Source organism: Coregonus clupeaformis, chromosome 27, assembly GCF_020615455.1.
Source record: "Coregonus clupeaformis isolate EN_2021a chromosome 27, ASM2061545v1, whole genome shotgun sequence".
Taxonomy (NCBI): Eukaryota; Metazoa; Chordata; class Actinopteri; order Salmoniformes; family Salmonidae; genus Coregonus; species Coregonus clupeaformis.
This window is the reverse complement of record NC_059218.1, coordinates 6,480,642-6,605,732: the sequence shown is the minus strand read 5'-3', so window position 1 is coordinate 6,605,732 and position 125,091 is coordinate 6,480,642. Positions and strand designations below refer to the sequence as shown.

The 125,091-nt window shown below is 43.8% G+C and overlaps 5 protein-coding genes across 10 annotated transcripts; all 5 read left to right on the top strand.

The window, feature by feature from the left end:
• Positions 1-20,335: 20,335 nt before the first annotated feature.
• LOC121541776 (RNA-binding protein EWS) lies at positions 20,336-30,559 on the top strand. Of its 2 annotated transcripts, none has more exons than XM_041851069.1 (16): positions 20,336-20,443; positions 21,089-21,125; positions 21,298-21,352; positions 22,454-22,580; positions 22,781-22,988; positions 23,268-23,521; positions 23,650-23,842; positions 26,892-26,929; positions 27,520-27,537; positions 27,634-27,749; positions 27,858-27,987; positions 28,135-28,254; positions 29,221-29,392; positions 29,484-29,578; positions 29,684-29,927; positions 30,184-30,559. In XM_041851069.1, exons 1-16 carry the CDS (start codon positions 20,428-20,430, stop codon positions 30,221-30,223), a joined length of 1,863 nt encoding a protein of 620 aa, XP_041707003.1. In that variant the 5' UTR covers positions 20,336-20,427; the 3' UTR covers positions 30,224-30,559. The 2 variants fall into 2 exon arrangements, with proteins under 2 accessions (XP_041707003.1, XP_041707002.1); XM_041851068.1 differs by having other exon boundaries at positions 23,268-23,548.
• A 3,383-nt stretch (positions 30,560-33,942) lies between these two features.
• LOC121541774 (oxysterol-binding protein 2-like) lies at positions 33,943-54,138 on the top strand. 3 transcript variants are annotated; one of them, XM_041851065.2, is made up of 14 exons: positions 33,943-34,487; positions 36,268-36,473; positions 48,786-49,036; positions 49,302-49,470; positions 49,788-49,911; positions 50,202-50,271; positions 50,772-50,906; positions 51,012-51,257; positions 51,382-51,502; positions 51,644-51,747; positions 52,414-52,509; positions 52,644-52,828; positions 53,182-53,402; positions 53,554-54,138. In XM_041851065.2, exons 1-14 carry the CDS (start codon positions 34,327-34,329, stop codon positions 53,703-53,705), a joined length of 2,241 nt encoding a protein of 746 aa, XP_041706999.1. In that variant the 5' UTR covers positions 33,943-34,326; the 3' UTR covers positions 53,706-54,138. The 3 variants fall into 3 exon arrangements, with proteins under 3 accessions (XP_041706999.1, XP_041707000.1, XP_041707001.1); XM_041851066.2 differs by having other exon boundaries at positions 33,946-34,487; positions 53,563-54,138; XM_041851067.2 differs by having other exon boundaries at positions 34,405-34,487; positions 36,189-36,473.
• An 8,626-nt stretch (positions 54,139-62,764) lies between these two features.
• Positions 62,765-72,502, top strand: LOC121541773 (solute carrier family 35 member E4). Of its 3 annotated transcripts, none has more exons than XM_041851063.1 (3): positions 62,765-62,980; positions 66,338-66,951; positions 71,977-72,502. In XM_041851063.1, exons 2-3 carry the CDS (start codon positions 66,357-66,359, stop codon positions 72,498-72,500), a joined length of 1,119 nt encoding a protein of 372 aa, XP_041706997.1. In that variant the 5' UTR covers positions 62,765-62,980; positions 66,338-66,356; the 3' UTR covers positions 72,501-72,502. The 3 variants fall into 3 exon arrangements, with proteins under 3 accessions (XP_041706997.1, XP_041706996.1, XP_041706998.1); XM_041851062.1 differs by lacking the exon at positions 62,765-62,980 and adding an exon at positions 65,557-65,828; XM_041851064.2 differs by lacking the exon at positions 62,765-62,980 and adding an exon at positions 65,869-66,168.
• A 4,915-nt stretch (positions 72,503-77,417) lies between these two features.
• Positions 77,418-100,461, top strand: smtna (smoothelin a). Its single transcript, XM_041850167.1, has 8 exons — positions 77,418-77,736; positions 91,397-91,560; positions 97,754-97,829; positions 97,975-98,100; positions 98,391-98,445; positions 98,571-98,691; positions 98,934-99,085; positions 99,360-100,461. The coding sequence occupies exons 2-8, from the start codon at positions 91,417-91,419 to the stop codon at positions 99,505-99,507; spliced, it is 822 nt and encodes a 273-aa protein (XP_041706101.1). The 5' UTR covers positions 77,418-77,736; positions 91,397-91,416; the 3' UTR covers positions 99,508-100,461.
• Positions 100,462-100,783: 322 nt separating this feature from the next.
• On the top strand, positions 100,784-110,983 carry LOC121541772 (inositol polyphosphate 5-phosphatase K-like). Its single transcript, XM_041851061.1, has 13 exons — positions 100,784-101,469; positions 103,183-103,806; positions 104,237-104,344; positions 104,535-104,643; positions 105,285-105,401; positions 105,838-106,013; positions 106,446-106,557; positions 106,830-106,939; positions 107,078-107,288; positions 107,497-107,634; positions 109,316-109,381; positions 109,528-109,632; positions 109,807-110,983. The coding sequence occupies exons 2-13, from the start codon at positions 103,187-103,189 to the stop codon at positions 110,269-110,271; spliced, it is 2,337 nt and encodes a 778-aa protein (XP_041706995.1). The 5' UTR covers positions 100,784-101,469; positions 103,183-103,186; the 3' UTR covers positions 110,272-110,983.
• Positions 110,984-125,091: the final 14,108 nt, after the last annotated feature.

Here is a 125,091-nt window from a genome sequence, read left to right as displayed (position 1 = left end):
TACCAAAGAAGAAGAAGCAAAACTAGTGACGACCAGTCCCGTTTTGTGTGCAGGAAACATTGCTCAAACCGACTGTGGAGTTTATCATACAGGGATATGTACAGTGAGGGGAAAAAGTATTTGATCCCCTGCTGATTTTGTACGTTTGCCCACTGACAAAGAAATGATCAGTCTATAATTTTAATGGTAGGTTTATTTGAACAGTGAGAGACAGAATAACAACAAAAAAATCCAGAAAGACGCATGTCAAAAATGTTATACATTTATTTGCATTTTAATGAGGGAAATAAGTATTTGACCCCTTCTCAATCAGAAAGATTTCTGGCTCCCAGGTGTCTTTTATACAGGTAGCGAGCTGAGATTAGGAGCACACTCTTAAAGGGAGTGCTCCTAATCTCAGTTTGTTACCTGTATAAAAGACACCTGTCCACAGAAGCAATCAATCAATCCGATTCCAAACTCTCCACCATGGCCAAGACCAAAGAGCTCTCCAAGGATGTCAGGGACAAGATTGTAGACCTACACAAGGCTGGAATGGGCTACAAGACCATCGCCAAGCAGCTTGGTGAGAAGGTGACAACAGTTGGTGCGATTATTCGCAAATGGAAGAAACACAAAATAACTGTTAATCTCCCTCGGCCTGGGGCTCCATGCAAGATCTCACCTTGTGGAGTTGCAATGATCATGAGAACGGTGAGGAATCATCCCAGAACTAAACGAGAGGATCTTGTCAATGATCTCAAGGCAGCTGGGAACATAGTCACCAAGAAAACAATTGGTAACACACTACGCCGTGAAGGACTGAAATCCTGCAGCGCCCGCAAGGTCCCCCTGCTCAAGAAAGCACATATACAGACCCGTCTGAAGTTTGCCAATGAACATCTGAATGATTCAGAGGAGAACTGGGTGAAAGTGTTACATTTACATTTTAGTCATTTAGCAGACGCTCTTATCCAGAGCGACTTACAGGAGCAATTAGGGTTAAGTGCCTTGCTTAAGGGCACATCGACAGATTTTTCACCTAGTCGGCTCGGGGATTAGAACCAGCGACGTGTTGTGGTCAGATGAGACCAAAATCGAGCTCTTTGGCATCAACTCAACTCGCTGTGTTTGGAGGAGGAGGAATGCTGCCTATGACCCCAAGAACACCATCCCCACCGTCAAACATGGAGGTGGAAACATTATGCTTTGGGGGTGTTTTTCTGCTAAGGGGACAGGACAACTTCACCGCATCAAAGGGACGATGGACAGGGCCATGCACCGTCAAATCTTGGGTGAGAACCTCCTTCCCTCAGCCAGGGCATTGAAAATGGGTCGTGGATGGGTTTTCCAGCATGACAATGACCCAAAACACACGGCCAAGGCAACAAAGGAGTGGCTCAAGAAGAAGCACATTAAGGTCCTGGAGTGGCCTAGCCAGTCTCCAGACCTTCATCCCATAGAAAATCTGTGGAGGGAGCTGAAGGTTCGAGTTGCCAAACGTCAGCCTCGAAACCTTAATGACTTGGAGAAGATCTGCAAAGAGGAGTGGGACAAAATCCCTCCTGAGATGTGTGCAAACCTGGTGGCCAACTACAAGAAACGTCTGACCTCTGTGATTGCCAACAAGGGTTTTGCCACCAAGTACTAAGTCATGTTTTGCAGAGGGGTCAAATACTTATTTCCCTCATTAAAATGCATAATCCTTGTCAAATATTGGACCCGAAAGTGCTAGAGAGGGTGGAGGGCCAGGATAGAAGTAAGGTAATGTGGTGTGGGGATTTTAATGCCCACAACACACTCTGGGGGGGGGGGAAACAGATGGATGGAAATGGCCAAATGATGGAAAATCTGTTATAAATGAAAGAGCTGGTGTGCCCGAATGATGGCCGAGAGACCAGGATTGAGTCTGCCTTGGACCTCACTCTGGTATCTAGTGCAATGGCAGGAATATGTGAGTGGGAGGTATGGGAGGAGTCGACAGTAGGGAGTGATCATTACCCCATAGTATGTACAGTAGGCCGGAGGGAGGAGGAGGTGTCAGTGGATGGAGTAGGCAGGTGGGTGTTTGGAAGGGCAAAGTGGGATCAGTTTCAGGAGCTGAGTGAGCAGGTGATGGCTCGGGTGGATATGAGCGGGTATGTGGATAGTATGAATAACTGGGTGAGAACAGCTTTAGTGGGGGCAGCTACTGAGGCTATACCTAAGTTCAGAGAGGAGGAGGAGGAAAGCAGTCCCATGGTGGACGGAGGAGTGGGGGGCAATGGTGAGGATTAGGAACAGGGCATTTAGAGTACTGAAAAGGACGCATAACTTCCAACATCTGATTCAGTATAAGCAGGCCCAGGCCCTGGTGAGGAGAACTATCCGTCAGGCAAAGAGGTCATGTTGGCGTCGGTTCTGTGACACCATTGGAAGGGGCGACACCTGTGGGAGAAGTGTGGGGAATGATTAAGAGGATGAGTGGGTGAGTGGGGTCAGTAGGGAGTGGGATTACCAGTGTTGACGAGTTGGGAGGATGTGGCAGTAACAGGTGAGATGGCGGAGATGATGGCCAAAGCATTTGTCCAAGTGCATAGTTCGCCAAATTTGTCAGAGGAGTGGCAGAGGGGGAGAGAGAACACGAGAGAGGAGCATCCTGGAGGAGGGAGGATGTAAATGATGCGTTGAATGCACCATTTACCATGGCAGAGATGAAAAGGGCAATAGGTAAGGCTGGGTTGACTTCATCTGGGAAAGATGAGGTGTACTATGTTATGTTGGCCCATCTTAGTGATGAGGCACTGGATAAGGTATTGGTGTTGTACAACAGAGTGTGGGAGGAGGGGAAACTACCAGGTAGTTGGAAGGAGGCAGTAGTGGTAGCAATCTGGAAGCCAGGGAAGGACCCAACGAAGCCAACAAGCTATCGGCCAGTAGCTTTAACATCACATGTATGTGATATTATAGAACGTATGATTACGGAGAGGCTAACTTACTTCCTGGAGAGCAGGGGGCTAGTCTCGCCACATCAGAGTGGGTTCAGGAAGGGGAGGGGAAATATGGACCCAGTGCTCTGCTTAGAAGCAGACGTCAGGAAGGCTCAGGTGAACAAGGAGATTGTTGTAGCTGTCTGTTTTGACGTGGAGAAGGCATATTATATGATGTGGAAGGAGGGGTTGTTTATCAAGCTTGATATTATGGGTGTAGGAGCAGTAGCGGTGCGTGGGTAAAATCACTGGGAAGCCAGAGAAAAAGCCATATTACAACCTATGTGTTGTGATAATTGCGTTGTTTGCTTTATAACCTGTTAGTTCATATGCCTTGCGACCGTGATATATAGGCCTAAAGGTCGAGACAATAAGAAGATAGTGGCAGAATAAATTCAACCACACCTATTTTTCATCACAAAACCGGAGAGCAACCTCTGTCCGGTGGAGTCCACAAAGCATATTGCATGTAACAAACAGTTACATGACCTACAGCATGCTCAAGCAAGTTAAAGTTTCCGACATTTTCAGACAACTAAACAACTATTGATTTAGAACCATGAGAGTTACCGCAAGTCGCAAAGAAAACAGGAACTCCCTCCACTATTCCAGCACCATTTCAACTTCAACATTTCAACATCATCAAATCACCTCTGCTTAGTCTAATACAGTGACAACTAAAAGATACCAAAAACAATTGAGTCAACATAATCAACATAAGCTAAATATGATGTGGCTGTCCATGGTTCTGATTTGTGTGTGTGTGTGTGTGTGTGTGTGTGTGTGTGTGTGTGTGTGTGTGTGTGTGTGTGTGTGTGTGTGTGTGTGTGTGTGTGTGTGTGTGTGTGTGTGTGTGTGTGTGTGTGTGTGTGTGTGTGTGTGTGTGTACGTGTGTGCGCGTGCGTGCGCGTTCTGCAAGTAGAAAAAAAGATGTTGACTCACTCTACTTGTAGAAAAATGCCAATGCCATCCTCCTCTCTTTCATGTTGACGAAACGGTCTATCACTCTGTCATACAGTTCACAGTTTTATTTTTTGTTGTCTTAGGCTACCTGACTAAAATACTTGCTCGCTAGCCTAACTTCCTTTCATTGGCAACGTTAGCTAGTTAACATTAGCCTTCTACATCTAGATACATATTGAACTTCCATCCTCTCAGGCCAGGGGCACAATGTATGAATTAATGGTCGGATCGCCATTATAATCATTGGCCAGTACGGAAAATTAAGTAAAACCACAAGTCCAAATCCCTATCTCCATCCATGGCTAATTTAGGAAAGGGCCAATTTTAACTAGCTAGCTAGCTACCGGAGGACAACAACACAACCACAACGAAATGCAACAACTCAAGTTGTTTCTGTCAATGACATATGCTCTCAATGCGATTTGATAGGAGTGATGCCAAATCCAAACTGGCTTCCCTTGACACTTTTTTTTGGTGCACCAGGGCCATTCACAGTTGAACTCACTCAGTTTAGCTCAACGCTGATTGGCTATTATTTTCTACTTTTTTTATCAAGGGAGGCCAAATGCTCGCTGGCTTCCCTTGCATTCAATGCTATGGGTGGCAACAATGTCATACAATTTTGGACCAGACAGCATCAGATAGATGGCCTACACATACAGAGACAGAGGGGCGCTGTTTCGCTCGCTCGTGTACATTCAACTTCTTGTGAATTGAAGAAGAATTATGAAACATAGAGAGACTAAAAATACATTATTTTACATGTTTTTTTGTTTTTTTGTTGGTCAATTTTTTGGGGAAGCCTAGCTTCCCTTGGCATCCATGAATACACGCCACTGGGTAGGAGGAAGAACGTACAACTGGATAAAGGATTTCCTGTTTGGAAGGTCTATCAAGGTGAGGGTGGTGAAGTATCTATCAGGCAGCTACCTGGTGGATAACGCTACACAGCAGGGGAGCGTGATTTGCAGATGATGGGGCCTTATGGAAGAGGGGAAGAAATGTGCCATACACAGTCAGGAAGGTACAGGAAGCAATTGAGGAGGTAGAGCGGTGGGCATTAATGTGGGGATTCAGGTTCTCTGTAGAGAAAACTCAGACAGTGTTCTTTACCAGGAGGAAGGAGGGAGAGGAGGTACGCTTGAGGTTATATGGGAGAAACTTGGAGAGGGTGGTGGCCTTCAGGTTCCTTGGGGTATATTTTGACACTAGACCGACCTGGGCAGAACACATTGAGAGAGTGGTGGGAAAGTATAAGAAGGTGCTAAATGTGATGCGCTGTCTGACGGGGAAGGAGTGGGGGGAAGTGCATTTCTCATTGAGGACCATGTACAGTGCCTTCGGAAAGTATTCAGACCCCTTGACTTTTTCCACACTTAGATACGTTACAGCCTTATTCTAAAATTGATTTAATTTTTTTATCCTCAGCAATCTACACACAATACCCCATAATGACAAAGCGAAAACAGGTTGTAGACATTTTTAAAAACAGAAATACCTTATTTACATAATTATTCAGACCCTTTGCTATGAGACACAAAATTGAGCTCCTGTTTCCATTGATCATCCTTGAGATGTTTCTACAACTTGATTGGAGTCCACCTGTGGTAAATTCAATTGATTGGACATGATTTGGAAAGGCACACACCTGTCTATATAAGGTCCCACAGCTGACAGTGCATGTCAGAGCAAAAACCAAGCCATGAGATCGAAGGAATTGTCCGTAAAGCTCCGAGACAGGATTGTGTTGCAGCATTGAAGGTCCCCAAGAACACAGTGGCCTCCATCATTCTTAAATGGAAGAAGTTTGGAACCAGCAAGACTCTTGTTAGAGCTGGCCGCCCGGCCAAACTGAGCAATCGGGGGAGAAGGGCCTTGGTCAGGGAGGTGACCAACAACCTGATGGTTACTCTGACAGAGCTCTAGAGTTCCTCTGTGGAGATGGGAGAACCTTCCAGAAGGACAACCATCTCTGCAGCACTCCACAAATCAGGCCTTTATGGTAGAGTGGCCAGACGCCACTCCTCAGTAAAAGGCACATGACAGCCCGCTTGGAGTTTGCCAAAAGGCACCTAAAGACTCTCAGACCATGAGAAACAAGATTCTCTGGTCTGATGAAACCAAGATTGAACACGTCTGGAGGAAACCGCAAACTAACCCTACGGTGAAGCATGGTGGTGGCAGCATCATGCTGTGGGGATGTTTTTCAGCGGCAGGGACTGGGAGACTAGTCAGGATCGAGGCAAAGATGAAAGGAGAAAAGTACAGAGAGATCCTTGATGAAAACCTGCTCCAGAGCACTCAGGACCTCAGACTGGGGCGAAGGTTCACCTTCCAACAGGACAATGACCCTAAGCACACAGCCAAGACAACGCAGGAGTGGCTTCGGGACAAGTTTCTGAATGTCCTTGAGTGGCCCAGCCAGAGCCCGGACTTGAACACGATCGAACATCTCTGGAGAGACCTGAAAATAGCTGTGCAGCATTGCTCCCCATCCAACCTGACAGAGCTTGAGAGGATCTGCAGAGAAGAATGGGAGAAACTTCCCAAATACAGGTGTGCCAAGCTTGTAGCGTCATACCCAAGAAGACTCGAGGCTGTAATCGCTGCCAAAGATGCTTCAACAAAGTACTGAGTAAAGGGTCTGAATACTTATGTAAATGTAATATTTCAGGGTTGTTGTTTTTTATAAATTTGCAAAAATGTCTAAAAACCTGTTTTTGCTTTGTCATTATGGGCTATTGTATGTGTTTTTATGAGCAAAACATTTTTTCAAATCCATTTTAGAATAAGGCTGTAATTTAACAAAATGTGGAAACGGTCAAGGGGTCTGAATACTTTCCGAATGCACTGTTGCATTGATCCGATCTGTAATAGATTATGGCAGTATAGCGTATGGTTTGGCAGCCCGGACCTCATTGGAAAGAACTCAGAATATGTAGTGGGGTGTTTTGGACCTCCCCAGTTGCTGCACTACAGGTGGAGATGGGGGATATGCCATTGCAGATTAGGAGACAGCAGCTGGCAATGAATTATTGGGTCAACCTACAGGGACATGGGGTGTCTCATCCTGCGAAAGGGATTTTACAGGCATGCTGGGAACATGAGCGAGGATAGAACACAAGCTTTGGGTGGGTGGGTAATACCCAGGCGAAGGAGATGGAACAGTATGGAAGGGAGTTTAGTTCAACGGTAGCTATTCCTGTAAATCCACCATGACTATGTGGAGGAAAAATGTATAGTCTGGAGGGACAGCCTTGAATTGTACATCTTGTCTCATACATTTATTGGTTCCTGTAGGTGCTGGGTAGAGATATGAGGGGGAGATGGTCGTGACCCCCTCCTCAGACCTTTTGGCAGAACGCCCAGAATATGTAATATAAATTAAGATAGCAGACGGTGCCAGACACATGCAGGAACCAACCCTATGAACCATGCCTATGTAGCTTATCTGTGTAAGCAGAGCTCACTTCATGTGATGCGTAATTTGAAAGAGTCAGGCGCAGGAGGGTAAATCACAGTATACAGAGTTTATTCCGTAATCCAGCGTAACCAGTTCAGTGCGCAAAACAGGTGCACTGGAACAAACATGCACATGGGGAAAAATACCCCGGCAATACAAAATACTGAGCTCAACCGAGCTACTAATCCTCACAATAAACAATCACCCACAAGGACAAGGGGGCAGAGGGAACGCTTAAATACGTTCTAATGAGGGGAATATGAACCAGGTGTGTGTAATTGACAAGACAATACAAATGGAATGATGAGATATGGAGCGGCAGTGGCTAGAAGGCCGGTGACGACAAATGCCGAAGCCTGCCCGAACAAGGAGGGGTTCGGCCAGGAGGACGCATAGCAGGGGAGCGAGCCAGATGGCGACGGAAGAAATCCCGCAACAGGGAGGGATCGAGGATATCCCTCACCGGGACCCAGCACCGTTCCTCTGGACCGTACCCCTCCCATTCCACAAGGTACTGAAGGCCCCCCACCCGACGCCTTGAATCCAGGATGGAACGGACGGAGTACGCTGGGGCCCCCTCGATGTACAGAGGAGGCGGAAGGACCTCCCGCACCTCAGACTCCTGGAGCGGACCAGCCACCACCGGCTTGAGGAGAGACACATGAAACGAGGGGTTAATATGGTAATCACGGGGGAGTAACAACCTATAGGTAACCATGTTGATTCTCCTCAGGACTTTGAACGGCCCCACAAACCGCGGGCTCAGCTTCCGTCAGGGCAGGCGGAGGGGCAGATTCCGGGTCGAGAGCCAGACCCAATCACCCGGTGCGAAGACCGGGGCCTCACTGCGGTGGCGGTCAGCGTTGGCCTTCTGACGTCCCACGTCTCCTCCGCGCGCCGAAACCAGTCATCCACCGCAGGAGCCTCGGTCTGGCTCTGGTGCCACGGTTGGGTTAGTGGAGGAATGAAGGAGAGAGTTCTGGGCAAGAACCTATGCACATCCTTATTTACCCGTTCCACCTGCCCATTAGACTCGGGGTGGAAACCAGAGGTCAGGCTGACCGAGACCCCCAGACGTTCCATGAACGCCTTCCAGACCTTGGATGTGAACTGGGGACCCCGGTCAGACACTATATTCTCTGGTACCCCGTAGTGCCGGAAGACGTGTGTAAACAGGGCCTCCGCAGTTTGCAGGGCCGTGGGGAGACCGGGCAGAGGAAGGAGGCGGCAGGCCTTGGAAAAGCAGTCCACAACGACCAGGATGGTGGTGTTACCTTGGGAGAGGGGAAGATCGGTAAGGAAATCAACACTCAGGTGAGACCATGGTCATTGTGGAACTGGTCAACTTACCCGCTGGGAGGTGCCTAGGTGCCTTACTCTGGGCGCACACCGAGCAAGAGGAGACCTACACCCTCACATCCTTAGCCAAGGTAGGCCACCAGTACTTTCCAGTCAGGTAGCGCACTGTACGGCCGATACCTGGGTGACCAGAGGAGGGTGACGTGTGCGCCCAGTAGATCAGACGGTCACGGATAAGAGCAGGCATGTACTGCAGCCCAGCTGGACACTGAGGTGGAGATGGCTCTGTGCGTAACGCCTACTCCATATCCGCGTCCATCGCCCATACTACCAACGCCACAATGCAGGAGGCCGGGAGTATGGGGGTGTTGTCTCTGGGCCTCTCCTCTGTGTCATACAGCCGTGACAATGCGTCTGCCTTCATGTTCTTCGTACCCGGGAAAAAATACCCCGGCAATACAAAATACTGAGCTCAACCGAACTACTAATCCTCACAATAACAATCACCCACAAGGACAAGGGGGCAGAGGGAACACTTAAACACGTACTAATGAGTGGAATATGAACCAGGTGTGTGTAATTGACAAGACAAGACAAATGGAATGATGAGATATGGAGCGGCAGTGGCTAGAAGGCCGGTGACGATGAACGCCGAAGCCTGCCCGAACAAGGAGGGGATGCTGCTTCGGAGGAAGTCGTGACACTTCAGACCGGTACTTTATGCAAGTTTAACTGTGACCTCTCCAGCTTGCTGTTAATTTGTATTTTGTATTTATTATGGATCCCCACTCTTCCTGGGGTATGGCAAAATTAAGGCAGTTACAGTGGCTTGCGAAAGTATTCACCCCCATTGTCATTTTTCCAATTTTGTTGCCTTGCAACCTGGAATTTAAATTGATTTTTGGGGGGTTTGTATCATTTGATTTACACAAAATGCCTACCACTTTGAAGATGCAAAATAATTTCTTTGTGAAACAAACAAGAAATAAGATAAAAAAACAGAACTCTAGCGTGCATAACTATTCACCCCCCCAAAGTTAATACTTTGTAGAGCCACCTTTTGCAGCAATTACAGCTGCAAGTCTCTTGGGGTATGTCTCTATAAGCTTGGCACATCTAGCAACTGGGATTTTTGCCCATTCTTCAAGGCAAAACTGCTCCAGCTCCTTCAAGTTGGATGGGTTCCGCTGGTGTACAGCAATCTTTAAGTCATTCCACAGATTCTCAATTGGATTGAGGTCTGGGCTTTGACTAGGCCATTCCAAGACATTTAAATGTTTCCCCTTAAACCACTTGAGTGTTGCTTTAGCAGTATGCATAGGGTCATTGTCCTGCTGGAAGGTGAACCTCCGTCCCAGTCTCAAATCTCTGGAAGACTGAAACAGGTTTCTCTCAAGAATTTCCCTGTATTTAGCGCCATCCATCATTCCTTCTAATTCTGACCAGTTCCCAGTCCCTGCCGATGAAAAACATCCCCACAGCATGCTGCTGACACCACCATGCTTCACTGTGGGGATGGTGTTCTCGGGGTGATGAGAGGGGTTGGGTTTGCGCCAGACATAACGTTTTCCTTGATGGCCAAAAAGCTCAATTTTAGTCTCATCTGACCAGAGTACCTTCTTCCATATGTTTGAGGAGTCTCCCACATGCCTTTTGGCGAACATCAAACGTGTTTGCTTATTTTTTTCTTTAAGAAATTGCTTTTTTCTGGACACTCTTCTGTAAAGCCCAGCTATGTGGAGTGTGTGGTTTAAAGTGGTCCTTTAGACAAATACTTCAATCTCCGCTGTGGAGTTTTGCAGCTCCTTCAGGGTTATCTTTGGTCTCTTTGTTGCCTCTCTGATTAATGCCCTCCTTTCCTGGTCCGTGAGTTTTGGTGTGCGGCCCTCTCTTGGCAGGTTTGTTGTGGTGCAATATTCTTTCCATTTTTTAATAATGGATTTAATGGTGCTCCGTGGGATGTTTAACGTTTTTTATAACCCAACGCTGATCATTACTTCTCCACAACTTTGTCCCTGACCTGAAAAAGCCATATCTCAGACTGGCCAATAGAAAGAAAAGATTAAGATGGGCAGTCTGAGATATGGCTTTTTCTTTGCAACTCTGCCTAGAAGGTCAGCGTCCCGGAGTCGCCTCTTCACTGTTGACGTTGAGACTGGTGTTTTGCGGGTACTATTTAATGAAGCTGTCAGTTGAGGACCTGTGAGGCGCCTGTTTCTTAAACTAGACACTCTAATGTATTTGTCCTCTTGCTCAGTTGTACACCGGGGCCTCCCACTCCTTTTTCTATTCTGGTTAGAGCCAGTTAGTGCTGTTCTGTGAAGGGAGTAGTACACAGCATTGTACGAAATCTTCAGTTTCTTGGCAATTTCTCACATGGAATGGCCTTCATTTCTCAGAACAAGAATAGACTGACGAGTTTCAGAAGAAAGTTATTCGTTTCTGGCCATTTTGAGCCTGTAATCGAACCCACAATTGCTGATGCTCCAGATACTCAACTAGTCTCAAGAAGGCCAGTTTTATTGCTTCTTTAATCAACACAACAGTTTCCAGCTGTGCTAACATAATTGCAAAAGGGTTTTCTAATGATCAATTAGCCTTTTTAAATGATAAACTTGGATAAGCAAACACAATGTGCCATTGGAACACAGGACTGATGGTTGCTGATAATGGGCCTCTGTACGCCTATGTAGATATTCCATAAAAAATCAGCAATTTCCAGCTACAATTGCCATTTCCAACATTAACAATGTCTACACTGTATTTCTGATCAATTTGATGTTATTTTAATGGACAAAAAATTCGCTTTTCTTTCAAAAACAAGGAAATGTCTAAGTGACCCCAAACTTTCGAACGGTAGTGTACATTTAATACGTGTGAAGCAGAAAGTGAATATCCAATAGAAATTGGTAGTAAATATTAAGAGTAACATTGTTAGGGTAGACTAAAATGTTGACAGTATGTGAACGGTAATATATTATTAGTGGCTTTCAGATAGCACTCTAACAATGCCATATTTTAGTAATTTTAAGATGCTGAGGTTTCTATACAAGGTCACATGACGAACAGAGGGATTGAGCATTGAGACTGATATTAAATTAGAGGCCGCCATCTGGTGTTTGGGTTAGAGATAAGCTTCCTGTGGACAAATACTCACTGAACTCAAACAGGCTGTAAGGGACATAGTGGGACAGAGTTATGAATAATTGAATAAGATACGTTTTTGACCATTTCCAATTATTATTTCTCAATTTGATAGTTTGAATATACCAGTGATTTAAGTAAGAATGTAATGGCATCTAAAACAAAAGTCTGTTTCCATTACGTGGAACTGTGTCCGGAATTGAAGTAGATCCAAGTAAAAAAATAAAAATAAAAAATATATTTTTGTAACGAATATTGAGCTGATAAGCCAGCACCAACTTTTTGAAGGACCTAGCAGATTTGTTAAACAACAGGTTTCATATTTTGACTAGTTGATGTTACAGGGACAGTCAGTACAGGACATATGTCAATGCAACAAGTCAAAATGATAAGATTACAAGAAAGGGGCTCTGGGATTGTTTACTTTAGAAGGTGCCTATTCAGCTTAACGGGACACTGTATCAACTGATGTGTTTTATCAAGGCTTCCTTCCCAAGATGCAGTAAACTCGATTAAGATTAATACTTTTTTGGACTGACTAAAATGTAGCATAGTGAAAACTATGGAATGATGGAATGTCCGCTACCAATTTTTTTTAAACATTTTTACCAATGCTTCTGTATCTCTCCCTTTGAAAGGCTTCCTGAGGCAGGTGCCTTAGGAGAGCAGTTATTGAGACTGTGTACTATACAGTATAAAGGTACCTGGATCCGGCTGTTAAGGGAGCTCCCAAATTAAGTAAGGCCTGGCCATTTTGTTTGTTTTTACCCACGTTTTACCACACACGCCAGCACCCACACACAACCCACCTGTTATGAATATTTGTTAGTGGTGTTAATACTGTGTTTGATTTATTGTGTGGGGTCTTTTTATTTTGGTTTTAGTGGGTTTTTCATGGGTTAGAAAGGATGCACCTTAAAGGGTACACAAATGAAATTTTCTGAAGTATCTATTGTCCGAGTTTTGCACACATGTAAATTCTCTTGATAAGAAATGTCTTTAAATAATGAGTCTGAGGTACAGGGAAAGTAAAGGGAAAGAAACACTCACTTAATGGGGTTGAATGACCTCTGACCTCTGTTCTGACTTTCTGGTGAGGCCTGATCACCCTCACTAGAAAGGCTGGAGACATTGGGTGACATTTATCAACAGTCCTATGTGTGATTCGGACCACGAGAGAGAGAGAGAGAGAGAGAGAGAGAGAGAGAGAGAGAGAGAGAGAGAGAGAGAGAGAGAGAGAGAGAGAGAGAGAGAGAGAGAGAGAGAGAGAGAGAGAGCTGCCCCTGAATGAAGGAATACTTTCTCTAGTCTAGTTTACTATTACCTTATGGGATACACGATGTGAGTCATGTGTCCAAATGGGGAATGACCAGTCCCCTGGGGCCCTTTGGTAAATATGCACATTGATTTTCTTCACATGCCTACCTGTAAAAGGAAAAAATATATGTTAGTAATGGTTGACAGTTACTCCAAATGGATTGAAGTTTTCCCCGGGTCAAACACTTTCTTACAAATAGCTAGTAATGTCTCTGTACTACAGAATGTATCAGATTATTGGGTTTGTGGATTGTTACCAGACAGTGCTGAGACTATGCCATATGGACCAAAGCAGGTAACCTTATAGATAAAGAGCTTGATTGGGTAAATGATAAGGTGTTTTATATGAAGAAGTGTATTGCTGTTGTTGGTTTGTTTTTGTGTTTTTGTGTTGTTGTTTGTTTTTGTCTTGCTTCAATACAAATCTCACCAGATTGGGTCTTTTGGATGGTCAGGATTTCTCCCTAAGGATTAGCCCTCTGACTCCCTGACCCTGTAACTCTACAGTGAGATCACCAAGATGATAGGGGAGTATAAGCCAATTTGCAAAAAAATTGTTTCAACTGTGTGTTCTTTTTCTCTTTGACATTTGTCTTAGAAATGTGTATTAAGAATATTGGTAGTAGTAATAATTTGTCATACAGTGAATAATTTGTCTGGATTTCCTGAATCAGAAATGCCCTAAACTAAACTGTTGTTCTGGTCTGTCCTCTCTCGAGTTTATGGCGAAGGTGACCACAGATGGTATCTAGATGCATGGATAATAAGCCTCACCCCCTCTAACTGGCTGAAGTAATGGCGACAATGGCGTTCACTATGGCCCTGTCCTTCACCACTTCTACATGAGTCCTGAGACCGTCCACGTGGAGTGAGCATGGAGAGAGATCCCGTCCAAACTTCTCTCATGCTGTTGGTGTACTGGTCAGAAAATTGACATGTTGGAGAGACTACAGAAAGATAGGGAGGGTGTTGATCCATCTGATTTGTTTAATAGACGTCTGGATATTGTGTATCAGGATTTGGTGGCCATTTACACAGATGGTTAAAAAGATCCAAGGACAGGACGTACTGGGTCAGCATTTGTAGTGCAGGAATGTGGGGTGGCAGTCAGGAAACGTATTACAGATCATCTGGCTGTATCTGGCCTTGCAGTGGGTGGAGGAAGTCAAGCGAGACAGAGTAGTTATTTGCTCTGATTCATGTGCAGTGTTGATGAGTCTGCAGTCCTTTAGCTCACGTAGCAGACAAGACCTGCTTTATGATGTGCTACAAACCCATGGCAGGATTAGACAGATGGGTATACAGATAAGATTTACTTTAGTCCCAGCCCATGTGGGGGTGGAGGTGAATGAGGCAGTTGATGTACTGGCTAAACAAGCACTTAGTAGTGGGGATGTTGATGTTGTAGTTTCAATGAGTAAGGCAAAGGCAAAAAGCCTGATATGGACAGTGATGGTGCAGAGATGGCAGGAGCAGTGGAATGGAGATAGTAAGGACAGGCATTTATTCCAAGTACAAAGGAAAGTCGGGGAGGACAACATGAAGGGACAGAAGAGAGGAGGCTATTTTTTACAAGATTAAGGGTGGGACGAAACCGGTTGAATAAGACTTTAAATGTGATAGGAAAGCATCCAACAGGAAAGTGTGATTATTGCCAGGAAACAGAGACTGTGGAGCATGTATTGCTACGGTGTGGGCAGTATCAGAGAGAAAGAGAGAGACTAAGATCTAGTATGAGGGAGAAGGGGACATAGGAAATTAGTTTCAAGAGTATATTGAGTAGAAAGTCATTAGATATAGTCCCGTGTAGCTCAATTGGTAGAGCATGGCGTTTGCAACGCCAGGGTTGTTGGTTCGATTCCCACGGGGGGCCAGTATCAAATACAAATGTATGCACTTACTAACTGTAAGTTGCTCTGGATAAGAGCGTCTGCTAAATGACTCAAATGTAATATAGGATCAAATATTGTATTATCTTTTTTAAGAGCAGTGGGGCTGGCAGGTAGGATTTATTATCTCCCTGTCTCTGGCCCACACTCCAGTACAGTAGGTGGTGGTAATGCACCATAACGTTGGATGCCAACCGCCGACAAATCCCACCGAAGAAGAAGAAAAAGACGAAGAACAACAACAACAACAAGAAGACTAGTCGGCGCTAGGAACAGGGCATTTAGAGTACTGAAAAGGACGCATAACTTCCAACATCTGATTCAATATAAGCAGGCCCAGGTCATGGTGAGGAGAACTATCCGTCAGGCAAAGAGGTCATGTTGGCATCAGTTCTGTGACACCATTGGAAGGGCGACACCTGTGGGAGAAGTGTGGGGGATGATTAAGAGGATGAGTGGGATCAGAAGGGAGTGGGATTATCCAGTGTTGACGAGTGGGGTGGATGTGGCAGTAACAGATGAGGAGAAAGTAGAGATGATGGCCAAAGCATTTGTCCAAGTGCATAGCTCCGCAAATCTGTCAGAGAGAACACGAGAGAGGAGCATCCTGGAGTGCTGGAAAGGAGGGAGGATGTAAATGATGCGTTGAGTGCACCATTTACCAGGGCAGAGGTGAAAAGGGCAATAGGTAAGGGTGGGTTAACTTCACCTGGGAAAGATGAGGTGTGCTATGTTATGTTGTCCCATCTTAGTGATGAGGCACTGGATAAGGTATTGGTGTTCTACAACAGAGTGTGGGAGGAGGGGAAACTACCAGGCAGTTGGAAGGAGGCATTAGTGGTACCAATCCGGAAGCCCGGGAAGGATCCAACGAAGCCAACAAGCTATCGGCCAATAGCTTTAACATCACATATATGTAAGATTATGGAACGTATGATTACGGAGAGGCTAACTTACTTCCTGGAGAGCAGAGGGCTAGTAACGCCATATCAGAGTGGGTTCAGGAAGGGTAGGGGAACTATGGATCCAGTGCTCTGCTTAGAAGGAGAGGTCAGGAAGGCTCAGGTGAACAAGGAAACTGTTGTAGCTGTGTTTTTTGATGTGGAGAAGGCGTTTGATATGATGTGGAAGGAGGGGTTGTTAATCAAGCTTGATATTATGGGGGTAGGAGGAAGAATGTACAGGGCCCCGTGTAGCTCAGTTGGTAGAGCATGGCGCTTGCAACGCCAGGGTTGTGGGTTTGATTTCCACGGGGGGCCAGTATGAAAATGTATGCACTCACTAACTGTAAGTTGCTCTGGATAAGAGTGTCTGCTAAAAATGTTTTTTTTTTAAATAAAAATAAATGGATAAAGGACTTTCTGTTTGGAAGGTCTATCCAGGTGAGGGTGGGGAATTCTTTATCAGGCAGCTACTTGGTGGATAATGGTACACCGCAGGGGAGCGTGATTAGTCCTCTGTTGTTCTCAATCATGATCAAATATGTTTACTGTCAGGTACAGCCGGATATAGGGAGGTCGTTATTTGCAGATGATGGTGCCTTATGGAAGAGGGGAAGAAATGTGCCATACATAGTCAGGAAGGTACAGGAAGCAATTGATGAGGTAGAGCGGTGGGCATTAATGTGGGGATTCAGGTTCTCTGTAGAGAAAACTCAGACAGTGTTCTTTACCAGGTGGGAGATGAGGTATGCTTGAGGTTATATGGGAGAAACTTGGAGAGGGTGGGGGCCTTCAGGTTCCTTGGGGTATACTTTGATACTAGACTGACCCGGGAAGAACACATTGAGAGAGTGGTGGGAAAGTGTAAGAAGGTGCTAAATGTGATGCGCTGTCTGACAGGGAAGGAGTAGGGGGCTGGGCGTTCCTCATTGAAGACCATGTATGTTGCATTGATCCGATCTGTAATAGATTATGGAAGTATAGCATATGGTTCGGCATCCTGGACCTCACTGGAAAGGCTAGATGTCATACAGGGGCAAGGACTCAGAATATGTAGTGGGGCGTTTCGGACGTCCGCAGTGGCTGCATTACAGGTGGAGATGGGGGATATGCCGTTGCAGATTAGGAGACAGCAGCTGGCAATGAATTATTGGGTCAACCTACAAGGACATGGGGTGTCTCATCCTGCGAAAGGGATTTTACAGGCATGCTGGGAACATGAGCGAAGACCGAACACGAGCTTTGGTTGGGTGGCTAATACCCAGGCGAAGAAGATGGGACTGTATGGAAGGGAGTTTAGTCCAACGGTAGTTATTCCTGTAAATCCACCATGGCTACTCCCGCCTCCAGTAGTTGATCTAGAAGTGTTGGAGAGACTACAGAAAAATAGGGAGGGGGTTGATCCAGCTGATTTCTTTAAGAGACGTCAGGAAACTGTGTATCAGGATTTTGTGGCCATTTACACAGGTGGTTCAAAAGATCCAACGACAGGACGTACCGGGTCAGCATTTGTAGTGCAGGAGTGTAGGGTGGAAGTCAGGAAACGTATTACAGAGCATCTGGATGTATATACGGCGGAGCTGATGGCCATACTGTTGGCCTTGCAGTGGGTGAAGTTAAGCCAGATAGAATAGTTATTTGCTCTGACTCATGTGCAGTGTTAATGAGTCTCCAGTCCTTTAGCTCACGTAGCAGACAATACCTGCTTTATGAGGTGCTACAAACCCATGGCAAGATTAAACAGATGGGTATTCAGATAAGATTTACTTGGGTTCCTGCCCATGTGGGGGTGGAGGGGAATGAGGCTGTAGATGAACAGGCTAAACAAGCACTCGGTAGTGGGGATGTTGATGTTGAAGTGTCAATGAGCAAGGCAAAAAGACTGATATATACAGTGATGGTGTAGAGATGGCAGGAGCAGTGGAATAGAAATAATAAGGGAAGTAATTTATTTCAGATACAGAGGAAAGGGAGGGGAGGGGAGGACGGCAGGAAGGGCAGAAGAGAGGAGGCTATTTTTTACAAGATTAAGGGTGGGACACAGCCAGTTGAATAAGACATTAAACGTGATAGGAAAGCATCCAACAGGAAAGTGTGATTATTGTCAGGAAATAGAGACTGTGGAGCATGTATTGCTACAGTGTGGGCAGTATCAGAGGGAAAGAGAGAGGATGAGATTTAGTATGAGGGAGAAGGGGATACAGGAAATTAGTTTAAAGAGTATATTGAGCAGAACATCATTAGATATAGTCTCAAATATTTTTTATCTTTTTTAAGAGAAACGGGGTTGGTAGGTAGGATTTAGTTTCTCCCTGTCTCTGGCCCACATTCCAATACGGTAGATGGCGGTAATGCACCATAATGTTGGATGCCAACCGCCGATAAACCCCACTGAAGAAGAAGAAGAAGAAGAAGAAGAAGACTAATCGGCGCATTGGGAGGAAGGGAAGATGGCGGAAGCGGATGATGAAGTGGAATCTGAATACAATGCCGGTAGAATAAAGGCAAATTGGAGTATTGTTCAAAAGAATGGAAAACGGAGCAAAGTAGGATACAGTGATGAGAATGACCGTTCGAATCTAGTAGGAGTACGGTTTGTTAATAAGGAGCAGCTGAGCAGAGTACCAATCTTGTGGTCCTCTGTAGCTCAATTGGTAGAGCATGGCGCTTGTAACGCCAGGGTAGTGGGTTCGATCCCCGGGACCACCCATACGTAAAAATGTATGCGCACATGACTGTAAGTTGCTTTGGATAAAAGCGTCTGCTAAATGGCATATTATATTATATTATTGAAGAAACCATTTGAGTTATTCAAACTGGTGGAGAGAGTGCTGGGTAAAGTGAAGGATGTGAGGATCACGAGAGGCGGGCTTGTTTTGATTTATTGTGATTCTGCGGATCAGAAGGAACGTGCGTTGTCTTAATCAAATCAAATGTATTGGTCACATAAACATGGTTAGCAGATGTTATTGCGAATGTAGCCAAATGCTTGTGCTTTTAGTTCCGACAGTGCATCAATATCAATCAAGTAATATCTAACAGTTCCACAACAAATATCTAATACGGTACACACAAATCTAAGTAAAGCCATGGAATGAGAATATATAAATATATGGATTAGCAATGTCATTGTCAGAGCGGCATAGGCTAAGATGCAATAGATAGTATAGAATACAGTATATACATATGAGATGGGTAATGCAAGATATGTAAACATTATTAAAGTGGCATTTTTAAAGTAATCGATTTGCTAAGTTTGAAGTGTTGTGTGTGTCTTTTCGGAACAGGGCACCCCTCAAGGGGGTTATATCTGGAGTTTCGTGGGAAGTTGATTTGGAAGAGATTAAAAATATTCCTGGAGTGATTGAAGCACGTCGGATGAATTGAGTGGTGAATGGGGAAAAAGTGAAGTTTATCTGTTCTTTTGTTTTTTGAAATGGAGTCTCTCCCTAATGATGTGCGGTTAGGGTATATTAACTACAGAGTTAGAGCATTTATCCCAAGACCAATGCAGTGTGAACATTGTAAAGCTTTTGGTCATGTATAAAGTGCTTGCAGAAGGGAGCAGCCGAGATGTACAAGATGTGGAAAATATCATATTAAGTGTTATGAAAGTGAAGAAAATATGACATGTTGTAATTGCGGTGGGAATCATGAAGCCACGTCTTCTGAATGCCTCACAAGGGTAAAGGAGAATGAGGTGGCCAAAGTCAGAGTTGTACAGAGCATTTCATATGCAGAAGCTGTGAAAAGGGTTGAGTGTTTGACTGTTGCAACAGAAGCTGGTAGAGCTTGTAACGCCAAGGTAGTGGGTTCGATCCCTGGGACCACCCATACACAAAAATGTATGCACGCATGACTGTAAGTCGCTTTGGAGAAAAGCGTCTGCTAAATGGCATATTATTATTAAGAGTCCATGGTAGTGGCAGGCTGCAGGGGTTGTCTTGCACCAAGAGGATCCTGACATTTTAAAGGTTAAAAAGGTGGACTTTGTGGCCTTTATCACAATGGTGATAAATGGCACTGCCAGGGTGGAGAAAAGATCTAGGAAGATTGAAATCATTGTGATTCCGCAGAGCGGTTCCTGGGGCTGAAAGATTTCACAGCAAAGGAGTTACATGGAATATTAGCAAAAGCCGTACCACCTTCTCAGGTTCTAGAGCCTGAGAAGGGAGATATGGAAAACTAAAACAAGGAAGTGAGGGTTTTGTTTGTACTATTTTTGTTAGGGTGGATTGTTAGAATCACTATTAAGTAGGGATTTTTTTTTTTTTTTTTTTGGTTTCAAACCGTCCAGTTGGTGGCGGCAATACAACTTTTGGATGTAGTCCGCCATAAAACCCACAGAAGAAGAAGAAGACTACCACAGTCCCGTTCGTCCAGGTCCGCCTTCTTTTAAAGTCAGGCCAGCTACGCGTGCTTGAGTAGAGAGAAGAACATTTTGTGAAGACCAGACGCACGAAATGGCATCAGCAGCCGGTAAGGATTGCGAAACCGTTGTAATTCGTCTACCCACCAGTTTATCAATTTCTAATTCAATATCAGGTTTTAGAAATGTAGGCAGTAGCTAAGTAACTCTATGTGCAGTGCGAACCATTTAGCTAACTAGCTACTAGAAGGCACATTACCGTTTGTATGGGGGGAGGGGTTCGTTTGCTAGCTTTTAATGCTAGCTAACTAACTAGGATGGCTACTGCATTTTGACATTACATTTTCAAAACACCGAATCTATGACTGTTGTTGAGGAGGTTGGGAGTTATTTTCCCATGAAACATGCATCTCATTCCGCTAGTTAACTAGCTCTAACTATCGTCCGATGGTTCTGTGCCGGTAGTTGGCTATCAAAGCTAATGCTAAACTAGTTAGCTAACTAGCTTTTTCGTTTGAATGACCTGCGGGCTAGCGTAGAACAGGCGGGCATTCGCTCAGCTAGTGAGTGTGGATACTGGAAAGAAGGCCGTTTTTTAAAATTGAGCTTTGTTTGCCAACTAGTAGTTAGCCTGGTGTTGGAGACTGCGTTTTACACACACAGTTAATAATACTTTTGACATGGTAAAGAAGTTCATTATGCCATTCAATGATATCAGCATGAAACTATCCTCATGGTTATATTGTATTTTGCAGACTACAACGCTTATGGCCAGGCGGGAGGCCAACCGGGGTAAGTGTGTTCTTGCCCTGAAAAACGAATTTATATAATTGAACTGTTTATCGCATTGATAGTAGCCACAAACATTAGTCTGACTCCACAATTATTTTATTGACGAGTCAATGAAGATGGTGGGGGGTGGAGTAGAGCCCTGTATTTCCTAATTAAGGCTGTTTGTTTGTAGGTATGGCTCCTACGTGGCCCCGCCCTCTCAGGCAGGCTATGGACAAAACACACAGGTAGGCTGCCTTTGTTCTGACCAAAGCCCCTTTCCATTTATTAATTAATTTTTTTATTTAACCTTTATTTAACCAGGTAAGCCAGTTGAGAACAAGTTCTCATTTACAACTGCGACCTGGCCAAGATAAGGCAAAGCAGTGCGATTAAAAACAAGAGTTACATATGGGGTAAAACAAAACATAAAGTCAAAAATACCACAGAAAATATATACAGTTTGTGCAAATGTAGCAAGTTATGGAGGTAAGGCAATAAATAGGCCATAGTGCAAAATAATTACAATTCGTATTAACACTGAAATGATAGATGTGCAAGAGATGATGTGCAAATAGAGATACTGGGGTGCAAATGAGCAAAATATATAACAATATGGGGATGAGGTAGTTGAGTGGGCTAATTTCAGACGGGCTGTGTACAGGTGCAGTGATCGGTAAGGTGCTCTGACAACTGATGCTTAAAGTTAGTGAGGGAGATACGTGTCTCCAGCTTCAGAGATTTTTGCAATTCGTTCCAGTCATTGGCAGCAGAGAACTGGAAGGAATGGCGGCCAAAGGAGGTGTTGGCTTTGGGGATGACTAGTGAGATATACCCGCTGGAGTGCATACTACGGGTGGGTGTTGCTATGGTGACCAATGAGCTAAGATAAGGTGGAGATTTGCCTAGCAGTGATTTATAGATGGCCTGGAGCCAGTGGGTTTGGCGACGAATATGTAGTGAGGACCAGCCAACAAGAGCGTACAGGTCACAGTGGTGGGTAGTATATGGGGCTTTGGTGACAAAACGGATGGCACTGTGATAGACTACATCCAATTTGCTGAGTAGAGTGTTGGAGGCTAGTTTGTTAATGACATCGCCAAAGTCAAGGATCGGTAGGATAGTCAGTTTTACGAGGGCATGTTTGGCAGCATGAGTGAAGGAGGCTTTGTTGCATAGCCCCTAGCCTTTTAGGGTTCAATGATCTGAAAGGACTCGAATGAATACAATATGACGCTTCTCTCCTGAGTATGGAGGGCATAAACTCAAGTTTTTTTTATTTTCTTAAGAAACCACTGAACAGTAATGGTATTGGACCTTCGATAGATGACATCTGTGTTGTTTTTCAGCCGAGTTATGGCCAACCGCAGGGATATGGGTCATACAGCCAGCCGGCCGAGTCAACCTATCCCCAAGGCGGTAGCACCTCAAGCGGCTACGCTCAACAGGGTTACAGTCAGCAGCCACCAGCTGCAGGTGAGAACTTCTATTCACAGTTAAAAACACGGCCCACTAACTGAAACGCATTGTATTCCAAAGTTAAATACAACTTTTTATGTGTGAACCCAGCACTCATTGAAATGTACTGTTTTATGCCACTAGCCCCTAGTTTTCTAGTGGGACAGCTGGGGCTTGTGTATGCAGTTTAACAACTACTTTTTGTTTTCTCCTCTCAGCTGGTTACGCTGCCACTCCTGCTGCCCCTCAGGGTTACAGCCAGCCAACTCAGGGGTATGGAGCCGGAGGGTACGCTGCCGCCCCCGCTGCTGCCGCCACCACTACCACCACCAGCAGCCAGGGCTCTTATGGGGTCCAGGGTGGATATGGAGCCCAGACTGCATACCAGGGATATGGGCAGCAGCCGGCCGCTGGAGCACCACCCAGGTATGTATTTGAGCACTCAAGCTCCATTACCAGAACACTGGTTAATATAATAATATATGCCATTTGGAAGATGCTTTTATCCCAAGAAACGTAGTCATGCATGCATACACTTTTAGTATGTGTGGCCCCATCAGGAGTCAAACTTATGATCCTTGGCGGTGCATTGGTAGTAGTATCCCACCCATGTATTTACTAATCTGAGAAAGACGAGCTGCAATATGCCAGCTGGAGGTTTGATCCTATTTCTCATAATTGTGTCCTCATCTCCTGTCCCCACAGCTACAGCACCAGCAGCCAGCCACCCACCAGCAATGAGCAGAAGTCCTACTCCCAGCCGCCTCAGGGTGGTGGATACCAGAGCCAGCAGAGTGGCTACAGCCAACAGGGTGTCGGTTACCAGGCGCCACAGGCCCCTTCCCAGCAGCAGGCCCCACCTTCCAGCTATGCTCCCCCATCAGGAGGGTCCTACGGTCAGCCACCTTCCAGCCAGTATGGACAACAGGGTGGACCAGGAGGCAGCTATGGTCAGCAGGGTGAATATAAAACACCTAGCCAGTACAGTAAGTCTGCTTACTTATGGCATTGTATGATTTTATACTGGTCTATTCTGTCTTCATAGTTCTTACTTGTGGTGGGTCCTAACTGTCTGCTCTCTCCCCAGGCAACTACAGGCAGGATCAGTCCAACGGAGGGGGCTACTCAGGGCCAGAGTCGGGTGGATATAGGGGCCACGGTGAGGGCCGAGGCATGGGTGGGGGGGAGAGCCGGGGACGGGGCCGTGGGGGGTTTGACCGCGGCGGGATGATGCGTGGTGGTGGCGGCATGCGCGGTGGAATGAGCAGAGGAGGCATGGGGTAAGTGCTCGCCCGTCCTCTCACTTCATCAAACCTTTTCTCCTACAGGTGCAGGGTGAGGCCTGCACAGGGTTGAGAGCGGCACATCACCCCTCACTGAATAGGGCAGTGAGCCAAATTAAGCTCGGCAGAAAGACATGATACACATGATTTCTGCAATTGGAATTGAGTGGGAAGTTGAGACATTTTAAACTACACTGAACAAAAATATAAATGCTACATGTAAAGTGTTGGTCCCATGTTTCATTAGCTAATATAAAAGATCCCCGAAATGTTCCGTACGCACAAAAAGCTTATTTCTCTCAAATTGTGCACAAATTTGTTTACATCCGTTAGTGAGCATTTCTCCTTTGCCAAGATAATCCATCCACCTGATAGCTGTGGCATATCAAGAAGCTGATTAAACAGCATGATCATTACACAGGTGCACCTTGTGCTGGGGACAATAAAAGGCAATTATTAAATGTGCAGTTTTGTCACACAACACAATGCCACGGATGTGTCAGGTTTTGAGGGAGCGTGCAATTGGCATGCTGACTGCAGGAATGTGTATGGCGTCGTGTGGGCGAGCGGTTTGCTGATGTCAACGTTGTGAACAGAGTGCCCCATGCTGGGGTTATGGTATGGGCAGGCATAAGCTACGGACAACGAACACAATTGCAATATATCGAGGGCAATTTGAATGCACAAAAATACTGTGACGAGATCCTGAGGCCCATTATTTTTTTTATTTTTTTAAGTTATCTGTGACCAACAGATGCCTATCTATATTCCCAGTCATGTGAAATCCATAGATTATGGCCTAATGAATTTTTAAATGGACTGATTTCCTTATGAACTGTAACTCAGTAAAATCTTTGAAGTTGTTGCATGTTGTGTTTATATTTTTATTCAGTGATGACCACATCCTTTCAAATATTATGTGAAATCAGTCATCACCCAAGTAGATGTATGTTGTGCCACTGGTTGCTGCTCTCAGCCCTCCCACTGTATGGCCAAAGGTAAGAAGGTATCCACAAGCTAAAGACCATCAGCAAATATCTCCTCTTTGGCCTCCTAGTCCAGGGGTGTCAAACCCATTCCATGGAGGGCCGAGTGTCTGCTGGTTTAGTTTTTCCTCTCAGTTAACACCTAGACAACCAGGTGAGGGGAGTTCCTTCATAATCGGTGACCTTTAATTCCTCAATCGAGCACAAGGGAGGAGCGAAAATCTGCATACGCTCCGCCCTCCGCGGAATGAGTTTGAGAATTTTGTCAGTCAAATACCAATTTGGCTACCCAGAAGTAGGCTATGTTTAAATGTTTTTCCCCGTGCAAGTTATTTTCAATCACAGGAGCACACGAGCCAGAGTCAGTTGGGATAATAAGCGGGACGATCAAGGAGCCAGTACATTTACAGCATGTTTATTCTACAAGATTATGCCAGTAGGCCTTTTTGAATGAGGGCACTTCCAGTCACATAAATGAAAGGTCATGAAGGACTGCATTTTGAATAGGCTATTCAACCACATGTAATTCTAATGGGACTAGGTTTATTTTTTCAAATTCTGGAAATCATTTCTATAGGGGTCCTAAATAAATCCAAGCTAGATGTAGCAGTTTCTCATTTTGAAGGTGTTTTGTTTGTGTGCAGACTTTGGCAATACTCCTTTAAGTATGCAGTGCTAAAATTGTGTGAACTGTATATACACTTTGGGAACTTATAGCTCAACCTGCATACATAAAGTACAATTATGTATATAGCCATGTTAGGTTTTGATATTAGTCGATGGGAATGTCAATAACATTTTAGTGAACTGGTCTAAAGCCTGAGGTTGGGGGATTAAAAAAAATAATAATAACTTGTTTAACAAAAGGTGAATGCATTGCTTTGTCACTTCAAGGGCATATATCTGTCTCTCTCTTTCTATCGCTGTCATTCTACCAGTGCGCTTATTGTACTGGTAAAATCAAAAGTTAATATCAGAGGCACATTTATCTTATGGTTTTCATTTTTAACATACTTGATGTTTAATTACCCCAATAATCACAAGTGCAATTCATTCACCTTTCTTACACACAGGTAAGAAACAAATTAGTGTCAAAATGGTATAACTTCAAATGTATTGCTGAAGTGCACTTTTCTTTAACATGCTTTGTCGCATTTATATGCTACAGGTAACAAAGTGAGATCCATGTAAACACACCAATACTTTTACAGTACCACTACTCAGTTCTGAGTCTGGGCCGGCAGCATTTTGAAAAGGGGACATAATCGGTGGTATCAACAAGAGGTGTCCAAAAATGTCCCCCCAAAAACCTATGTCATCAAGAAAAAAACTGTTTTTGAAAGCTAAATGTTTTTTCATGATTGGTTGCTTTTTTTTTTTTTTTTTTACATTGTGTAATCAAATAATCTCCTTGTGTAAAACAATGTTTGGCTGACATTTTACTGGAAATGGCTGAATGTACCATACGAGTTCTTTGTAACACAATTGTCTCAGGTACAGCTCTGAATAGTAAAGGCTTCCCATGTGTCGGCAGAGCACTTCATGTCATACATCTTATGGCATTTTGTCGGGAAAGGGGGGGTTACTTTTTATAATGACCTCATCCTCTAAGCCTGAAGTTCATACAACCATAATTTGTTCAGAGTCCTTTTCAAATCTAACTATATCACTGGTCTTTAACTTGAGCTGCATCTGAAACAATTCAAATATATCCTGTTGTGTAAAAGTCAGGTGTTTTCTACCCCAGAGGTAATAAAGATTGACACCACCCCATTATACAAAACATTGATACTCGTAGAAAGTTATGCCACTTCTGCGTTCATATATTGTATTCAGTGAGGGAACCCATAGATCAAACGTTGTATAGACCCCTACCCCTGTTTAAGATTCTATAGTTTTAAGATTCAAAGTGTCTTTTGTGGGGTTAATAGCTAAGTTAGTTTATTTTGGGCGTTTTATAAATAAGAGCTAGTCAACTGTGCCCGATATCCCCCATCCCTATGTGGTACAAAGTGGCTGTTAAAGGGAAATCGTCTTCATATCTCCGCTTATTCCCCCAGCATCGCTGGAGACAGAGGTGGCTTCAGTAAGCCTGGTGGTAAGTTTAATGACAATTACAAGACGATAATACACTAGACCACCTAACACATGTATACATTTTTATCTACTTGTCGTTAAGTATTTTCTAGTCAAAGGGGAAAACAAAGGAAATATATTGCAGGTTGTTGATTTGGGTTTTTCTCACACTGCTTTGAGGATATTTTCAAACTTTCAATATCAAGCGTCCACTTGATTACTAGTTTTAGAGTGTTCCCACTGATATATTTTTTGATATACAACCCCAAGCCAATGAAGCCATTAGGCTTTCCCCCACTTTTCTAAATATTTATTTCATTCATATGGTCTTTTGATATTTAACTTTCAAATTAGGTAAATTTTCAGCCTTTAGTGTTTTGGGTGTTCAGTTCTTTTGAAACACTTTTTATATATTTTCCACAAATTGGGTTTGAAGAATCTAATTATAAGGTTGCATTACCATGGTTTTTTTTTTTTATGCAAAGGGGAATGCTCAGAGGAGCATGTGTGCCTGGGTAAAGTCAACCTGCAGCATGTGTGGGGTAGATCAGGCAAATGTGCATACTAACGTTGGGTCTCTTGTCTTCTCTCCTCTTTGTGGATGGGTAACAGGACCAGACTCAGACATGGGTAAGTTCAGCATGCCATGTATCAAACCCAGCAGCATTTGTGCATCAATTTGCAAATAGAATGTGTTTTTTTTAACAGGCTTTACTCTGTCCACAGGACGCCCAGAGGAGCAGGATGACTCTGAGAACAATACCATTTACATCACTGGCCTGACGGAGAATGCAACGCTGCCCGAAGTTGCTGACTTTTTCAAGCACAGTGGAATAATCAGGGTTGGTATTTGACTGATGCAGTTTGGAGATCTTTCCTAAATGTTATCACACGCTTTTGAAAGGTATTGATGGATAAATTGGGTGATTTAACTGGTTTCCATCTTTCAGATCAACAAGCGCACAGGTCTGCCTGCTATCAACATCTACACAGACAAAGATTCGGGGAAACCAAAGGGTGATTGTACTCTATCATATGATGAGCCCCCATGCGCCAAAGCTGCAGTGGAGTGGTTTGATGGTGAGTCTTTTTTTTGGGGTACTAACCAAGGCCCTCTGATAGCCCCTTGATTAGAATGAATAGGGCTTCATGCATAACCTTGGCAGAGTTCTTTCAATTAATGTTGGTATTGAATATGCACCTCTCAACCTCTCTTCTCCTACCTAGGCAAAGACTTTCAGGGGAAGAAGCTAAAGGTGTCGATGGCTCGCCGTAAGCCCATGATGGGGATGATGCGAGGAGGCATGTCCATGAGGGGTGACCGGGGAGGCATGATGAACCGTGGAGGTATGTTCTGCCAAATCCTGTTCCACACATCTGGAATGGACATTTCCAACCTGCTCTAACTGTTTCACTTGTAGAATTTTAGGGTATCTTTAGGGATGAAAACTTGTCGCTTTTTGGCGATATTCGCCGTTTTGATCTCAAAATGGACCATCCATGTGAATCGTGCCTCTGGACTGAGCACAAAGTTACGTGTTGAACTTATTAGAAAAGTAGTAATTGATTAGTTTCTCAATTTATGAAAATAATGCATCAGTGATTCATATTTCCTGCAACTTTCGGAATAAGAAAGGCCTGTTTCTGTCCACCTGTGTGTTGTAGCCAGTTATCAAGCCTAAACAGTCATTTCTAAAGTCTTTCCCAAAAACCTTCCCAATGAAAGATTGACTGCAAAGTAGGCCTACCTGGCAGAAGATATGATGAGTTGTATCAATCGGGTGGGCAATTGCTTTACAAACTCTCCCATCACATGAAACACTGCTAGCCACCCTGGAAAAAATAACAGGGGAAATCCAAAACCAGGAAACTAAACCGAGAACTGAATTTGGCAAATAATCTTAAGATTCTCTAGTGCCCTATGTATTCCTGTCTGTGGAGACTTGAGATTATCATAACATTTCATGATAAACCATAAACCCAGACCAAAGAGCCTGACTTCTCCACCCCAGGGCACTATATTCTGTTTATTGTGGTTTGGAAAGTTGGGAGTATTGAGACTAATCAAATGTGTATAATGTACTTGTGCTCTGAAAATAGGCACATTTTCTTGACTTCACACACATTTTGTGTGTTTCCGTGTGAATTTTGTTTAACCTGTTTGGTCCCTTACCAATTTGCATCCCTGTATCTTGGTAGATAGAAAAGACATTTGAGATGTAATGTAAACTTGGCAATTAGTAGATGGTGGTAAAAGTTGACCCCAAACTTTGTAACATTCTGAAAACTGACTTATGTCTTGGTCACTCTTAGGGCCAGGAATGATGGGCCGTGGTGGTGGTCCGATGGGACGAGGTGGGGAGCGCGGCGGCTTTATCCCCAGGGGTGGTCCCCGTGGCATGGGCGGTCCCCATGGCATGGGCAGAGGTGGGCCCTCAGGGGGCAACATGCAGCAGAGAGCAGGAGACTGGGAGTGCCCTAAAGAGTGAGTACTAACAAAAGGAAGTAAATTGTTCAGTCTTCAACTGCTTTTCTCTGTGGTTTAGGGTAGTTTTGACTGAGGCTTATGATTGCAGGGGCTGCGGTAACCAGAACTTTGCCTGGAGAATGGAGTGTAACCAGTGCAAATCACCCAAACCGGAAGGCTTTGGACCACCTTTCTCCCCTCCAGGTAAATGCTTTGCTAACTATCTACTTCATGAAGGATAAAGTAAGTAGTAGGTGAAAAGCTATAAATTGTCTTCCTTCCAACCAACACATTCTGTCTTGTTTCTAGGTGGTGACCGTGGTAGGGGTGGCCCAGGCATGCGCGGGCGTGGAGGGATGGACCGTGGAGGTCCAGGGGGCCCTGGAGGCTTCCGTGGAGGCAGGGGTGGTGATCGTGGAGGTGGATTCAGAGGACGTGGTGGCATGGAAAGAGGAGGCTTCGGAGGAAGGGGCCGTGGTGGCCCTCCCATGGATGACATGGGCGGCCGAGGCAGGAGGGGTATGGGATCCCCCGGCAAGATGATGGAAATGAAGTGAGTAAAGAATTATCCACATCCTCAACTAGCTCCCATCAAACAACCAAGCTTCTAATGCACACTTGGGCTTCTCATATTTAAACCCACACTTATTTTTACATTTTGGCAACAGAAGTTAATTGATGGCATTGTAAGCTGTCCTGGTTCAATTACATACAGTTATGAATGAAAAGGGAAAGCCCAAAAGGTGTTCTGAAAGCTGTCTGAATAAATCCGTCAAGGTTGTTAACGGAAATGTTCATTCCCTCTCCAGGGGAGACCATCGTCAGGACCGCAGAGGTCGTCCCTACTGAAGGATACAACGCTTGCATAAATTCCCATGATATACAGGATTTATTTTTAAAAGACAATTTTAAACTTGTAACTCCATATTTATAAATGGTTTAAGGTGGGAATTTGTGTGGCTCTATAGTCAAACTTCGGTGACCTTTTTATTTTTTACCAGTGTTAGTGTTTTTTTGTTCCGGTCTGGTTGAACATTTGTGAACCTATGGCAAACGCATGCTGTCTCATGTACAGATAAATTGTGTGAGATTGTATTTGTGAAACCTTGTGATAAGCATAACATTTTTTAACCTGTTCTGTCCTTCCTTCTCTGACTATGTTGAATAAAAAAATAAAAAAAATTAGTCACTTGTCTTTCCTGGAAAAGGGTTTGTTGATATTACTGCTTTAGTAATGGAATGATCATTGTTTCACTCCAGATTTAAGGAAATATTGTGGATTAGCTGGTTATGAGGTTTCATTATGGACCGACTGTGTGATAGTTATGCAGAATGTCTCCAGTTTACCATGACATTCGCGAGATGGTCCCAAGGTACAGTGAGGGGGGAATAGTATTTGATCCCCTGCTAATGTTGTACGTTTGCCCACTGACAAAGAAATTATCAGTCTATAATTTTAATTTATTTGAACAGTGAGAGACAAAAATGTTATAAATTGATTTGCATTTTAATGAGGGAAATAAGTATTTGACTCCCCCTCAATCAAAGATTTCTGGCTCCCAGGTGTCTTTTATACAGGTAACGAGCTGAGATTAGGAGCACACTCTTAAAGGGAGTGCTCCTAATCTCAGTTTGTTACCTGTATAAAAGACACCTGTCCACAGAAGCAATCAATCAATCCGATTCCAAACTCTCCACCATGGTCAAGACCAAAGAGCTCTCCAAGGATGTCAGGGACAAGATTGTAGACCTACACAAGGCTGGAATGGGCTACAAGACCATCGGCAAGCAGCTTGGTGAGAAGGTGACAACAGTTGTTGCGATTATTTGCAAATGGAAGAAACACAAAAACACTGTCAATCTCCCTCGGCCTGGGGCTCCATGCAAGATCTCACCTTGTGGAGTTGCAATGATCATGAGAACGGTGAGGAATCAGCCCAGAACTACACAGGAGGATCTTGTCAATGATCTCAAGGCAGCTGGGACCATAATCACCAAGAAAGCAATTGGTAACACACTACGCCGTGAAGGACTGAAATCCTGCAGCGCCCGCAAGGTCCCCCTGCTCAAGAACGCACATATACAGGCCCGTCTGAAGTTTACCAATGAACATCTGAATGATTCAGAGGAGAACTGGGTGAAAGTGTTGTGGTCAGATGAGACCAAAATCGAGCTCTTTGGCATCAACTCAACTCGCCGTGTTTGGAGGAGGAGGAATGCTGCCTATGACCCCAAGAACACCATCCTCACTGTCAAAAATGGAGGTGGAAACATTATGCTTTGGTGGTGTTTTTCTGCTAAGGGGACAGGACAATTTCACCACATCAAAGGGATGATGGAAGGCGCCATGTACCGTCAAATCTTGGGTGAGAACCTCCTTCCCTCAGCCAGGTCATTGAAAATGGGTCGTGGATGGGTATTCCAGCATGACAATGACCCACAGGAGTGGCTCAAGAAGAAGCACATTAAGGTCCTGGAGTGGCCTAGCCAGTCTCCAGACCTTAATCCCATAGAAAATCTGTGGAGGGAGCTGAAGGTTCGAGTTGCCAAACGTCAGGCTCGAAACCTTAATGACTTGGAGAAGATCTGCAAAGAGGAGTGGGACAAAATCCCTCCTGAGATGTGTGCAAACCTGGTGGCCAACTACAAGAAACGTCTGACCTCTGTGATTGCCAACAAGGGTTTTGCCACCAAGTATTAAGTCATGTTTTGCAGAGGGGTCAAATACTTATTTCCCTAATTAAAATGCAAATCAATTTATAACATTTTTGACGTGTTTTTCTGGATTTTTTTGTTGTTATTCTGTCTCTCACTGTTCAAATAAACCTACCATTAAAATTATAGACTGATCATGTCTTTGTCAGTGGGCAAACGTACAAAATCAGCAGGGGATCAAATACTTTTTTCCCTCACTGTATATGCTTCCTCAAAGGAGTTGTACATATAGATTATGCTTATCCTATGGCGACATCATGCTTCATATGATGGAATTACAATAACGCCCCTCTGGCATTTTACAAGTAAGCCTATGGTCTCATGAGTCTTTTCAAGTACCCCCTGTGGATAGGCCAAGTACCCCCAGGGGTCCTAGTACCACTGCGCTAATACACAGCAAGTAGTGTCACACCAGAGTTGGTTTCAATAGGCTCTGGTAGGTTTGTACTATTGCTGCGTTCGAAACACCTGGGAACTCTGGAAAAATACGAGGTCAAACCATGACGTCAGTGATCTTCAAGTCGGAGATCAAAAAAGAGGCCAGAGTTCCCGAGTTGGAATTCCAAGTTGGATGACCGTTCAAACCGATTTTTCCAGTTTTTAACGCACTGAAGTCGGAAAGTTCAAAGTTCCTAGTTGTTTTGAACGTGGCATGTACTGTAGCTAATGTACACCTAGTGATGTAATGATAGTGGGCGTGGCATGTAGTGACGTAATGCTAATAGTTATGTGTACTGTCTGTTACAAGTACCCTCAATGGCAGTGGGCGCAGCGTGTTACTGCAGTCCGCAGATGGATATTATTGGGCATTTTGTCAATTTACCCTAAAACTACTTAATATCGGAGTTGTTCCTGTTGTCATAGAGATAGAAAGAGGACTCCTCATGGATATAACCTATTTTAGCATGGATGTTGCCATTGAGGGCTTCCACCGTTTTAAAGTAGTCAACTGGTTGGGGATTCCTATGAGTTGGGAGCAATCAGCCTACTTTAAAATGGCGATAGCCTCAATGGCACAGAAGCTATAATGGCAAAGATATGTCCTCTTTCTCAATGGCATGTTCACACACGTAACTGCCCTCTCATTGGCTATAATGGTCCCACCTTAGCTGCAGTCCAAACTCAAAGTAGACCACCCCGCCCTAAACTCCCAGCCCTTGAATTACGTTTTACATCGTCACATCCGAGTGTACCTTAAACGTCCCTTGCCCAAGCGAGGGAGAGTTGAGCCTAGGAAAAAACTAAAGCTATTAACGTACCTAGCAGGCTAACGTAGCTAGCTACCCATAGCTGGAAAGCTAGTTTTATAGTTTGGTCATTTCTTTCAATAAATTTCAGAATTCCAAAAAATGTGTTTATGAAGCTAGCTCCGTTTTCTAGACTACTCACTACGAGAATAAGCCAATTTGCCAACGCTAAAATCAATGTAATCTATATGTATTTGCAAGATAGCGAAAATGCAACATTGTTGATTACATTTGACACTTCGCGGCACCAGAGTTTGATAGGTGACTACAGTTTGCATTGATTTGTGGGTTATATCAACCCCACAAGTGTTAAAAATTCTTCACTCCCTGCCTCCAGCTAAATCGAAGGCCACAAGTGTTAAAAATTCTTCACTCCCTGCCTCCAGCTAAATCGAAGGCCAAGGGGGCAACGTTTGTGAATTGGACCGCCACTTAAAATGGCAATTAAACGGCATCCTGTTCCGACGGGGATTCCCCGGAGGGAAAGTGGCTAGCGCGAGGGCAAAGGGGGTAAAAATAACGTGTTTGGACTGCAGCCCTGATCTCGCCTCCTCCCGCCTGCCTTTCATCTTTTAGTACATGTATTTCCATTGTTAGAGCGGTCACTCGAATATCTTGTCAATATAATAGACAATCTTTGTCATAAACCAGTGTTTGACTTGGCCGAGCAACTACGTCACACTCCTCTTCCCCTGCTCTCATCAGGAACAGTGCTGAACTCTCCGCTAGGTTAGGGAGAATCAAGATAGCTAAACACGCTCTCCAACCCGGTGGTAGCCCCACTCCGTCTAGCTGAACTACTAGTAAATAGCTACAGTGGGTTACCTCGTCGGCGTTGCTTCATGGGTAAAGCAGGTGCGGTGTTGGTCGTTCATAGGCAAGCTAGCTAGCAGTATCATCCCTCCAGGGGCTAGCTAGTAACGTAGCTAGCTAACGTTAGCAGCTCAGTGTTGATTCCTCTGACTCCATCAACCGCTGACAGTGGTGCAAATGAGTGAACCGGGGAAGTGTTTGCCTTCCCCTACTTCTTCAGGGGGGCAACCTGCGGCGTCTGACACATACAAAGGCTGGTTATATAAATGGACTAACTACTTGAAGGGCTACCAACGCCGGTGGTTTGTCCTTAGCAACGGCCTTCTGTCATATTACAGGTAATTGCTAGCAGCTAGCTATGCTACCGTTAGAACGCTAGCTAGATGTCAAATCAGGCTAGATAGCTAGCTGCGTTAATGCAAGCAAAGTCGAGTGCAGTTTCGAACCAAACCCACAGTGACTGTAATTTCAGATGAATCATGTAGTTGACAGTAATAGACTGCTTGGCGTGCACAATTTGTATCAATGCAGTAACAGGTAACTTTAGAACTACTGTAGTTGGGACAATATTACTCACAAAAACAACTCTGTCTGTTAAGATATTTGGCAATTGAGAACAGCATGCCATGATGAGCATCATCCCAAAGTAAGGGCATTCTCTAGTCACAGTCAATGACAGGGCATAAATGCAGAATGTATGGGATACAATTAGGCAAAAGCAGAAAAATATAAACTTATCAGACTCTAAATGAGTGAAGATACACTCAGTGGCCAGTTTATTAGGTACACCCATATAGTACTGGGTCAGACCCCCCTTTGGCTCCAGAACAGCCTGAATTCTCTGGGGATATTTTCAGATACACTGTGACATTCAAACGTTGCTCCTACTGCTTATGCCAAATCCTGACTCTGCCATCAGCATGATGCAGTAGGAACTGGGATTTGTCAGACCAGGCATGTGATTGTGTGCCCACTGGAGCCACTTCTTATTTTTTGCTGATAGGAGTGGAACCCGGTGTGGTCGTCTGCTGCAATAGCCCATCCATGACAAGGACCAACGAGTTGTGCGTTCCGAGATGCCGTTCTACACACCACTGTTGTACTACGCCGTTATTTGCCTGTTGGTGGCCCGCATGTTAGCTTTTACGATTCTTGCCATTCTCCTTCGACCTCTCTCATCAGCGAGCTGTTTTAGCCCACAGGACTGCTGCTAACTGGAGGTTTTTTGTTTGTTGCACACTGTCGTGTGTGAAAAGCACAGGAGCCTGGGCATTTCTGAGACACTGGAACCGGCACGCCTGGTACCGACGATCATACCACGCTCCTTCGCTTATGTCACTCGTTTTGCACATTCTAGCCATTCCGTTCACATTTTTGTGAACAGGATGGTGTAGCTAATAAACTGACCACTGAGTGTATATTTATGGTTGGTTATATGATGATATTTGACTGGTTATATGATGATATTTGACTGTCATGTAGTGTCATACTCTCTATCTATGTAGCAACCTACGGGACCCGCCTAGGTCGTTACATTTCATTATGATGTTTGACATGTTTTACCTGATGCTTTAAAAAGTGTGAAAGTGTGGTCCTCTGATTTAGTAATAGCCTTCACAGTTGGTAGGCACACTTCCGTAAAACCAGTTAAGAGGGATGTCAGCCAGACGGTGTTATTAGTCAGAGGTGTGTGCGTGTGGACACTTGGGCATCAGCACTTTCCCTGGCTGCCCTACAGTCTCTGATGGGAATGCATGACTGCCCTGCTGTGTGTGTTTATGTAACTGTACTCTTGAGTACCAGCACAGAATAAAGAGTTAAATGCCCTGGCATAACCAACACATGCACATTGAACCGACATGGACACAGAAATACATTTCCAAGCACTCACATCAGCTATGCTCTAGTAGGTGCAGGTGTAACAAACTGTAAGATACTGTACTTCTATGAAATATAAAAAATTGCATGTGTATTTGGCTGAATTTTTGTGGTGTGCGTGTGTGTGCGTACCGTGTTGTGCGACATTTCTGTCTCTGTAGAACTAGATTTAGTCAGCAGACTCTTTTCCCTTGTCTCTGTGTGTACGTGTGTTGGTGTGTGCGCGTCTTTGTGCATTAGGACTCAGGCAGAGATGGCCCACACTTGCCGTGGCACCATCTCCCTGACCACTGCACACATTGAGGTGGGTGACGCGTGCCACCTGGTGCTGACCAGCGGGGGGCGGAGCTACCACCTGAAGGCCACCTCAGATGGGGAGAGTCAGCGCTGGGTCTCTGCCCTCCAACAGGCTAAGGCCAACGCCAGTCACATGATGCACCAATCAGGTGAGAGACAGTGGAAAATCATATGTTTGGGAGGATTTGGATGTTTTAAATGGGAGAGTGGGTGAAGAATGCTTAGCCTACATTCAAAATAAAGTGTGACAACACTGTAGGATTTGTGGCCTTACTGCTGTACACAACACAGTGATTTGTGACTTGAAAGGAATTAGAATATACATTATGAAAAAGTGATGACAAAGTATTATAAGAGTAGGATATTTTACCTTTGGCTTACTTCTCATTGGAGGTGAAAATGTATATGGGGACAGTAACTGTCAAAGCATCCACTACTTGCAGGTTCTATTTTTGAAATGTTCCAAGTTTAAGGACCTGAGGTAAACAAATCTAATAATGTAGCATTCTGTGTCAAGGTTATCAGTGTCATTTATACAATCAACCACAAGGTGGTGGACTTGCTCAATAAATGTTGACCGTTTGGGACAAGTGTTCCTGTTTTCTCTATATATAATGCAACATTTGACTGTAATTATTGTGGTGGTTGGTTCTGTTCCCATTAAACCCTCCAATGGAGACTGTCAGTTATCAGTCATTTCAACAAGCTATCATGTGGCTTTTTTGCTCATTGCATTGCTAAGTGGGCACACTGCTCTAGTGTCCTTGAGAGTTCATTGTCTTGATTGAACTGTGTAATTCTAAGCTGTCTCCACCGATTGCTGGTTTAAGTCCCGGTCTCTGATTTGCACTTCGTGAGCTTGTGGAAAAGAGGGTGACTGCCAAGGATAGTGCAAGGGCACAGCTTGTAATGGCGTCTCTCTCTTTCTCATCTCGCTCTCTGCCCTACATCTAATTTTCATCTTCCCTCATACACTTACTCTCTCTTTCCCTCTCTACCCCTCCCTCTGTGTCTCGCTCTCCCTCCCGCTCCCTTTTGTCTGAGTATGACGACAGCCAGAGTTGAATGAAGTGACCTTCCAGCATTTATACTCCTCCTCCCACTGCTATGGAGAGAGAGAGATGCTTCATATTTCCATTGAGACAATTTTCTCTCCGTCTGCACAGTAGAGAAAGAGATTGAGTGCAGCCTCCTAATGAGTTTTCCTCTGTGAGTATTTATTACCTGCAATAATGATATTGAGGAAAGAATAGTCAAGTAAGCTATAGTGGAGGGGTTGGTGTGTGTACGTGTGAATGGATTCATTCCCTGTGTGGTACTATAAGGTATTTTTGTCCTCATGGTAATAGACTTTGACAGTCAGTGGGGTAGACTGATTTCTGTCTGGGACTTTACTAGTGTGTTTGACTATTAACTGTGGCAGATTTTCCAGTAGTATTGCAGAAGTCTGATGAGCTGAGCACCAATAAACGTCATTGGGGCCCTTTTTTCATTTATTAGCTGCACAATGGAACAAATGTGATTACCTGATTATTAAATGTTATTTGGTATCTTTTATGTGTTCGCTTCTCTTTGCGGCAATGCTTAGTCAAAGCTCTATCTTTTTAGCTCCTTACTGATTTGAACTGACCTAAATATGACAGATGGTGGTAATAGATCTATTACATGTAATGCACGTTTTTCTACAGATAGGGTTTATGTCTTATTTTCTCAGGGCTCTGCATTCATTCATAGGAGAGGGGTGTGCCTCTGCCTCATTCCCCAGTACTCTTACCCTCTGGAGGGTTTGTTTGTCAGTGTATGCTTGTGTTTATGGACATCTGTTTCTTTATTTAACCTTTATTTAACGAGTCAGTTAAGGACATTCTTACAGCCTGGCGAGTCAGGCAAGTCAGTTGAGAACAGCTTCTTAGATCAGTGTGTGTGTGTGTGTGAGGGGGAAGTGAGTGTATGGGCTATGTGTGTGTTCTACTGATGATTATAACAGTAGAGGTCTTCAGTAATAAGATTCTAGGTGGTAATAGATGGACACACCAGTTGTTTTAACTGGATTGTAGTTCTGCTGTGATCATCATCTGTCAGGGTCTTATTGTATCACCTTTCAAACCAAGACGTTTTGCCGCCAACTTTAGCATTCTGCTGACTTTTCTTTATATCTGAAAGGTATTGCCGGCAACAAAGCCTGTACTTTTATTTCCGCCAACCGACCTAGTCATAATTGCGGTAATATGTTTATAAGTCCCGCCAACCCCTCAATATAAAGTATTTATACCCCTTGACTTACAGTTCCTTCAGAAAGTATTCATACCCCTTGACTTATTCAAAATGTTGTTGTTACAGCTTGAATTCAAAATAGATTAAACAGATTTTGTTTTCACCCACCTACACACAATACCCATAAATTACAAAGTGAAAACATGTTTTTAGAAATGTTTGAAAATTAAAAACAGAAATATCTTATTTACATAAGTATTCACACCACTGAGTCAATACATTTACATTACATTTACGTCATTTAGCAGACGCTCTTATCCAGAGCGACTTACAAATTGGTGCATCTTTGGCAGCGATTACAGCTGTGAGTCTTTTTGGGTAAGTCTCTAAGAGCTTTACACACCTGGATTGTGCAACGTTTGCCAATTTATTATTTTCAGAATTCTTCAAGTTCTATCAAATTGGTTGTTGATCATTGCTAGACAACCATTTTCAGGTCTTGCCATAGATTTTCAAGTAGATTCAGTGGTCAAAAAAGTACCCAATTGTCATACACATACTGTGTGTGTGCAACAGAGTGAGTTAGAGAGACATAACTATTTGAGATAATATTTTGATTAAGAGTTACAAAATAGAGCTATTGCCAGTGGTGGAAAAAGTACCCAAATGTCTTACTTGAGTAAAAGTAAAGACACCTTAATAGAAAATGACTCAAGTAAAAGTGAACGTCACCCAGTACAATACTACATGAGTAAAAGTATTTGGTTTTAAATATAAGTATCAAAAGTAAATGTAATTGCTAAAATATACTTAAGTATCAAAAGTATAAATCATTTCAAATGTCTTATAAGCAAACCAGACGGCACAATATTCTAGTTTTTTTAATTTACGGATAGCCAGGGGCACACTCCAGCACTAAGACATCATTTACAAATGACGTATTTATGTTAAGTGAGTCCGCCAGATCAGAGCCAGTAGAGATGACCAGGGACGTTCTCTTGATAAGTGTGTGAATTGGACCATTTTCCTGTCCTGCTAAGCCTTAGAAATGTAACGAGTACTTTTGGGTGTCAGGGAACATATATGGAGTAAAAAGTACATAATGTTCTTTAGAAATCTAGTGAAGTAAAAGTTGTCATCAATATAAATAGTAAAGTACAGATACCCCCAAAAACGATTTAAGTAGTACTTTTAAGTATTTAAGTATTTTTACTTAAATCTACTCAGTGGTGTAAAGTACTTAAGTCAGACCTGTAACTCGGCCACTCAGGAACATTCACTGTCTTCTTGGTAAGCAACTCCAGTGTAGATTTGGCCTTGTGTTTTAGGTTATTGTCCTGCTGAAAGGTGAATTAATCTCCCAGTGTCTGGAGGAAAGCAGACTGAACCAGGTTTTCCTCTAGGATTTTGACTGTGCTTAGCTCCATTTTTCTTTTTTATCCTGAAAAACTCCCCAGGCCCTAACGATTACAAGCATACCCATAACATGATGCAGCCACCACTATGCTTAAAAATATGGAGACTCCAGGCGTCCTTCTTTTCACTCTATCAATTAGGTTAGTATTGTGGAGTAACTACAATGTTGTTGATCCATCCTCAGTTTTCTTATATCATAACCATTAAACTATAACTGTTTTAAAATCACCATTGGCTTAATGGTAAATCCCTGAGCAGTTTCCTTCTTCTCCAGCAACTGAGCTAGGAAGGACACCTGACTGGGTGTATTGATACACCATCCAAAGCCTAATTAATAACATTATGGGGTATTGTGTGTAGATCAGTGACACAAAATCTCAATTGAATTAATTTTAAATTCAGGCTGTAACACAACAAAATGTGGAAAAGTAAAGGGGTATGAATACTTTCTGAAGGCACTGTAAATGTCCACTTGTAACACCATACAGTAGCTCACACCACCTGTCTCTCCTCTTTCCTTACTCCTTCTCCTGGCATCTTTCCTCTCTCCATCCCCATTGTGGGTTCCCTCTCCATCACATGTAGGGCCGGATCACTGTGAGTCACACATGAGTCATTCAGATGTATGAGTCAGGGCCATCTCTATCAATTATCTGCTGACATGTTTTCCTCTGACTCCCACACATGACAGATGATGTGTACTTAACTATCGTACAGACAAACATACCATGCAGCCCTCCTCCTCTCCTGCTGTGTGGCAGAAATTACTCGCAGTCCATTTAGACCACATTATCAAAGTCCATTTAGACTACATTATCACAGCCATTTCCTAGGAGGGGTGTGCTTCGATACAGAGTTACAGGTTTGGTGACTATGCTAAAGAAGTTGTACACTGGTATCATAGCAGCACCATGTGGAGCAGCTGTCGGAGGTATGTGTGTGTGTGACAGAGTGAGGGATATCTTCTGGGTGCTCTTATCTGTCTCTCTCCCCATGTGCTGTATATGGGTCATCGGACCACTGCAGATGCCTGAAGGAGTTTTCACTCTCTTTCGTTTTAATCTTCTTCCCCAGAGAGCTCACAAATCCAGTTTCCTCTGATAGTTTTTTCTCTAATAACAGCATGGGAGTTCTTCACTGTGGTCTGGCGCTCCAAGGCTGCTCTGACTGACACTGGCCTTGATTCAGACAACCTGCCTGGGAGATTGTAGCTTATATATGCATGCATGTGTCACGTGAAGCAGGCAAATGCAGAAGCTGATGGATTTGGCCCAGATCTGTGTTTTTACAGTAGGATCTACTGTAGGTATTTGTGATATTTACATATAAATTTTTTTAGGGGGTAGATCATCTTTAACTTCCATCAGATACAGTAAGGGGAAAAAGTATTTGATCCCCTGCTGATTTTGTACGTTTGCCCACTGACAAAGAAATGATCAGTCTATAATTTTAATGGTAGGTTTATTTGAACAGTGAGCGACAGAATAACAGCAAAAAAAATCAGAAAAACGCATGTCAAAAATGTTATGAATTGATTTTCATTTTAATGAGGGAAATAAGTATTTGACCCCCTCTCAATCAGAAAGATTTCTGGCTCCCAGGTGTCTTTTAAACAGGTAACGAGCAGAGATTAGGAGCACACTCTTAAAGGGAGTGCTCCTAATCTCAGTTTGTTACCTGTATAAAAGACACCTGTCCACAGAAGCAATCAATCAATCCGATTCCAAACTCTCCACCATGGCCAAGACCAAAGAGCTCTCCAAGGATGTCAATGATCATGAGAACGGTGAGGAATCAGCCCAGAACTACACAGGAGGATCTTGTCAATGATCTCAAGGCAGCTGGGACCATAGTCACCAGAAAACAATTGGTAACGCACTACGCCGTGAAGGACTGAAATCCTACAGCGCCCGCAAGGTCCCCCTGCTCAAGAAAGCACACATACAGGCCCGTCTGAAGTTTGCCAATGAACATCTGAATGATTCAGAGGAGAACTGGGTGAAAGTGTTGTGGTCAGATGAGACCAAAATCAAGCTCTTTGGCATCAACTCAACTCGCCGTGTTTGGAGGAGGAGGAATGCTGCCTATGACCCCAAGAACACCATCCTCACCGTCAAACATGGAGGTGGAAACATTATGCTTTGGGGGTGTTTTTCTGCTAAGGGGACAGGACAACTTCACCGCATCAAAGGGACGATGGATGGCGCCATGTACCGTCAAATCTTGTGTGAGAACCTCCTTCCCTCAGCCAGGGCATTGAAAATGGGTTGTGGATGGGTATTGCAGCATGACAATGACCCAAAACACACGGCCAAGGCAACAAAGGAGTGGCTCAAGAAGAAGCACATTAAGGTCCTGGAGTGGCCTAGCCAGTCTCCAGACCTTAATCCCATAGAAAATCTGTGGAGGGAGCTGAAGGTTCGAGTTGCCAAACGTCAGGCTCGAAACCTTAATGACTTGGAGAAGATCTGCAAAGAGGAGTGGGACAAAATCCCTCCTGAGATGTGTGCAAACCTGGTGGCCAACTACAAGAAACGTCTGACCTGTGTGATTGCCAACAAGGGTTTTGCCACCAAGTACTATGTCATGTTTTGCAGAGGGGTCAAATACTTATTTCCCTCATTAAAATGCAAATCAATTTATAACATTTTTGACATGCGTTTTTCTGGATATTTTTGTTGTTATTCTGTCTCTCACTGTTCAAATAAACCTACCATTAAAATTATAGACTGATCATGTCTTTGTCAGTGGGCAAACATACAAAATCAGCAGGGGATCAAATACTTTTCCCCCTCACTGTATATACTTATTATGGACACAGTATGCTTTACATTAGTTATCATGTTGTTATTAGTTGTTGTTATTAGTCCCATCCTTCAGCTCCATTCAACACCTCCCATCTATCTCTTAACACCATCCATATTGGATTTCTATTTGCCATATATTTTTCAACTGTGATGTTTTACAAAAGTTCTGAACCTTTCTATTCTCATTGTTTCTACAGATCGTAAATTGAATATAAACATTTTTGCTAAAAGTATTATTATATTATTGATCGATTGACTATGACTTTTCAGATCTCCCAGTAGTGCTATCTGCAGGGTTAGCTCCAGGTAAATATTGCAATCCTTTAGCCATTCCTGGACCTGTGTCCAAAAACAAGCTACAAATGGACAGTACCAAAACAAATGATCTAATGATTCTGTCTCTTCGCAGCAAAATCTGCAGAGCTGGGAAGATTGTATCCCCCATATAAATAACATTCTATTGGTAGCAAGAATTTTATATAATAATTTAAATGGAAAAATTCTAAGTTTTGAATCCGGCGTTGTTTTGCGTATCAATTCCCAACTATTTTGCAATCTATATGGGACGGCTGTCAATCATTTGGTCCTTAAATGAAACTGGTATACTTTTTTATTTATCACAATTTTCTTTAACCAATTACAGTGGGGGAAAAAAGTATTTAGTCAGCCACCAATTGTGCAAGTTCTCCCACTTAAAAAGATGAGAGAGGCCTGTAATTTTCATCATAGGTACACATCAACTATGACAGACAAATTGAGAGAAAAAGATCCAGAAAATCACATTGTAGGATTTTTTATGAATTTATTTGCAAATTATGGTGGAAAATAAGTATTTGGTCACCTACAAACAAGCAAGATTTCTGGCTCTCACAGACCTGTAACTTCTTCTTTAAGAGGCTCCTCTGTCCTCCACTCGTTACCTGTATTAATGGCACCTGTTTGAACGTGTTATCAGTATAAAAGACACCTGTCCACAACCTCAAACAGTCACACTCCAAACTCCACTATGGCCAAGACCAAAGAGCTGTCAAATGACACCAGAAACAACATTGTAGACCTGCACCAGGCTGGGAAGACTGAATCTGCAATAGGTAAGCAACTTGGTTTGAAGAAATCAACTGTGGGAGCAATTATTAGGAAATGGAAGACATACAAGACCACTGATAATCTCCCTCGATCTGGGGCTCCACGCAAGATCTCACCCTGTGGGGTCAAAATGATCACAAGAACGGTGAGCAAAAATCCCAGAACCACACGGGGGGACCTAGTGAATGACCTGCAGAGAGCTGGGACCAAAGTAACAAAGCCTACCATCAGTAACACACTACGCCGCCAGGGACTCAAATCCTGCAGTGCCAGACGTGTCCCCCTGCTTAAGCCAGTACATGTCCAGGCCCGTCTGAAGTTTGCTAGAGTGCATTTGGATGATCCAGAAGAGGATTGGGAGAATGTCATATGGTCAGATGAAACCAAAATATAACTTTTTGGTAAAAACTCAACTTGTCGTGTTTGGACGACAAAGAATGCTGAGTTGCATCCAAAGAACACCATACCTACTGTGAAGCTTGGGGGCTGTTTTTCATGCTTTGGGGCTGTTTTTCTGCAAGGGGACCAGGACGACTGATCCGTGTAAAGGAAAGAATGAATGGGGCCATGTATCGTGAGATTTTGAGTGAAAACCTTCCATCAGCAAGGGCATTGAAGATGAAACGTGGCTGGGTCTTTCAGCATGACAATGATCCCAAACACACCGCCCGGGCAACGAAGGAGTGGCTTCGTAAGAAGCATTTCAAGGTCCTGGAGTGGCCTAGCCAGTCTCCAGATCTCAACCCCATAGAAAATCCTTGGAGGGAGTTGAAAGTCCGTGTTGCCCAGCGACAGCCCCAAAACATCACTGCTCTAGAGGAGATCTGCATGGAGGAAGGGCCAAAATACCAGCAACAGTGTGTGAAAACCTTGTAAAGACTTACAGAAAACGTTTGACCCGTGTCATTGCCAACAAAGGGTATATAACAAAGTATTGAGAAACTTTTGTTATTGACCAAATACTTATTTTCCACCATAATTTACAAATAAATTCATTTTCTGGATTTTTTTTCCTCATTTTGTCTGTCATAGTTGACGTGTACCTATGATGAAAATTACAGGCCTCTCTCATCTTTTTAAGTGGGAGAACTTGCACAATTGGTGGCTGACTAAATACTTTTTTTCCCCCACTGTAGAAAAAGTGATATTTGGGAGATTATTTCCTTTTCAAATAACTGAAAGTGAGAGGTTGTAATCTGAATAAAGGGAAAAAGGCAATTCTTGAACATTGGGTGAGACAATCTTACTAATTTGCTAGAGAACCAGTTAGGATTTAAGTATAACTTTTGTATGACTGAAGCTTTTAGTGATAGGTCTAATGCTTTAATATTTAATAATTTATGACCTCCAAATTCATATTCATTATATTTTGTCTGGCTTGCCGTTCCAAATAAAATGGAATATTTTTTTTCTCATATAATTTAAAAAACTGTTAGCTAGGCGTAGGCAAGACCATAAGCAAATAGGTAAACTGGGATAATGCTAAAGAGTTAATCAGGGTGATCTTTCCACAAATTGACAGGTATTTACCTTTCCATGGTAGCAAGATCTTATCTATTTTTGCTAACTTTCTATTAACATTTATTGGAGTGAGATCATTTATTTCATTTGGGATATGTATCCCGAGTATATCCACATCACCATCAGACCATTTTATTGGTAAACTACATGGTAATGTAATTTATCATAATTTGGTTGTAATCCAGAGAGGTTAGAAAATGTATCTAGATCCTCTATGAGGCTGTGGAGGGATTCAAGTTATGGATTTAAAAGAAAACGTGAATCATCAGCGTACAATGACACCTTTGTTTTTAAGCCCTGGATTTCTAATCCCTTGATATTATTGTTGGATCTGATTTTAATAGCTAACATCTCGATGGCAATAATAAATAGATATGCCGATAGTGGACAACCTTGTTTTACTCCTCTTGACAGTTTAAAACTTTCTGAGAAATAGCCATTATTTACTATTTTACACCTAGGGTTACTATACATGATTTTAACCCAATTTATAAGAGATTGTCCAAAATTGAAATGCTCCAGGCATTTATATATAAACCCCAGTCGTACTTTATCAAATGCCTTTTCGAAGTCTGCTATGAATAGTAGGCCTGGTTTCCCAGATTCTTCATAGTGTTCTATTGTTTCCAGTACTTGCCTTATATTATCTCCAATGTATTGCCCATGTAAAAAACCTGTCTGATTAGAATGAATAATGTCCAACAATACCTTTTTAATTCTATGCGCTATACATTTTGCTAGAATTTTTGCATCACAACACTGAAGTGTAAGGGGCCTCATGTTTCAGTAATAATTAAATCAGACCTTCTTCTTGAGTGTCTGATAATCTACCATTTACATAGGAGTGTTTAAAACATGATAATAACGGTCCTCTGAGTATATCAAAAAAGGTTTGGTATACCTCGACTGGTATGCCATCCAACCCTGGAGGTTTCCCGGACTTAGTCTTTAATTGCATCCAGAAGTTCCTCCTCTGTAATTTCACCTTCACATGAGTCTCTCTGCATGGCTGTTAATTTTACATTATCAATAGAAAGAAAATCTCTACAATTTGCTTCAGTTAGAGGAGATGTAGGCGACTGAAACGAAAACAAATGCTTAAAGTACTTTGTTTCCTCCTTATAATTTGGTGAATCATGGATGACTCCGTCATTTGTAACCAGTTTCAAGAAATTATTTTTGGTAGCATTCCTATGTTGAAGTTTAAAAAATAATTTGGTGCATTTTTCCCCATATTCCATCCAGTTTGCTTTATTTTTATAATATATTACACTTGATCTTTCTTGAATAAGTTTCTCCATTTCTTTTTGTTTTTCATCTAATTTATTCTGAGCCTCTGTTACAGTTTTTATTGCTATCTATCTGTTCTGTTAGACCTTCTATTTCCTTTGTTAGTGTGGACTCTTTTCACCTAAATTGCTTTTGTTTTCGAGATGAGTACTGAATTGCATGGCCTCTAAAGGCACATTTAAAGGTGTCCCATACAATAAGGGGATTTGCTGTACCTGTGTTATGTCGGAAAAAATCCGTTATAAATTCCTCTGTCCTAGTTAAAAACAAGTTATCATCCAATAGGCTTTGATTACATTTCCAATATCCTTGCCCACGTGGAAATTCAGTAAGAGTAATGTATATGCCAATTATATGATGGTCCGACCGCATTCTGTCCCCTAACAACACTTTTTAAACTTTTGGTGCCAACGAAAATGACATAAGAAAGAAGTCAAGACGACTAGCTTGATTGAGTCTCCGCCATGTATATCTCACTAGATCAGGATATTTAAGCCTCCATATATCTACTAGTTCTAATGTATCCATGACATTCACGATTTCCTTTAGAGCATGAGGTTGATTGTTTGTAGTGTGATTTCCTTTACGGTCCATTGAACTATTTAAAACGGTATTATAATCTCCCACCATAATAATAGAGTCTTGAATTGCTTGCAGAGTTGATAATTTATTATATATATTGTCAAAGAAGTGTGGATCATCATTATTTGGTCCGTAAAGGTTAATGAGCCATATCTGTTTATGGTCCAATAACATATTTAAAATAATCCATCTACCTTGCGTATCTGTTTGGACAATTTGCACATTCGGATCGAAATTATTGTTAATTAATATGATCACCCCTTTTGAGTTTCTTTGCCCATGGGAGAAGTATATTTCACCCCCCCCCCATTCCTTTTTCCACGCAACTTCATCTAGAATTGTTGAATGAGTTTCCTGTCAACAATAGATATTATATTCCTTCTCTTGGAGCCACTGACATTTACTTACAACCACAGGATTCACACAACATTAGTGTTTGAGTTTGGCAAAGTTATGTCCCTATGGAGATGAGTAGCCTACATTTTATTTCTAGACAGCAAGGGCTATTTATAATTTTAGGTGTTCTGATTTTGTGCTTTTTGATGCCTCTGGCTCCATGTAAAGTGTCAGGGTTTTATAATGTTGTTTTCTCTAGAGTTCAATCTTGTCCAATGTCCTAGACTACCATTGAACAGTAGTATTCCAGTTTTGAGGTGTCAATAATCTAGACTACAGGGTAGGACTCCGGGTGACTATGTTGTTGTAGGATGCAGATGGCAGGGTCGTGGAGATCTAGGTGACCATGGCGGATGTCTCAAACGCCAGACTCCAGCAGCTCTGCGATGTCTGTAACACTGCTGCTCTCACTGAGAGACTTGTCTGTCTGTTCCACCTGTCCTCTCTCTCTGAGCACCTTAATGTCCATATAATGTTCCCTCCCCAGGAATATGTCTGCCTTTGCTGGTACTGGTCTATTTATTTCCTCTTGCTGCCTCTCAGCTGCCTGTGACTGATGGCACCAACACGGGGAGGAGGGAAGTGAAGTGCGTCATCGTTTTTCTCCCTCCGCTGCTAAAAATAACCCAGCCCTCCAATTGCATTGGCCTGTGTTTCCACGGCGACCGTGGAAATGTAATTCACAGCTTTCTGCTGGCAGAGGAGAGGGGTGGGGGGGTCACAACGGTGTATTGAGTTAATATCTCTCTTTCTTTCCATCCCCCACTCTCACACGCTCAATCTATTCCCATACATAACTTCACATCTCTGTAGTATCTCTCCATCTATCCCTCTCTTTGTCTCCATATCTCTTTGTCAGTGTCAGTGAGAAGTTATTGTTTTATCTCTGCCTGCGTCACAATTATAAGTGTCCACAGTATCTTTACCTCATCTTCTTGGTACATAATGGAAACTGTGTGACCGCCCGAGGGCACAAAAGGAAATAACACATTCCGCCCTTCAAATCAATCATGATCTTTTCCTCCACTTACAGACTGAATCTATAAATGCTATTCTAAGAATATGGCTTTGTAAGCAAATGCCTGAATGAATTGAACAAACTCAGTGCTGAATTCGTCTAACCATCCCTACCACCCTCTGTGTGTGCAGATGACTCTGGAGACGAGGCCCCCGTGCCCCAGCCTGACCGAGCCCTGACCCAGGGGGCTCTGAAGACCCTGGCCAGTAAGCTGGACGACCTGAGCACCTGCAACGAGCTAATCGGCAAACACGGCGCCGCCCTGCAGCGATCCCTCAGCGAGCTCGAGGACCTGCGCGCAGCCACAGACGGCACTGACAAACTCAAGACTGTCAACGAGCGTGCCACACTCTTCCGCATCACCTCCAATGCTATGATCAATGTGAGGACCGACTCACTTTGCTAACACTTTGCTAACATTTCAGTACAACGCCTACTGGCTACTTCAATCGATTTTTCAGTATGACCAATGCTAGTAGTCATCCTAATGCTTTAATAAATACAACAATAAGAACTCTTAATGCCATGATCAATAGGAGTTTATTATATTTGACTGAGTGGTGTAGCTATGATCTGTAACGTTAGATGTGTCATTGATATATTGTCACCTCTGTGGCTGCCCACTCCTCTCCTCTGTATGGTCGCAGGCCTGTCGGGACTTCCTGGACGTAGCAGAGACACACAGCCGGAGGTGGCAGAGAGCCCTGCAGTATGAGAAAGAACAGCGCCATCACCTGGAGGAGACTATTGAACAGCTAGCCAAGCAGCACAACAGCCTGGAGAGGGCCTGGAGAGAGGACCCCAGCACACACCCAGGTCAGAGGCACACACACACACAAGTCTGTTCTCTCCTCTCATATTTGATAGTGCAACTGATTAGAAAACACTATCAATGGTTTAAGCTCCTACCGTAAAGGTAGTTTGGTGCAGTTTATTGCTTGGTATGGATTGGAATCTTACAAGAAACTGGCCCTCCTCTGGTCATCCCTGGCACTGCATTCATAGTGTGATGTCGCTGGTGTATCTTTCAGAATTTCATTTATCGGAGCATATATGCACTCCGGTTTGAGAATCAGATCTAGACAAACAAAAACACCCTAACTCAAACTGTAATTATCCTGTGTACCTGGCAGATGAAGGTGAGAGGACGCAGGAGGGAGACGCCAGTGATGAGAATGAAGATACAGAGTTCTTTGATGCCATGGAGGACTCCCCTGCCTTCATCACAGTGACCGCCTCTGACCACACCCAGCACAGGTCAGTCAGGGTCACTGGGATGAAACCCTGATGAAGGAAGCTTGCTGTTGAAACGTTAGTTATTACATTTGTTGAGTCGGGTTCAGAACCATGATAGTGTGTGGCTTTTCTTTCTTTCCTCAGTCAGGGTCACTGACCTTATCTCTACTGATCATGGGGCCAAGTAGAGTTCATTCATGTAGCTATGTAATATGACGATGCTAGCATAATTCATTAGACTTTATTATGTATAATGAATTCATTTGACTGTGTTTTGTGTATATGGTAGTCATAGTGTGTTTGTGTTTCAGACGCTCCGGCAGTAACCAGAGTATCATGAGTGGAGGATTACCCAATAATGAATGGAGCCACAACGAGAATGTAAGTCTGCAGATTGATGCTTTACCACATCTTTACATACAGAGCTTTAGTAAACCATAGACAACGTTATCTTACCTTAGGGCTAGATTCAGCCGCGGGCTGATTTCTTTTATTGAGTGGATGGTCGGGGGGCCAGAACCGAATTACAAATAATTTGTAGACTGCAAATTAACTGCAAGAAGCCCAAACAGATATAATGTTTGACTAAAACATAATAATTTTAAACCTTGCTTACATTTGTATACGGTCTCTCTATAATGTGAGGGAATACTTTTTTTGCTCAGAATAATAATAATAATAATAATAATAATAATATGCCATTTAGCAGACGCTTTTATCCAAAGCGATTTGGGGGGCCAAATAAAGCCGCCAGTTGGGGAACCCTGCCTAGGGGATGGTATGAAACAATACTTTAGGATGAGATAAGATTAGTTGAGGTCTATCCTATAATACTTCAGCTTACCTAACTAACTGTGGTTGACCATGCATGTGTTCCTCAGGACTCTGGCTCCAACAACGTGCAGCTGCGTAGAGTTAGACGGAGCCGCATCCCAAACAAACCCAATTACTCCCTCAACCTGTGGAGCATCATGAAGAACTGCATTGGCAAGGAGCTGTCCAAGATCCCCATGCCTGTAAGAAAAAACGAGAACTGATTATGCGGTCTGTACTAGTGTTTGCATTATGTAGTGTTTGTGTATTAAATGCAAGCTCTAACTCCAATGCGTCTGTGACCTCAGGTGAACTTCAACGAGCCCTTGTCGATGCTGCAGCGTCTGACTGAGGATCTGGAGTACAGTGACCTGCTGGACCGGGCGGCTCGCTGCGAATCGGCCCTGGAGCAGATGTGCCTGGTGGCAGCCTTCTCTGTGTCCTCCTACTCTACCACCATCCACCGCACTGCCAAGCCCTTCAACCCCCTGCTGGGGGAGACCTACGAGCTGGACCGCCTGGACGACTTCGGCTACCGCTCCATCTGCGAGCAGGTCAGATACAACACACACACCGGAACACACAGGCTCTCTCTCTCTCTGAAACACTAAGATGCACAGAGACAGACAGAATGAAGTCTAAAGCCCCAACGTCATCCTCCTCCTCCTGCTCTCTCAGGTCAGTCACCACCCCCCAGCCGCCGCCCACCATGTGACGTCACAGCGAGGCTGGACCCTGTGGCAGGAGATCACTATCGACAGCAAGTTCAGAGGGAAATACATCTCTGTAATGCCATTAGGTGAGCCCTGCATACCCAGTACATGAATGTTCCTCCAATATGCACATACAGAAGCATGTCACATAGCTATTTTAAATCCATCTTAATTCGACATTTCTCATTTTGTATAATGCTGTTTATTTTAATTATCTTTCTCTCTAGGCTGCATCCACCTGCAGTTCCACTCCAGTGGGAATCACTATGTGTGGGGCAAAGTCACCTCCACGGTGCACAACATCATAGTGGGCAAACTGTGGATTGACCAGGTGAGTGTCTCACATATTTAATGTGTGTTTGTATATTTGTGTACAGTCCGTTTGTCCCTATTGTTTGTATACAGATATAGGATCAAATAAATTAAAATAATCCTGCAGTAACAGGATTTGAACATTTAGTCCTTAATGTTACTTGATCGGTGGTTAGGCTATTAGCTGGCCAAAAGTAGGCTACATGAAAAGTGCAATACTGTTAATGTTACCGTGTGGGGTTTTCAGTGAATTTATATAAATCACAATGTTCTTCTGCATTTCCTGCGGCGCAGGACAATTCTCAGCAACAAAACAGTGATCAAATGAAGATCCTACATCTGTATGTGTGCGGCACAGGAGGTTGGGGGCCCCTTAATTGGAGAGGACGGGTTCGCAGTAATGGCTGGAGCGGAATGATTGCAATGGAAACCATGTGTTTGATGCCATTCCATTCGCTCCATTCCGGCCATTATTATGAGCCGTCCTCCCCTCAGAAGCCTCCTGTGGTGTGCAGTGTTGTGCAGAATCTGCCTCACTCTGCTCTCTCTCATTATGTCTGCGTGAATCATCAGGTCTCCATGTTTGCCAAAAACACAATCCAATCTGTTTTCCAAAGCTAATTTCCCCCAGGAGAATCATCAGCCTGAGTCATGGGATAAATAGCCTGTGTTTTTCTCTCTGTAGTCTGGGGACATTGAAATAGTCAACCACAGGACCAAGGACACCTGCCACCTCAAGTTTGTCCCTTACAGTTATTTCTCCAGAGACCTCTCACGCAAGGTAACTATATGGTTTTCCCTGTGCCCTCTGGGTCTCTGTACTGCATGCAGACTGTTTGAAAAAACTGATCTGGAAACAGTGGCAGTCCTTCCCACATCCTCAATGTCTCCTCCCTCCTCTGGTGTTGACTCCAGGTGACAGGGGTGGTAGCAGACAGCGAGGGCACGGCCCATCACATCCTGTCTGGGACCTGGGACGACAAGATGGAGAGCGCCAAGATAGTGGAGAGTAGCCGGGGATGTGGAGGGTCAGAGGGCAAACAGAAGACCGTCTACCAGACCCTCCAGCCCAAACTGCTGTGGAAGAAATACCCACTCCCGTAAGATCAGCCTGCCTGCATATTGGCTATAGGGTGAACGCACCAATTTGTGAGTCGCTCTGGCTAAGAGCGTCTGCTAAATGACGTTAATGTGCCCTTGAGCAAGGCACTTAACCCTAATTGCTCCTGTAAGTCGCTCTGGATAAGAGCGTCTGCTAAATGACTAAAATGTAAATGTAAATGATATTATGAAGTCAGCCTTATTTATACAATCATTTTGATTCCTCTCCTCCTCTTGCATCCTTGCACCTCTTCTTACTCCCACCTCACTACCTGTCGCTACTAGCCCTCTCCCTCTCTATCCATCCTATCTATCTGTCTCACCTCAGTGTCTTCTCTCCTCCACTCCCCAGGGAGAATGCTGAGAACATGCACTTCTTCTCCTCCCTGGCCCTGACCCTGAACGAGCCCGAGGAGGGCGTGGCCCCCACTGACAGCCGCCTGAGGCCGGACCAACGGCTGATGGAGTCGGGGCTGTGGGACGAGGCCAACGCCCACAAACAGCGTTTGGAGGAACGACAGAGGCTGGAGAGGAGGAAGAGGGAGGCACAGGCCACACAGGTTCTGGAAGAAGGTGAGGAGGGGAGTGAAAGGACTAGATAAAAGACATCTCAAGAGAGATTACAGTATAGAAATTAGGAAGCGAAAGTTGACAATTGCAATACAGTGTATGTCAGCAAGATGTTACCCATATTGAGGAACATCTGTGTATGTTTGTGTCTCTGACTCCTTAGGCCAAGACATCGAGGGCTTCCAGCCACTGTGGTTCGAGAGGAGGACAGATGATTCAACGGGGGAGAGCACTTACGTGTACAGGGGTGGATACTGGGAGGCCAAAGACAGACAGGACTGGAGCCAATGCCCTGAGATCTTCTAAGGCTCCACCCCTGGGACTGTGACATCATCACTGGAGGGCAGAGCTGAAGGACTGATGGACAAGCAGAGGGAGGGGTCCACATGCTGCAAACACATGGACATGTGGACAGCTCTTTGTCCATGTGTGTGTATTTGTGTGTTCCAGAAAGACAGAGCCCTCCATGCCAAACTTCAAGAACATTATGTCCCCTTCACCGACCAGTGTGTTTCCCAAGCATGGCCTTGTGTGTGTGTGTGTGTGTGTGTGTGTGTGTGTGTGTGTGTGTGTGTGTGTGTGTGTGTGTGTGTGTGTGCAACAGTGAGTTTGAGAGACATAACTATTTGAGATATTTTGATTAAGAGTTACAAAATAGAGCTAATGCCAGTGGTGGAAAAAGTACCCAAATGTCTTACTTGAGTAAAAGTAAAGATACCTTAATAGAAAATGACTCAAGTAAAAGTGAAAGGCACCCAGTAAAATACTAGTTGAGTAAAAGTTTTAAATATACTTAAGTATCAAAAGTAAAAGTATAAATAATTTCAAATTCCCTATATTAAGCAAACCAGAAGGCACAATTTTCAACACTCAGACATAATTTACAAATGAAGCATGTGTTTAGTGAGTCCGCCAGATTAGAGGCAGTAGGGATGACCAGGGATGTTCTTTTGATAAGTGTGTGAATTGGACCATTTTCCTGTCCTGCTAAGCATTTTCTTTAGGAATGTAGTGAAGTAAAAGTAAAAGTAGTCAAAAATATAAAAAGTAAAGTACAGATACCCCCAAAAACGACTTAAGTAGTACTTATTTTTACTTAAGTACTTTACACCACTGGCTATTGCATGGAAACCCATATTTAGTTGAGGTGATATGTCTAGTGGTGCCTGGTGCCCCATTGATCTGGTAATAAGGTAATAACTACCATAAGTTTATAATATTATAGAATAATATTGGGACAGTTGTATGGATAAGGGGGAGGAAAGGGGTAAAGTGAAAGAGGTTGTGTTTGGTTCAAGGAAAGGATGTCCTGTTCCACTCCGAGCTGGTTAGGAACTGTGATCCTCCTGCTGGAGATATAGAGGCCTGTATTCATGTTGCACCGTGACTGTGTTCTCAAGAACAACTACCCAGCCATGTCAGCTCACCCAAGTTTGCGTAACTGAACGGTTATGAAACAAAAAGCTGCACATAGAAATAGTGTAACCAGAACGGACATGGCTCTCTACTCCAGGGATCTCCAATATACACTAAGTGTATAAAACATTAGGAACACCTTCTTAATATTGAGTTGCACCTTCTTCTGCCCTCAGAACAGCCTCAATTCGTCGGGGCATGGACTACAATGTGTCAAGCGTTCCACAGGGATACTGGCCGATGTTGACTCCAATGCTTCCCACAGTCGAGTCAAGTTGGCTGGATGTCCTTTGGGTGGTGGACCATTCTTGATACACACGGAAAACTGTTAAGCATGAAAAACCCAGCAGCATTGCAGTTCTTGACACACGCAAACCGGTGCGCCTGGCACCTACTACCATACCCTGTTCAAAGGCACTTAAATATTTTGTCTTGCCCATTCACCCTCTGAATGGCACACATACACAAACCATGTCTCAATTGTCTCAAGGCTTAAAAATCCTTCTTTAACCTGTCTCCTCCCCTTCATCTACACTGATTGAAGTGGATTTAGCAGGTGACAGCAATAAGGGATCAAAGCTTTCACCTAGATTCCGTGTCATGGAAAGAGCACCCAGTGTACTTTACATATCTATATGTAACATTATGCATATCTATATGTAACATTATGCATATCTATATGTAACATTGTGCAGTGGCAGTGTTTCTAGGCACTCCCCAGATTTGTAACAAACAGTGCTTTTCTGCAGTGCATGAAAACACCCATGTAGTGGACACTGGTATCACTGGGCACTTTTGGTCTGTACAAACCTCATCAAGGAAACCCAGAACTAAAGTCTTTACCAGTTATGTTACATGCGTCTGTCCATGAGCGATTAGTACAGACCAAAAACGGTGGGGGAATTTTTAGTATGTAAGAAGCTACCCACGATTATGATTTTGTTCAAGTGTCTTGATTTCTCAAATGTTGGTGATGGATGCATTATGTACAGACAAAATGTTAAATCTTAACAAAATTGGTTAATGATTCCACCCTGTGCAATGAAATGTTTCAACGTCTTATATATTTTTTTAAATATTAAGAAATCGTATGAATTATACTATAGAATGTGTAATGTTGAGTTTCACAGTGCAACTGAGGTGTGTACTTCAATTATTACACATCTTTGTGTTTGACTGCAGGCATTTAAACATGCACCATCAATTAACTCAAACGAGTGTTGTGGCACCACGTGTAGCTAATGCATGGTTTAGTGTGCTCATGCACTGTTGCCTAGTATTAATTAGGCATTAGCATCAATAGTTGTTTCTAGACTTCATTCACAGAAGAACATCGTGTGAATTCACCTCTTGTGCCCTAGGTCCTCGAAAATGGACTTTTTTGCTTGAATAAACACAAACCGTCTCAATGTGGTCTTTCAAAACACCCACAGTGTTATCAGAGATTGTCTATAATGTTGTAACCAGCTTTGGTGTCATGCAGTTCTCAACTCAAGACATAGATGATAAATAAATTTGACAAGTTGAAGACTCAAAAGCCAAGAGGAGATTTCCCCTGGGACAGTCTGTCTGAACTTGGCTGGTTGGATGGATGCCCTGGGGTCTCATGATGGGGTAGTGAAAGGACACTGAGGGCTGCACACCACATTACTCGTTTGATGTCATCTTGCCTCTAGCACACAAATATGTATTCAAGGTACCACTCAATAAAAGCAATTCAATCTAATTATGTGCACTTTATTGGCTTGCCAGATTTGTAATCATGATTAATGTTAGTCTTCAACTGACCTCTGAACCTGAGGATGAAAAAACGTTTTGTTTTTCATGTTGCTGCAATTGCACTTATATCCAGCAGGTGCCGCTATAGTGTACATTGTAATATTGCTGATGTAATGCGTGTCCACCTAAAATAAGAAAAAGCATGATTCTGACATGGGGCTTGAATTGTCAAATGCCATGTAAGTGTTCAAGTATACTATGGCGTGAAAGCAGATTGGTGTGGCTACAAGTAGTATTCAGGTAGTCTAATAATTCAAATACAATTATTCATGAGTTAGGCTACAGATATGATTAGAAAAATGAAAATGCAAGTGTATTGCAAACAGTGAATAGGTAATTTCCTTGTTCTTCACCTGATACCCTGATTTGAAATATCCTAAGATGTTATATACAGTTGAAGTCAGAAGTTTACATACACTTAGGTTGGAGTCATTAAAACTCATTTTTCAACCACTCCACAAATTTCATGTTAACAAACTATAGTTTTGGCAAGTCGGTTAGGACATCTACTTTGTGCATGACACAAGTAATTTTTCCAACAATTGTTTACAGACAGATTATTTCACTTATAATTCACTGTATCACAATTCCAGTGGGTCAGAAGTTAACATACACTAAGTAGACTGTGCCTTTAAACAGCTTGGAAAATTCCAGAAAATGATGTCATGGCTTTAGAAGCTTCTGATAGGCTAATTGACATCATTTGAGTCAATTGGAGGTGTACCTTCAAACTCAGTGCCTCTTTGCTTGACATCATGGGAAAATCAAAAGAAATCAGCCAAGACCTCAGAAAAAAATTAAGCCTAAAATAAAAAAGCCAGACTACGGTTTGTAACTGCACATGGGGACAAAGATCGTACTTTTTGGAGAAATGTCCTCTGGTCTGATGAAACAAAAATTGAACTGTTTGGCCATAATGACCATCGTTATGTTTGGAGGAAAAGGGGGTGGCATGCAAGCCGAAGAAAACCATCCCAACCGTGAAGCACGGGGGTGGCAGCATCATGCTGTGGGGGTGCTTTGCTGCAGGAGGGACTGGTGCACTTCACAAAATAGATGGCATCATGAGGAAGGAAAATTATGTGTATATATTGAAGCAACATCTCAAGACATCAGTCAGGAAGTTAAAGCTTGGTCGCAAATGGGTCTTCCAAATGGACAATGACCCCAAGCATACTTCCAAAGTTGTGGTAAAATGGCTTAAGGACAACAAAGTCAAGGTATTGGAGTGGCCATCACAAAGCCCTGACCTCAATCCTATAGAAAATGTGTGGGCAGAACTGAAAAAGCGTGTGCGAGCAAGGAGGCCTACAAACCTGACTTAGTTACACCAGCTCTGTCAGGAGGAATGGGCCAAAATTCACCCAATGTATTGTGGGAAGCTTGTGGAAGGCTACCCGAAAAGTTTGACCCAAGTTACACAATTTAAAGGCAATGCTACCAAATACTAATTGAGTGTATGTAAACTTCTGACCCACTGGGAATGTGATGAAAGAAATAAAAGCTGAAATAAATCATTCTCTCTACTATTATTCTGACATTTCACATTCTTAAAATAAAGTGGTGATCCTAACTGACGTAAAACAGGGACTTTTTACTAGGATTAAATGTCAGGAATTGTGAAAAACTGAGTTTAAATGTATTTGGCTAAGGTGTATGTAAACTTCCGACTTCAACTGTAATTAATATGGCACAGAATTTAGGATTACATAATCTAGGATAACCTTAGAGAATGGAATACCCTAGTGTCCGTATGTGTTCTTATAAAATATCATTTTGGAATTAAGCGTTACAATAATATCTGAACAAATGTGAAAGTTTGCACAGTTTGTTGCTGATCAGTCAACGTACAGTCCTTTTGGCTGTCTTAAGGAGGTGGTAATAGTGCTCACTGGCTAGATAACATCTGTACTCTATTCTACACTGAGAACAGCATGTTCCAAACTGAGGCAGAGTGTCATGCATTCCAGCTGAGTTTATATTTGTTACTAGGGGGTGGGAGAGCAAGGTGGGGTGGTAAAGGGGGGAACAATCTCTCACTGTGATTTCTGTCCCATGTGCTATATTTGCATTGGTGGAATGTTTGTTTTTTAATACAGTCAGTAGATCAACATTTGTTCACTGTGTACATTGAGTGCTCTGTTTAGGTTATTGAATTCATATTTGTGCAGACATGTTTTATTAAGAGTTGTGTGTGCTGTATGTGCTGATTCTGTGTGCTGTATGTTCTTATTCCTCTGTCAGTTGCATTTCAGTATGTGTTTCACTCTGCAGCTCCTCCCTACTCCGCTATCGGCAGGTTTCTAGGTGAGGCCTATTTCTATCTAGACGTGCAGCCATATGGCCATAGACTGATATTTTATACTGTATCAGGGACCAACGTGGGCACCCCATAAGTGTCAAATATATAAGTTGGATAGGCCTAAGAGTCAAGCAAAGCAAGTAAGCTGTGAGTGTGTGATGTTTTGTTGTAGTTTTTACCTAAGCTTAGCCTACTATAAAAGGTATAAGCATGAGCTCTTGTCCTGGCTGAGGTAATCTTTTCTTAGTTACTCTCCCAGTGATCGAAGAGAGGGTGATTGTTTTATCTGTTTTTTTAAGGAGAGTTTGCGAGTCAGCGGCCAGGACTACGGCTGCCAGTGTGGGGGGTAAGATGGCGGACAGGAAAAAATTTATAAAAGTGGAACATGTTTTGAGTGAATATGGAGTGGTGGATCACACAGAACTTTTGGAAGAGCTACAGAAGGAAATTGAACGTGACGAGCGTGAGGATGAATTAACTGCGGTGGCAGGTGCGGTGAAGACCGTCAAGTTTAAGCCTTGTCCTGATGATGGCATAGATGATTCTGGCCCAGTGGGAGAATCATCTATGCCAGGGAGATCAATATGTGGTGTAAGGTTGGGTGGAGAAGAGGTTGGGGAATGTTGGGTCGGTGAAAGTGACTCGAAGTGGAATCATGTAGATTTTTTGTGTTTCTGCCATCCAGAGGGAGCGTGTGATCCACACCACGCGACTGGGGACAAGAACTGTGACTTGAAAGGAGTGATAACTGGAGTGGCATTAAGTGTTGTGGAGGATCAACTGAAGTTGAAGATTCCCGGTGTTTATGACGCCCGCCGTTTGGTGCAACGCAGACCCGGTGGAGAGCGTGGTGAAACAGTTAAGACACTGTCTGTACTACTGAGTTTTGATGCAGAGTCTTTAGCAGATAAAGTTAAGTTAGGATGTGTCAGTTGTCCCATGAGAGCTTTTGTCCCGAATCCATTACGGTGTTTTAGGTGTCAAGCTTATGGTCATGTGGCAGCATTGTGTAGGAGGGAGATTCCTAGATGTGAGAAGTGTGCAGGAGGACAGGAGACAAAGGAGTGTGTCGTATCGGTGGAAAAAGTTGTGTGTGTAAGCTGTAGGGGTACCCATGGTGCTGGAGATCAGAGGTGTCCGGTGAGAGAAAAGTAGGTTGAGGTTGCCAGGATCAGAGTAGTGCAGAAGGTGTCTTATGCTGATGCAGTAAAGAGAGTAGTAGAGGAAGATGGGCCCAGGGTGAAGGATCCTAAGTCCCTGTGAGTAGGCCGAGGCCAATAGAGAGTGATTGGAATAACATGTGCTTCATTAAGGTTGTTTTTTTTGGCGTTCATGGCCATGGTTGTCAATTGTACCGCAGTAATGGAACGTAAATCACAGAGGATAGATGTTGTGGTGGCAGCTGCAGAGAAGTACTTGGGTGTACGAGATTTTACTGCAAAAGAGTTACAAGATGTTTTGAACAATAGTGTCCCGTCCTCCCAGGCTGCTGGCCTGGAGTAGGATCAGATAGGGCCAAAGTAGTGGAATAGTGGTGAGGTTTGAATGGGTGCAGGGTTAGTTGGTAGGGACATTTTTTCCACAAAGTGTAGTGAATTCATACTACAGAATAATAGGCTGATACACAGCCAATACTGTAGGTGGCAGCAGAAGAATAATTATTTTATTTTTGTATTTAACCTTTTTTAACTAGGCAAGTCAGTTAAGAACAAATTATTATTTACAATGACCGCCTACCAAAAGGCAAAAGGCCTCCTGCAGGGACGGGGGCTGGGATTAAAAATAAAAATATAGGACAAAACACACATCACGACAAAAGAGACACCACAACACTACATAAAGAGAGGCCTAAGACAACAACATAGCATGGCAGCAACACATGACATCATAGCATGGTAGCAACACAACATGGCAACAGCACAACATTGTAGCAGCACAAAACATGGTACAAACAATATTGGGCACAGACAACAGCACAAAGGCAAGAACGTAGAGACAACAATACATCGCGCAAAGCATCCACAACTGTCAGTAAGAGTGTCCATGATTGAGTCTTTGAATGAAGATGGAGATAAATCTGTCCAGTTTGAGTGTTTTTTGCAGCTCGTTCCAGTCGCTAGCTGCAGCGGACTGAAAAGAGGAGCGACCCAGGGATATGTGTGCTTTGGGGACCTTTAACAGAATGTGACTGGCAGAACGGGTGTTGTATGTGGCGGATGAGGGCTGCAGTAGGTATCTCAGATAGGGGGGAGTGAGGCTTAAGAGGGTTTTATAAATAAGCATCAACCAGTGGGTCTTGCAACGGGTATACAGAGATGGACAGTTTACAGAGGAGTATAGAGTGCAGTGATGTGTCCTATAAGGAGCATTGGTGGCAAATCTGATGGCCGAATGGTAAAGAACATCTAGCCTGCAGCTTTGATATGTGCTGAGAGAAGGACAGTGTACAATCTAGCCATACTCCCAGGTACTTGTATGAGGTGACTACCTCAAGCTCTAAACCCTCAGAGGTAGTAATCACACCGGTGGGGAGAGGGGCATTCTTCTTACCAAACCACATTACCTTTGTTTTGGAGGTGTTCAGAACAAGGTTAAGGGCAGAGAAAGCTTGTTTGACACTAAGAAAGCTTTGTTGTAGAGCGTTTAACACAAAATCAGGGAAGGGGCCAGCTGAGTATAAGACTGTATCATCTGCATATAAATGGATGAGAGAGCTTCCTACTGTCTGAACTATGTTGTTGATGTAAATTGAGAAGAGTGTGGGGCCTAGGATCGAGCCTTGGGGTACTCCCTTGGTGACAGCCAGTGGCTGAAACAGCAGATGTTCTGACTTTATACACTGCACTCTTTGAGAAAGGTAGTTAGCAAACCAGGCCAAAGACCCCTCAGAGATACCAATACTCTTTAGCTGGCCCACAAGAATGGAATGGTCTACCTTATCAAAAGCTTTGGCCAAGTCATTTAGGTCCTTTAAGGTTGCAGTGACACATCCATAGCCTGAGCAGAAACCAGATTGCATACCAGAGAGAATACTATAGACATCAAGAAAACCAGTCAGTTGATTATTGACAAGTTTTTCCAACACTTTTGATAAACAGGGCAAAATAGAAGAAGAAGAGGAAGAAGAAGAAGAAGAAGAAGAAGAAGAAGAAGAAGAAGAAGAAGAAGAAGAAGAAGAAGAAGAAGAAGAAGAAGAAGAAGAAGAAGAAGGTGATTGCAGCAGAAATACTTTTGAGGAGATGGGAATCTCCATTGGAAACATATTTACGCCTGTTGTGTGTATGTTGCCCATACATTGTCAATGGGACGCGCGGTGCATTCTGGGTGATTCTGGGATGGGGAGATCACTCCATCAAGGAGTAAATGGGAGTCAATTGGGCGTTAGCTAAAAAAAAAAAAAACATTACCATGAATTACGTGAACAAGAAGTACAACATTACAAATCTTTTCAGAGAAATGAGATAATGAAGTTGTTCTCTGCAATATCATACAGCTTTGAAATCGTGACATTGCGTTCTTTCGAGGAAAATAGGCAAGTTTCTCGACTCATACCCTGTCTTTTAGAAGGGATTGCGTGACGATTAGCTTAGCAACCGTGTGACGCAGCATGACAATGTGAACGTGATTGGTCGACAGTCTGCTGGGCGGAGCGTTAGATGTTTATTCATTCGTTTCCGGCTGGGATTCTTATCTCCTCCTTTTCTAATATCAATTCAAGGGGCTTTATTGGCATGGGAAACATATGTTTACGTTTACATTTTAGTCATTTAGCAGACGCTCTTACATTGCCAAAGCAATTGAAATGGATGAACAAAAGTGAAATAAACAATCAAAAGTGAACAGCAAATATTACACTCACACAATTAAATGACTAAAATGTAAATGTCTATATACAGTGTTGTAATGATGTGCAATATCTCTGATTGCATTGTTGTAACAATATCTCTGATTGCAGTTGGAGAGCAGTGACTTGACCGGCACAGCTGATCGGGCCATAACGAGGCACTGAGGCAGACAGGCTGTCAGCTCGTTCGCCTGGGATGTTTTCGTGATGTTACCAAGACAAAGATACACAAATACAGAGGTAAAGGTAACCAAAATGCATAACTAATAGTCATTAATGCCGTTTTGCTACCGCGTGAGGTTACATTTGCATAGGACGAGTGGGAACATGGTTCACGTTCGCTATTTTACCTGGTCTGTTGTTGCAGTGGGGTAACGTTAGCTGGCGATTCTGTGATCGTTTATCAGGCCTTTCTGGTCCAACATGACATTTGAATTGGACTTGTTTAGGTATACGGGTAGGACGGGGTAGTTTATAATAAATTAAATTGATAGAATAGGCACAGAGTTTCTAAACCCAGAGACGCAACATCGCGAGACTTCCTGGAACGCTTGCGAAGTAGACCAAGCAGACCAGGCCGGGGTTTGGGGTTTGAGAAATCAATGAGAGAAGTAAAAACTTCTATCTTAACTGTTTATTTTCTCGAAATCTAAAGGCACAACCTAGATTGGAGACAATGTCTCCAACCTCGTGAAAGTGACAAACTGACACGTTTTCATTTTCGTCCAAAAACAATTTTATATCGAAGGGGTACCTTTGATTTGACAATGTGCACATGCGCAGTTCGGAGTGAGACGACCGTTAGACCCGATGATGTATTTCTGCGCATGGGATTAGCTAGCCAACGTCGCCGCGACATCGCCTACAAGCGGATCGGGGATTTCTATTGGAGAAGCAGTTTCTCCCTATCTTCATACTGTACTGTCTTTGGAATAGGTGATTACTCAATGGGCTTGCACCGAGGTAAAATTCGTTTTATATTGGATATTAGGTGGGTATTCGGTTTTCTCATCAATATCTATTGAACCAAGCATGCCATGGCTATGAAGATGGTATATTCTGAATCAGGGGTGGATGGAGAAAAATCCACACCTTTTTAATTACTTTTATTATTATTTTAAAATAATACGATTTTGGATTTCAATCTTCAATAGCTCTTACACAAAGCGTGCCATGACCATGATAATTATATATTCTGAGTCAGGAGGATGGACAAAAATCCACGGCTTTTTATTGTTACAATTTAGAAGGAAAAATGTTTGTCCATCCTTCCCCGAATTCATAATATATAGTTGTAATAGTCATGGCACGCTTTGTGTAAGAGCTATTGAAGATTGAAAGCAAATAAAAATAAAATACAGGTAGCTTAGTGGTTAAGAGCGTTGTGCCAGTAACCGAAAGGTCGCTGATTCTAATCCCCGAGCCGACTAGGTGAAAAATCTGTCGATGTGCCCTTGAGCAAGGCACTTAACCCTAATTGCTCCTGTAAGTCGCTCTGGATAAGAGCGTCTGCTAAATGACTAAAAGGTAAATGTAAATTTTAACAACAACAATAAACAGTGGTGGATTTTTGTTCATCCTCCCATGACTCAGAATATATCATTTGTATTGTCATGGCACGCTTTGTGTAAGAGCTGTTGAAGATTGAAAGCAAAATATATATATATATATAATAATTATGATATTTCAACAAACAAAAGAAGACATGGTAAGGGTAGGTAACAACACATCAGCCTCGCTGATCCTCAACATGGGGGCCCCTCAGGGGTGCGTGCTCAGTCCCGTCCTGTACTCCCTGTTCACCCATGACTGGATGGCCAGGCACGACTCCAACACCATCATTAAGTTTGCAGACGACACAACAGTGGTAGGCCTGATCACCGACAACGATGAGACAGCCTATAGGGAGGAGGTCAGAGACCTGGCCGTGTGGTGCCAGGATAACAACCTCTCCCTCAACGTGATCAAGACAAAGGAGATGATTGTGGACTACAGGGAAAAAAAGAGGACTGAGCACGCCCCCATTCTCATCGACGGGGCTGTAGTGGAACAGGTTGAGAGCTTCAAGTTCCTTGGTGTCCACATCACCAACAAACTATCATGGTCCAAACACACCAAGACAGTCGTGAAGAGGGCACAACAAAGCCTATTCCACCTCAGGAGACTGAAAATATTTGGCATGGGTCCTCAGATCCTCAAAAAGTTATACAGCTGCACCATCGAGAGCATCCTGACTGGTTGCATCACCGCCTGGTATGGCAACTGCTCCGTCTCCGACCCTAAGGCACTACAGAGGGTAGTGCGTACGGCCCAGTACATCACTGGGGCCAGGCTTCCTACCCTTTTCAGGACCTATATACCAGGCGATGTCAGAGGAAGGCCCTAAAAATTGTCAAAGACTCCAGCCACCCTAGTCATAGACTGTTCTCTCTGCTACCGCATGGCAAGCGGTACCGGAGTGCCAAGTCTAGGACCAAAAGGCTTCTTAACAGCTTCTACCCCCAAGCCATAAGACTCCTGAACAGCTAACCATTTCACTGTAAGGTCTACACCTGTTGTATTCGGCGCATGTGGCAAATAACATTTTATTTTATTTTATTTTTGTGCATTCTCCCCTGATTCAGAATATATCATAGTCATGGCAAGCTTTGTGTAAGAGCTATTTCAGATTGAAATCCGTAATCTTATTATAAAAAAATAAATTTAAAAAAAGTGTGGAATTTTCTCCATCCACCCAATTCAGAATATACTATCTTCATAGTCATTGCATGCTTTGACGAGAGAACCGAATATCCAATATTAAACTAGTTTTACCTCGGTACTTCACGGATGATGCAAAGAATGCGACATAGGGTGTGATGATTATGATGCTAGGTCTGCGCACTGAATTCGCTGTGTAGGACCTTGCGGGGCCTCATCTTTTGACTGTGTGAACAATGTATGTATAGGAATTGACATAGTTCTGCTACTGGTACGAGACCCCTCGCATGAAGTAAGCTTCTATCTCTGGGCACTACTTGCAACTGCAGCTGCTGCAAGAGCGGCCGTTTGCTTTCCGGGCCGGCGACGTCATTCATGGCTAACAACGGTAGGATAAATGTAGACAGATGAATGTAGCCAATGTAATACTATTTGGAAACTTTTCTGTGTCATAATTTGGGGATTTTAAATTGTAACCAATCACGAACGCACCCGTAGAGGATGTAGGAGAGTCCGCAGTTCTCCACGGGAAGAACAATATCCTGCTACCCAGCACTTGTCTTGCTCTCTAGCTAGCATCTGTCACTCCTTGTATTTGGTTACACAACCATCTCCTATGCAAAACAGTAACACGTGTCTCGGCGTGGTGTAAAAAAGCCTTGTTTACCTCAGCAAAACAACACGGAAAACTATGGATATAGAATCGACAGTCTCAAGTAGCTAGCTAGGTAAGGTTAGATCTATTTTGTGATACGATTATTAGGATGAGAGACATTTTATACAGCTGAAAACGGCTAGCTAGCTCCGACCGTATCGAAAAGGTTACGCAATCGGGACAGTGTGTGCAGACGAATTGATGTTATTGCTTTACGAAGTCAAGATGTGTTTGTCTTACAGAAAAGAGGATGAAAAGAACATGATTAGCACCGATGGCCTCTCTAAATGCGAGGCGACCCGGCGCGAGACGGGGAAAAGGCCACTGGGGGAGATGCTGCGCCTTCTGTCCGCTGTCATTGTCTGGCTTGTGACGGGGACGACGATCTCCAGTCTTAACAAATGGATATTTGCCGTGTACAACTTCAGGTACCCCTTACTGCTATCGGCCCTGCACATGTTGACAGCAATAGTGGTGGACTTTTGGCTTATTAAACTGCGAATGCTCCAGCACAAAGGCGGTGTTGACAAGCATAAGGACCTTACCAACAGCGCCAAATGGAAGGTGTTTCTATTGAGCTTGACATTTTGTGCCAGCATCGCGTTTGGCAACGTGGGTTTGAACTACGTCCAGCTGTCATTTGCCCAAATGATCTACACCACCACGCCAATCTTCACCCTGGCCATTTCCACCCTGATCTTGGGCAAGCAACATCACATCCTCAAATACACGGCCATGATGCCCATCTGTCTGGGAGCCTCGTTCAGCATTATGGGCGAGGTCCAGTACGACCAGACAGGTTGCTTCTTCGTATTCGCTGCGACAATGTTGAGAGGTGTCAAAACCATCCAGCAAAGTGAGTAAAGTCCCAGCTGCTACCTTTTATAACTCCTTTATGATTGTTCTTATGTTGCATTTCTGATGGGTGTTGACATATATTTGTCATCACTTTTTAACATTTTAACTGTATAACTGTGGTAGGCCTAAGCTATTAATGTATGGATGTTATGTTGGAATAAAACAGAATGGCCCTGTGTACTTCAATACTTTCCCTTCAAGAGAGTGGAAAATATGGCCCATAAACGAAATTCTCTGACATCAGTGTATATTTGGTGTTCCCTCCAATCCCATGGTCATATTAAACTTCCCACACTGCAGTCAGGGTTGGAACATTTTCCTGATGCTCTGAGTCACTCCTCAAGTGACACACCCAGTCTAGCTAGAGGTGGTATGTTGCCTGTTGCTAAGGAAACTTTCAAAACTACTGACAGAGTTTACCCATGGAAAATGTATCAAAAAGGACTAATCCCTGTCTGGTAAACAGGTTGGAGCCAATGTTCCCTCTAATTTGTTTCATCACTGAGCAAATTTCAGGTCTGATGAGTGCAAACTTGAACGTTGTGAAAATTCTGTCCAACTTCCGGCTCGTGTTTACTGTGAACACTGAGGCTGTACCCACTTTAAGTTCATTTTAACGGTGGTCAAGTAGGCTACTGTGGCTATTTGATCATAATGTAGGCCTACCAGAGTGGCCTACCATAAAAAACAATGGAGAAAATGCATCCCATAACATTTTAACATGGAATTAGCTGTTCTATCGTTCAGCCTACAGTAGCAGCCAATGTGTGGTGTTCAATGTAGCCCTACATTCCATGAGAGTTTTTGAAAAAAACATGCAGGGCTTGACATTTAAACTGTTTATCCGCTTGTCCATCAGACAAGGAGGTGACTGAAAATGTTGTTGTGTTGTTTGATGTAAGAAACCACTTTACAAAATAAAATGCATAATTATTCCCATAGGCTACTTAGCTTATTCAAGCCTGTCTCAAAATACAACACTGCCCCTTTAAGAGAGAAAAAAAAAAGAAGCTCTTTACCTGACTGGCTTTTCAAAGATGTCTAGAAATGCACAGTTTTGTGCTCTTGTAGGAAGCAATCACTCTCCCATTGCTGACTACAAATGATCTATAACTGGGCTAATAACTCACTAACTAGCAAAGGATATGAACAAATGTGCACACGTCGCGCTACATGTAGCTCTCGCATTGATCTCAAAACAAGAGCACCTATTCACGACTGCTCATGCTGTAAAAACAGTCCAGTTCAAAGTTAATGGCACAGATCTATTTACGGCTATGGTCTGTTTGCATATAGGCCTACTACAGCTCTGATTGGTTATGGCGCACCGGTCTGTGTAGAGTACAGGCCTGAGTCCTGTCTATCAATGCAATAGAATCCTACTGTGTTCTGCCTACAACAAAATCTCTTGCATGGTTAGTTTTGCATACTAAGTCTTGCATAGTTTGTTTTGTTTCGGTATGTTGCATTGAAAGTGGCTAATATTGCATTGATTCGATCACAATTCCCACAGTAAAGGGAAACGTTGATAGTGTTAACTAACGGGGAAAACTCTAGAAAGTTGAGTGAAGTTCAATCTTGTGCTTCTCTGCGAGCGCTTATATTTATTCTGTGCGCAGTCCCGGGGGGAGCTGCGCACGCCCTAGCAGGCGCCCAACTTAGATGGAACAATGGTTGGAGCACTCAAAAAAACACGCAGAGAGCTCCAACCTGTTTACCATAAAATAGTCCTATCACTACAGTACATACTGTCAAGCGCAGAGGCGTACCTGAACTCTTAAAAAATATATATAAAAAAAATCCATCCACTTATGAATACCAAACGTAGGTAAGGAATCATGGAGGAGTTCTGTTTCCCCTAGGAATTGATGTCAGCTGGGGTTTGTTATGTTGGCTTAAGTGGTGTCCTAGTTACAATCATCTGGTCAATGTCCTAGCTATGTTCAGAGAAGGAACAATGTGTAATTTGAATCCTGGTTCTGTATTTGACTAGTATGAACTTGTTCATATATTTGCTGTAGACCTACTGGTTTTGTCAGTGTACAGCGTGTACTGTACAGAGCTGTAATGATAATGAGCATGCTAGCCTCATGATGTGAAATCCACTCCGAGTTAACAAACCTTTGACATTTCCATGTTCTGAATTTCCTCCTCATCACTCAGAACCACCTTCCTGAATTGCCCATGTAGTTGGATGGTGTCATTTTGTTTGAGCATGCTCGTAAGGGGCTCACTTGTTTACGTTGTATGACACATATCGGTGGTGCACCTGTCTCTTATTTTGCTACAGGTTGCTCACTCCCTAGGGATCCATGCAATTATCTGACGTGTTACGCAAAAATAACACATCACAATGGCATGAATGTGGATCTACTAGTGCTGAGCGATTACTGCTTTTTGAGGTCTGGTCCCGGTTATTCAAAAATAATCACGGTTTTCTGTTTTGATAGTTATTTTTAAACATTAAATGCATTATGAAATAATCACATCAAAGTTATTGTAGACCTTTTTAATGGAAATTCCAACGCCAAAAATAGTGAACATACAACTGCCAAAACATTGAAAACATTCAATTGTCTCTGTCAGGTCCACCTTGGTAGACAGCAAAATAACATTTTGAAATTAATATGAAAGAATACAATATTTCAGTTGTGTATATTGCTTTGTTTTTATTTGATGACTTTATTATTTTTCATTCCTTAAAGTCATCATCTCATCTCTGCTCAGGCAGTAGCAGCCAGCCAGCCAGACAACCATCTAATGTTATCTCTGTGCTCCCCATACTGTGCTGTCTTTGAGCTAGTAGCTGTATTCTGCAGTTGTCTGATGAAATCATTTTACTAGTTCTTCAAAGTACATAAGACATATTTTCAAGACCGCTTATTACCAACTACTAAAACTATCCACCGAGTAGAGCTACCTCACTAACTGTCTCTATCCCTCTCGTCTTGTGTTGTGCACATTCTTCACTCATGCTGTATCTGTGTAGGCTATCCGTCTCTGTCCGAGCCAGGAAGAACAGGTGCAATGGATAATGGTCATTGTAGTTAATTACCATGTTTCTGCGCTGAACTAGGTTGAATATTTGCTTAATGAAAACTACAGGTCCCTTCAGCCCAGCGTCCCACATAGTTCTTCACTTAATGGCTGCGTTTGAGAGCATCAAAACCGTGATTTATCATGGGTAAATTCTGACGGACTGACTGATCTACAAATAATATATATTAAAAAAAAAAAATTGTAGAGTGCATTTCCCACGCTCAATGTGCATAAGGAGAAAAACAAAAACAGCAACAATACATAAAGTAGAAAGAACTCACAATAGACCAAAACACAACCTACTAATGCAACATATAGACTTTAAGCAGATTAAGCGATCAAACATTAAAAGCTAGCTGGAATAGGTCAATCTTTAGTTGTTTTTTAAACGAGGAAATTGAAGCTGCCTCCTTGACATGCACAGGTAGAGTATTCCTGCCAATAGGCCCTGTCAGCCACGCCGCACAGGTTTGTGGCTGGTGTGACCAGGCTGTTTGAGTCTGACGATCGTGCTGGGGAGTACTTCTCAAGAAGTTGGCATATTTATATTGGTGCATTACCCTGGAGAGCCTTAAAGGTAAGCAGCAGAATCTTAAATTTGATCCTATTTTGAACAGGAAGCCAATGGAAGTTGAATAAAACAGGAGTAATGTGAGTGTTGTGTGAAGTATGTGAGAGCATCCTGGCAGCTACATTCTGGATCATCTGGAGTTGAGACAGGAGCCTTACTGGGATTCCTATCAGCAGTGCATTACAGTAGTTAAGTCGAGATGTTACCAGGGTATGCACAAGCTTCTACGCATCCGCAGTGGACAAGAACGACCTGATTCGAGCGATGTTACTCAGGTGGATAAATGACACTTTCTTGATGTTGTGGATGTGTGCTTCAAATGAGAGGCTAGAGTAAAGAATGACACCAAGGTTTCTGGCTGTGACGGTGTCATCATCCAGAGAAAGAGAGAAAGGATTAATCTTACTCTGTGCACTCTTAGAGCCAAGTACAAGCTCTGTTTTGCAGCAATTAAGTCGTAAGGAAGTTCAAATGCATCCATCTCTTGATTGCATCTAGACCACAAGAGGCTGCTGAGGGGAGGACGGCTCATAATAATTGCTGGAATGGAGTGAGTGGAATGGTATCAACCACATGGAAACCGTGTTTTTGATGTATTTTGATACCATTCCATTGATACTGTTTCAGCCATTACTATGAGCCCGTCCTCCCCAATGAAAGTGCCACCAGCCGCCTGTGATCTAGACAGTCTGTCAGTTTGGTTGTAACAGTCTGAGTCCCCTTTTGTCCTCACATATATTTGAGTGTCATCAGCATAACAATGAAAGTTCAGTCCAGATCTTTGTATTAGTATACCAAATGGCAGCATGTATATAGAAAACAGGAGTGGCCCCAGAACAGAGCCCTGTGGGACCCCTTGAGTGACTGTGGCAGGGTTGGATAATTGCCACGTGTCACAAAGTCTTGTCTGTCAGTCAGATATAATCGAAACCACTAGAATGCTGTGCCAGAGAATCCAAGCAAGTTCGTTAGTCTGCTGATGAGAATCTCATGATTCACTTTGTTGAAGGCTGCTGTCATGCCCATAAATAACTATTGAATAGTTATTTATGATGCAATGTGATTTGTAGATTAACCAGTCTCGCCTTTCAAGTCGGCTGCAATGTTGAACGGGCCCAATTTGTCTTGTGAATTATTTGATTTCTCTCTTGAGAAACCGCACGTTGAGCTCTCCAAAAACTACAGTGCTGTACTATATGATTGTTTAAATTGTTTTATTTCTGTCTATCCTCTCTTATCTTCGTATTTAATCTCAGCACCCAGAACCAAATCTTGTGTTTGCGCTATAATGTTTAATTTGTCAGGAGACTACTTTGTATTTGACCACTACGTGTGAAGCCTACTTTTGTGTGTGTTCTGTTTCTCTCTATGTAGGTTATATTTAAATGGTTAAAAACATTTTTTGTGTCTCAGGTATCTTGCTCCAGGAGGAGAAGATCAACTCTGTGTTCCTGCTCTACCTGATGTCCATCCCCAGTTTCTGCATCCTGGCCGTAGCTGCTCTTGCCCTGGAGAACTGGGCCGTGCTGGAGTCTCCAATGCACTATGACCACAACCTGTGGCTCTTCATCCTGCTCAGCTGCCTGGGCTCAGTCATGTACAACCTGGCCAGCTGCTGCGTCATCACCCTCACCTCTGCCGTCACCCTGCACATCCTAGGCAACCTGAGCGTGGTGGGCAACCTGCTGCTCTCCCAGCTGCTGTTCGGAAACGAGATGTCAGCGCTCAGCTGCGTCGGCGTGGCGCTCACGCTCTCCGGCGTGCTCATCTACCAGAACTCTGAATTTATCTCCGACTACATGGACGCACGGCGAGCCAAAGCCAGGGAGCTCAGCCGAGGGAGTGAGGAGGACATCGCTGGCCAATCACAACCGCCCCCCCAAGACCAGCAGGAGAGGATAGATGCCGATGGCAAGCGAGAGGACAAGAGAGACTGAAAGAGAAGAAGAGAGAGCGAGAGGGTGAATAGGAGTTGGACTGTTTACAGCAACCCTGTCCTTCGGGTTAGTTAAGTCAGGTGGTTCTGTGGAGAGGATCAGGAGATGGGCTTCGACCTCATGAGGTCATAGTTGATGATGATGACATGAGTGACAGAACTTGTTTGGTTGGGTCGTTTTTACCTCTTCACTGTGCCAATGTATTTATTTCTGCCATGGTCTCATGGAACGAGAAGTCAGTCTAGGCCAGCTGACAAAAAAATCTGATGCCTTTACGAAAGTGACAGTTGAGTTTTTACTGTTCTAATACCCATACATGCACACATACTGGTATATGCATGCATGAGCACACAAACAATGTGATATATCTAATGAGGTGTCACTCGCACTACTCCACTGTGAAAATGTTGAACATGAGTGAGTGCTCAATGGGATGTTGGGAGGGAAGGACTAGGAACACTCCTCATATGGATGGGCAAAAAAAAAAAAACGAATTGTACTGTTACTTAACCTTCCCCTGGTCTTGTATAGGTGGGAAAGAGGTTTCCTGGCAGCTTTTTATGTGGGGGATCTTAAAATGGGGGGTCGTATTTGTTATAGTGCAATAGCTTTTGTCTAGATGACGTTTACAATGGCGGAGACATACAAGCTAACAGGGTTGGCATATCATTTCTGTTGGCTGTTTGTAGGCATGGAGGTCTGTGAGCCACACTGTTAATCTACTGCATAGTGAAGCAAAGATCTGAGGGGAGGCACTTTGTCCTGCTCAGTGTCCTCTTATTGAATTTCCTCTTAATAAAAGGAACCTATTATTCCGTTTAGTAACCTGTACAGCAGTTCTCACTGCAGCAAACCTCTATTATTAGGCCCATCCTCTCTAAGGAGTCTCACTCATCTTTAGTACAGTCCTTTTCTTCTGGGAGAGATCATAAAAAGGATTTCATGATCCTCTCCTTACCGCCACTCCAGGACCGAACAGAAATGTCTACCCTGCCAGGTCTCATGTCTCCACTCAGAGGGTGCCTCTATTTTTAACGTTTAGTCTCCCTTATAACTGACCTCTGCTGGACACTGTTATTGTAACTCCCATTTTAATACATTTTAATATTTATTAATACTTTTTTGTTTTATTGTTTGTTTGTTTTTTCCCCTTTTTGAATTGGGTAAGTAACATTATTTGATGTCCCGTTTTGTGGTTCTTAGTAAGGACAAAGAGAACATTTTGTTTTTGTTTTTCTATCTACATAAAAACAAATGATGTAATTGAAGTTTGGAAGCTCTTACTTTATCTTGTCTATAGCAGGTTTTCCCAAAGTAGGTCCTGGGGCCCCCCCTGGGTGCACGTTTTGGTTTTTGCCCTAGCACTACACAGCTGATTCAAATAATCAAAGCTTGATGATGAGTTGGTTATTTGAATCAGCTCTGTAGTGCTAGGGCAAAAAACAAAACATGCACCCAGGGAGGCGTACCAGGACTGAGTTTGGGAAACCCTGGTCTATAGCGCTGACGTATGACAGAGGTCACTCAGTAGCTGGAGGTCTAATCAACTGGTCTGTCACTTGGCAAACTGTCCTGTGACTGGAGGTCTTGTGTAACTCTCAGACCCAGGTGGAAGATTGCATGTAAGGCCAACGTACAGCAAGGAGCTTATGAAGGTGTTTCTAATCTTCCTTTCCCAGTCGAAATAACCTTCCGGTGTGCCAAACATTGACTTCTTGGTTCAGCTTCTGTTCAGTTCAGCCTCAGATCGACACTGGACAACAAAGTTGCTCTCTAATTGGAAATGGTTATATATATTTTGTTACCCACCTGTTATTTTTTCACTAATATGTTGCCATATGCACAGCAGTAGACACAGAATGATTTGTTGCCAGCCTCGACCCGATAAATGAGTAATTGGAATGAAGATAAGATTAATGCCAGTCACCCATTTTGTTTTAACATTCATAGTTCTATCAAGAGGATCTTGTTATTGATGTTAGTTTAAATACCTCAGTCTTCAACATGGCTTGTTAAAGACCATTTGTTTAATGACTTAAGTAAGTTAGCAGTTGAAGAGAGATCAAGCAGCTGAAAGCATGTCTGCCCACAACCACGGTTTGTCAACTGTTATCTGTTTGGTAAATAGCCTACTGTTTTAAAAGCCAATTTGGTTTAGTAACTTCGAATTGACGATAAGGGCTTTTCAATCACACAGCCCTTAGAATACCTATATATAGACTGTACCAGCTTCACAGATCTGGGTTTGATTTTACAGACAAAGTCGGTTTGACAACTCTGGGTTTGACTAGTCAGGCTGCATATTCACACAGAGTTGTCTTTGAGGGTGGGCAAAGCTCATATTGCACTGAGGAGTTATGGAGATGCTGCCTTTACAGCATAGGGCTCATGTGTATGTACTGTTTTTGATGTCTGCAAAAGTTACATGTAAATCATTATTTTATTATATTTATGTATTTTACAATCATGGCTGGCTCAAATATACTTGTTCAAGAACATATTTGTCTTCCGTCTTATTTTAGCTTAACAAAAAGGACAATGGCATGTCTAGACACACCTAAGCAAACACACAAAGTACAGTTAAACAAACTGACTACTGGTATGGTTAAGGTAAGGGTAGGGATGTCCTAAGGATCCCGGATAGCACTAACCTATGTACAATACTGTATGTATTTAGTTTAGCTCACCACATGGTGGAGGCATTTTCCTAGTTACTGATATGTTTGACCTCAAAATCCCCAAGTCTCAACTAGGGCTGGGAATTGCCAGGGAGCTCAAGATACGATATTATCATGATACTTCGGTACCGATACGATATGTATTGCGATTCTCACGATTCTATATGTATTGCGATTCAATGTTCCAAACATATTGCTCACCATATATCTATTGCAGAGGGACATGGAAATAAAAGTGCTGAAAACAAATTGGCTCCCTATTTAAAAAGAGGATTTAGAACAAGCTATGAAGGATAAATACTGGAGTTTTGGTGGAGGTACAGCCAACTAGCGCAAAAATTATATTGTGATATTGTCAAAACGATACGATACAGTGCATTCAGAAAGTATTCAGACCCCTTGACCTTTTCCACTTTGTTACAGCCTTATTCTAACATGGATTAAATGTTTTTTTCCCCCCTCATCAATCTACACACAATACCTCATAATGACAAAGCAAAAATGGGTTTTTAGAAATGTTGGCAGATTGATTTAAAATAAAAAACTGATCTTACAATTACATAACTATTTAGACCCTTTACTCAGTACTTTATTGAAGCACCTTTGGCAGCGATTACAGCCTTGAGTCTTGGGTATGATGCTACAAGCTTGGCACACCTGTATTTGGGGAGTTTCTCCCATTCTTCTCTGCAGATCCTCTCAAGCTCTGGCAGGTTGGATGGGGAGCGTCGCTGCACAGCTATTTTCAGGTCTCTCCAGAGATGTTCGATCGGGTTCAAGTCCGGTCTCTGGCTGGGCCACTCAAGCACATTCAGAGACTTGTCCTGAAGCCACTGCTGCGTTGTCTTGGCTGTGTGCATAGGGTTGTTGTCCTGTTGGAAGGTGAACCTTCGCCCCAGTCTGAGGTCCTGAGCGCTCTGGAGTAGGTTTTCATCAAGGATCTCTCTGTACTTTGCTCCGTTCATCTTTCCCTCGATCCTGACTAGTCTCCCAGTACCTGCCGCTGAAAAACATCCCCACAGCATGATGCTGCCACCACCACGCTTCACCATAGGGATGGTGCCAGGTTTCCTCCAGACGTGACATTTGGCATTCAGGCCAAAGAGTTCAATGTTGGTTTCATCAGACCAGAGAATATTGTTTCTCATGGGCTGAGAGTCCTTTAGGTGCCTTTTGGCAAAATCCAAGTGGGCTGTCATGTGCCTTTTACTGAGGAGGGGCTTCCGTCTGGCCACTCTACCATAAAGGCCTGATTGCTGCAGAGATGGTTGTCCTTCACAGAGGATCTCTGGAGCTCTGTCAGATGGACCATCGGGTTCTTGGTCATATCCCTGACCAAGGCCCTTCTCCCCTGATTGCTCAGTTTGGCCGGGCGGCCAGCTCCAGGAAGAGTCTTGATGGTTCCAAACTTCTTCCATTTAAGAATGATGGAGGCCACTGTGTTCATGGGGACCTTCAATGCTGCAGAATCTTTTTTCTACCCTTCCTCAGATTTGTGCCTCGACACAACCCTGTCTCGGAGCTCTACGGACTATTCCTTCGTCCTTGGCTTGGTTTTTTTCTGACATGCACTGTCAACTGTGGGACCTTATATAGACAGGTGTGTGCCTTTCCAAATGATGTCCAATTAGTTGAATTTACCACAGGCGGACTCCAATCATGTTGTACAAACATCTCAAGGATGTTCAATGGAAACAGGATGCACATGAGCTCCTTATGTAAATAAGGTATTTCTGTTTTTTATTTTTTATAAATTTGCAAAATATTCTAAAAACCTGTTTTTGCTTTGTCATTATGGGGTATTGTGTGTAGATAGATTTTTTTATTTAATCCATTTTAGAATAAGACTGTAACGTAACAAAGGGGAAGGGGTCTGAATACTTTCCAAATGCACTGTATATCATCAAATAATATCCAAATATGTAACTGTATCGATTCCCCACCCCCCCCATCACTAGTCTCAACCTTGTTGTATGAAAAGAACATAATGAGAGTAGATTGGATTTGCTATCCATCTTCTGCCAAATGTGTGTGTGTTCAGTCTTTCCATACAGGGATGTCTTGGCTCTCTGTAAACAGTGAACAGTCGCTTTCTTGCCTGAATAAGGCAGTGTTATTGCTCCCCTTCTGCCCTGCATTTAACCCTTTCACTTCCTCTCAAATCATTTGTATATAGGGCGCTCTAAACAACTCTTCACTCGCCCCATGAGTTGATTAAGAGCTTTGTGTCAAAATGGTGTCATTACAAAGACATGGTACGCTCTCTAGTTATGCCTCATAAAGTTTTACATGACATAAGAGTCAATTGAGGAGAAGAGTTTTGAAGGAAGTGGTGAGGGAGGAGAGGACCGACATGATTCATTCTGTTCTTCCTCCTCCTCCCTGCCCTGAGTGTGGTGTTATAGGGCTGAGCACTCCCATGTGCAGGTCTGAGGCAGAGGAGAAAGTGGAACAGGGGTACTGAACTGAACATCAGGGTAAAACTGAAGTCTCCATCACCTGCTGCAAACAGCTGCTGCGTTGTCCCCCAAGACACACAGACAGAACCCACAAAACAGGTAGGTGTGGGACACTATCACTCGGACTCTCCTACTCTCTCAATTCCTATAACAGCTTTTAGCTTCCTCTATATGAATTGATGTTACCCTTCATGTACTGTATGTTTAGTTACTGTGTGTGTAGTTATATCAGTCTGTCTCTTTTATATCCATCTATTTTCCTCTTTGTGCAAATTTCATGGATGATTGGTGTTACAATGAACGAAGCTACATAACTATATTTGTACATGTTGTATACTGTTTGTGTGCTGCTCTAGGCTGGTTGCTGAGAGAATAAGAAGGCACACAAACAGTTCTCTAGAGCAGCATGGTTTATGTCAGTTTAGACCCAAGCACTGTTTATATTCAGATTACTGGAAGGACTACAAGTCGAACAGATGGTGTTATGCGTTTACATTATGAAAACGCTGCTATCGGCACATCACTGGGAGTTTAAACTTAAATCTAGAGCTTAGGACTATAAAGTTCTATCTGCAAAAAGATGATTCTGAGATAATTGGGTTGAAAGTTCCGACACCTAATTGGTTTGAATGGTGTCAGCATTTTTTAAAATTATCTTGTATTCTTTTGAACTTAACATAAATTGGGGTATTTAGAGTAGTATATACAGTGAGGGAAAAAAGTATTTGATCCCCTGCTGATTTTGTACATTTGCCCACTGACAAAGAAATGATCAGTCTATAATTTTAATGGTAGGTTTATTTGAACAGTGAGAGACAGAATAACAACAAAAAAAATCCAGAAAACGCATGTCAAAAATGTTATAAATTGATTTGCATTTTAATGAGGGAAATAAGTATTTGACCCCTCTGCAAAACATGACTTAGTACTTTGTGGCAAAACCCTTGTTGGCAATCACAGAGGTCAGACGTTTCTTGTAGTTGGCCACCAGGTTTGCACACATCTCAGGAGGGATTTTGTTCCACTCCTCTTTGCAGATCTTCTCCAAGTCATTAAGGTTTCGAGGCTGACGTTTGGCAACTCGAACCTTCAGCTCCCTCCACAGATTTTCTATGGGATGAAGGTCTGGAGACTGGCTAGGCCACTCCAGGACCTTAATGTGCTTCTTCTTGAGCCACTCCTTTGTTGCCTTGGCTGTGTGTTTTGGGTCATTGTCATGCTGGAATAACCATCCACAACCCATTTTCAATGCCCTGGCTGAGATAAGGAGGTTCTCACCCAAGATTGGACGGTACATGGCCCCGTCCATCGTCCCTTTGATGCGGTGAAGTTGTCCTGTCCCCTTAGCAGAAAAACACCCCCAAAGCATAATGTTTCCACCTCCATGTTTGACGGTGGGGATGGTGTTCTTGGGGTCATAGGCAGCATTCCTCCTCCTCCAAACACAGCGAGTTGAGTTGATGCCAAAGAGCTCGATTTTGGTCTCATCTGACCACAACACTTTCACCCAGTTCTCCTCAGAATCATTCAGATGTTCATTGGCAAACTTCAGACGGCCCTGTATATGTGCTTTCTTGAGCAGGGGGACATTGCGGGCGCTGCAGGATTTCAGTCCTTCACGGCGTAGTATGTTACCAATTGTTTTCTTGGTGACTATGGTCCCAGCTGCCTTGAGATCATTGACAAGATCCTCCCGTGTAGTTCTGGGCTGATTCCTCACCGTTCTCATGATCATTGCAACTCCACGAGGTGAGATCTTGCATGGAGCCCCAGGCCGAGGGAGATTGACAGTTATTTTGTGTTTCTTCCATTTGCGAATAATCGCACCAACTATTGTCACCTTCTCACCAAGCTGCTTGGCGATGGTCTTGTACCCATTCCAGCCTTGTGTAGGTCTACAATCTTGTCCCTGACATCCTTGGAGAGCTCTTTGGTCTTGGCCATGGTGGAGAGTTTGGAATCTGATTGATTGATTGATTGCTTCTGTGGACAGGTGTCTTTTATACAGGTAACAAACTGAGATTAGGAGCACTCCCTTTAAGAGTGTGCTCCTAATCTCAGCTTGTTACCTGTATAAAAGACACCTGGGAGCCAGAAATCTTTCTGATTGAGAGGGGGTCAAATACTTATTTCCCTCATTAAAATGCACATCAATTTATAACATTTTTGACCTGCGTTTGTCAGGATTTTTGTTGTTGTTATTCTGTCTCTCACTGTTCAAATAAACCTACCATTAAAATTATAGACTGATCAGTTCTTTGTCAGTGGGCAAACGTACAAAATCAGCAGGGGATCAAATACTTTTTTCCCTCACTGTAGGTAGAGAGCATTGAACAGAACAAGACTATGTCAATAACTTAATTTTGACAAGAATGCAGATAGAACATTATAGTCCCAAACACTCTAAATGTCAATGCTGCCTAACCCTGTTAGCTCTATGAAGTTAATTATATAACAAGCTTATATGAATGATGGTATGTACTGATAATGATTAATATAGGTCTAGCCCTCTCATCCCCACACACCTACACATTATTCTCTCTAGCACACAAATACTGTACACACACTTTATCCTCAACCTCTGACCACTTGTCTTGCTCTGTCAGTCTGCCTTTCTTCAGATGTCCCTCTGGTTCAGGGAAAAGAGAGAGATGGTTGAAGATGATCATATGTTTAATGAAGCAAAAATAAAGGAACACCAACATAGTGTCTTAATAGGGCATTAATAGGGCGTTGGGCCTTGGCATAGATTCTACAAGTGTCTGGAACACCATTGGAGTGATGCAACACCATTCTTCCAATAGAAGCTCCATAATTTGGTGTTTGTTGGTGGTGGAGGAAAATGCTGTCTCAGGCGTCACTCCAGAATTTCCCATAAATGTTCAATAGCGAAGGTGCATAAAGATGGCGGCCCCCATGTCCTTACCACAAATGCCTTGTTTGCTAAATTCGACGTATTATACATTGTTCTCCGTTACTCTGCTTTTGTATCGGCATTAGCACAGTATACATGATCCCAATTCTAGCTCCAAGACAGCTGCAATTAGAAAACAACAAAAAAGTAGATTTGTGCTGATTTACTGGCACATTGGACCATGTTTAAGCGCCGTAGTTTAAGAACTCTGTGGGTAGTGCTAATAACAATGACATCATATTTGAATTCCTCCATCTTTATGCACTTTCGCCATTGGATTGAGATCTGGTGACTGAGACACACACACACACTTTAAACCCACTATACTCCTTTGAGACCCCTCTTTCAAAGTCACTGAGATCTCTTCTTCAAGCCACAGTAGCTAAAATAATGGGCAACTGGGCATTTTTTATACATGTCCCTAAGCATGATGGGATGTTAATTGCTTAGGGAGTGAATGTTATTTATAATAAGTGTTACATGGAGAAAATCTGACCTCTTTGAAATGAAAGTGGATGGCCCTCCCTTCAGCTAAATATATTTTACCTAAACCCTCCCTGAACCCTCCACTATATGCAAAATAATAATTACAACAAAGTGGATAGCAGAGAACATGTCTACCGTTTACCCTCACTTCTTGGACAGATCAGAGCCTTAGATATGCAGTTTTAGAAACGGTTCTTCGTCCTGTCAGCATTACATGGCAACTCGAATTTGCCTACTTTCAGCACAATGAGCTGTCCATTTCCGATTGATTGTCCCGTGGCTGCTGCTTCAAGTTTCAGCACCACAATGTAAGTTACTCAAATCTGGTTTATTGTGAGGTCAATAACTCTGATAAATACATAATGGGCAATAAACGTTGTTTTTAATCAATTATAGTAGTAGCAAGAAACTTTTTTTGTGTTGTAGATATGTGGTGATAGAGTAGTGGCCTGAGGGCACACACTTAATGTGTTGTGAAATCTGTTGTGAAATGTAATGGTTTTTTAAAATTGATATACAGTGCCTTGCAAAAGTATTCATCCCCTTGGCGTTTTTCCTATTTTGTTGCATTACAACCTGTAATTTAAATGGATTTTTATTTGGATTTCATGTAATGGACATACACAAAATAGTCCAAATTGGTGAAGTGAAATTAAAAAAATAACTTGTTTTAAAAAATTCTAACAAATAAATAGCGGAAAAGTGGTGCTTGCATATGTATTCACCCCATTTGCTATGAAGCCCCTAAATAAGATCTGGTGCAAACAATTACCTTCAGAAGTCAAATAATTAGTTAAATAAAGTCCACCTGTGTGCAATCTAAGTGTCACATACAGTGAGGGAAAAAAGTATTTGATCCCCTGCTGATTTTGTATGTTTGCCCACTGACAAAGAAATGATAAGTGTATAATGTTAATGGTAGGTTTATTTGAACAGTGAGAGACAGAATAACAACAAAAAAATCCAGAAAAACGCATGTCAAAAATGTTATAAATTGATTTGCATTTTAATGAGGGAAATAAGTACAGTGGGAAAAAAAAGAATTTAGTCAGCCACCAATTGTGCAAGTTCTCCCACTTAAAAAGATGAGAGAGGCCTGTAATTTTCATCATAGGTACACGTCAACTATGACAGACAAATTGAGAAAATAAATCCAGAAAATCACATTGTAGGATTTTTTATGAATTTATTTGCAAATTATGGTGGAAAATAATTATTTGGTCACCTACAAACAAGCAATATTTCTGGCTCTCACAGACCTGTAACTTCTTCTTTAAGAGGCTCCTCTGTCCTCCACTCGTTACCTGTATTAATGGCACCTGTTTGAACTTGTTATCAGTATAAAAGACACCTGTCCACAACCTCAAACAGTCACACTCCAAACTCCACTATGGCCAAGACCAAAGAGCTGTCAAAGGACACCAGAAACAAAAGTGTAGACCTGCACCAGGCTGGGAAGACTGAATCTGCAATAGGTAAGCAGCTTGGTTTGAAGAAATCAACTGTGGGAGCAATTATTAGGAAATGGAAGACATACAAGACCACTGATAATCTCCCTCGATCTGGGGCTCCACGCAAGATCTCACCCCGTGGGGTCAAAATGATCACAAGAACGGTGAGCAAAATATAACTTTTTGGTAAAAACTCAACTCGTCGTGTTTGGAGGACAAAGAATGCTGAGTTGCATCCAAAGAACACCATACCTACTGTGAAGCATGGGGGTGGAAACATCATGCTTTGGGGCTGTTTTTCTGCAAAGGGACCAGGACGACTGATCAGTGTAAAGGAAAGAATTAATGGGGACATGTATCGTGAGATTTTGAGTGAAAACCTCCTTCCATCAGCAAGGGCATTGAAGATGAAACGTGGCTGGGTCTTTCAGCATGACAATGATCCCAAACACACCGCCCGGGCAACGAAGGAGTGGCTTCGTAAGAAGCATTTCAAGGTCCTGGAGTGGCCTAGCCAGTCTCCAGATCTCAACCCCATAGAAAATCTTTGGAGGGAGTTGAAAGTCCGTGTTGTCCAGCGACAGCCCCAAAACATCACTGCTCTAGAGGAGATCTGCATGGAGGAATGGGCCAAAATACCAGCAACAGTGTGTGAAAACCTTGTGAAGACTTACAGAAAACGTTTGACCTGTGTCATTGCCAACAAAGGGTATATAACAAAGTATTGAGAAACTTTTGTTATTGACCAAATACTTATTTTCCACCATAATTTGCAAATAAATTCATTAAAAATCCTACAATGTGATTTTCTGGATTATTTTTTTCTCATTTTGTCTGTCATAGTTGACGTGTACCTATGATGAAAATTACAGGCCTCTCTCATCTTTTTAAGTGGGAGAACTTGCACAATTGGTGGCTGACTAAGTACTTTTATCCCCCACTGTATTTGACCCCCTCTCAATCAGAAAGATTTCTGGCTCCCAGGTGTCTTTTATACAGTGTGACGTCACGAGAGGCTGTGTCCTGGAGGGACGTTACATCCCCCTGAGGTGGCTGCAAACCCAGACAGCTATGGCTCCATCTGCTGGTATGGTCGGGAACTCCACCCCTCTATGGCCAATCTTCCCACGCAGCTGAAACAAATGAGGAGCTGATGAGCTGAAGGTTTGGGAAGGGAAGAGACACAGTCTCCAACCTGGGCTCTCTGGAGGACAAGAGTGCTGCACGTCCACTTCCATGAGGAATATAAGGATTTGGAGATACTTACCTTTGGGAAATACTCACCTTTGGATATATGCACCTGTGGAAATACGTGAGAGACATTTGGAGGGACTTTCTGCTGGGTTGGCCACTAGCTGCAACGTGGACTACAGTAAGGCTGGGGAAAAGTTATCTGAGCGAGTGAGAATTATGATTTTGGATGTGGAAGAGACATCCCTGAACTGTTAACCCTTAAAGAGCCACAAGAGAACAGAATTTTGTTATATTTTCGTTAATTTCCCAAGACCTATAATAAAATCCTTGTTTTGTTTGAACCTTGTCTCCTTGCACTACTTGAGCAATCCCGCTGAAAGCTGTGTAGCCTCTCGTGACGTCACAGATGGTGGAGAATACGGGCACGCTCAAGCGTTAATAGTGCATGTCAGAGGAGGATACCGAAGGTTTGATCACCCAGTTTTCCAAGTTGGCCGTAGGCTCCCCGCCGACTGAAATGGAGGACATATTGAAAGCCCTTGTTGCTGGCCAGCAAGCCCAGATGCAAGCAAACGTGGCTCTCTTGGAGGAGCAAAAGAAAGCCAACCTTCTGAAGGCAGAGGAATTGCAGTTGCAGAGACAGAGGGTGGTCCAAAATACCCGCCCAATAAAGGCAAGTGACTTTATATCTAAGATGGGAGCTACCGATGACATTGAGGCATACCTGCATGCATTTGAGGCCACGGCCACTAGGGAAGCCTGGCCCAAGCAACAGTGGGTTGGTCTGTTAGCCCCCCTTTCTAACCGGGGAATCGCTGAATGCTGTCCGGGACCTGGGCCCTGACCAGGTTACTGACTATGATGCCCTGAAGTCTGAGATCCTCAGCAGATATGGACTCACAAAGTTTGGTATGGCCCAGCGCTTTCACAGCTGGACCTTCCAACCAGACCAACCTCCTCGGGCGCAGATGCATGAACTTGTCCGAATCGCAAGGAAATGGCTGGATCCGCAGAGGAATCCAGCAGCGGCGGTGGTGGAGGCCGTTGTGGTGGATCGTTACCTACGCGCCCTGCCTTATGAGGCAAAACGGTTCATCAGTCAACAGGCCTTGACCACGGCTGATCTGACCGTGGAAGCTGTGGAAAAGTACCAGGCCACAGCGGAGATGCTGAATGCTTCCCGAAAAGACCCCAGGAGTGCGGCCCCACCACAAATGGGAAGAACCCGTCCAAAGGACCCCAAGGTCTCGAACCCAGCCACGTCAGGACTTATCCCGGCTCCAGGGGGAGCCAGAAACCAGGCGGGTCCAAGAAGAGTACACCAGGAGGGGGAAACTTCGACAGTGTTACCGGTGTGGGGAGATGGGACATATCTCCTGGCAGTGTGGGAAACCAGCCGATGAACCTATGCCCACTGCGGAGTCCTCCAGCTCAGCACCCACACACCGTTTTGCCTCGCTCTTGGGAGTCGTAGATGGCGGCCCAGATCGACCCCCCACCTGCCCGGTAACTGTGAATCACCATGATGTGGAGGCCTTACTGGATTCTGGTAGCCGGGCCACCCTGGTGCGTAAGGATTTGGTGGGCCCAACGTGTCTGACCCCGGGGAAAGTCCTCCCAGTTTCCTGTGTCCATGGGGACACCAGAGAATACCCCATTACTGAACTTACAATGACCAGCACACGGGGAACCATACACACGACGGCGGGGGTGGTTGATTCCCTCCCCGTCCCTGTCCTAATTGGACGAGACTGCCCAGCCTTTTACCCACTCTGGAGAGAGAGTCTCAGGAGAGGATAACCCCGAGTACCTCGGAAACGGAGAGGCAAGACTCATCCTGGGAAGGCTCCGGTGCAATCCTCCGAGTTACTCACTCCCGCCCGGGCTCTGATAGGGATGGCAGGTGCCCAGACCGACACCGAGACTGGTCCGGATACGGGAGAAGAGAACGCAGCCCAGGAAAGTGCTCCGTTCTCCAGTGAAGAAGACGTCCCAGGCACCCAAGAGCTTCCCCCTCTCACAGGCCAGTATGGTACGGCTCAATTACAAGATCCTACTCTTGCAAATGCCTTAAGAAATGTGCAGGTATTAGAAGGTGTAGTGTTAGGTGATAAGACAAACCCTACTTACCCCCATTTCGCAGTAAACCGGGGGTTAGTATATCAGATAGTCAAGAAAAATGATGAAGTGCATGAACAGCTCCTCGTGCCACAGCCCTATCGGGCCACAGTACTCAACCTAGCACACACACACCCGCTAGGGGCCCACTTGGGGGTAGAGAAGACGAAGGAAAGAATCATGCAACGTTTCTTTTGGCCAGGAGTACACAAAGAGATAGAGAACTACTGCCGTAGTTGCCCTGAGTGTCAGCAGGTTGCGCCAAAGCCCACATATAGAAACCCGCTCATTCCCTTGCCCATTATCGAAACTCCTTTTGAGAGGATTGGATTAGACATAGTCGGGCCCTTACCGAAAAGTTCCAGGGGACATCAATACATTCTGGTCATTCTGGACTATGCATCCCGGTACCCGGAGGCCATTCCGCTGAGGAAGGCTACATCCAGACAAATCGCCAAGGAGCTGTTCCGTCTCTCAACTAGTCTGGGAATCCCAAAAGAGATATTGACGGACCAAGGGACTCCATTCATGTCCAGGGTGATGAAAGAACTCTGTGCTTTACTGAAAATCAAACAGCTGAGAACCTCGGTCTACCACCCCCAGACAGATGGCCTAGTCGAACGTTTTAACAAAACACTAAAATCCATGCTGCGGAAAGCGGTAGGGGAAGATGGGCGCAACTGGGATCAGCTGTTACCCTACATATTATTTGCGGCGCGAGAAGAGGTTCAGCTGGGTCCAAATCTGTCCCCACATCAACGACAGATGGCCCTGGAACTCGTGGAGCAGAACCAGGATGTCTTCTCCTCCCTTCCCGGTCACACAGAGGTGGTCCAACATGAGATCCGCACCATGCCTGGCCGAACGGTAAACCAGCGCCCGTACCGCGTGCCAGAGGCTCGTAAAGTGGTTATACAGAAGGAGGTAAGGAAGATGCGGGAGTTGGGAGTAATCGAAGAGTCCCACAGTGCCTGGGCAAGTCCCATCGTACTAGTTCCCAAGCCAGACGGTTCAGTACGATTTTGTAATGACTATCGAAAGTTGAATGAAGTGTCTGAATTTGATGCATACCCAATGCCTCGTGTCGATGATTTAATAGACTCCTTGGGGCATGCTCGTTTCCTAACCACTCTTGATCTCACAAAAGGCTACTGGCAGGTGCCCCTGACCCCGGCGTCTAAGGAGAAGACAGCCTTTGCCACCCCGGAGGGGCTCTACCAGTATACCCGACTTCGTTTGGTCTCCACGGGGCACCTGCCACGTTCCAACGCCTGATGGATCGAGTCCTTGCGCCCCACAAGAGGTACGCAGCGGCTTATTTGGATGATGTTGTTATACAAAGTCCGGATTGGGCCAGCCACATACCCCCGGGTACAAGCGGTGCTGGATTCGCTCAGGGAAGCAGGGCTCACGGCAAACCCGAAGAAGTGCAAGCTGGCCTTCAGTGAGACAAACTACCTGGGGTACACCATTGGGCGGGGGTTGGTCAAACCACAGGAAGCCAAACTGCGGGCCATACAGGACTGGCCGCAGCCCATCACCAAGAAGCAAGTAAGGTCATTTTTGGGCCTCGCTGGCTACTATAGACGCTTTATTGCAGATTTTGCTACCATAGCTGCACCGTTGACGGAGCTGACGACCAAACGCCACTCACGAATGGTGAAGTGGAACCCTGCGGCGGAGGCGGCTTTCCTCAACCTGAAGCGAGCACTCTGCTCCAGTCCGATCCTGGTGGCACCAGACTTCAAGAAGGAATTCATTGTCCAAGCGGATGCTTCGGAGGTGGGTCTGGGTGCTGTCCTCACCCAGGCACATGACGGTGAAGAACATCCCATTCTCTACCTAAGCAGAAAGTTACTTCCAAGAGAGAAGAACTATTCAACAGTGGAGAAAGAATGTCTGGCTGTAGTCTGGGCCCTGGAGTCCCTTCGGTTCTATCTCCTGGGCCGACGTTTCATGGTGGTATCTGATCACGCCCCTCTGCAGTGGATGGCCAAGAACAAGGAATCAAACAGTAGAGTAACCAGATGGTTTTTGAGCTTGCAACCGTTTAACTTTTCTGTTGTCCACAGGGCTGGCAAGCACCACGGCAATGCGGACGCCCTCTCCCGGCGTGATGCCTTCTTCGCTGCCTTTACCCCGACGAGGACGTCGGTCCCGAGGAGGGGGATGTGTGATGTCACGAGAGGCTGTGTCCTGGAGGGACGTTACATCCCCCTGAGGTGGCTGCAAACCCAGACAGCTATGGCTCCATCTGCTGGTATGGTCGGGAACTCCACCCCTCTATGGCCAATCTTCCCACGCAGCTGAAACAAATGAGGAGCTGATGAGCTGAAGGTTTGGGAAGGGAAGAGACACAGTCTCCAACCTGGGCTCTCTGGAGGACAAGAGTGCTGCACGTCCACTTCCATGAGGAATATAAGGATTTGGAGATACTTACCTTTGGGAAATACTCACCTTTGGATATATGCACCTGTGGAAATACGTGAGAGACATTTGGAGGGACTTTTTGCTGGGTTGGCCACTAGCTGCAACGTGGACTACAGTAAGGCTGGGGAAAAGTTATCTGAGCGAGTGAGAATTATGATTTTGGATGTGGAAGAGACATCCCTGAACTGTTAACCCTTAAAGAGCCACAAGAGAACAGAATTTTGTTATATTTTCGTTAATTTCCCAAGACCTATAATAAAATCCTTGTTTTGTTTGAACCTTGTCTCCTTGCACTACTTGAGCAATCCCGCTGAAAGCTGTGTAGCCTCTCGTGACGTCACAACAGGTAACGAGCTGAGATTAGGAGCACTCCCTTTAAGAGTGTGCTCCTAATCTCAGCTTGTTACCTGTATAAAAGATACCTGTCCACAGAAGCAATCAATCAATCAGATTCCAAACTCTCCACCATGGCCAAGACCAAAGAGCTCTCCAAGGATGTCAGGGACAAGATTGTAGACCTACACAAGGCTGGAATGGGCTACAAGACCATCGCCAAGCAGCTTGGTGAGAAGGTGACAACAGTTGGTGCGATTATTCGCAAATGGAAGAAACACAGAAGAACTGTCAATCTCCCTCGGCCTGGGGCTCCATGCAAGATCTCACCTCGTGGAGTTGCAATGATCATGAGAACGGTGAGGAATCAGCCCAGAACTACACGGGAGGATCTTGTCAATGATCTCAAGGCAGCTGGGACCATAGTCACCAAGAAAACAATTGGTAACACACTATGCCGTGAAGGACTGAAATCCTGCAGCGCCCGCAAGGTCCCCCTGCTCAAGAAAGCACATATACAGGGCCGTCTGAAGTTTTCCAATGAACATCTGAATGATTCAGAGGAGAACTGGGTGAAAGTGTTGTGGTCAGATGAGACCAAAATCGAGCTCTTTGGCATCAACTCAACTCACTGTGTTAGGAGGAGGAGGAATGCTGCCTATGACCCCAAGAACACCATCCCCACCGTCAAACATGGAGGTGGAAACATTATGATTTGGGGGTGTTTTTTTCTGCTAAGAGGACAGGACAACTTCACCGCATCAAAGGGACGATGGACGGGGCCATGTACCGTCAAATCTTGGGTGAGAACCTCCTTCCCTCAGCCAGGGCATTGAAAATGGGTCGTGGATGAGTGTTCCAGCATGACAATGACCCAAAACACATGGCCAAGGCAACAAAGGAGTGGCTCAAGAAGAAGCACATTAAGGTTCTGGAGTGGCCTAGCCAGTCTCCAGACCTTAATCCCATAGAAAATCTGTGGTGGGAGCTGAAGGTTCGAGTTGCCAAGCGTCAGCCTCGAAACCTTAATGACTTGGAGAAGATCTGCAAAGAGGAGTGGGACAAAATCCCTCCTGAGATGTGTGCAAACCTGGTGGCCAACTACAAGAAACGTCTGACCTCTGTGATTGCCAACAAGGGTTTTGCCACCAAGTACTAAGTCATGTTTTGCAGAGGGGTCAAATACTTATTTCCCTCATTAAAATGCAAATCAATTTATAACATTTTTGACATGCGTTTTTCTGGATTTTTTTGTTGTTATTCTGTCTCTCACTGTTCAAATAAACATACCATTAAAATTATAGACTGATAATTTCTTTTTCAGTGGGCAAACGTACAAAATCAGCTGGGGATCAAATACTTTTTTCCCTCACTGTAATCTGTCACATGATCTCAGTATATATTCACCTGTTCTGAAAGGCCCCAGAGTCTGCAACACCACCAAGCAAGCGTCACCATGAAGACCAAGGGAGCTCTCCAAACAGGTCAGGGACAAAGTTGTGGAGAAGTACAGATCAGGGTTGGGTTATAAAAAAATATCAGAAACTTTGAACATCCCACAGAGCACCATTAAATCCATTATTAAAAAACGGAAAGAATATGGCACCACAACAAACCTGCCAAGAGAGGGCCACCCACCAAAACTCACGGACCAGGCAAGGAGGGCATTAATCAGAGAGGCAACAAAGAGACCAAAGATAACCCTGAAGGAGCTGCAAAGCTCCACAGCGGAGATTGGAGTATCTGTCCATAGGACCACTTTAAGCCGTACACTCCACAGAGCTGGGCTTTACAGAAGAGTGGCCAGAAAAAAGCCATTGCTTTAAGAAAGAAAGAAGCAAACACGTTTGGTGTTCGCCAAAAGGCATGTGGGAGACTCCCCAAACATATGGAAGAAGGTACTCTGGTCAGATGAGACTAAAATTGAGCTTTTTGGCCATCAAGGAAAACACTATGTCTGGCGCAAACCCAACACCTCTCATCACCCCGAGAACACCAGCATCATGCTGTGGGGATGTTTTTCATCGGCATGGACTGGGAAACTGGTCAGAATTGAAGGAATGATGGATGGCGCTAAATACAGGGAAATTCTTGAGGGAAACCTGTTTCAGTCTTCCAGAAATTTGAGACTGGGACGGAGGTTCACCTTCCAGCAGGACAATGACCCTAAGCATATTGCTAAAGCAACACTCGAGTGGTTTAAGGGGAAACATTTAAATGTCCTGGAATGTCCTAGTCAAAGCCCAGACCTCAATCCAATTGAGAATCTGTGGTATGACTTAAAGATAGCTGTACACCAGCAGAACCCATCCAACTTGAAGGAGCTGGAGCAGTTTTGCCTTGAAGAATGGGCAAAAATCCCAGTGGCTAGATGTGCCAAGTTTATAGAGATATACCCCAAGAGACTTGCAGCTGTAATTGCTGCAAAAGTTGGCTCTACAAAGTATTGACTTTGGGGGGGGGTGAATAGTTATGCATGCTCAAGTTTTCTGTTTTTTTGTCTTATTTCTTGTTTGTTTCACAATAAAACATATTTTGCATCTTCAAAGTGGTAAGCATGTTGTGTAAATGAAATGATACAAACCCCCCCAAAAATCCATTTTAATTCCAGGTTGTAAGGCAACAAAATAGGAAAAATGGCAAGGGGGTGAATACTTTCGCAAGCCAATATAACTGCCTTAATTTTGCTGGAACCCAGGAAGAGAAGCTGCTAATGGGGATCCATAATAAATACAAATACAAACTAATTATGTTATTTGCTCTGGCTCTTTGGATATTTGTGTAGGAGTTCTTGCCATTGGAGCCCATTATCTCCGTTCTTTACCTTATTTAGTCCCATACAGTACATTGGACATGGAGGCGGGACCTGATGAGGAAGTGGCGGGGGCTGTGTCTGCAAACGAGACCTCCGAGACGACCCCCAGTGACACTCCGTCAGGCATACTGACCAGTCAGCAGTTATCTGCTATTGAGGATGAAGAAGTCCTGAATAAACTGGTGAGGCAGTAGCAGTGCATACTTCACATAAGCTATGTTTCCATTATCTTGTCCAGTGATTTTTTTGTAGACATTTAGAAAATAGATGCGACAATTGCCTGCTAGGGTAAATTTCCATTTATCTTGGGTTGATAAAAACAGCTGGACGTAATGACGTCACACACACACACACACACACACATATAGCTGTGGAAAAAATTAAGAGACCACTGAATAATTATCAGTTTCTCTGGTTTTACTATCTATAGGTATGTGTTTGGGTAAAAATAAAATGTTTGTTTTATTCTATAAACTACTGTCAACATTTCTCCCAAATTACAAATAAAAATATTGTAATTTAGAGCATTTATTTGCAGGAAATGACAACTGGTCAAAATAACAAAAAATATGCAGTGTTGTCAGACCTCGAATAATGCAATGAAAATAAGTTCATGTTCATTTTTAAACAACACAATACTAATGTTTTAACAGGAAGAGTTCATAAATCAATATTTGGTGGAATAACCCTGATTTTCAATCACAGCTTTCATGCGTCTTGGCATGCTCTCCACCAGTCTTTCACATTGATGTTAGGTGACTTTATGCCACTCCTGGCACAAAAATTCAAGCAGCTCGGCTTTGTTTGATGGCTTGTGACCATCCATCTTCCTCTTGATCACATTCCAGAAGTTTTCAATGGGGTTCAGGTCTGGATATTGGGCTGGCCATGACAGGGTCTTGATCTGGTGGTCCTCCATCCACACCTTGATTGACCTGGCTGTGTGGCATGGCACATTATCCTGGTGGAAAAACCAATCCTCAGAGTTGGGGAACAATGTCAGAGCAAAAGGAAGCAGGTTTTCTTCCAGGACAACCTTGTACGTGGCTTGATTCATGCGTCCTTCACAAAGACAAATCTGCCCGCTTCCAGCCTTGCTGAAGCACCCCCAGATCATCACCGATCCTCCACCAAATTTCACAGTGGGCGTGAGACACTGTGGCTTGTAGGCCTCTCCAGGTCTCCGTCTAACCATTAGACGACCAGGTGTTGGGCAAAGCTGAAAATTGGACTCATCAGAGAAGATGACCTTACTCCAGTCCTCTATGGTCCAATCCTTATGGTCTTTTGCAAACCTCAGCCTGGCTCTTCTTTGCTTCTCATTGATGAAGGGCTTTTTTCTAGCTTTGCACGACTTCAGCCCTGCCCCTAGGAGCCTGTTTCGAACCGTCCTCGCCGTGCACTTCACCCCAGCTGCCGTTTGCCATTCTTTTTGTAGGTCACTTGATGTCATCCTACGGTTGTTGAGTGACATTCGAATGAGTTGGCGGTCATTCCGGTCAGTAGAGAGTCGTTTTCGCCCTGTGCCGGTCTGTAGCTTTGTTGTCCCCAATGTCTGCTGCTTGACCTTGTTCTTATGAACTGCCGTCTTTGAAATTTTCAGGATGGAAGCAACCTGACGCTCACTGTATCCCTCTGCCAGTAAAGCCAGAATTAAACCCTTATTTTCCTCACTCAAAACTTTCCTTTTCAACTCTTTTGGCATGGTCAATAGTTATTTTTGGATTAATATTACTTTTGAGGTACTATTATCACTGTTTTTGCCATCCAGCTGGTCCTATTGCAAGAGGATAGTGATGACCACAGCAGTGGTTTTTTATACTTTTCCTTGTTAAATAAGATTTGGTTCAGGTGATCACCTAATCAGTATCTCCCTCGGCCTGGGGCTCCATGCAAGATCTCACCTCGTGGAGTTGCAATGATCATGAGAACGGTGAGGAATCAGCCCAGAACTACCCGGGAGGATCTTGTCAATGATCTCAAAGCAGCTGGGACCATAGTCACCAAGAAAACAATTGGTAACACACTATGCCGTGAAGGACTGAAATCCTGCAGCGCCTTCAAGGTCCCCCTGCTCAAGAAAGCACATATACAGGCCCGTCTGAAGTTTGCCAATGAACATCTGAATGATTCAGAGAACTGGGTGAAAGTGTTGTGGTCAGATGAGAACAAAATCGAGCACTTTGGCATCAACTCAACTCGCCATGTTTTGAGGAGGAGGAATGCTGCCTATGACCCCAAGAACACCATCCCCACCATCAAACATGGATTTGGAAACATTATGCTTTGGGGGTGTTTTTCTGCTAAGGGGACAGGACAACTTCACCGCATCAAAGGGACAATGGACGGGGCCATGTACCGTCCAATCTTGGGTGAGAACCTCCTTCCCTCAGCCAGGGCATTGAAAATGGGTTGTGGATGGGTATTCCAGCATGACAATGACCCAAAACACACGGCCAAGGCAACAAAGGAGTGGCTCAAGAAGTAGCACATTAAGGTCCTGGAGTGGCCTAGCCAGTCTCCAGACCGTAATCCCATAGAAAATCTGTGGAGGGAGCTGAAGGTTCAAGTTGCCAAACGTCAGCCTCAAAAACCTTAATGACGTGGAGAAGATCTGCAAAGAGGAGTGGAACAAAATCCCTCCTGAGATGTGTGCAAACCTGGTGGCCAACTACAAGAAACGTCTGACCTCTGTGATTGCCAACAAGGGTTTTGCCACCAAGTACTAAGTCATGTTTTGCAGAGGGGTCAAATACTTATTTCCCTCATTAAAATGCAAATCAATTTATAACATTTTTGACATGTGTTTTTCTGGATTTTTTTGTTGTTATTCTGTCTCTCACTGTTCAAATAAACATACCATTAAAATTATAGACTGATCATGTCTTTGTCAGTGGGCAAACGTACGAAATCAGCAGTGGATCAAATACTTTTTTCCCTCACTGTATATACACTATCAGTCAAAGGTTTGGACACACCTACTCATTCAAGGGTTTTCTTTATTTTTACTATTTTTTACATTGTAGAATAATAGTGAAGACATCAAAACGATGAAATAACACATATGGAATCATGTAGTAACCAAAAAAGTGTTAAACAAATCAAAATATATGTTATATTTATACTCCTCCATGCTTTACGGTGGGAAATACACATGCGGAGATCATCCGTTCACCCACACCGCGTCTCACAAAGACACGACAGTTGGAACCAAAAATCTCCAATTTGGACTCCAGACCAAAGGACACATTTCCACCAGTCTAATGTCCATTGCTCGTGTTTCTTGGCCCACGCAGGTCTCTTCTTCTTATTGGTGTCCTTTAGTAGTGGTTTCTTTGCAGCAATTCGACCATGAAGGCCTGATTCACACAGTCCCCTCTGAACAGTTGATGTTGAGATGTGTCTGTTACTTGAACTCTGTGAAGCATTTATTTGGGCTGCAATTTCTAAGGCTGGTAACTCCAATGAACTTATCTTCTGCGGCAGAGTTAACTCTGGGTCTTCCGTTCCTGTCGCAGTCCTCATGAGAGCCAGTTTCATCATAGCTCTTGATGGTTTTTGCAACTGCACTTGAAGAAACGTTAAAAGTTATTGAAATGTTCCGTATTGACTGACCTTCATGTCTTAAAGTAATGATGGACTGTCGTTTCTCTTTGCTTATTTGAGCTGTTCTTGCCATAATATGGACTTGGTCTTTTACCAAATAGGGCTATCTTCTGTATACCCCCCCTACCTTGTCACAACACAACTGATTGGCTCAAACGCATTAAGAAGGAAAGAAATTCCACAAATTAACTTTTAAGAAGGCACACCTGTTCATTGAAATGCATTCCAGGTGACTACCTCATGAAGCTGGTTGAGAGAATGCCAAGAGTGTGCAAAGCTGTCATCAAGGCAAAGGGTGGCTATTTGAAGAATCTCAAATATAATATATATTTTGATTTGTTTAACACTTTTTTGGTACTACATGATTCCATATGTGTTATTGTATAGTTTTGATGTCTTCACTATTATTCTACAATGTAGAAAATAGTAAAAAATAAAGAAAACCCCTGGAATGAGTAGGTGTCCAAACTTTTGACTGGGTACTGTATATAAAGCGTATTTACAAAAACCTACTGTGTCTTTATAAAAATGTAGTGGTTGAAGTGTTTCCATTACCCATTTAGGCAAATTGCGCATTAATAAATTGGCAACAGCCTGTATGCCCTCCCGCCTATCTGTTTCATGTATCAGGTAGCCCACAGAAGACAGCATGGATAGAATGCAATAATAGACTAATATTTGCCATATTCTAATAACTATCATGTGCCAACGTATCGCCACCGCCCGTGCCATGGTGAAACTTGCACTCCTGGATGGATGGTGAAACTTGCCAGCCAACCAGAAAAGCAAGGCGAAGCTATTCAGGCATTCTTGAAAGTCAGGACAATCCTTGTCCTGCAAAGAAGCATTATTTGTTTTTAGTTGAACAACAAAAAAAGATTTTGCAAGCAGTAGGCATTTAGAATTAAATGTGGCGTGGCGCGTATAGTTAGGCTACGTGATGACATCACGTGCTCCGCCTACCTTCAAAAGTATTCGCCAATTATTACTTATTCGGAAAAACACTGTTTCCATCAACAGTTGTCGTAATAAAGAAAATCCACCCCTGTAGAAATGTTGCCTATCTTTAGAAAATGTATCCTATATCTGCTGTTTCCATTACACATTTTTTTTGCGACATTGCTTTTGTCGAGTAAACCTGGGTCAATGGAAACCTGCCAATAGACAGCAGGTGGCGTTGTTTCGTTGTTTCGCCCACCAAGCAATTAGTTTTTGTATGGAGGTTAATGAGTGTCGAATTTGATCAACAGAAAAATGAATAACTTATTTGCTACGTGAGGTTTATTTGATCGAATAGAAGTTTCGTAATGCTTAAGTTGTTACGAGTGTACTAATATACGTAGGATACTTGACATCTTGGTAACTTTGAGAAATAACACTATATGGCTCGAGATGGCTATGCATATTCATGGTATGAGGCTAGCAGCATAATACAGACGGTTGATATCAACAACCCCTCATCGAATATTCAAATAAGGATTACAATAATGAGATGTATCCACCAATCCAAAGAAAGGATAGGTGGGCGATAGACAGCCCGCCATGCCGCTTTGTAGACAACGACTCCCATTGTTAGGGCGGAGAGACATGTATCTTGTCAGTATATCCATAATCTTTGCTATAGATCTCGCCAGCTTGTAGTCCTAAAAAACGGAAATGATTTACCTCTGGTTCGTTCAGCCATTCCGATGGGCAAAATGAATGGGGAAAGAATAGCATTTTAGAATAAACGCTGAAAACGCAGGTTTATGAGATCTTATACGTTTTGTTCTATGAGATAATACAGTATCAGTCAGTTAACACGGCCTTTATGAATTATGAAGCCTTTATGTGCGTTGTGTTTTTTTAAAATTACATATATGCTTCAAAATTCACAAAATGTGACATTAGCTGATGAAGATTATCTCATAGAAGAAAATGTATAAGATCTCTTATGTTTACCACAGACCTTATTTTTGTTCAACGAACCATGCCGGAGAGGAAGGAAACCGCTCAGGGATTTCACCATGAGGCCAATGTTGACTTCAAGCATAGTGGTGGCTGCATCATGCTATGGGTATGCTTGTAATCGTTAAGAACTGGGGAGTTTTTCAGGATAAAAAAGAAACTGAATGGAGCTAATCACAGGCAAAATCCTAGAGGAAAACCTTGTTCAGTCTGCTTTCCACCAGACACTGAGAGATGAATTCACCTTTCAGCAGGACAATAACCTAAAACACAAGGCCAAATCTACACTGGAGTTGCTTACCAAGAAGACAGTGAATGTTCCTGAGTGGCTGAGTTACAGTTTTGACTTAAATCTACTTGAAAATATATTGCAAGGCCTGAAAATGGTTGTCTAGCAATGATCAACAACCAATTTGACAGAGCTTGAAGAATTTTGAAAATAATAATGGTCAAATGTTGCACAATCCAGGTGTGGAAAGCTCTTAGAGACTTACCCAGAAAGACTCACTGCTGTAATCGCTGCCAAAGGTGCTTCTACAAAGTATTGACTCAGGGGTGTGAATACTTATATAAATTAGATATTTATGTATTTCATTTTCAATCAATTTGCTAACATTTCTAAAAACAACAATATGGGGTACTGTGTGTAGATGGGTGAAAAATATATATTTTGAATTCATGCTGTAATACAACAAACCATGGTGGAGTTATTGCCTACAAAAAAACGCCATTACTATTACTCTCTATAGACATGCAGTAGTTGGGTTGAGTTTGGCCTTGGTCTCCTCATCTTTTGGTTTTTACATGATTTATCTCTGACAGTTGGATAAGGCAGTGGATTTTGATGAAAGGCGACTGATCCGTGCTGCATTGAGGGACCTGCTCAAGAAGAAGAGAGGTAAGATCAGAGAGCTTCAACATGAAATGTGACAGGATCACGTCTTTGCTATCACTACTGACAACTCCTTTGAATGTCCACTCGCTGTCCTACTTCCAATTTCTATACTACAATGCTATTTTTATCCCTCTACTTCTCTCTAAAGAGAAGCGAGAGAAAGAGCGGGGGTCCAGGCAAGATGACCTGAGACAGCAGGCTTTGAGTAAAGCAGGCACAGGACAGATGGGAATGAACAGAGGCCAGACTAGCAACCACCAGCAAAGATCCCACAGTGAGTATCATATCCCTCCCCAGGACACAACACAGACACACACACACATTTTACATTTTAGTCATTTAGCAGATGCTCTTATCCAGAGCGAATTACAGTTACTGCATTAATCTGAAGATAGATAGGTGGGACAACCATATTTCACAGGCATAGAAAGTATATTTTCCCCCAATAAAGTAGCTATCAGTAGATAGCTTTCAAATCAAAGTGGGATTGTGAGAGATGACCTGCTTCCCTACTCAAAGTAAATACATGCCCCTCTCCTGCTGTCCCCTTCTGTTTCTCTACAGTGCACAGCCAATTCTCTGCATCAACCACCAACTCCTTCACTAAGACAACTGGCAGGTGAGTCATTGCGCTAACAGCCAGCCATGCTTCATGTGTGATTGATCAAATTCTGCATGTCTAAGTCTGTTAAGCATTGTGATACTAGGAGTGTGTTAAATAACATGTTTATCCTCTCTCCCCAGCATGGCCAACCCATCTATGGCACCAGCCCATCAGTGTTCCCATGTCGTTGCAGCACCCAACATGAAAAATGTCAAGCAGATGTTACTGGATTGGTGCCGGGCCAAAACCGAACCATATGAGGTAAGTATTTGAGGACTCTATCTTATCTTTGCATGAATATCTTCTTGTTTTATACCCCCAGTGTCCCCAGCATACCAATAACCTTACTTCACTTGATCATTGTCTTTGTAAATCCTCTCTCTCTCCTCTCTCTCTCTCCTCTCTCTCCCCTCTCTCTCCACTCTCTCTCCTCTCTCTCCACTCTCTCTCCTCTCTCTCTTTGTTGTTCCCTTTTCTGTCCCCTTCTCCCTTACTCTGTGTAGGGGGTGGAAATCCGCAACTTCTCCTCCAGTTGGAGTGATGGTATAGCGTTCTGTGCCCTGGTGCACAGGTTCTTCCCAGATGCATTTGAGTACTCCATACTCAACCCCAACGCACGCAAGGACAACTTTGAGCTGGCCTTCAGCACTGCAGAGTGAGTTCCCCATGTATCTATTCTAAACAAACATTGAAACACAAAAACAGACACACACACCCTCAGCCACAGAAAACCTACTCTGACAAAATTCACTTTCTACTCATAGATGCACAGGAAGGCCCCAAGGGCTGTGCAGTGATAGATTGAACTTGACAAAAAAAACTTTCTCAGAGACAAAAAAGACTCCCATGTAGTGTCCTCTAGCTCAGCTGCCAGTGGATCCTGCCTGCTCAGGCCTGTGCCTCTCTCCTCTCCTCTCTTTTGGCTGCAGGAGGCTGGCAGATTGCCCCCCTCTGCTGGACGTTGAAGACTTGCTGCGGATGCGTGAGCCTGACTGGAAGTGTGTGTACACATACATTCAGGAGTTCTACCGATGCCTGGTGGAGAAAGGCCTAGTTAAAACCAAAAAGAAACTCTAGAGACGGATTTCACAATATACTTAATACATGTTGTGTCCGCATGCCCATGGGGAGGGCATATAAGAGTTTGCAGTTTACTGCAGCGCCTTGTAAGCACATAGCTGGGATTTTTATTAACTCTGTGTATCTTTGTATTGGTTTGTGTGTATTAGCTGACGCTTTCTGTGTATGTTTTGAGAGGACAGCTGGCACTTAGAATCAGTACATTCCACTGAGATTACACATCTGCATTAATCTCAGTCAGAGCCATAGAGAATCTGGGAATGGCTTTTTATGGTGCTGCGGTGCTGTGCCCTGACTACAATGCCTTTTTGTGTGTAGGCTATGTATCAGTTAAAGATACATGAGGTCAAATGTAATATGAATGATGTGATTTGATTTGTGAACATTTATCTTGTTCTACTACATTTCTATTACAGGGAACCCGTACCATTTTCAGCCTGAAAGAAGATTGTTGCCAAATCATTACTGTATTTGGTCACTATTTAAAAATGGCAAATACCCCTGTAGTCTATTCTATCAAAGTTTAGGACACACCCAAAGGCATCTTGGTCCAGGGCAAATAAAAGGCTCACAGTAACACTGATTTATTATAGGCTAACCTACTCAGGACCACCATGTGCTCAGGGACAGACTATAATCATACTATATAAACACCATACCTTGTCCTGCATTTTTATTTTAATATTGAATGGTTTGGATGTTTTCCCCTCCATTATTGATAGTGCACTATGTTAGTCATATAGCCTACATTATGTAGCCTAAATGCATACGGTTTGGAAGTAATAATTCAAAATCTTGGCACACTACTCTAGCTCACCAGACTGTGTAGGCTAATGTATATCAGTGAATAACAGTTAAATAAACAAACCTAGCCTACTAATCTAATAGAGTGCACTGTATGTGTGTCTATTTTGACTGATATATTTTTTAGGCGCTGTCCCCAATACACAATAAAATAACATAGCTCGCACCTCTGACGCGGTGGGTTGTCGTCTTCTTGCCCACGTGCGTGATTGCCAGATGTTCACATCATGGACTTCTTTCACTCTGTTTTACCAGATAGATCCATCAGATCCATCCCAGTAGCCTACATTTTACGCTTTCAACGGACAATCATAGTTCACATAACGGTTAAATTATGTTTTCTCTGCCGATCCTGTCAGAGTTATCTTACTTGTGAAATTATTGCTTTAAATGCGCTCAAGCATAGTGGTCACGCGGGTCCCCAACTCCGGGCGCTCTTGCGCAGTGTCCAGTAGGATAACAACTAGGCTATAGGCTACACGCCTGTGCACTTTAAGGTAGCCTACCTGCCTGACATTTTAATTCTGCGCAGTTCATTTATAGAAACCTAGTCACAACGTCTGCTGAATTTGGAGGTTGAGATTTATTGGGTGCATTTATTACGGTCTCACTCTCTCTATTCTCAATGAGATATTATCGGGACGCTGTGTGAGTGATGTGGGTTCCCCTCTAGGAAAACAGTTGCACCGGTCAGGCAGCAGGTAAGCGGGATCGAGGCGCAGGCAGCTGTCCCGTTAACTGGGAAGTCTGCATCACGCGCACAGACGCTCCTCTAGTAGCCTATTTATTTAAATGAGCTAAACACACATCTCAAGGATGATATGTTGACTGGAAATAAGGCACTAGGCTACTGTCTTTTCACGTTTTATGACACTAAACTCGCGTACCGGGACCGGCGCCCGGTTTTTCACATTTGACAGCTCGCGCAAGCGTCACTGACTGCTGTCATTCTCCACGGTATCTACTTGTCTCTCCACGGTATCTACTTGTCATTCCCGTAGTAGATATTTCAGATGAGTCGAAGAAAACCGTAAACCGTAAAGTCCTGTCTTTTTGACGATTGAAAGAAAGCCTAGATGTTTGGATAAGTCTATGTTACCATGCCCTGCCTTGCGCCAGTTTGAACCGATTCCTTGTTCACCTTTCAGATAAAAGGTAAGGTATTTGTCGGAGTGTGCGCAGCCCTACGGCAGGCATCTGTCTGTAGGCTATGTGATTATTAATGTATGTTGATTGATGATCATACATTCTTATTTTTTATTTTCTATAGTTAAAATATGTCCGTGTGCCCCAGCAGAGAGGTGCATGGCTGAGTAGAGCTGTATTAAGTGATGTTATAGATCTGTTATAATCTTTGATGTGTGTCAGATGGGTAGAATATCATCTCTAGGCCATTACAGTAGTAATCCACCGATTTGACTCCACCTCTGCTGAAATAGCCATTATCAACAACATTTGTGGTGGCTTTTCACTTTCCAATATATTGATGTATTGACACACCTTCAATGACCACAACCACAATCTATTATGTTTAGGCTACACTTGCACAAGCAAGTGGTCACATGTGCCCTTCAATGTCATAAATAAATCAGGGGGGTCAGGGCCAGCTCTAGCATTTTGGGGGCCCTAAGTGAGATTTGGTTGTGACTGTCAGTGACTGACAAAACAAGAGAAAAACTGTGGATGCACAACCACATTTCGAACTTGCACCTTGTGTATTCTACTATTCTAACTCTCAACAGTAAATTGAGACCCCAACTGAGTAATATAATAATAATTGTTTTTTGGGGGGGTCGGGGGCCCCCTAGCAGCTGGGGGGCGACCGCTTATACCTGGAGCCGGCCCTGAGGAGGGTATTTTATTTCTGTAGGTCAGAGGACAAACAATGTGGTTGGTAAGTGAGCTGTCATACCTGTCACTGGCCTATAGGCTATTTCTCATAGCGAGGGGGACTATCACTATGTAGAGCACTAAATGTCATGTGACCCGTCTGTTGGCATTTGTGTTGTGCACTGTTTCCCTCTATATCTGCTGCTGCAGTGGGTTAGTGTTCCATCTCTTACAGACACTCTCGCTGCCACAGAAAGTGTGTGTGTTAGAGTGTATTAGAGAGAGACCTAGCTAGTTCTAACTGAGGCAGAGGAGCATGATATATTGGTTTCATGCACAGAAAAGCCCATCTTCCCCCCTCCATCTCCATAACATACAGTAGTTGAAAGGGAAGATGCAAGGAGGGAATGGGGTAGAAAGATGGTTGGGGGACTGAAATATGTTGCTAAGCAACAGGGAAGTAGACCAGGATGGGGGTAGAAAGTTGGTTCCCACCAGCCTGCCTGTGGTTCAGTATGGTGATGATGTCAGCAGTGGTGTCTGGGGACTGGGGGGCAGGAGGTGGACAGGTACTCAATGTGAGCCAGCTCCCCCCACCTGCTTCTGGCTCCATGCCTATCCCCCCTCCCGTTGGGCCACAGGGCTCTGTGATAGATGGAGAGACAGTCTGTGACCAGAGGGAGGACGAGGGAGGGGGTTGTGAAGGACAAACAAACACAGGTCACTCATCTTCTCATTCTACATTGGTATCAGTTACACACCAGAGGAGTCTGGTGGGAGGAGCTATAGGAGGACAGGCTCATTGTAATGGCTGGAATGGGATCAATGGAACAGAGTTAAACACGTTGTTTCCATGTGTTGGATGTGTTTGATACCATTCCATTGATTCCTTTCCAGCCATTACAATGAGCCCGTCCTCCTATAGCTCCTCCCACCAGCCTCCTCTATTACACACCCAGCCCAGCAGACTGCACATTCCTCTCTTTATCTCACAATTACTCTCCCATCCCTACACTATGATTTGTGGTTACTAATCAGGTTGATGGATCAAATGCAGCATAAACAAAGCAGCACAGATCCAGCCAGACCCTCTGGACAACCTGGGAGGAATGCTTTTCCAGGACCTGCTCCACCCCTGCAACCAACAGCCCAGGACAGCTCTATCACCAGTCCCATAGGGGGGTCTGGGAAACTCCCAGGACTGGGTCCAGTTCAGGCGTCAGGTGTACGTGAGATGCCAAACCAGGTGAGGCCGGAGAATGTAGAGCCTGGGTCCAGTCCTGCAGTTCCAGTCAATATCAGCCGTCCCAGACCTACTGCACTAAATTCCTCCAGAGGTTCCGAGACTGATATGAAGGATAAGGCCTCTATTCCAAACCGCATTCCTGGACCACACAGCCCCATCTTCCTGTCCCAGTCCCCCACAGAGTCTTCCCTGTTGTCCCGCAGCCCTCAGAGTCCTCACAGCACTCAGCCTTACACCGGCCAGCCTTTCCTCATCCCCCAGCCTAACCTGCCTCAGCCCTGCCTCACCCCGCCATCTAGCCTCAGCCCCAAACCAGGCTCCAGTCCACAGCCCCAGAGGACAAGCTCCACTTGGGGCGCTGTGGAGAATCAGCCACAGACTGACAAGACTGAAGGAGAAACGGATCACGGTTTCAGGTGAGACAGATCACGAATGATGATGCCAAGTACTATTTTAGTAGCATGCCCACTGAATGACATTTGTTCTAACGTTTCTACTCCCTGACTAAATATAGTAACATGTTGTTGTCTCCATGGAGATAGTTTTCTCTTTCTGTTCCTTCACAACCACAAAAATCACTGCTACTGATAATTGATTGTTGTTCCTGTAGGTGCAGAGTGTAGTCTCCATTTACCCTAGGGTAAAGGCATTGGCTATAATATCTTCACTGGTCAATGTACAGTATGAGTTCAACACTTAACATTGAGCTATACATTATTACATAATAATTACATTGTAACTACACAGTTATGATTGCAAATCACTGTAAAGTGAAAGTAATGTAGGTGTTTGCATAACTACTGATAATGTAGGATGTGCATGCCCACCTGTGTTGTCCTCTAATAGGGTGCACATTGTCACATGGAATGTGGGCTCTGCTGTTCCCCCTGATGACATCGCCACTCTATTTGGGCCGCATGCTGGCGATGGGAGCACAGACATGTTTATCATTGGGTGAGATTCTGCTCCAATCACAATGGTGCCAGAGGGAAAGCCTTGAATGTCTCCTCCATCATATCTCTATCATGTTCTGATCTCTCCTCTACTACCGATGTCACCTCATCTATTCATCCAAACATTTTCTCATTCCTCTTCTGCTCCCACTGAGTTATGAGTCGTTATTCCTTTCTTCCTCCCCACTCAGGCTACAGGAAGTGAACTCTATGATAAACAAGCGGCTGAAGGACGCTCTCTTCCACGACCAGTGGAGTGAGCTCTGCATGGACACACTCAGTCGCTTTGGATATGTGCTGGTCAGTAAAGAGTTAGCTCGCTATGATGTGCCAGTCACTGTCTCAATCTCTATGGGGACAGTTACACATGACAGTCGTGACATACAGAGTATAATGTCAAACATATTATCTAACGGTTTATCTTCTTAATGTTATTTATTCTTTCTCTCTCTCTCTCTCTCTCTCTCTCTCTCTCTCTCTCTCTCTCTCTCTCTCTCTCTCTCTCTCTCAATTCAATTCAATTCAATTCAATTCAATTCAATTCAATTGAAGGGCTTTATTGGCATGGGAAACGTATGTTAACATTGCCAAAGCAAGTGAAGTAGATAGTAAACAAAAGTGAAATAAACAATAAATATTAACAGTAAACATTACACTCAGAAGATTCAAAAGAATAAAGACATTTCAAATGTCTATACAGTGTTGTAACAATGTGCAAATAGTTAAAGTACAAATGGGAAAATAATAAACATAAATATGGGTTGTATTTACAATGGTGTTTGTTCTGTCTTCTCTCTCTCTCTCTCTCTCTGTCTCTGTCTCTGTCTCTGTCTCTGTCTCTGTCTCTGTCTCTGTCTCTGTCTGTCTCTCTCTCTCTCTCTCTCTCTCTCTGTCTCTGTCTCTCTCTACCCTTCTCTTCACATCCTCCTTCATCACTATAGGTGGCGTCCCAACGTATGCAGGGGGTGCTGTTGCTGGTGTTCTCTAAATTCTGCCATCTTCCATTCCTGAGGGGGGTGCAGACAGAGAAAACACGCACAGGTCTCGGGGGCTACTGGGTGAGTGTCACCCCTGGCAACCCCTGCTCTAAAATAGGAGCTTGTCTGTAAATGCACAGTCCAGAAACACTTGTTCACAAATAGTTTTTAGATTGCATTAAAATATGTTAATATGCCAGGGAGAGAGAGAACGAGTGTGTGCGTGTGTGGGGCGGGGGAGGGTGTGTGTGTGTGTGTGTGTGTGTGTGTGTATGTGACCTTCCTGTGCGTGTTAATGTCAGCATCACTACTGGCTGCTGGTGCAGTCTCCTTTTCTCTGAGGTCAGTGCAGCAGGACTGTCAGGCTGTCTGGTTCTCTGATACCATGCCATCTGTCCTTTCATCCTTATCACAGTGGATATTTGATTACAGAGACCTGGAGAGCATCCATGTTTCATCTATCAGTGTGTGTTACATTTTCACACTCTCTCTCTATCGCTCTCTTCCCCGCTCCCAGGGTAATAAAGGGGGTGTAAGTGCAAGGATGACGATGTTTGGCCACCCGGTGTGTTTCCTGAACTGTCACCTGCCGGCTCACATGCGGAACTTGGAGCAGCGCATGGAGGACTTTGAGAGCATCCTGCAGCAACAGCAGTTTGAGGGCACGACGGCCTCGGGTGTGCTGGACCACGAGTGGGTCATTTGGATAGGGGAGGGCTGATGTAAACAGTATGTGTAGGGCCAGGAGTTTTTCCCACTTGACCACCGGGCGGCAGGTAGGAAAAACTCTCATAGATCCTTGGACCAGTAACCGAAAGGTTACTAGTTCGAATCCCTGAGCACTTAACCCTCATTTCTCCCGGGTTGCCGTCAATAATGGCTGATGCCATGCCATGACCCCACTCTCTGAGGATGTCTCAGGGGTAGTTGGGATATGCAAAAAACACATTTCCATTTCACCACACATGTAAATGTGTGAAACAGGACAAATAAAATAACCCCCTATTTGACCTATGAGCTTTTTCCTTGGTCATATGGTCATGAAATACTCCTAATTATGTGTTCTGATGATCAGTCGTTGGCTCATGGAGTGGTCAATTAAATTGTTCTTTGTTCTTCTCCCAGCGTGGTGTTCTGGTTTGGGGATCTTAACTTCCGCATTGAGGACTATGACATTCATGTAGTGAAGAGTGCCATTGACAGCAATAAGCTCCCTTTGCTGTGGGAGCGAGACCAGGTGAGAAAGCTGTAGAATCTATTTATTTGACATGAAAAAAAGTCCAAATGGAATTTTCTGGAAGTCATGATTATCTTTGGAAACAATGACTGTTGATTCATTACCAACAGAGGGAGCTATAGCACCACAAAAAATGAACCTACGCCCAATAAAATGTACTCACTCAGTAGTCAAGCGAGCTACTTTGATGATTAATTGGTATTCTGTCTCTTTCCCGCTGTCTCTCTCTCTCTCTCTCTCTCTCTCTTCATTCCCACATGTTTGTTTTGCAGCTCAACATGGCCAAAAACAGTGAGTCCATCTTAGACGGCTTCTTGGAAGGCCCTCTCAAATTCCCCCCCACATATAAGTTTGATGTGGGGACACACACATACGACACCAGGTATGTGATGCTGTGTAGAGCAATACATGGTTTGTGATTGATGTGATGCTTCCTTGTGCAGAAAAAGTACTGACCTCTATTAACTGATTCACTGACCTCTATTTCCCACTTTTATCTATCTCTATGTCCCTCTCACAGCAGTAAGAAGCGAAAGCCAGCATGGACAGACCGTATCCTGTGGCGTCTGCGTTGTACGGGCTCTCCTGTTCCTACCCACAATGCCGCTCTGCAGCGCGGCCTAACCTCGTGGCTGGGTGGGGCAACAAAGGTGGTGCAACACTCCTACCGCAGTCACATGGGCTACACCTGCAGCGACCACAAGCCTGTCTCTGCTGTCTTCTCATTACATGTAAGTCCAACCTCCCTGTGACCCCTGAACTCTCACCCCAGCAGTCACACTGTTTGATGTTTATCCAGATATGGTGAAAAACCTTCACAGTTACTGTTACATTATAACTTTAGTATGGCGTCACATCATTAGAATCACCCTCTGAAATTATCTTTCTTTCGATCTGTCTCTGTCTATTTATTTTTCACTATCATACTCTCTCCCCCAGTTCCCATTCAAAGTGGACCTTCCTCTTGTAACGTTAGAGTATGAGAAGGAGTGGACTAAAGTTTCTGACGCTACAGTCAGATTCACTGTGAGGTCCAACTTCCAGCGCAGTTCATGGGACTGGGTTGCAATATACAAGGTAACTGTGACTTCAACTTTAAAGCAGTGAGATTTCATATTTTCTCTCACACATACCTACAGTGACTTCAGAAAGTATTCACACCCCTTTACTTTTTCAAATTCCTTTGGTGTTACAGCCTGACATTTTTATTGATAAAATGTCTATTTTTTTAATCACTGGCTTCCACAATATACCCCATAATGTCAAAGTGGAATTATGTTTTTAGACATTTTTACAAATTAATAAAAACTGAAACCTTGAAATGTCTTGAGTCAATAAGTATTCAACCGCTTTTTATGGTAAGCCTAAATAAGTTCAGGAGTAAAAAGGTGCTTAACAAGTCACATAATAAGTTGCATGGACTCACGTGAGTACTCTGTGTGCAATAATGACAATAATATCATTTTAAAATCACTACCTCATCTCTGTACCCCACACATACAATTATCTGTAAGGTCCCTCAGTCGAACAGTGAATTTCAAACACAGATTCAACCACAAAGCCAGGGAGGTTTTCCAATGCCTCGCAAAGAACGGCAGCTATTGGTAGTTGGGTACAAATTTTAAAAAGCAGACAAGAATATCCCTTTGAGCATGGTGAAGTTATTAATTACACTTTGGATGGTGTATCAATACTCCCAGTCACTACAAAGATGCAGGCATCCTTCCTAACTCAGTTGCCGGAGAGGAAGGAAACCGCTCAGGGATTTCACCATGAGGACAATGGTGACTTTAAAACAGTTACAGAGTTTAATGGCTGGGAGAGGAGAAAACTGAGGATGGATCAACAAAATTATAGTTACTCCACAATACTAACCTAATTGACAGGGTTAAAATAAGGAAGCCTATACAGAATACAAATATTCTAAAACATTTATCCAGTTTACTAAAGTAATGCTGGAAAATATTTGGCAAAGCAATTAACTTTTTGTCCTGAATACAGTGTTATGTTTGGGGCAAATCCAATACAACACATTACTGATAGTGGTGGCTGCATCATGTTATGGGTATGCTTGTAATAGTTAAGGACTGGGGAGTTTTTCAGGATAAAAAAGAAACAGAATGGAGCTAATCACAGGCAAAATCCTAGAGGAAAACCTTGTTCAGTCTGCTTTCCATCATACACTGGGAGATTAATTCACCTTTCAGCAGGACAATAACCTAAAACAGGCCAAATCTACACTAGAGTTGTTTACCAAGAAGACAGTGAATGTTCCTGATTGGCTGAGTTACAGTTTTGACTTAAATCTACTTGAAAATCTATGGCAAGACCTGAAAATGGTTGTGTAGCAATGATCAACAACCAATTTGACAGAGCTTGAAGAATTTTGAAAATAATAATGGCCAAATGTTGCACAATTCAGGTGTGGAAAGCGCTTAGAGACTTATCCAGAAAGACTCACAGCTGTAATCACTGCCAAAGGTGCTTCTGCAAAGTATTGACTCAGGGGTGTGAATACTTATGGAAATTAGATATTTATGTATTTCATTTTCAATACATTTGCTAACATTTCTATGGGGTACTGTGTGTAGATGGGTGAGAGAAAAAAATATATTGAATCCATTTTGAATTCAGGCTGTAACGCAACAAAATGTGGAAGAAGTCAAGGGGTATGAATACTTTCTGAAGGCACTGTAGGTTATTAGGTCTATGTTTAATTGTTCCATGGTCAATTGATGTCTGTGGTTTTTCTTCACAGGTTGGGTTCAAACATCACAAGGACTATGTAGCATATGTGTGGGCCAAGGCAGATCATGGGTCACAGGTATGATACAAAGCCTGACAAACATACACTCACAACCAACCTCAGAGATCCATTGAGATAATAACATAAATCCACACACACCCACTTACTATCTTTCCATTCTCTCTATTTTGTTCTTCACTCTCTTTTTCCCTTTCTCTCCTCAGGTGACATTTACAGAGGAGGATTTACCCAGGGATGCAGGGGAATACATTTTGGGTTTCTACAGCAGCAACATGAACACTATTATCGGAGTGACATTGCCCTTTCAGGTCAGGATCCTTTCCGCAGTTTTCCTTCCTGTGTTGTTCAATGAACAGAGAATAAAGCAGTTGCTTTCTGCCATTCAGTTCTGCTGGATACAGTATTTCTCCTTTTCTCCTCATTTTGTTCCCTCACACCATTTACTCTTACTCTCTTCTCCAACCTTCCTCCATCTCCCATAGATCCATGTTCCTGTGCGCAGCCCGACAGCCCCACCAGTATGCCGCTCAGACAGTTCTGACGTCAGCTCGGAGGATGACAGCACACTGGTCCTGCTGGCCCCTGCTAGCTCCCGCAGCCCAAGCCCTGGAAAAAACAAACATCGCCACCGCCGCAGCTGCAGTCCTGCTCACTCCAACACCCCCATGCCCTCCCTGCAGGGCCTCAGCTTGCACCCACGGCCCCTAGAGGGGCTCCCAAGCAGCCGCTCGCCCTGCTCTGCAGCTAAGAAGGAGCGCCTGGTCTCCCCCCAGGACACCCTGCCGTCGCCCATCAGCCCACTCACGCCCCGCAGCCCTGTGTCCCCCGGGGGTGGGGTCTCAGCCCCAGAGGCTCTGATCGCTGCCATCCTGGGGGAACACAGGCCAACTCAGGTCACCCCCACAGGGGGCAGGTCACCAGGCAAGACTGGAGAGACAAGTTTATGAGAAGCCCAACCAACAGTCTCTGTGGGGTCATGAATGTGCACAGACATTAAGATAAGACTGTTGAAATGAGGCCAGTAAAGACCATATGATTATAGAATCTAGGGCTGATATGGTCCACTATTCTGATGATGATCTGACCCCACACTGTCACTGCAATCATAAAAGCAGTGCATTGTATGACTTGTAGTTTGCAACATTCCACATGGTAGTGAACCAGTTGTATCTGTTTCTTAATATACTTATCAGTGACTTCATGCCATACATACACTGTGTGTACTTTGGAGTCAGGAGCTAGTCCAAATCGATAACAGTCTATGTCTTACCCCAAGAAGTGCTTTTACAGACTCATATCAATACTCTATGTACACAATAAATGTAAAGCCAAAGCAAGAGTAAATCTGCAATGTACAGTACTGTTGTTGTTATCGTAAGTTTAAGGGATGTCTATATGCCCAACCCATATGGGCCTGGATCACTTGGTGTGGTATGATATCCATCTTTCCATACCCCCAAGCTCCAACTGATATTAAACCACTCCAAGTGGTTTGATTCTGAATCTCTCCATCTTGTGTATATGTGTGTAGAACTGTACATGTTTGAGAGAAAAAAACATTCCTGTCTTATTTTCAGAGTGATAAGGCTTCTAATGGTTTGGTGGTTTGTTTTGGTTGTGGAAATATTAGTTGTGTGAGGGTGTGTGAGGAAAATAAAATGGTCAACCTGAGAAAGAGACTTCTGATTTTTGATATCATGCACAGAACATTCAATGGGACAGCTCGTAATTATGATGTGCAAAGAGTCCACATAGGCTAATGGCCAATCCTCAAAAAGGGCTTTCGTTTTTGAGATACCCCTACCCAGGGTAGAACAAAACATAATCATGTTGTTTCACATCACTTATGTCTCCCATTTATGAAATGGATGGTTGTGTAAAAATATTTCACTGCAAAAGTGGTTCAATTGATAATGTGACACACACCCTAAACTCAAAAAGTGCAGAATAATGCCGGGCTGGAGGGGGGATCGGCTAAATAAGTTCATGGAACCCTATATTGCAAGCTCTAATATTGCTAAAATGTGGAATACACGTAGTCTGTTGTCTGCCCTACATACACAAACACACATCATAAGGATATCTTGAAGCATATCATATTGGCAATATAGACATAGAGATACAATAGGCAGAATTATCAACTACAAATATTTATGATGAGCGTAAGCTTTCGTTTTTGGTAGCTGATTAATAGACAACTTTCCAAGTAACTTATTCAGTTCTGTATGGTCCTGCCTGAAGAAAATACATGAAGTGCCTTCAGAAAGTATTCATATCTCTTGGCTTATTCCACATTTTGTTGTGTTACAGCCTAAATTCAAAAAAGATTAAGTGAAAGTGAAAACATGTTTTTTAAAATTTTTTGAATCACAAAATTAAATGAAACAGAAATATTTCATTTACGTAAGTATTCACACCATTGAGTAAATACATGTTAGAATCACCTTTGGCAGCGATTACAGCTGTGAGTCTTTCTGGGTAAGTCTCTAAGAGCTTTGCACACCTGGATTGTACAATATTTGCACCTTATTCTTTTAAAAATTCTTCAAGCTCTGTCAAGTTGGTTGTTGATCATTGCTAGACAGCTATTTTCAAGTCTTGCCATAGATTTTCAAGTAGATTTAAGTCAAAACTGTAACTCGGCCACTCAGGAACATTCACTCTCTTCTTGGTAGGCAACTCCAGTGTGTATTTGGCCTTGTGTTTTAGGTTATTGTCCTGCTGAAAGGTGAATTTGTGTGTTTTAAAGCAGACTGAACCAGGTTTTCATCTAGGATTTTGCTTGTGCTTAGCTCTATTCCGTTTCTGTATTATCCTAAAAAACTGCTCGACTGAGGGACCTTACAGATAATTGTATGTGTGTGGTACAGAGATGAGGTAGCCATTCAAAAATAATGTTAAACACTATTATTGCACACAGAATGAGTCCATGCAACTTATTATGTGACTTGTTAAGCAAATATGTACTCCTAAACATATTTAGGCTTGCCATAACAAAGGGGTTGAATACTTATTGGCTCAAGACATTTCAGCTTTTCATTTTTCATTAATTTGTAAGAATTTCTAAAAACATCATTCCACTTTGACATTATGGGGTATGGTGTGTAGCCCAGTGACACAAAATTTCAATTTAATCAATTTTAAATTCAGGCTGTAACACAGCAAAATGTGGAAGACGTCAAGGGGTGCGAATACTTTCAGAAGGCACTGTACAGTATACATGTTTATTTTTTTATGTTGTGGCTATTGTAATCTGCTCTGAAGGAAACACCCCCTGAACTCAAAAAGTGCTGAATAATTCCTGGCTGGAGGTGGGATGGGTCACATAAGCTCATGTGTCACGCCCTGGCTCTGGGGACTATTATATGTTGAGCCAGGGTGTTCGTTTCTATGTTTAGTGTTCTATGTTCTTGTTCTAGTTCATGTGTTTCTATGTTGGCCGGGGTGGTTCCCAATCAGAGGCAACGAGAATCAGCTGTTGCTTGTCGTCTCTGATTGGGAACCATACTTAGGCAGCCTGTTTTGCACTTGTCATTTGTGGGATCTTGTTCCGGAGAGGTTTGTGTTTTGTTAACCTTAGGACTTCACGTATCGTTTTGTTGTTTTGTTATTGTCATTAAGTACTCATTAAAAGATGTACGCATATCACCCTGCGCCTTGGTCCGTTGCTTACGACGATCGTGACAGAAGATCCCACCAAAACAGGACCAAGCAGCGTGTTTCGGAGCAAACGCCGGGTAAGGAACTGGAGAAGTTGGCGATGTCCCAGATGGGCGAATGATGGTCTTGGGAGGACATGTTCGCGGGAAAATGGCCATGGGCTAAAGTTAAAGCCCTGGCGAGAGAGGAGGTACGGCGCCAACAGGGCCGTCGTCGGACAGGCGAGAGGCAACCCCAAGACATTTTTTGGGGGGGGCACACGGCATGGACGACGGGGCTGCTGGAGGCAGCTACAGGGCGAGTTTGTGGACTATGAGAGGAGGCCACCAGGTTACGGGGGCCATTGGTCAGGAGGGAGAAGGAGTGTGGAGGCACGGCGAGAGGAACTGAGTAGGCAGCAGAGGGAGCGGAGGTTTATGAGGAAACCCAGTCCCGCTCCTCGCACCAAGCAAGTGGTGTGTGTCACCAGTCCGGTCCGTTCCTGATTCCCGCACAAGGCCAGTGGTGTGTGTTCCCAGTACGGTCAGGCCCGTTCCTGCTCCCCGCACTAAGTTAGTGGTGCGTGTTCCCAGTACGGCCCAACCCGTTCCTGCTCCCCGCACTAAGATAGTGGTGCGTGTTCCCAGTCCGGCCCGACCCGTTCCCGCTCCCCGCACTAAGTTAGTGGTGCGTGTTCCCAGTCCGGCCCGACCCGTTCCTGCTCCCCGCACTAAGTTAGTGGTGCGTGTTCCCAGTACGGCCCGACCCGTTCCTGCTCCCCGCACTAAGTTAGTGGTGCGTGTTCCCAGTACGGCCCAACCCGTTCCTGCTCCCCGCACTAAGTTAGTGGTGCGTGTTCCCAGTCCGGCCCGACCCGTTCCTGCTGCCCGCACTAAGATAGTGGTGCGTGTTCCCAGTACGGCCCAACCCGTTCCTGCTCCCCGCACTAAGTTAGTGGTGCGTTTTCCCAGTACGGCCCAACCCGTTCCTGCTCCCCGCACTAAGTTAGTGGTGCGTGTTACCAGTCCGGCCTGGCCAGTTCCTGCCCCTCGCACCAAGCCTATGGTGCGCATCGCCAGCCCGGCCCGGCCTGTTCCTGCCCCTCGCACCAAGCCAGTGGTGCGCGTCGCCAGCCCGGCCCGGCCTGTTCCTGCCCCTCGCACCAAGCCAGTGGTGCGCGTCGCCAGCCCGGCCCGGCCTGGCCTGTTCCTGCCCCTCGCACTAAGCCAGTGGTGCGCGTCGCCAGCCCGGCCCGGCCTGTTCCTGCCCCTCGCACCAAGCCAGTGGTGCACGTCGCCAGCCCGGCCCGGCCTGTTCCTGCCCCTCGCACCAAGCCTGTAGTGCGCGTCGCAAGCCCGGCCCGGCCTGTTCCCGCCCCCCGCACCAAGCCTGTGGTACGCGTCGCCAGCCCGGCCCGGCCTGTTCCTGCCCCTCGCACCAAGCCTGTGGTGTGCGTCGCCAGCCCGGCCCGGCCTGTTCCTGCTCCCCGCACCAAGCCTGTGGTGCGCGTCGCCAGCCCGGTCCGGCCTGTTCCTGCTCCCCGCACCAAGCCAGTGGTGCGCGTCGTCAGCCCGGTCCGGCCCGTTCCTGCTCCCCGCACCAAGCCAGTGGTGCGTGTCGTCAGTCCGGCACAGCCCGTGCCTGTTCCACCGGTGCCTGGTCAGGTACCGGTCAGCTGCTCCACACCGGAGCCTAAGCAATCCGCTCCACCGATGTCCAGTCCAGCTCCAGCCAGCGGGACCAGACCAGGGGCGCTACGGGGGGTAGCCAGGGAGTGGTGGTCACGCCCCGGAGCCGGATCCGCCTCCGAGGCGGAATGCCCACCCGGCCCCTCCCCTGTTGGGTTTAGTTGGCGCGGTCGCAGTCCGCGCCTTTGGGGGGGGGGTACTGTCACGCCCTGGCTCTGGGGACTATTATATGTTGAGCCAGGGTGTTAGTTTCTATGTTTAGTGTTCTATGTTCTTGTTCTAGTTCATGTTTTTCTATGTTGGCCGGGGTGGTTCCCAATCAGAGGCAACGAGAATCAGCTGTTGCTTGCTGCGCCTTGGTCCGTTGCTTACGACGATCGTGACATCATGTAACCCAATACTGATATTGATAGAATTTGAAATACATGTAGTCAGTTGTCTGCACTACATACACAAACAAACAGCATCAGGATATCTTAATGCATCTTGGAATTACAGTCCTGTAGACACAGAGATACAATAGGCAGAAATATCAACTATTTATGATGAATGTAAGCTTTACTTTTTGGTAGCTGATTAATAGACAACTTTCCAAGTCAAATTTGCTCTCATTCAGTGCTGTATGGTCCTGTCTGACAAGAATACATACAGTTACATATGTGTTTTGATGTGTTGGCTATTGTAATCTAATCGGCTCTAAGACAAACAAGTGGGGTCAGACACAAAAAAACATAATTTTTTCCCGTCAGAAATACATTATTTATATAAGTATTCAGACCTTTTGCTATGAGACTCGAAATTGAGCTCAGGTGCATCCTGTTTCCATTGCTCATCATTGATTGGAGTCCACCTGTGGTAAATTCAATTGATTGGACATGATTTAGAAAGGCAAACACCTGTCTATATAATGTCCCACAGTTGACAGTGCATGTCAGAGCAAAAACCAAGCAATGAGGTCGAAGGCACAGATCTGGGGAAGGGTAACAAAACATTTCTGCAGCAATGATGGTCCCCAAGAACACAGTGTCCTCCATCATTCTTAAATGGAAGAAATTTGGAACCACCAAGACTCTTCCTAGAGCTGGCTGCCCGGCCAAACTGAGCAATCAGGGGAGAAGGGCCTTGGTCAGGGAGGTGACCAAGAACCTGATGGTCACTCTGACAGAGCTGACAGTTCCTCTGTGGAGATGGGAGAACCTTGCAGAAGGTCAACCATCTCTGCAGCACTCCACCAATCAGGCCTTTATGGTAGAAATGTGGTTTTGGAAAGGCACAAGTTTAGACAAAGAGCACAGGCTCAAGACGGAACTATTGATGCTTATGTGAATACATTAAGAGAACTGGCTAAATCATGTGAGTTTGATGCACTGGAATCAGACATATTGAGGGATCAGCTAGTGGACATACAGTTGAAGTTGAAAGTTTACATACACTTTGGTTGGAGTCATTTAAACTCGTTTTTCAACCACTCCACAAATTTCTTGTTAACAAACTATAGTTTTGGCAAGTGCAAATCAATCCCAGAACAACAGCAAAGGACCTTGTGAAGATGGTGGAGGAAACAGGTACAAAAGTTTCTATATCCACAGTAAAACAAGTCCTATATCGACATAACCTGCTCAGCAAGGAAGAAGCCACTGCTCCAAAACCGCCATAAAAAAGACAGACTACGGTTTGCAACTGCACATGGGGACAAAGATCATACTTTTTGGAGAAATGTCCTCTGGTCTGTTGAAACAAAAATAGAACTGTTTGGCCATAATGTCCATCGTTATGTTTGGAGGAAAAATGGGACAGCTTGCAAGCCGAAGAACACCATCCCAACCGTGAAGCACGGGGGTGGCAGCATCATGCTGTGGGGGTGCTTTGCTGCAGGAGGGACTGGTGCACTTCACAAAATAGATGGCATCATGAAGAAGGAAAATTATGTGGATATATTGAAGCAACATCTCAAGACATCAGTCAGGAAGTTAAAGCTTGGTCGTAAATGGGTCTTCCAAATGGACAATGCATACTTCCAAAGTTGTGGCAAAATGGCTTAAGGACAACAAAGTCAAGGTATTGGAGTGGCCATCACAAAGCCCTGACCTCAATCCTATAGAAGATTTGTGGGCAGAACTGAAAAAGTGTGTGCGAGCAAGGAAGCCTACAAACCTGACTCAGTTACACCAGCTCTGTCAGGAGGAATGGGCCAAAATTTGGGCCACCAATGGGCCACCCAACTTATTGTGGGAAGCTTGTGGAAGGCTACCCGAAACGTTTGATCCAAGTTAAACAATTTAAAGGCAATGCTACCAAATACTAATTGAGTGTATGTAAACTTCTGACCCACTGGGAATGTGATGAAAGAACTAAAAGCTTAAATAAATCATTCTCTCTACTATTATTCTGACATTTCACATTCTTAAAATAATGTGGTGATCCTAACTAACCTAATACGGGGAATCTTTACTAGGATTAAATGTCAGGAATTGTGAAAAACTGAGTTTAAATGTATTTGGCTAAGATGTATGTAAACTTCCAACTTCAACTGTATTTGCATACAAAAGACTGAGAGATAAATTGCTGCAGGAAGAAGGGTTAACACTACAAAGAGCTCTCACCGTTGCTAGAATATTTGAAGCAGTACAGGCAGAAATAAAAGTGCTTTCTGATAATTTTGGCAAGGCTAAAGACAGACATGTTAATTTTACTGGAGGACGTGCAAATGCTAATAAACAGAGAGGCAGAGCACAAAATGGAAACAAAAGCACTGATGCAGAGGAAGGCAATAGCGACACTAAGTGTTTCAGATGTGGACTGACAACACACAAAGCAAATGAATGTGGAGCTATAGCAGCTAAATGCTTGTACTGTAAGAAAGCAGGCCATTATGCAAGGCTGTCTGTAGAAAAATTTAAGACAATTCAAAAGAACAAAAGCAAGGTGACAAAAATAAAGACAGAGACAAAGCTAAAACTGACAAACCAGTTAGAGCTGTGAATTAATCTGAATCTGACTCAGACGAGTTTGTGTACTCAGTCGATCATGAGGGAAAAGAAACAGTGAAAGTCAATGGACAAAAGCTGAAAATGATAATTGATACAGGCAGTGGAAGGAATTTCATTCAAGAAACCCTGTTCAAGAGAACGTTTGCACACACAGGAATGGAACTTAAAGAGACTAAGAAAAAGTTAAATGCTCAGACTACTCCACTACAGTGTATAGGTTACTTCGAAGCAGTATGGAATAAATGTGCACCAAAAGACCAGATATTCGTGATCAGAGGAAATGTAGAAGCATTGATGGGCAGGAAAACATGTTTTGACTTGAAAATACTGAGCACAAGAGATAATGTCAACTCAGCAGAACAATTACCAGGCAGATTTGTGCAGCTAGCACAGGAATATGAGTCCCTATTCCAAGGACTTGGACATATCAATGGATACAGTCACAAAGTTATAGTGAATGAGCAAATAGCCCCTGTTGCACAAGGCCTGAGACACATTCCTTATCCAATGCTGGAAGCTGTCAATCAAGAACTGGACAAGATGTTAGATGATGATATTATTGAAGAAGTGAATGAAGGATCAGAGTGGATTTCCAATATTCTCCTCATTCCAAAGAAGACACAAAATAAATCAGAGGTTGTGTTGATTTACGAGAACTAAACAAAGCTGTCATACGAGAACGACACCCAGTTCCCACAGTAGATAGTATACTGCAAGCAATGCAAGGAGTGAAAGTGTTTGCAAAACTGGACGAGAGAAAAGGAGTTGAACTAGCCCCAGAATCAAGAAACCTGACAACATTCATCAGACACAGAGGATGCTACAGATTCAAGAAAGTTCCTTGTGGATTATCAAGCGCACCAGAGGCCTACCAGAAAGCCATGGAATTCATGCTATGTAGATTACAAGGTGTAATTTGCTACATGGACAATGTTGTTGTCTTCGCTGAAAGTGTAAGTGAACCAGAACAGAGACTGAGCAAAGTCTTCCAAAGATTCCAAGACAAAGGACTAACACTTAACAAGGAAAAATGCATCTTTGGACTAAAGCAGATTAAAATCCTTGGACATGTAGTCACAGCAGAAGGGATAAAACCAGACCCACAGAAAGTTGAGGCCGTAGGAAAAGCAACAAGACCAGATAATGAAAATGGCTTTAAACTGTGAAACCTTGAAAAGTTCTAGTTGTTATTAAAGCGAGTTAAATGAGAACCAGGGCTACTTCTTTAATTCAACAACACAACAGTCCTCATTGGATAATATTTTCTGCAAACTGGAAGGTTAGTACTGTATGTAATACAGGACTAAGATTGAATCGTACTACACCGGCTCCGACGTTCGTAGGATGTGGCAGGGCTTGCAAACTATTACAGACTACTAAGGGAAGCACAGCCACAAGCTGCCCAGTGACACGAGCCTACCAGACGAGCTAAATCACTTCTATGCTCGCTTCAAGGCAAGCAACACTGAAGCATGCATGAGAGCATCAGCTGTTCCGGATGACTATGTGATCACGCTCTCCGCAGCCGATGTGAGTAAGACTTTTAAGCAGGTCAACATTCAGAAGGCTGCAGGGCCAGACGGATTACCAGGACGCGTACTCCGAGCATACGCTGACCAACTGGCAAGTGTCTTCACTGACATTTTCAACATGTCCCTGACTGAGTCTGTAATACCAACATGTTTCAAGCAGACCACCTAGTCCCTGTGCACAAGAACACTAAGATAACCTGCCTAAATGACTACCGACCCGTAGCACTCACGTCTGTAGCCATGAAGTGCTTTGATAGGCTGGTCATGGCTCACATCAACACCATTATCCCAGAAACCCTAGACCCACTCCAATTTGCATACCGCCTCACCAGATCCACAGATGATGCAATCTCTATTGCACTCCACACTACCCTTTCCCACCTGGACAAGAGGAACACCTAAGTGAGAATGCTATGAATTGACTACAGCTCAGCGTTCAACACCATAGTGCCCTCAAAGCTCATCACTAAGCTAAGGACCCTGGGACTAAACACTTCCCTCTACAAGTGGATCCTGGACTTCCTGACGGGCCGCCCCCAGGTGGTAAGGGTAGGTAACAACACATCTGCCATGCTGATCCTCAACACGGGGGCCCCTCAGGGGTGCATGCTGTCCCCTCCTGTACTCCCTGTTCACCCATGACTGCATGGCCAGGCATGACTCCAACACCATCATTAAGTTTGCCGACGACACAACAGTGGTAGGCCAGATCACCGACAACGATGAGACAGCCTATAGGGAGGAGGTCAGAGACCTGGCCGTGTGGGGCCAGGAAAACAAACTCTCCCTCAACATGATCAATACAAAGGAGATGATTGTGGCCTACAGTGAAAAAAAGAGGACTGAGCACGCCCTCATTCTCATCGACGGGGCTGTAGTGGAACAGGTTGAGAGCTTCAAGTTCCTTGGTGTCCACATCACCAACAAACTATCATGGTCCAAACACACCAAGACAGTCGTGAAGAGGGCAAGACAAAGCCTATTCCCCCTCAGGAGACTGAAAAGATTTGGCATGGGTCCTCAGATGCTCAAAAAGTTCTATAGCTGCACCATCGAGAGCATCCTGACTGGTTGTATCACTGCCTGGATTGGCAACTGCTCGGCCTCCGACCGCAAGGCACAACAGAGGGTAGTACGTACGGCCCAGTACATCACTGGGGACAAGCTTCCTGCCATCCAGGACCTCTATTACAGGCGGTGTCAGAGGAAGGCCCTAAAAATTGTCAAAGACTCCAGCCACCCTAGTCATAGACTGTTCTCTCTGCTACCGCACGGCAGGTGGTACCGGAGCGCCAAGTCTAGGTCCAAAAGGCTTCTTAACAGCTTCTACCCCCAAGCCATAAGACTCCTGAACAGCTAATCATGCCTACCCAGACACCTCCTCTTTTACGCTGCTGCTACTCTCTGTTTATTATCTATGCATAGTCACTTTATCTCTACCCACATGTACATATTACCTCAATTATCTCGACTAACCTGTGCTCCCGCACATGAACTCCGTACCGGTACCCCCTGTATATAGCCTCCCTACTGTTATTTTATTTTACTGCTGCTCTTTAATTATTTTTGAATTTGATTTTTTATTCATCTATTTCTTTACCTAACACTTATTTTTCTTAAAACTGCGTTGTTGGTTAAGGGCTTGTAAGTAAGCATTTCACTGCAAGGTCTACACCTGTTGTATTCGGCGCATGTGGCAAATAACATTTGATTTGATTTTGATTTGATAACTGTAACTGTTAACTTCTGGTCAGCTTCTTATTTTTTACACACCCCGCCACAGAATGTTTGGTGCAGCCTAGCTTCTTACAGTGCTTTCAGAAAGTATTCACACCCCTTGACTTTTCCACATTTTGTTGTGTTACAGCCTGAATTCAAAATTGATTACATTCTTTTTTTTTCTCACCCATCTACACACAATAACCCCATATTGACAAAGTGAAAACATGTTTTTAGAAATGTTTGATCATTTATTGAAAATGAAATACAGAAATATCTCATTATATAAGAATTCACACTCCTGAGTCAATACTTTGTAGAAGTAGCTTTGGCAGCAATTACAGCTGTGAGTCTTTATGGGTAAGTCTCTACGAGCTTTCCACACCTAGATTGTGCAACATTTGACCATTATTCTTTTCAAAATTCTTCAAGCTCTGTCAAATTGGATGTTGATCATTGATAGACAACCATTTTCAGGTTTTTCCATAGATTTTTAAGTAGATTTAAGTCAAAACTGTAACTTAGCCACTCAGGAACATTCACTGTCTTCTTGGCAAGCAACTCCAGTGTAGATTTGGCCTTGTGTTTTAGGATATTGTCCTGCTGAAAGTTGAATTAATCTCTCACTGTCTGTTGGAAAGCAGACTGAACCAGGCTGTTCTCTTGGATTTTGCCTGTACTTAGCTCCATTCAAAAAAAAAATTTATCCTGAAAAACTCCCCAGTCCTTAACGATTACAAGCATATACTTACATTTACATTTTAGTCATTTAGCAGACGCTCTTATACCCATAACATGACGTAGCCACCACATTGTTTTAAAATATGGAGAGTGGTACTTAGTAATGTGTTGTATTGGATTCAAGGGGTGTAAATACATTCTGAAGGCACTGCATGTTCCAAATTGTTCAAAAGTTATTTGGATTTATCAGGTCCCTTATCTTCTTGCCTGCGTCATGAGTAATATTTGGACTTATAAGTATCAAGTTTGACTCTGTCTCCATCCTTGGAGTTGAACATTGTGTGCCTCTCATGATCTTGAATCATCGTATAAAACAATGAAAGAAACTGGGGTCTGTCATCTCAAATGAATAAAACTAAAGAATGGAGTCAAGAACTGTGATAGAGAACAATAGAACTGGTGAAAAAGCACCACACCTTTTGTTTGCTCAGTAGCCTTTACGTGTCAGTCGGTTCAAGTCACTGTGTCCAATTCAATGATTTGTTTCAATCATAAGAGGGTTACCTTTTTGGCAAAATGCTGTTAGACAGATACATGTATACGTGTGTGTGTGCTGTGTGTGTGTGAATGCGCACATTGAGAGTGTTGAGAGGAAAGGAAAGGGGCATTTAGATCTGTCAGGGAGAGGGGGGCTTTGAGATAGGGGCTAATGGAAAGCAGCTTATCCTGTCATAAATCCCTGAATATGCTGAGAAGGCTCCTCACACAAACACACCACACGTTCTCCCAATATAAAAGCTTCTGTAGGCCGCACAGTCACACCTTGACATGGCAGACACTCAAAATGAATCTGACAGTTGATTTAGGCAGCCCCAGCTGTTGTGGTGTAGCAGAGATAGGAGTCACTGCCATGACTCCATGACTGAGAGATACATGCACACAAGTTGTGTGGTAGCCGAAGTCTCCCCTGTTCTTTAGCAATCAGAATAATTACTCTAAGGATTAGAAAGAGGATAATCTGAGACTAAAGCTCTGTAGCAGCATGAGACATCACAGGGTGTACAGTACAGAGTCACATGGGGCACTAGAACTTGAGGAATTTGTGTGTTTGTGTGACTTTTCAAGATTGTTTGCCCATAAGCTCATTTTGGTTTGTGTGTGTGTGTGTGTGTGTGTGTGTGTGTGTGTGTGTGTGTGTGTGTGTGTGTGTGTGTGTGTGTGTGTGTGTGTGTGTGTGTGTGCGCACGCAACAGAGTGAGTGAGAGAGGCATAACTATTTGAGATAATATTTTGATTAAGCGCTACAAGCTGCAAGAATAATAAAGAAACTAAAATTTGACCAACTGGGAACATGTTGTTAGTCCCCAAAAGGAAAAAGGCTATTTCTAGGGGGTTTAGGGTTAAGGCTAGAATTGGTGTTAGGGTCAGAATTATGGTTAGGGGTTAAAGGTTGGGTTTAGGAGCTAGGGTTAGGTTTAAGGTTTTGGGGTTAAGGTTATGGTTAGGGAAAATAGGATTTTGAATGGGAATCAATTGTGTGTCCCCACAAGGTTAGTTAAACACAACTGTTTGTGTGTGTGTGTGTGAGAGAGAGAGAGAGCGAGAGAGCGAGAGAGAGAGAGAGAGAGAGAGAGAGAGAGAGAGAGAGAGAGAGAGAGAGAGAGAGAGAGAGGGAGAGAGAGAGAGAGAAGGAGAGAGCTCACAGTAATCATGTTTAGTATTTAGCCTACCTTTTTTTACATTTAAAAAGTAAATCTTTATTGGTATATAAAGACGTGATAAAACACATTTTCATAATCTGATGTTACAAACCTCACTATAAATTAGTACTGGATTATCATTTGTTTTTAAATCCTGTCCTGAGCAACTACAGTAACAAAATGTAAAACAATGTTTCTGTAAAAAGCATTGTGTTTTATTTTTATAAGTAGAAAATACAAAACATATCTAAATATATTCATATCTATATAATCTTTTAAATGGTCTGCTACAAAAATAAGCACATTCTTCAGTAAAAATAGAGCACAAACAGTATGTCCTCAAACTCTAAATATTTATAGTGCCACTACAGATTTGACTTGAGGACAATCCTGTTCTTGAATGCAGGTCAGAACTACACAACATATACAAAAGTATGTGGACACCCCTTCAAATTAGTAGATTCGGCTATTTCAGCGACACCCGTTGCTGACAGGTGTATAAAATCGAGCACACAGCTATGCAATCGCCATAGACAAACATTGGCAATAGAATGGCCTTACTGAAGAGCTCAGTGACTTTCAACATGGCACCGTCATAGGATGCCACCTTTCCAACAAGTCAGTTTGTCAAATTTCTGCCCTGCTAGAGCTGCCCCGGTCAACTGTAAGTGCTGTTATTGTGAAGTGGAAACATCTAGCAGCAACAAGTGGTAGGCCACACAAGCTCACAGAACGGGACCACCGAGTGCTGAAGCGCAACACTCACTACCGAGTTCCAAACTGCCTCTGGAAGCAATGTCAGCACAAGAACTGTTCGTCGGGAGCTTCATTAAATGGGTTTCCATGGCCGAGCACAAGCCTAAGATTACCATGCGCAATGACAAGCGTTGGCTGGAGTGGTGTAAAGCTTGCCTCACCGGGACGCAGCAGTGCTCCTCCGGACCGTACCCCTCCCACTCCACAAGGTACTGAAGGCCCCCCACCCAACGCCTCGAATCCAGGATGGAACTGACGGTGTACGTCCTAGAGTTGCGCCCCCGGTCAAACTGAGCAATCGGGGGAGAAGGGCCTTGGTCAGGGAGGTGACCAAGAACCTGATGGTCACTCTGACAGAGCTCTAGAGTTCCTCTGTGGAGATGGGAGAACCTTCCAGAAGGACAAACATCTCTGCAGCACTCCACCAATCAGGAAGGTTCACCTTCCAACATTACAACGACCCTAAGCACACAGCCAAGACAACGCAGTAGTGGCTTCGGGACAAGTCTCTGAATGTCCTTTGAGTGGCCCAGCCAGAGCCCGGACTTGAACCTGATTGAACATCTCTGGAGAGACCTGAAAACAGCTGTGCAGCAACGCTCCCCATCCAACCTGATAGAGCTTGAGAGGATCTGCAGAGAAGAATGGGAGAAACTCTCCAATTACAGGTGTGCCAAGCTTGTAGCGTCATACCCAAGAAGACTCAAGGCTTTCATCACTGCCAAAGGTGCTTCAACAAAGTACTGAGTAAAGGGTCTGAATACTTGTGTAAATGTGATATTTCAGTTTTTTTATTTCTACAAACCTGTTTTTGCTTTGTCATTATGGGATATTGTGTGTAGACAATTTAATCAATTTTAGAATAAGGCTGTAACGTAACAAAATGTGGAAAATGTCAAGGGGTCTGAATTCTTTCCCAATGCACTGTACCTGACATCTTTACTCAACTTTAGAAGATAACTAATCTGTAAAAGAGACCTTTGTCTCGGTTGGACTCACTGATAAAATAAAGGTTAAATAAAAAAATTGAATATTATGGCATTATTTCCACTAAGTTCAAGT

What these genes read in the sequence shown, in the direction of transcription:
- smtna (XM_041850167.1), top strand. Translation starts at nt 91,417, where the DNA reads ATGGAGGCGGGACCTGATGAGGAAGTGGCGGGGGCTGTGTCTGCAAAC. An exon ending in CCACCAGCAAAGATCCCACA is followed by an intron (nt 98,101 to 98,390) that starts GTGAGTATCATA and finishes GTTTCTCTACAG; the next exon opens with TGCACAGCCAATTCTCTGCA. An exon ending in TTCACTAAGACAACTGGCAG is followed by an intron (nt 98,446 to 98,570) that starts GTGAGTCATTGC and finishes CTCTCTCCCCAG; the next exon opens with CATGGCCAACCCATCTATGG.
- LOC121541774 (XM_041851065.2), top strand. Translation starts at nt 34,327, where the DNA reads ATGAGTGAACCGGGGAAGTGTTTGCCTTCCCCTACTTCTTCAGGGGGG. An exon ending in TGGAAGAAATACCCACTCCC is followed by an intron (nt 52,829 to 53,181) that starts GTAAGATCAGCC and finishes TCCACTCCCCAG; the next exon opens with GGAGAATGCTGAGAACATGC. An exon ending in CACACAGGTTCTGGAAGAAG is followed by an intron (nt 53,403 to 53,553) that starts GTGAGGAGGGGA and finishes TTTGTGTCTCTG; the next exon opens with ACTCCTTAGGCCAAGACATC.
- LOC121541776 (XM_041851068.1), top strand. An exon ending in AGGCATGATGAACCGTGGAG is followed by an intron (nt 28,255 to 29,220) that starts GTATGTTCTGCC and finishes GGTCACTCTTAG; the next exon opens with GGCCAGGAATGATGGGCCGT. An exon ending in GACTGGGAGTGCCCTAAAGA is followed by an intron (nt 29,393 to 29,483) that starts GTGAGTACTAAC and finishes TTATGATTGCAG; the next exon opens with GGGCTGCGGTAACCAGAACT.
- LOC121541772 (XM_041851061.1), top strand. Translation starts at nt 103,187, where the DNA reads ATGGATCAAATGCAGCATAAACAAAGCAGCACAGATCCAGCCAGACCC. An exon ending in GAAACGGATCACGGTTTCAG is followed by an intron (nt 103,807 to 104,236) that starts GTGAGACAGATC and finishes GTCCTCTAATAG; the next exon opens with GGTGCACATTGTCACATGGA. An exon ending in GAGTGACATTGCCCTTTCAG is followed by an intron (nt 109,633 to 109,806) that starts GTCAGGATCCTT and finishes CATCTCCCATAG; the next exon opens with ATCCATGTTCCTGTGCGCAG.
- LOC121541773 (XM_041851063.1), top strand. Translation starts at nt 66,357, where the DNA reads ATGATTAGCACCGATGGCCTCTCTAAATGCGAGGCGACCCGGCGCGAG. An exon ending in TGTCAAAACCATCCAGCAAA is followed by an intron (nt 66,952 to 71,976) that starts GTGAGTAAAGTC and finishes TTTGTGTCTCAG; the next exon opens with GTATCTTGCTCCAGGAGGAG.